We start from the raw sequence: 144,179 nt of genomic DNA on the forward strand, positions 1-144,179 counted from the left end.
CCCCTTTTGCACATCATGAAATTATTCCCAGCGCAATTCAGCAGTATGGCAAAATCCCTCTGATGTTCATGCTAATTGTCTCAGTTTTACTTCCTCTCCAAACTTGCTGAGGGTGTGCTCTGCCTCAACATCCAGGCCACGGATGACACGTGAAACAGTACTGGCCCCAGTATTTTCCACTGTGTAAATCACTAGTGATCACAATGTTTTAGGCCTGGCCATTCACTCTGCTCCCAATCTGTCCCACCATCCACTTTGTTAGCCTATACTTTGCCAACTTGTTTATGAGGATGCTACATAAAATAGTGTCAAATGCCTTTCTAAAGTTGATGTAAATAACTTTTCACTGCTCTCTCTTTGTCTACCAAGGCAGTCACCTCATTGCAGAAATATTGCAGGTTTCACTGGATGTTGAAAGTGTAGCCAAGAATGAGGTAACTCCCTGCTTCTTTTAGCACTAGCAGTAGAAAAAAACTGATAGCAGAAAATTGGTGTTATTGCAATCCTTGCCTATGTCTTTTGTTTACAATTTCTATGTCTAAGCCTAGGAATGAAGAATTCAGGATTTAATTTCAAAACTGTGTAATTTAAATAGTGTTAAAAAAAATAATCGTGCAGCAGATTTTCTCTGACAATATAAAATCCTAGGCCTAATCCCATATGCTCATGGAAATATGATTCTAGTGTACAGTGGAATGTGAAGAAAACTTATCTCCTGGACTCATTCAATACCTTCATGACCAGCTCTCTTGCTGATGAACCATAAATTAGTAAAAGGTCTAACTGCATTTTCTTTGTTTGGCCTAAAGTCCCATTGCTGGGAAGGATCCACTTCTAGGAACTGAAGAGGAAGATGGTGTATACTTAGGAGCTCCCTGAGAGTGGAAAACACTATAAAGCAGTGGACATTAATTAGTTTATGGAGTTAAAAGAAAAATATATGGAACTGACATTTGAATCTGAAATGCCTTTTTGCTTTCCAATACTTTACCATATGCTTTATAACTATATAAATATATACAAGCAATGTATGTTTAAAATTCTTTATTTCATTTTCTAAATAATGTATCAGTGCAGTGGAAATTGATTAAAAAGATAATAAAGAATACTATTAATTACACTGTGCTTTTGAAGAGTGAAGTGAAGGAGTTTCTAGCCAGCACAGACTCTAATGAATAAACCTTAATGCAGCCAGTTACATTAACACTTTACAGAATTTAAGAATAGAGTTACATGATAATTCTCTATGAAAGTCCTTATGACCTATATTAAGTAACTCTTTCCTGCACTTCTTTTTACTAGTAGGACATGAAACAAATAACATTAATGGTGTTTATAAAGCAAGATTTTCTATGAAAGTAAGACTGCCTGAAATCACAACCTTTGCAGAAATTAGTAGGTTTGTTGCCCTGAAAATAAATTACCAGTCTGAACTGCTTCTCCAAGAACATATTTGACTGTGATTCCTACTCAAAGTCTTAATTACTTTCACATACTTGAAAGAAGAATCTAGAAACTGATTCTACCATCAACAGACAACTACTCACATCTGAGTTACAGATGCAACATTGTAACATGGTCCTGCAGTTACAAATAAAAACCACACAGATTATAAATATTTTGTGTTTTTTCTTTAAATCGCACACATTTAGTGGAACATCTGCATCTTAAAACTTTTTTAAAATTTATTTTTAAATGTATCATATTCTCAGGTGATAAAATCCATTTGCTGTATAGATGCATCTGAATAACAGAAGCTGTGGTGCATTTGCTTATATCATTATTGCCCTATCAATTAAGTAATCCAAAAAGCAATTGTGATACTACAAAACTGAGTAACAATCCAGAGGCTTTATATTCCACTGTGTACTAGGAAATTAATTTGAATGGGAATAGGAAAGATTGTGTAAGAGAGCAATAATGCTAACGATAGATAAAGTAAACCAAATAGAGACTAGACAGAACAATGAAATATTACTAGACATCAGAATTCATAATTCATACAGTTAGGAAATCAACTGAGATGTTCTCATGCTTCACTGATTTGAATTCATTATGTGGGTTAGGGTTTATTTCTTATTAGAAAAAACGTGCCTTCAAAATCAAGGTCTAACTCATTTTCATTTCTGCAATTTTGTGCTAGTGTAGATGTAGTATTTGTTGAGTAATACATGTTCTTATTTTAAAGATTTGTAAAGAGAGAGACTAGAAACCATATCAGCTGTAAAGAGACAAATGTAATCACACAAAGAGTTATCAACATTATGAACTAGGAATCTGGACACTACTTGACACACATTCTCAATTACCTGTCTCTTGTTCCACCTGTTGATTGAACAGCACCAGAAAATACTGCAAGTAAATGAATGGATTTTGTGAGCCCACTGTGGCATAAGAAGCATGGTTCAAAGAAACTGGAGTCTTTTCCAGACTGAACAACCCCAGCTCTCAGCTTGCAGTCATGGGAGAGGTGTTCCAGCCCTGTAATCAATATAACGGTTCTCCCCTGGACTTGTTCCAGCATATACATGTCTTTCTCGAGTTGGAGACCACAGAGCTGGATACAGTACTGCATAAATTCACTCTCCTGCCCTCCTCCCAGGGGCTTTAGCTAGCTCAGTTATTAGAAGGATTTGGAGAGAATTATACCAAGGACGAGGTGAGATATCTCAGAAGAGGCCCTTTCCCCGGGACCTTTGTCCCAGGCGTTTATTCTTCAAAATTCCAGGAGGGAAAAAGATAGAACAAAGGAAGAGGAGAAAATTTATAGCCTCCTGGTCAGAGAAGAGATAGCTGGACCACAGCCAATGGGGTCAAAGAAGGAAGTAAGGGTCACTCTAAGTGGTAAGGGACTCTAGGGGGTCAGGAGGGAGAGACCATTTCCCTAGAGAATTACAACACAGTACTGCAGGTGGGGTCTCACCAGAATAGAGGGACAGACTCCCCTCCATCCTGCTGGCCATGCTGCCTTTGATACACTCCAGGATACAATTTGCTTTCTGGGCTATGGGCACACATTGAACTTTTAGTCCACAAACACCCCCAAGTCTTTCTTCACAGGGCTTCCCTCTATCCATTTCCCACTCAGACTGTACTTATGCTTGGGATTCACCAACTCAGGTGCAAGACCTTGCACTTTACTTCATTGAGCTTCATGAGATTTGTATCTCATGATACATCTCTGAAGCCTGTCACAGTCACTCTGAATAGCATCCCTTCCCTCCAGCAGGTCAACCATACCACACAGCTTGGTGTTGACAAACTTGTTGAGGTGCACTTCATCCTCCTGTCCATGTTGCCAAGAACAGTGCTGGTCACAACATGTGTTATCAAAGAACATATTCTTAGACCTGCATATTTATTGAGGGTAATGGGTTTATTTTAGAGTCATTGTTACTGCATTATTATATTAGGAAGCAAGAGAAGTTTCACCAATCACACAGAATCAAACCAATTGATTCAATTGATCAAACCAATTAACTAGGAGAAAAAGAAGTGTAATTACTTCCTGTCTAAATCTGATAACTTGTCTCTAAAACAGAAAGGTCTTGAAGGATCAGTTAAAAAGATTGTGGTACTTCCTCTATTGAATTTAATTTTGGAAATAAATTGTACATGATTTTCAGCATGACCCATCTTGTATACCAGATAGGTACAACAATCCTTATGCTTCTTCAATCTTATAATGGCGGGTGATACTGTCATGTAAGACACTTGAATATTCACACTTTTCAAACTACTGTTTTCTAAATCCATTTTTCTACCAGCTGGATGGTATTCAGATCCCTCAAAAATTCTTACCAACATTGCCTTTAACACTGTAACACAGAATCTTTCTTACAGACACCTATCCAACAAATATGGTCTTTTTTCTTATTATTCCTATAATTTTAGTATGGTCACTTAGTTTACCTTGGAGTTCACAAGTTTTGTCCAATTTTTCACTCACTATTCTACCCACTGGACAGAGGAAAAACAATAAAAGGTTTCACTGCTGTTCTATTTAGAAGTGAAATGAATGGTGCATGATGTTGCAATGCTGAATGCAATGATGAATGCAACGTGATGTTGCAACTACTCAAAATGCACAGTTATCAGTTCAACTGTTGTATTTTGCTTTCATTTCCTTCCCTCACTGTATGCCTATTGGACTACCAGCAGATACAGAAAAGTAAGCCAAATGTCAGATTTAATAGGAAAAGAATATCAGGCAACATCACTAAGTCACTGAATAAACATCAGTATACCACTATTCATTCATGGCTCACCTTGAACAGGTATCTTGAACAGGTATCTTGAGCAGGTAAAGCAGAAAAAAACAAAATTAAGACAGTGGGCATAATCAAAGTTATGGGATGGATTGTCCAAGGAGAAAATATATAGATTAATATTCTTCCGACTTATGAAGACCCACATGAGACAAGATATGCAGCAGGCTTCTAACACTGTTATTGGCTGTTACTTATTGCATGATAATTATACCTTACATCAAAATAGTTACATTTCAATTAAATTGAAACACTTCGAAGGATGATTATACAACAGAAGTACTACTTAATTATGTGTGATGTTCATAGTATGTTTCTCCTCACTCCTCTCTGACCCATGGTAATTTATATTTAGTCAGGAGCATTTTTCTCTCCTGAACTTTACTAAGATCTGTTAAGCTACCTACTTGAAGCTAGCCTTAATGTGTGGTCCAGTAGGTAATTTCCAGAAAGGATTTTAAATTATTCCAATGAGTTGCTCTGGCCAAGTGTGCTAATTAATTTGTAGAGAGAGTATAGTTTGTGCTTTTTCCTACCTTTCTGCAAGCTAACGTTATATACAGTACTCAAAATCGAGAAAGAAAACATTAAACCTCCTGCACCTCTATCTGCTGGTACAATCCAATCTACCCTGCTAGACAGGCTGATACCCTGAGAAGAATTAGACCTCAGTTTTAGGTGTTCCCACGAAGATCCCTGGAAGCACTACCCTCGTTCTAACTATCCTGAAATCAACATAAAAGGTTACCTTCCATCACCATTAATACTCTCAACCATTGAGAACAGGAACAGCATCTATCTTGCAAACAAGTGCTGCAAAAAGCTCCAGAGAAGGCAGTACGAAGAGAAAAATATCACTATACATGTGGGTTTGTATTTAAGTGTTCAACAGATCATAGCATTATTTCTTTGGCATATGAACACTGACAGCCTCTCACAGCATTAGTCTTTTCAAATGGATAAATCTGTTTGAAATGGATTAGCCCTCTCACTTCCCTGTGCAAGAATAATGGTTCTGATACAAATGTAAATTAGGTCTTTTCTGTTACACATCACATTCAAAGCAAATGTTTGCATTACAAAGGATATTGATTTGCTCTGAAGGTGTGAAGAGGTTCAGTGGCACAAAATTCTAATCAACACTTGCTGCCATCTTCTGGTTTGCTACAAATCCACAAAAAGTACTTCTCTCCAAAACCACATACTTCTTTGGTACAAACACAGAATTAAACTCCACTAATCTACTTTCTAATTTTCAAAAAATGTTCATATCTCACAGGTCCAATTCCACAAAAAACATACATGAAGTTTTGACAATGAGAGAGAAGAAATCAGGGGAAAATATTGATAATGCAGTTATGTTGCATAGATGTTAAAAATAAAATATTTGCTAAGTTTTCAGTGACAGATATGCTTTACTATATAATGCCATATATGATATATATGTAGAGTCTCTCTAATGTATTATATGTATTGGCAATCTAAATTGGTATAAAAATTAGATTCAGCAACAGAAACACCAAAACAAAGTAAAACACATTTTGGGCTTAAGCCCTTTTTACACTCAAAGCACAGTGTGCTTCTGGACACTGAAGGTCAATCTCAATGCAGTACTAGAAGTGGAAGGGGAGCTTCCAAGGCCCAAACCAACTAGAATTGGGCATGGGCATGAAATGGGAGACAAAGCCCTAAATTCTGAGGTTCAAAACATCACAAGACTTGGAACTAAAAAACAATGACACAAGGGTTTGTCAGCTAATTATTAATAAGCTAGACCTGCAAATGGACTAGAACCTTTATTTCTAGGAAAATAGATTAATTAATATGCACATACAACCAAATTAATGGTCTGGTAAGCCAAAATGCATGCATGGTTACACACTACAATTTATGAGCATGCAATTTTCTTTAGCATGGTGACGACTTCAAATGTATCCTGTTCAGTTTGAAAATCATATTTTCAATAAATCACTTTTATGGTGGGATAGGAGTGTCCTATTGGATGGCTACACTCAAGGCAGAAGAGTCTGTGAGGTAGCATTTTATAATAATAGAATGTATGAAGTTTACTGTTGGCAATAGCACAGCTGAGAGACACTGGGTAAGAATCAAGTAATTAATAAATAATGTAGATGTCATTGTGGGAGTCTGCTACAGACCTCACAGCCAGGACGATAATGCTGACAAATTATTCTTTGAGGAACTAAAGGACACTTCCAAGTCAACTGCCTTATCCTTATGGCGGACCTCAACTTGCCAGAAATCTGGGCCAGAAGATTAATAAAAAACCTAGGTGACAATTTTATGAAAGAGGTTCTAAGGCAGCTGACTCAGAATCAGAGAATCACAGAATCATAAAATATGCTGGGTTGGAAGGCACCCATCAGGATAATCAAGTCCAACCCCTATGCAGGTCCTATGCAGGGCACCCCGAAAAATAACACCATGTGCCTGAGAGCATTGTACAAATGCTCCTTGACACAGGGAGGTTTGGTGCTGTGACCACTTCCCTGAGGAGCTGTTCCAGTGCTCAAGCACCCTCTGGGTGAAGAACCTTTTTCTAATATCCAACCTAAACCTCTCCTGATTCAGCTTCATGCCATTTCCTTGAGTCCTGCCACTGGTCACCAGAGAGAAGAGGTCAGTGTCTGCCCCTCCTCTTCCCCTCATGGGGAAAGTTGCAAACTGCAATGAGGTCTGTCCTCTGTGTCCTCTTTTCCAGGATGAACAGACCAAGTCACCTCAGCCATTCCCCATATGGCTTCCCCTCAAGGTCCTTCACTATCTTTGTTGTCCTTCTTTGGATGCTCTCTAATAGTCTTATGTCCTTATATTGCAGTGCCCAAAACTGCACAGAGGACTCGAGGTGAGGCTGCCCCAGCTCAGAGCACAGCAGGACAATCCCCTCCCTTGCCTGGCTGGCCATGCTGTGCCTGATGCACCCCAGGACAGGGCTGGCCCTCCTGGCCACCACGGCACTGCTGGGTCATGTTCAGCTTTCTCTCAAACAGTACCCCCAACTCCCTTTCTGCAGGGCTGCTGTCTCATTCCCCAGTCTGTCTGTACGTCCAAGATTGCCCCATCCCAGGTGCAGAATCCAGCCCTTTCCCCTGCTGAACCTCATATACCTGGTGATTGCCCAGCCCTCTAATCTGTCAAGGTGTCTCTGAAGGACCATGGAAGTACAAGTGCCCATACACCCATTTTCTATGAAAAAGCTCATACAGAGGAACTACAGGATTTAGATTTGCCATTTCAGCCATGCAGTACAAGCACTCTCCAAGTGCAGAAAGACCAGGATGCAAGGCATAGCAATGATAGCCCCAGTCCAGAGGGACTGAGCAGAAATGGCTAAGTTGACACTCCATTTCAGCAGAGGTAGCCAACTCCACTGCAACTATCGAAGGCCAACTCTAAATGCAACTACCTTTGTGTTGTGAGAATTCACATTTTCCATGTGCATCTCATTTAAAAAGGGACATAAAATGATTTAAAATTATTAACTGTAACTATTTGTTGAATATAAACTATCATAAAATGTTTGAGCCCATCAATACGACACTGCGTTGGAAACAACACAGAAATCTGTGTACAGCCACCAGATGGTGCCACCTCCGTCACTTAACAGGGAGAGCTCTACCACTCCCAGTGTCCTTCACATAGCCAGCAAAATCGCTCATTTGTTCCAACTCCTGCAATCTTATGAGTAAAAAACCAAATGTCAGCTTCAATATCCGAGTCTGCATTATGATTAAGACTTCTCACTAGCATTTGAGCTTTGCCACTCTCTCTCTCTTTTCTGCAAAACAATCCCAGCAATGCACACTTCATGATAAAGAGTCGTATTTCTGGTTAAGTGTGCTGGTTTTGGAGATAGAGTTAATTTTCTCCACAGTAGCTAGTGTAGGGTTATGTTTTCGATTTGTGCTGGAAACAGTGTCGCTAACTCAAGCATGTTTTCTTTACTGCCAAGCAGGGCTTACACAGCATCCAGATCTTTTCTGCTTCTCACAGCACCCCACCAGTAAGTGGGCTGGGGATGCACAAGGAGCTGGGACAGGACACAGCCAGGACAATTGAACTCAACTCACCAAAGGGATGTTCCAGTCCATATGCTGTTGGGGAAGAAGGAAGATGGGAGAATTTCAGAGTGATATTATTTATTTTCCCATGTCACTCTTACATGTGATGGAGCCCTGCCTTCCTGGAGGTGGCTAGACACCTGCCTGCCCAAGTAGTGACACCAAAATGTAAAGAATTCTTTGTTTTGCTTTGTTTGTGTGCAGAGTTTGTGCTTTACCTATTAAGCTGTCTTTATCTCAGCTCATGAGTTTTCTCACTTGTGAGTCTCTCCTTCATCCTGCTGCAGGGGAATGAGTGAGCAGGTGAGTGGTGCTTAGCTACCAGCTGGGAATAAACCTTGATGTTCGGACAACTGAAACAGGTGAAAAAATATTTAGCCATACGATGAGCTTCAGGTCTCACACCACACACTTACCTGCTCTCCTGTCTCCCTTTCTATTTTCCCTCACTGAGACATGCATTTAGCAGACAGTATTTCTCAAATGGTATAAAGCAAAGAAGGGATCCTTCATCTTTTGAACTTTTTGGATGGACTAATGTTTTTTCATTATATATATGTGTATGAAACTGTAAATCCTTTAAACCAATTTGATGAAAAATTACAGCTATTATTTTAAAAAATGTCAAAAGTCTTTGTCTGTCTGCAACCATAATCCATGGGTTTGGCATTACACATCAGCTTTTTTTGTATTCATTTTTTTTAAGAAAACCCCAGCTATATGTCTGTAGGACCTCTCCATATTGTCTCAGTCTCCCTTCAGATTTTTTTCTCTCCTTTAGTAGGCTCTTAATTTACAACAATTCTACATAATTCCCTCAAGCAAAAACATCTCTCCTTCCATCACTCGTAAACCATGGATATATGCCTACTCTGAGAAGAACAGATGAACTGCAAAATTCATGAATATTGCTTGTGTGGGGAGATGATGGGGTAAAAACATGTTTTGGAAAGCACAGGGGAAAATACAGTTGCTACTTTCTGGATGGAATGTGGCCAGCATATCTGACCTCCCACACACAATAATACAGTCTCAGAGGAACTAAAGGAAGGGTGGAGTGGGACACCATGACCATAAGGCTCTGTTGACACCCTTGCAGAGGAGGGAGGAACTTGGTAGTACTTTTTAGCTGATAAGCTGCACAGCAGCTGAAAAGCAAGTGAGATAAAGAAACAGTCCCGCTGTTGAATCAGTAGCTGTGGTGGAATCACTCTCCTTGGACTGATGCATGTCCTCGTCCCAAGGTTATGTCTGGTACTGTAGTGAGATACCTGCTGCCACGGTACAGCCACCCCTCACTGAGGAAGATGTATGACTACAGCCTTTCAAACTCCACCAAAATGTAAACAAACAGTGTAAAAGTGAGTTAAGAATGAGAAGAAGTAAGGGAAGACTCCATTGTAATTTCTGGGATCAGGTGATGGGTTTCATCCTAATATCTCTGCTCAAAATAAAGCAGAATCATACCTACTAGAAATGTAAGTAATCTACTTTACTTCACATCTGCTCAAAAGGAAGATGGTGCTCTTTATCAAGATAAAATTTTTCCATTAACAATAATTTGTGACAGTAAATTTGTTTTTATTAAAATCAGGGCTTAACTTACAATGCCTTATGTTGCCTGCCTGTTACTTTGATGAGTAAATAAAAAGGCAAGGACATGTAACAAAATATGCTCAGTGTCAGATTTAAATCTATTCTGCAATGCTATTTCCAGATGGTAAGACAGGTGTATTACTTTGAACATACCAACAAAGTATTTCCAATTCTGGTTTTCTAAGTCATATTGCTTTTCAGGGCTTATGAATGATTTACCAAAGGTAAAATGAAATGCAAATTCAGATATCTGATATAAATTATATATATTTAAATGAAGTATGAATACAGTATTCATAATGTTAAGTATGGGACTTCATAAGTTTTTTAAACAACTAGAAGATCTGCCAATGTGCCAAACCTATTAGACAGACATGTTTTGTCTACTGCCATATTAGACTACAATTTTGAACAAAGCTTGAAGAGCAGGATCTTCTCAGCGTTAGTGCTGAAAAGGCTTCCGGACATCTAAAACTTCTATTTTATGAAACTCCTGAATGCACTCCTCTGATGACACCAGGAAGATAATTACTTTTTACTCTCTAGTTTGTTCCTTGAACTGCAAGAACTGGCTTTAAAATTTAGCTAAAGTGTTTTATTGATAATAAGACCTTGGAGTTTTTATTGCATAGCATGAGCAGGTAAAAACTTCTGGTTTTGTCTTTGGGTTTCAGAATCTTTAAGTAGTTCATGCTCAGTACGACTGACTTAGTAAGATTACTACACATTTCAGCAGTAACTACATTGCTGCACGCGTAATTGAAGGATCATACAACTTACGCATTTCACCTTGTCTTGAGGAAAAGTTTGTGTAAGTAGAGCAAAGATTCCACCATGATTCAGCTGATTCTGAAGAAGATTCAAAACCAGATGACTCTGAAACATTTAGAAATAAGGCACCCCTGTGGTGTGTGGTTTTACTGCAGTTATATTCTAAAATTCTCCAAGAAATAGTTCAAAGATTTTGAAAGCCCTGTAAGATTAGGCTTTTGGATTTTTGGGAACACACTAAGGAGGTTCACAGTTCATCCTGCTCTATTCACTGCACTTTGTGCATCTTTGAAGTAAAACCATTTTGAAAGCACTATCTGCAACATGGAAGAAATAAGGATAAGAACATCCATATTTATGAACATGAAAATGCATAGAACAATGGCAGTATGCCTAAAGTTACGTAACTTCATTAGACACTGGAAACTAGAAGGTTTTGAGGAGAGTAAAACCCAGAAGAAACATCTTTTACACTGGATTCTGTTGTTTTTAAATGAGAAAATCTACTTTCCTGAATTGTAATATGTGGCTGAGAAGGATGCTTATGATTGTCCTGAAGCAGAGGACAACACTTACCCTGAAGATGACATGCCATCCTGGCAGACCTGTGAGGTCCTGAGTCACTTCAGGAGAAGTTTTAGCAGCCTTCACACAGAGGGCAGCAGAAAGTTAACATGGAATCCCTCACTGTCACAGAGAAGCCTGTGGCCTTCAGGCTCAGATTGCAGAAATTCTATGAGCAGGGAACCCAAAAATTTGTTTGCTAATGCTCAGCCACACATTAAACAGTTTTGTTATGGGTGTTAAGTGCCATTAAGCACTTCAGAAGCTTTGGTTACAAAAATGGGAAAAGCAGAGTGATTACTCATTGATTTCAATGGAGACTGCAGGAACACACTGAACAGGAGTTCAAGTGGAAAAACTGCTGTCCAGGTGGCTCTGATTGTCATGTTGGCTATGATTGTGTCATTTACGTAGACAAAGTTCCCAAATTTTGTGGAAACACCAGGAAGAAACTTTGGTTCATGGAACTGGATGGATGCCCCACAGATGGTCCAGTGTTTGATGCACTCCCTTACTCCTCAGATAATGATCCAGCCTTGGCTTGAAATTACACTGGTTTTGCTAGTGCTAGAGAGCTGTAGGACATGGAGAGGAATGAAGGGGAAAAAGATGGAACCCTGTGCCTTGATGAATCTGCAAATGCTACGGATTTCTAAGTAGGTAAGAGTCACTAGCAGGAAACACATGCTTGTTCGTGGTCACCTATTGGAGGCCTAGCAGTTCATCGGCAGTGAACAGTTTTTCTCAGGTGGAAAGCTTCCAGCCTAGCTGGTTGCTGTGGAAGATTCACACACACTTTGTGAATTCGAAAAATCCATCATACCATAAAATTTTCTTTGCAATAGCAAAATAAAAGTTGTATTACTTTGATCAAAACAAATTGTACTTGACCTAGGACACTCCTGCTCTCCTGACTTCAGAATGCCTTCTCCAGAACATTTGAACATGACAAAGAAATTTTTCCCACATCCTAAGAAGCTGTAGACCTACAAAGTCAAATTACTTTGGAAAACCGACTGGTAGAAGATAATCCTGAAGACACATAGTATCAAAGCTTGGCTTTGGAATAGTAAATGGACTGGAGTAGATTCAACATCTAGCTTTTCCACAACTAAATAGGAAGGTACGTAATTGAGTCACTAAGTAAAGACTTGTGTTCACAATTTTCTTTAGAGATAGCTGATAAGAAATATGTCCGGCTTTGTGTAAGAAATTTATAGAAAGCCAGCTGCATAGATATTTTATGTATATGAATCAGTGCATGGACACAGTTACATTTGGCATGCACAAGCTGCTGATCACATTTTGGTTTTATTGGTCCAATTAATCTCTTTCTAATGTAGTTGTAGTGGGTTTTTAAAAGATTTTTTTTTTAATTAGTGCTGTTTTTCAATAGAAATAAGATGCTAAGCCCAAGAACTGCAAATGCTGAGATGGCAATTTTTCCAAACAATACCAAGTAACTTCAGAGGAACCTAAGCCTCAATAAGACAGTGCATTTTTTTTTGTCTTCTGTTATCATTCTTCAATATCACTCCTCTTCCTTGTGTTAATACAGAACAACATCATCCCTATAAAAATGTACTTCTTTATATCAAGATACTTCTTTCCAAATTATTTTATTCTGCATATTGGGTGGATGCAAGGCATTGCTGGTGTGGCAGGTTCTGCTAAGCAGGTTTATAAATCCCATTGTGAAAGGAAAGGTCAGAACTACTAGGCAGTATACTTTTATTTCTGTTAAAAGTAATGAAAAGGTATATAACATTTGGCACTTTTCTCATTCCTTTTCCCTCAATATTTTTTTAATATTAAATACAAAGGTTCAGCAACACTGGCAGAACATGAGGTGTGTAGGGAGTCCAGTGGCTTGGTTCAGTGACTCACTGAAGCTGCCTGCTGTGGAAGGCCTTTGGTCCTAGCAGCACAAGCCTCTGGCATCAGGAGTGTGACTGTCAGGAAGCTTTGTGAATGGTCGGACCGGGAAGTCTCCTTAACTCCTTTAAAAACCTTGTGACTGCAGGGGTCCTCAGCACAGCCACTCACAGCAAACATGGCCCAGTCATTTCCATGTCATTCGGCTGACACCCAAGCCAGAAAACAGCACGGGAGTCAAGCTCTTTGGAGAGATAAATTCAATTCGTTTTAGCCATCATGCCAGTAGTAGCTCAGCCATTTTTGAATAGCTCAAGAGATGCAGTAATTTCTAGCCTGCGGGAGAAAAATATTCAAAAAACTGTTATGGGTATGCCACATTTAAATCCCTTGGACAAACTAATGGGTTCAGTGGAGAGCAAAAAGATGATTAAGGGATTGGAGTACCTCTCTTTTGAGGGAAGGCTGAGGGAGTTGGGCCTGCTGAGCCTCGAGAAGAGTTGACCAAGAGGAGACTTATCAATGTCCGTGAGCATCTGGAGGGAGGATGTAAAGAAGGCGGATCCAGGCTCTGCTCGGTGGTGCCGAGCAACAGCACCAGAAGCAATGGGCAGAAACGCCCGTACCGGAAGCTCCACCTGAACACGAGGAACAGCTTCTTTACTGTGCCGTGACAGAGCCCTGGAACAAGGCTGCCCAGAGAGGTTGTTGAGTCTCCCCCACTGGCGACATTCAAGAACAGCCTAGTCGCAATCCTGGGCAACTTGCTCTGGGATAACCCTGCTTCAGCAGGGAGACTGGACCAGATGACCCTTTGTGGTCGCTTCCAGCCTGACCCGTTCTGTGACACCTCGTACCTTTACGAGAGCGGCAGCAGGGCGCGTTCGGAGCGACCCCGGGGCCGCAAAGCGCGGGGCAGGCGGAGCCGCGCGGCCCCCGCCGGCCGCCGTAGCCCCGGATAAGCCGCGCCCGGCGCCGGGAGGGGCAGGAGGGGCGGGGCAGCGCCAGGCCGCCCCCTCGAGCCGCGGGGCGGGGCGGGGCGGACCGGGCCGGCGGGGAGCAGCAGGAGCCGGGGCGGCGGCGGCGCTGCTGCTGCTGCTGCCGGGCGGCGTCGGCCGTGGGGCAGGATGGTGTTTGAGTCCCTGGTCGTGGACGTCCTGAACCGTTTCCTTGGCGACTACGTGGTGAACTTGGACAGCTCCCAGCTGAAGCTGGGCATCTGGGGAGGTAGGGGCCTGGCGCGCCGCGGGGAGCCCCTGCCCGCCTGCCCTGCTGCCGCCGCGTGCCTTCCTGCCCGGCCGGGCTCGCCCCGCCGCCCGCACACGGGAGAGAGAGGGCCGGGGAGGCGGCCCCTGGGCGCTGCCGGGCCGGGCCGCCTGCGCGCCCGACAGCTCTGCCGCCCCTCCACCTGCCCCGCCGCTCAAAAATAGTCGCGGGGGCGGTCGGGCGGGCGGTCGGGCGGGCTGGGGGGCGGTGTCCGCGGAGCAGCCGGCTGCGGCAGCGGGGGGCGGCGGCGGAGCGGGAGGAGCTGCAGAGCGGGGGCAAGAGAAACCGGGCGAAGTGCTGGAGGCGCACGGACGGCCGCTCCTGTTCCGTGTTTCCCTGTGGAGCCGCCCGCGGTGTCCCTGGCTGGGGACGGACCCTGGCTGGCCGCGGTGTCTCCGGTGCTCGCGGAAAGTTTGGGAATTGGTGGGCGGGCGGCTTGGAGGCGGGAACCTGACCTGGTACTAGGAATGCGAAACTGATCTGGCTTACGGGCGTTTTCCGTGGCCCGGAAATAAACCGTGCCTAAACGCCAAGGGTTTCGACGGCGTTTCAGTGGCAGGGTTTTAGTACTGGAGAGTGGCCTCTCCGCGAACGGCAGTAACATCCCATTTGTTCTTGGCGCTGTTGTCTGTAGGTCTGGAATATTTGTTATTTTTAGCCTTAAAGAACCAAGAGTAGATGCTATCTTAGGTGTTTGCAGAGGCGGTTCCCAGCTGCGCTAGGCGAGGTAAGCAGTGTGGTCTGTAGAATTAAATTGACATGCCAGCTCCGAAGGCAGCTCAGTCACACAGAATGTGCGCTCCTGAGTCCCCTTAGTACGGTACCTACAGGAAAACAGCAGCAAAGGTCTGTCAGACACAGACCATGAGCAGATGCCTGTGCAGTGACCACTGCTGGCTCAGTTTAGAATGTGCATGTCAGGTGTCTGCAGCGTTAGCAAAAGCGAGCGGAGGTTCAGGGTTTTTTTACAGGTGCATTCATACAGTAGGTGTGAAACATCCTCGAGGAATTCCATTCCTAGGCACTCATATACATTAACCAGATTTTGTAAGCTTCTACTGGAGCTTTTTGCATCATGGACATTTTTGTTTTCATGCTTGTTTTCTGAAATGGCGTCCTTACTTAGTTTCATCTCTGTAGTAATTTTCCTTCAATTAGTCAGGTCGTTTATAGCATCTTTGTAAAGCTCGGTCTCTGTATGGAATCTTAACATAGCAACAGCACATGTAACTGCTGGAGACAATGTAGAAGTCCTTGATCCATAACAGTAAGGCTTGATATCACATATCTCTTACTGATTAGGTGAGTCTTATTTGAAAGGTTTGACCAATTGCGCCTTTCAGCAAAACTGTGTCAAACTAATTGCTCGATTTGGGTACTGAAGTTGCCACAGTTTCTTCTTTTCTCTTCAGTGAAGACAGGTGGAATATTTAATGAAATGCATGAAACATTGTAAATTTTTTGGCAACATTACAAAAAAGGTTAAAGCTTCTTTTTCCAGCTCTCTAGGTTGCCGATGGCTAGTTATGGCAGTTTATGCTGTAACTGTTAACATATAAGATAAGCAACTATTAACAGATTAGATGCACATTGTCTCAGTTTGAAAAAAAACTAAAAAAACCCCGGAACAACCCAACCCAAACAAAAACTAAAAAAATCCCCTCAATTTTACTTTGAAGTTTTGATATTCAGCTGTCATATTTTTTCATGCCTGTGGAACTTGATTTTCTTTTTTTATTATTTCATCTTCAAGAAACTCTCATATTTTAGAAGCTTTAGTATGTTTTTATTTGAATTAAATTTCTTGCTTCTCTAGTGCTTATATAGTAGAACTAAATTATTTTTCTCTGCATAGCCTGTTGACTTGTTTGTAGTGTGTGCTGATATATGGAGCTACCTATGTCTTCCTCTAAGAGGCTCAGAACTGCTGTGTAGCATTGGTGAGGCATCACCTGTGGAGTTTTCTTTTTCTTCTGGTCTGCCACATGATGCTTTCTTTTTACTTAAATTGTGTTGAGTGGTCTGTGCATCTGTAATATTTCTTTCATTTCAAATATCTCAAAGGGCCTAGAAATTGCATTCTGCTATCTAAAGGCAGCAACTATTAGTAATAACTGCAGTAGAATACTGTTTTTATATGGAGTGCATAGTTGATTAGCACCTACGCTCAGAGTATACCTGAAGTCTATGGATAACTTTTTTAGCTTGCTAATTACTGAAATTCTGTAACTAAGGTATTTTTTAAAAAAGTGCTATTTTACCTTTGTATGTTGTGTAAACTTAATGGTTTTTAATGTTTGTCTCTGTGCTCTGAAAGCATTTCCATTACAGCTGTGTGTTTTCATACAGTGTTTGTCTTTGTGTGTCTTGATAAGATTGCTAAATTTTACATAAATCATGTACTATTGAAATTAAATTGTCGTAAGTCCATCAAATGAAAAGAAAAAAAAAAAAAAGAGGAAGTTGTTTAGGTTTTTTTTTCCTCCCCTGTAATAAATGACCACTGCATTTTGGATGCTAGAGCATTGCACAAGTGCTATATATGTGTGTATATATATATGCCTTAAATTATATATATATATATATATATATATATATGTATGTGTGTGTATATATAAATGTATGTGCATATGTGTATGTATATATATATGTATGTATTATATAGTCTTAAATTTTAAAAGGCATGTATTTTTTTGCCTCTGAATGATTAAAAACCCAAGTGGTTTATTTTAAAAGGCTGTAGGGAGCAAGTTGTGGCCTTGTGGTATTTTAGAGCTAGCCTGTGTAAATTAAGGCTTGCAACCTGTTTATAGACTGAATATATATGTATAAAACCTAATTTTACATAGTTTCAGCTTCTGTAAATTGAGAGCTTTATTAATGACTTATAATGAGCATTCTTAATATTAATCTTAGTTTTGATAAATGAGAGAATTCATCATACAGCGTTAAAACTATGGCATATTCAATCTGTGTAGTAAAGTTGTGTGATGATGCTGCTCCAGAAAATACATGAACACTTTAATAATTACAGAAATGCTGTGATTTTTTTTTTCTTGTTAAAACCCACTTAGATTGAAGGGTGAAAATGTAGACTGTCTCAATATTGAAAAAAGATGTGTTATCTGAAAACACTCATGGCTGCGAATGTTGCAAGAACTGAATGACCTGAAATATAAAAGACAGTGCAGAAAATTGAAGGTAGCTCAACCTACACAGGTAAAAAAAGGTAATTTGAATGTGTAAAGCTAATACTGGAAAAGCCAAGGCTCAGAAGAAAAGTGTAATAGGAGAAAATCATATGCCTAAGGAACTCCATTAATATGAAGCAAGGTAGAAGACTGCTACTCTGTTAGGCAGCCATCAGAGAACGCTATTGGATGGCTGAGGCTGGGAAGGACTGGTTTTTTTAACCTCTTTTTGTTTGGTGTTTGCTAAGAAAGATAGTTTCATTGAGCTGTGTTAACAAGTGTGCAAGTAATTGGCTTAGACAAACAGGTTAGGTAGGTATTAGGTGAGTTAGATATTTTTGAACGCTCTAGACCTGGTCAAGTTAAAATACCTGAAAAGATGAATGCAGTAATGTGAGATATATACAGTTATCTTTGACAAAAAGTGAAATGCCAGTGAGGTTTCCAGTGTTGAGAGACCAAACAATTGTTTTATTACAGTTCATGATGCTATTATTTTCTTTTGACTATGTCTAAATGATTTTTCCATGTCTTGGTCAGACCCTCTTACTGCTGTTTAAAAAGCTTAATTCTTGGTTGACTTAGCATACTTGCTTATTAGGTAATGTCTCAAATATGTCTTACTTAACACAACTTATTATTTGAATAGCTGGTGTCTCTTTTTGGGACAGCTGTGTTAGTAAGATGATATAGGCAGATAATTGGATAATTGGCGTGTTTGTGAGCGCACAATCACCTTTTTTTTTTTTTTTTTTTTTTTTTTTTTTTTTTTTGGCTACAACTGTTAGTGAAAGGTTACTTTTGTGTACCTTGCCTTGTCTAGGTATAACAGGTGCAACCTCCTCCCCTTACATAATAGTGATTTGAATTCACTTGAGGGATACATAATGTCTAGTAGTTTTTGCTGTCTTTGATGACCTATTTTACAATAGATGTCAAAAGATGAGGTATTTGGCAGACACTGATCCTCAAAGGCTTACAGCTTGTCTCAAGAGGGTATGCTTAAACAGAAATAATTAACAGCACAAACACAAGAGGGAAATGACTAGCAAAGGCAGCTGTTTGTGTTAATTGATCAGAGGTGTTTACAAGCTGACAATGCTGTTAGAAAAAAGCAGCAAATTTGTTAAAATATTTGAGCAGGAGTGTTGGGTACAGATCAGGTACTAGCTAAAGTATTTGCATTTTCTGATCTTTCAACTCGCTCTCTCATCTGCTTTCCTTTCCTTGCCCCTTTGTTTGCGAGATAGCAGAGAGTGGTTAATAAGGCAAAATCTACAGGATTTTGATGTAGATTAATTTTCTTCTTCCTCCTTAATATTCTATTTACAATTATAACAAAATTTCGGTTAGGCCTCTTTGGTGAAATAGTTCACTAGATCTCTTTTTGCAAGCTGAATCACTGGTAGTAGATGTTGATTCATGCACTCAAATTAATGAAGTTATTTTGAGTATCTAAAATTAAAACTGTAAGCCTGTTTATGCTAGAATTTTGACAGCTGTTTTATTTTGTTGAATTATTCACATTGTGCAGAGATTAGTAAATCTAAAAATTTCCTTTATAATGTAGCCTAAATAAATTCTCGACTTTGCTATAGATATTTATAACTGTTCTGGCTTTTATCATTGTTTTGGCTGGTAAGCCTGCATGTTTAACCCTGAATATTTATACAGCTCCAACTACTTGTGCATACAGTTTCTATGGTTGCATAGTTGGGTAATTTTTAATCATGCATTGGATACATTTCTGACATAAAATATATGACAGGGGAACACCAGCCCTGCAAAAAACCCCCAACCAACCATCAGCAAAACTGACAATCAAATCTTCATGTATTTTCTGATTATTGCAATTGAAACCTACTGTCAGTACTCCAAGACTAATTCACTAGCTGTGTTACATCCTGTAACTAGGGTTTGTTCTCTGGTTTTTCCGCTTCTGTTTGTGTGTGCTTTTGGGCTTTTGCCTCCTATCCCTGGCAGGATGGTCAGGATTCAGTGTAGTTGCACTTAGATCTACATTTCATTGCAAGAGAAATGGCTACATGTGGTAGAGACTAAATTTTGGTGGTGAAGGAGAATACTAGCATGGTCGATAACTGCATTTCAAATCCTGAGCATCAGAGCTGGTTGCAAACTTTGCAAGTGTGGTGGCTTTAGAAATATTTCCTGTTTACTGCAGGAATGTTTAGTCAGTCTCTCAGGCTCCCTTTCATGTATAGGAAAAATAAATGTTACATCAATACAGAAAACCTAGTGCCTCTTTAGTAGGCTTTTTTGTGCTTTGATGGTCCATTTGCTGTTATCAGACCATGTCAGGGTTTTTGTAAGTAAACTATTATATTTTATTAAACATGTTTCAGTAATTTTATACTAAAATTCAGATGCCTGGAGTTCTTCTAATATGTATTTCTTCTAGTGATTCATAACTAAAACATTAAACATTTTAATTGTAAAATCATAAGTGGTTTTTTAAAATTGAAAATCATAAGCCAAAACTGTGAAGAATTATGTACCTCGCTTCCACATCCCAGCATTTAATGTAGAAATTTCAAAGTCTTCCTGTTCGAAGCATTATTGATTTTGTGTTTATTGTCTGCTATTATAACGTGCTCAGGTAAAATGAGAAATAGTTCTGCCATCACAAAATATTGTTGGTAGATGCTTAAGATAATCCTTACTCACTTTGCAGTACTTTGTTTTTGGAAGCATCCAGGCTGCCAGATATTGTAGCTTGAGTTACTGTGCCTCTGCCGAGCTGTGGCATGTGTTGGACTCTTGATAAATGAGAGGGAATGTTTACATAGCCATCAGTGAAAGTGAAGAAACTCAACCCAGTTCAACTGCTTCATGTGTCAAGTAGTCTTACAGTTTCCTTGTGAATGTTTTTAACATGGCTCAACTGACGCACCTCATGCCTGATAACTTGGTTGTGAACCTGAGCCTTTGCTCTGGATACCATTAGAATTACTTGCCATAACTGTATTATGATTAGTGATATCTTCTTGAAGAAGCAAAAGGGGTTTTTTTTAGTGTTAAAATGGTCTCTGCAGAGTAAGCTTTATCAGGGAATAAATTTAGAATGAAATTGAACCAATGGTATATAAAACTATTATCTTGTTATTGTCTACAAAGACTGTTAATTCTAGTTCTTAGAGTAGTTATAGACTACTTTTGGGAATGCTCTTTGCTTTTTTTTTTTTCCCTCTTTTCTGTTGTTCCTGGCAATGTGTGTGTATTTTAAGGCTTATCAGCAGTGTCATCAGCTATCAAAACACATCCATCTGTGTGTAGTATTTCTCTGGAGAGACTGATGTTAGCATGTGTCAGATGTATAGGCTTCTACTGGAAAGTGATTATAAATTGTTACAATGAACAAATTAAAATGTTAAAACTGTAATAGTATTTTGTGAGTGCTGTGAGATGGATGGATTAGTTTACCTCTAATCAGCTCTTCCATATCAGTTCAACGACTTAAGCCAACTCTTCTAATGTGTGCACTTTTAAGATTTGGGTCCAGTTTCCCAAAATTGGCGCTACTTTGAACAGTTGTTTATTGCCATTAACACTACATAACTGCAAGAATATTCTTGCAATTTGAGCTCCCATTTCCCCATACATTTTGCTATTTCTAACATGGGTTCTGAAAGAAAAGCATTTTTGGGTCAATTAAATCTTTGTTTGCAACCTCGAGTTGTATTCCTTTCCAGGCCAGTAATATGCTTCTGGTTTCTGGAATCTCATTTATGCCCCTGTTCAGCTGTATCAGGTATCTGTTCCATGTGCATGTGTTAACGCTATACAACTAACTTGAAAGTAACCATCACAGAAGCTCCATTATTCTTCTAGATTTTGTAGAAGACATTGCTTTGGACTATCTTCATGTTTAAGTTATGATTTTTTTGTCCCAATGTTCCTTTTGTTATGGTGAGTATTTGGTGTGAAGTGTATTGTAAAACTGATCTTGTAATTCAAATTTTATTTGTTCACAGTATACTGAATTTCTCTCCTTAAAAATCAGATTACTGAAGTGCTTCCTGGAATTTTTATAAGCCTTTAAATAAAACTGGCAAAAATAAGACCTTTTGAGGGCTAAAATTCCACTCACATTTACTGTTGCTAGATTTCTACAAGCATAGGAGACAGACGGTTGAGGGAAAAGAAGCTAATTTTTTATTTCAAAATGGATCCTTGCAAAATTGAGACAGGGATTTCCAGCATTTTTACTTTGAGTAATTTTAGGTTATTTTCATGAACATGCAAGCTCCATGAGATAATCTCAGATATTATTTTGTAGAATGATTCATCATCTTTCATGGTCTTAATCATCTTTCATAGATATATGACGTGTAGGCTGTGGATCTCTTCCACAGTAAAAGTTTTGGGAACCGTACATCATGAACCACTGGGAGTGTCCCACTGTGGAGGGGAAGGGAGTGCCCAAAATTTGTGTGTACCTGTGGTCAGAAAGGAACAACAAAAGTCAGCGTGTCTGTAAAAATCTACAAAGTTTTATTATTAAATTATACGCACAGTGTAGAAATCATCGTAAATTAGTCCCTTATAGTATAAACACATGGTGGTAAATGTAGGATAAGGGGTGGGTGAAAGAGAAGAGAGAGAGACAGAGATTAAAGTGCAGAGAAAGAAAGGAAGAAAGATCAGCAGTCCTGACTCCAGCATCATTGTAGCTGATGGAGGGTCCTGGGGCATATGTTTGCCCAGGTTTGATGTGGATACCTTTATACAGTTAAGGTTTCCATGCCATGGAGTTAATTTGCTTTTTTACTATGCAAATGAGTTATCATCTGCAGTTCATTTTTCTAGAACTTTCTGGAAGTGGGTCTAAGGCCTGTAGGGGTCTCTGGAGGTCTTGATCCCTTCGTACTGGATTGACCTTAGGTTAACAGCCCATGCTTCTTGACCTCATTCCTTTGCTTATGCTCTACTTCAGGAACCAAAACATAACCTTTGTCCAAGAAGAGTTCTGGCTTATGTCTGTATGGCCACCTTTTCTTGCCACATCCCATTGTTTCTCATGGCATGTTCTTACCAACAAATCTTGGTTGACTCCACTGGTGTTTGAGACATGTACCTTAGGCCCCTTATCTTCTAGGCTTCTGTAAAGGTTCACTGATTCAGACTTCAGGACTTGCAGTGTGTACTGTTGCTACTTTGCTTATTCCAGTTTTACTTGTTGGATTCTTTTCTTTTAGGAGCTGTAGCACTGAAGAATCTGGAAATAAAAGAAAATGCACTGGTAAGCTAGTGAAAATAACAATGATACTTGAAAAAATTATTCCTGAGCTATATTTTGGGTTTAATGTACATTTTTTAGTTCTTATTTTACGATGCACTTTCTTTTAAGTGGAAGCTTACTGATTTGCTTTCTCTGCACTGTATATAGATTATCTGATTAATTTGAGATTACGCTTAAAGGGGAAAGTGTATGCATTTTTTCCCCTAAGAGAACTTTCAGCAATTGCTAAAAGAGTATGCTTAGGTCAAAAGCAATACTTGAAGGCCTTTTTTTTTTCTATAGCTCATGAAGCCAGGACTTTATTTTTGGGAATGTATTTAGCCTAATGTGGCATAACAGTCTAAATTGGTAACCAAATGCTTGCTTATCCATTATACTGATTTTTTTTTCTGTGGTTGAAAGGTAAGTTTGTTAAGGTTATCATGATATCTTTTCCTGCATTGGAACATTTCACAAGTTGCTGAATTGAACTTAAATTTTCTAAACCTCTTTCTTTCAGAGTCATTTGGATGTGCCATTTAAGGTTAAAGCAGGACATATTAGTAAGTTGCATTTTATCTTGTACACGTGCAGGAATTTCTAAACATACTATCTTTCCTTGAGAGTGACTTTAGGCATCGTAAGCAAGTAATTTCCATATGCTCGTTGATTTGTATGCTTCATACACTCTGAAGTTGGTCTTTTCTGAAAAAAAAAAACTTTTTGAAGAAGCTCTGTTGGATAAAGTTTTAAATATACTGGAGTCTTGTTTAATTACCTCAGTATTAATGAGACAATAGCCCAACACAGCAAAGATGAATAATTGGGCAGGAGTGGATCTCATTACTTGTCTTAACAAGACTCCCCAACTGATTTTTACCTTTCACTTGCCTTTTCATCTCCTTCCTTGTTTTTTGCTTAAAAAAAAAAAAAAAAAAAAAAAAAAAAGTTTTCTCATTGCAAGTTGATGGTCTTGTAAAAGTTAGTGGTTTCTTAAAGTAAACTAAGTCTAAAGCCATTATGCTTCCTTCCTTTTGACCCTGGAATAATGTATTTTCTGTGACTGATTTAATATTTTATTAAAAATTGCGCTTGGGTGAAGAAGGAGAGACACTGTAATCTCATGATCCCTGTGTTCACAAAACCTAGTATTTGACTGACTGATGATTTATGAGCTGTCCATGTGCTTTTCTTGTTTCTGAGAATGCTGCAGAGGATTTTCAAGGAGGTAGACATTGCTGTTAAGGAGGAATGTAATTCAAGGGAATAAGGAATTACTGTAGATTTGATAGTTCTGCTCATGGAAAAACTTCTTACATTGTGTATTGTGTAAGAAAATACAACCCAACTGAGGCATATTGGGGTATTTTCTGTCCAGTATAATAATCATTAAGAGATTTTATGTTTAATATTAATTATCTTTGCATTTCTTTTCCAGTCAACTATTTAACTCTATATTTCAACCTTTTCCTTTTGTGTTTGTAGGTCAACTTAACCTACAGATTCCATGGCAAAACCTTTATACTCAACCTGTTGAGGCAGTCCTTGATGGAGTTTATTTGCTTATTGTGCCCACAGCCAGTAAGTAAATGTCTAGGAAGAAGTGATTTTAGGTTGGTGGGGTTTCAGAATTATCTGAAATGGGTTGATACTCTTTTAATGAGCTTTAGCCCTAATAGATACTTTTAACAATTGCAGTTAAATAATAGCATGAAAGTCTTTCAGTAATTTACATTTCATCACCTATTTTTTGCTGTTATGTAACTGTTAAAAAATGTAAAAATTACAGCTTTTGAAATAGTATCTTTAAAAAAAATAGGTAAGTTTTTTGGGTATTATACTTTTTCACATTATGTGTTTAGGCATAAAATATGATGCTGAAAAAGAAGCCAGGCAGTTCTTGGAAGCAAGACAAAGGGAATTACAGAGAATAGAAGAAGCAAAGCAGAAGATAGCTGACCAAGGTAAGAGTGGGAAAACTAATGAAAGTGATGCTGCTTCTTTCTTTAATTCAGGAAGATGCAGACATTGTCAAAGTGTTCTAGATTATTGTTTTTGCCTTGTTACTTAAAAACTTATTAGCTATGGTTTCTTCGGTATAATTGCCATCAGTATTGCAGAACCAGCATTCTGCAAATGAAAAAGTTTGAGCATTGATATGATATGGTATAAATTTGGCTTCTGAAATATTGCTTTTGTATCATATGTTGCCTGACATTTTCTTTCCTCTTTTCATAAGAAACATTTTGTTTCCGGTACCAAAGCATTTTTATCAATACAGCTCTTTGAAGGTTTATTTCAGTCTGTTCTTTGATACATGAGAATTCTTATCTTTAAATTCAACTTCTGATACTTCCAAGAAACATGTTTTGCTCACCTTGAGTATCAGTGGGTGCTGGTCATACTTTTGAACTACCTGATTCTTCACTTGGCAGGTAGTAAAGCTAGGAAACTCCCTAGTCTAAGAATATAAATGTTGTACAGACCAAACATGTTATATACAACTGGAGTACAATGTAATAGAAAATTCAAACACTTATCATGTGAAATTTATTATGTTATTGTTTGCCCAACTTTAAAAAATACTGAAATGTAAACAAAATATTGATTTGTTTTCCTTTAACGTAGATAAAGTAAAAGAAGAGAAGCAAGACACTTTTGTAGAAAAACTAGTCACTCAGGTCATCAAAAATCTTCAGCTGAAAATTTCCAACATCCATATTCGCTATGAAGATGATGTAAGTACTTTTGTATATCTTAGCATAAGGGGTTGTGCACTGTAACATGAAATTAGGAACCTGTCTGATTTCTTGTAGTCACTTTTCATGCCGAGAGAATATAGTGAAGTTGTGGAATTTTCTTAGTCTTATAAGAAAACCCAAACTGAAAAGAAGCTTGGATCAAAACATGAAGATAATTAAATTCTTAGCCAAATATATGCTTATAGAGTATGAAATAATAATTTTTTTATCTTTTCCTGTGTTCTGTTAGATCACAAATCGTGATAACCCTTTGTCATTTGGGATTTCACTTCAAAATTTAAGTTTGCAGGTAATTTTTTTTCTCACCTTTTGTCTGAAAAACTTGTTAATATATACTAATAGGAAAAGTTGTGCTTCTGTGTATTGTGCTTTCTGGTAACATACTGTCTAATGGAAAGTACACCTATAATCATCAGCAATGCACTATGGTAACTACTTGGTTTATCAAGTTCGGCATAAGGACTGCAGTGGGTGTGCCATTAAAGATAAAATGCTAGCATGAAAGTAGATCTTTAGGAGGAAATTCTTATTCTTTTGCCTGCTGCACTTTGTGGTTTCCAATACACTTTGCTGTTTGGGCTGGATTTGGGCTGTTCATTCTGAATATTTTACTGAAACTGACTTGAGTTCCGAGACAGGAAGCTCCTACCTAACAGGGAGTGGTGGGAAAGGAAAAAGAAAGAAAAGATGATGCCTTTTTTTAATCTGGAGCTATTTTTTTTTTCTTTAATCTGAGAACTGCACTTTAAGGTGCTTAGAGTAGTAATTGCTGATGGTATGAAATTTTTTTTCTGGAAGACTGTGTAGTAGGAGCAATCTGCTCTGATTCAGTAGTTTTTGCTGTGTAACTGCTAGTCTTAAAAAAATATATCTTACATAAATGCTACTTTCTTGAATGAAATGGTAGTTTCGTGAATGCTTGTTCCTAGCACATTAAAGGGTGTTCTTTAGGCTCAAACTAAAAATAATTGCTTCCAGGATTATAAAAGAATTCAATCCCTTGTTTATCTCTGTCCAATGAGCCTATCTAAAAATATTACTGGTGTAAAGGAAAACATTTTGCAATACTGAAAACAGAATCTTATAGTATCTTTGGTTCTTGTGTGCAGCCTATCAATGTATATACATGTATGTATTTTTTGGGAAAGGTAGCCTTCTTAAGTTTTCACTTAAAGTAATGGATTAATCATCTTAAATCAGAAGATCTTGTCCCACTATTTTCCATGGCATTTAATTATGATGACATTATTTTCTTTTTTTGTAGTTTGTTTCAGTTGTAACATGTTGATGAATTTTAGGTATTGGAGTATTTTTGTATAATTATAATTCTCATTTCAGACCTCAGATAAGAATTGGAATCCATGTTTACATGATGAAACTGCCAAGTTGTTCCACAAGGTACAGTATAAACTATATGTTAAAGAATTGCTAATAAAACAAGCTGCATTAAAGTTTCTTCACAGAAAGTAAGATAAAATGTGTAATTGTATAGGCTCTATAACAAAAGTAATGCTCTGAATATTTTTATTCATCCAAACTTTGTGAAATCCAAATTATTAATCTAAAATTTGTAGATACTAATACGTATGTTTTGGTGTATTTTTAGCTTGTGCGACTGGATAACCTTTGTGCTTATTGGAATGTGAAATCAGAGATGTTCTACCATGGTGGTTGTGATGAATCATTGGTAAGTAAAGCACAAGATAGTGTATCTAGCCTTCTAGTCGAAACTGGGAACCAGAGAACCTGCTTCACATTCAGGCATTCTTCTTTTTATGTCAGTGTCCTGGGGGAATTGCTTATAACTAAAAGCATTTTCAGGAAAGAGTAGTATATGTTAACGCTTTTATGTGAGCGCATAAAACAAATAACACCCATCCGAGAAAGTTAAAAAAACCAGTCTTCTGCCAGTAACAAAATTTAGACAATTGTTAGTCATCTTAGCACTCTTCAGTGATTTTTATTAGCTAAAGATAGACATATCACTCTGTTTAAAAGATGGATGAGTATTTTGAATTTTACTTTGGGTCAGAGGGATTATCTGAGAACTGTTTAATAATGCTAACATTTTGTACATTAAAAACTTTTTGTGGAAATAGAAATCCAACTTCCTTTTAACTCCACTGTGTGTGTAGGTTAACTTAAAACAGGGAGTTGCCAGCCACAACGTGATTCCAGATGGTTATGATTTTGGTAAGTGTTATTTAATTGTAATATGCATTCATAATTCTAATCTTTCATGCATCTCAGAGGTTGTCACTTTGGCTGTTACTCAAAAATCTTACTAAGGAGTGCAGTTTAAGCCAGGAAGAGTAACTGTCTTTCTGACAGTGAATACTTTATTGTATAGGTAGCCTTAAAAAGCTGTAACTCACTTTGATAAAGGTAAGTCTTGAGTCATGTATCATTCTAACGGAATGATCCTCATTCTTAACATCCATTGATTAATTCCTTTATTTAAGAAGTTTAGCAAAAACATATAGCAAAAACGTATGTAAGTTTTATGAATTCAGATTAATTTGAGTATGTTTTTGAGGTCATCTGCTTTATGCAAAGTATCTTTTTTTCATGAGAGGTGGAAGCAAGTAATCACATAACTTTGAAACATTAACCTTTTTTTTTTAAGTGGGAATATTGCTTTGAGTATTGCTTGCTTAAGTCTGAAATTCACATTGGCTTCACTCAAACATGGTGATAGTTTGCTTTCCATTGTATGGAAAATACATGGTCTGTGTTTATCATGTGCATCTGTATGATTGTTCGGAAACTGTTCAGAAGTCTGAATGGCCTTGAAAATGGCTTGTTCTCCAGCAAGAAAGTCCTCAGTTCACTATAGCTAGGGTTAAAAAAAGCAGTCAGTTTTATGATGCTGCCTTCCCCTAAAAGAGCATCTGTGTTGACTGACAGACAACTATCTAGTAATTTCTTCTGATTTCTTGGCCATCTTTGTTAGTTGCTGGCTTTGATTCTTTTTGTGAAAAAACAAGTGTTAAACACTTAAAGTTGTTTAAGTCTTTATGTAGTAAGTTCAAAATAGGTGTATGTAAAGCTTAGGATTCAAGATTTATGCTGTTTAAATTCAGTGGTGCCATCAGAGATGCTGACCATGCTGGTGTTCCATGGTAAATGAAAATTTGATCCTATTTGGGGCAAGTCTTTTGATTAAAACTTTGTTAGGAAGGTTAATAAGCACGAAGTCTAATTTTATCATTTCATATTAATACAGACATTATACTTATATATAAGAACCATAAAAAACGAAGTTTAGGAAGCTATATACAGGGAGAAAATTAATTTAAATGCTACCATGTAGAGGTGTAGCTAAAAGTTTCCTGGTTTCTTTGTGCAAAAAATGCATGTTTCCATTTGTATGAACCTTTCAGAGAATTTGGAATATTTGCTCTGTAGGTAATATATCAGTATTTTTGCTGAGATGAAAGAAATTGTATTTGATAAAAATCTGATTTCCGTGAAGTCAAGTAATATAAAAATTCTTACTGTTGGATCAATTGCTGAAACAGATGAAAGTATTGAACTAAACATGGCTTCAAATGTCTGATATTGCCAAACTATGGAACAGATAAAGTATTTCTGCTCTGAATGCTTTTTCTTGTGATGTGCCTCACTTTTATGTAGAATGTATATTGATTTTGTTCCATGCTTACTTGGGCTTGAAATTAGAAATATGGGATGTTTGGTTTTAACAATTGTTGTGAGTATAATTTATCAAAGAGTAAAGCATTTGTAGCCACAAGAAGAAAGTCTTATGGAGTAGGAGTTCCTATATTGAAATAAATGCTGTATTTGAAACTGTCTTGTACTATAAATGTATCATAGCCAAAAAAATTACATTTTTTACAAATGTAAACTATTTATTGAAACATCTGTATGTAATTCAGCATATGGGAAGGTTTGTGGTGATGTTCTGCAAAAATTTGTTTGATAAATGTTCCAGAATGAAACTGAAAATTGAGTATACATTGTATTCTATTTCAAGCTGTGTTGATGCAGTTCATGTTTTTCAAGGCTAGTATTTTAAAACTAATAATTTGGCATAATTTAAGATAAGTATATGTATAATTTATTACAGTCTTAAATAATTTAATTGCACTTTTTATGTCAACTTGTGTTTTTTAGTATTCCGCCCAATTTCAGCTAAAGCCAAACTCCTTATGAATCCTCGATCTGATGTTGACTTCTCATCACCAAAAATAGATTTAGATGTAAACTTACAGGATATAACTGTTGAATTCAATAAGCCACAGGTACCAACTATTTTTCTGAAGTTATTTGTAATGTAGTAAAAATGTTCGCAATAGTAAGGCAATCTGAAATTTTATAGTGTACATATAGAATCTATTAACTTAGTCTTGTTTTTCTTTGTAACTAATTTTCTCTTCGAAGAGAAGCTTGATACTTGTTGTTCTCAGAAAGATAATAATGCTCAGTTTGAATTTGTTTGCCTAGTACTTCAGTGTTATGGAGCTTCTTGAGTCTGTTGATATGATGACTCGAAATCTGCCGTATAGGAAGTACAGACCTGATGTTCCAGTGCACAACAATGCCAAAACATGGTAGGCAACCTTAGACTTTGAAAATCATTTGCCAGTTATTAACTTGAAATAATTACCAAGGAACTGCGTCTTACTTCAAGAGGCTAGAACTCATTTCCTTCTGAAAGGAAGTATTTTTGTTTTTATTATTTTTTCTTAAGCTAGTATTGTAAGAAGTTGATGAGGACCTCAAACCAAAGCTGAGGACACAATATTTGAAAACCTGTGATTGTAACCTTAAAGACCATTATTAGGAGCTTAAGTCTGATAGTGTTTTTGTATCATAAATTTGTTTAAATGAAGGCCCCCTGTTACATGTTAGATAGTATTACAAGAACAAAGCTATTACCTAAAAATAGGCAAAGCTTTGCAACAGAGATGCGAAGGATTTGATTTCTTTTCGGAATATTCCTTGCAAATATATATTTGCAAATATACATTCATGCATAGATTTGTGAGTACTTTTCATACACAGCTCTCTTAGATTTTTAGAAACTGGCAATCTGTCAATTTGTGTGGGGAAAAAGAGTAAAATTCTTAAGTTTCTCAGCTGATTAGAAGTGCAGTATTAGCCAGGGGATTTCATTCTTGGCAACTTGAAGTTGTGTTTAATGATAGTGTGCAAAGCCTTAGGAATCTTTTCAGTATACCAGAATAAAGATAAGCTATGCATTTGTCTTTGCTTTTAGGTGGAAATATGTTATTTATGGCATCCTTGAAGTAAATGTTCAACCCAAGCTCCAAATGTGGTCATGGGAACATATTTCACATCATAGGAAGCAAGTGAAGAACTACAAAGAGCTGTATAAAACAAAGTTAACATCAAAAAAACCTAATGAAGAAATCTTAAAATTGTTGGAGGTTAGTAATTTTCTCTTGAAAGCTTAAATATTGTTCATCTTGATACTTGTTCAAATTTAAATGTTAAAATATTTCCAAATCAGGTCTAAGTTAAAATAAAAATTTCAGTGGCCATACTTGTAACTTTGTCATTACCTTTCTCTGTGAGTACATGAGATGACTCTTTAAATTAGAAACAGCCAGAAAGAATAGATTAAACTGATGTGCTTTTCTTTTCCAGGTTTAAATTTTCAGATTGAATTAACTTGGATGCATAAATTGCATTGCTTGCTGTTGTTTCCTGTAAAACTGAGCTATGGAATGTAACAATTGTCAAATTGTCAAAAAAATTTTCTCATCTCTCTTCCAGGAATTCGAAAAGTCCTTGGATATTTTTAACATCACTCTAGCAAGGCAACAAGCAGAAGTTGAGGTAAAATTGCATCATTTAAATGAGTCTATGAATAACTGAAACATGAGGTTGTAGAGATTTTAGGCAGATGCCTTTTAGCTATGGGATTGAATTGTGTATCATACAGTCTTTCAATTTTCCTTGTTCATGGTTTTTTATTCTAAGGCATAGTTAGTTTTTCAGCCTGTAATTAAACAAAAAATAAATAACTCCATATATTCTTTCTTCAAAATTATTGATCTAGGATAAATTTCTTTCTACTTCTGGTGGGAAAGATCTGTGGAAAATGTGGCCAAAGGACGACCAAAGTCAGATTGGGAAAAATTATACCCAGAGATGTCAAGCGGAGGATCCCTCCCTCCCCACTACCACAGCCTAGATTGGTTTATTCCTTTTTTCATGATACTGTGTTACATTGAGTGTTGGCCTCTAGTATGTTGCCCCTTTGCAAAGTGATTCAGTGTTTCTATTTGCAAATGCTACTCAGAGTAGAGCAAATGCAGAATATATTTAGTAGATTAGTGGAATTAGGTGAAATAGTATGACTTGAGTAGTTACACTCAATTTATTAGCCTTGGTTTTCCTAGGTTAATGTACTGCTTAGTTTTACATATAGTGTCTGAGTGTCTTTTTAGGACCACAGTGAAATATTTATAGTTTTTTTGAAATCTGTGATCTTTCTCCATTAATAATCAAGGCACCTAAAAGTAAGCAGAATAAGAAGTTTGCAATGTGAAAGAAGGCTATAATTAATAATTAAACTTTATAAGTATCAATTACTGCTTATGGCAGTGCTTGAAAGCAATATGATTTTTTGTATGTGAAGTATATTAAATATAGTTTAAATGCAATTGCTCCAGTCACAGATATTGTGCTTCTAACCCAAAACTTTGAAGAGGAATATATAAATGTGATTTTTGTTCTATTTGTCTGTATGTACACCCCCATTTGGATGCATGTGTTACCATTATCCAGACCTTAACAGAACCAGAAAAAACATTCATGACTGTTTCCCTTCAGTTTGTCCAAATTGAGGTGCTTTTCAAGGGGTGGGGGAAGGTTTGGTTTGGGTTTAGTTCTCATTTGATTTTGGAATAGTCTTATCTTGTAGTGTATAGGTTGTCTTGGTTTTATCTTTTTCCTCTAACTTTTTGCAAGTTGATGGAAATCCTGAAATATTTCCTATCTAATTTGACTCGTCCTTTCCCTGGTATGATTATGCTGCTTACAAAAGGTTATGTCATATTGCATTCCTGACTACATTCAAATCCTGAGTTTTAAGATACATTTCCATAACATTTAGAAGGTAGGTTGCAAGAAAATGAATTTTCAGTTGTTTAGGCTTTAAGTCTTGCATTTAAAAAATGTTAGAAGTGCGTCTTGAAAGATATGCTAGCTGATTATCTGAATATATTTCAAAGTATTGAAAATCAGGTCACAGTGATTCTAAGTTGTGTTCTGTCTCCACCTATCTGTCAGGACCCATCTGTGTTACTGTTACTTTTTCAAAAGGTGATACCTTTGAAAAAGTATTCAAAGGACTTCAACAAATCTACTATTAGTTTGGTATCCTGACAGTTAGCCTTAAGTCTGCCAGGTATTTAGAGGAGCACCCATTGGATGTGGGCTGGGTAAAGCCAGGCAAATGATCTGGCTGTTTGCAAAGTTTTTCTGTTTCTTATAAACATACCTAAGAGTTCAATTTCAAGGGCTTACTTTTATCTAGACCTTGAAATCAAGCTCCTCAGAAATCACAGTTGTGATTACAGTGCTGATTTTCAGGCAACTTTGTAGCCAGAATTTTATATTCGAAACTTCAGACCACTTTTCCTTCTTTATCGCTAGTGCTTGAAGTACCAAATAGTAGCTTCAGTGAGGTAAGCATCAACTCTCTGTATCAACTTGAAAAATGTTGTCCTTTCAACTCAGGGCAGACTCTTAGGATTTACAGAACACAGGATGGAGTTGTGGAATCATTTAGGTTGGATAAGACCTGGAAGATCACCAAGCTGAAATAGTAACAGAAAGCTGCTAGGTCTATCAGTGGGCCGTGCTCCAGAGCACCACATCTACGTGCCTTTTAAGTACCTTCAGGGATGGTGACTCAAGCACATCCGTGGGCAGCTTGTCCTTTGCTTGGCAACCCTTTCAGTGAAGAAACTTTTCCTAATAGCCAATGTAAATCTTCCCTGGCACGACTTGAGGCTGTTTCTGCATGTTCAGTTGCTTGTTACTTGAGAGAAGAGACTGACCTACCTGGCTACACCCACCTTTCAGGTAGTTCTCTCTTTTAGTCAAAATAGTTACCTTGCTGATAAAGCTTTAAGTCTATGACTGCTTTGATTACTAAACCATTGTAAATGGAGGACAGGGAAAATTCAAGAGGATTCTCTGGCAAATTTTTGTAGTTCCCATACTGCACAGATTTTTTCCTTCATCTTTGTAAAAGTGTCTTCTGTCTGCAGTCTTTCTTACCCTGGGCTCTGGTGCCTGCTTCTGCCTCGGACATGTTAAAGAGTCACAGCTTTTGACATCACTTATTTTCCATAGCAATTGTCCTCCAGCACCAACCCCTCAGTATCCCAGAAAACTGTTATTTCATGGACCTAACCTCCTTTTATCTAAGACCTGTCCGTTTCTTCTTTGGGTTATTCACTTTGTAACATCTGCTTGATGACATGCTTGGTAACCTTTATAAAGAGGACTTTTGAGGACTTTGTTCAAACTTTTTGAAGCCTTGTGGTGTTAAGCTGACATTCTGCATCATCTCTCTGAGGCACATCAATGGTATAAATCTAGAAACCTTTACCTTTTTGTGGTGAGTCCTGCCTTCCTTTGGTCAGTAGGTATGTGGATGTGACAAGTCTCTACAGAGTATTTATTTATAATCAGCTGAATTTTTCCTAATTGTGTTGCAGAGCTCTTCGGGCTTTGAATGCTGAGAAGGGATCCTTGTCTTACTTTCACTAGAGTATCTTTAAATTTAGGGCTTACCTGCAACTGCTTGTCTATTTTTGGATCGTATTAGTCACAAAGAAAATTAGTTCGTGTGGATCACTACAGTTCTGAGAATAAATTTCTCTTGGATCACTTGATATTTGTTTGCCATCTCTGTGAGAAACCTTGACTGGTCAATTTTGGATGTAGTCATCATTTGCTGTGAGGAACCAGTATTGGAATCATCACTGGCATCAGATAGGGCATCCCCTAGTTGTGGAAATAATGAGTGTGGGAGAAGGGAGGGGGCTTCCTTACTATTGTAACTATATGTATCACATGCAGGAATAGCTAGAGTAAATACTGTATTATGAGAACAAATAATTTTAAAATTGTTTTGGGTATCCATCTTGAAATAAAAAATATAGGGCTAATTTCAAATCTGGCCTGTGATGGCTATTTAATTGCTTACCTATGTATTTAAAAAGATTCTTTAGAAAGCTGTTGCTTATAACAGTGGGGTTTTTTGTGATGAAAGCTGAAGAGAAAATCTGCTATGTAAGAAATGTTTCTTGATCTTTTACATTCTCTGTTTTTTTGTGAAGGTGGTTGTTATTATGCAAAATAAAACTGGTCCAATAGTGCACTGTGTACTTGAAAAAGTGACTACAAGGGAAACTTAAAAACTATATTTTGCCTTTTTAATAGTTGTCTAATGAGGTTCTGATATGTTCAAGCTAGGTCTAGATTTTTCTTAGGAAAATAAAGAAAAAAATGAAGAAAATTACTTACTGAATATTTTTTTTATATTTAAGGCAACTAAGGCTGGATTGAAAATCTACAGGCCAGGAGTAAAACAGGATGATGAAAGTTCTGGTGGCTGGTTTAGCTGGATATGGAGCTGGTCGGGTGAAAAAAAGGATGAAAAAAACCAAGAAATAAAGGGTGCAAGTATGACCATTTATTGATACTCTTTTCGTTACTCGGAATCTATTAGAGTCCTAGGTCCATAGCAGTGGAACTTCATTATCAAATTATTACTGTTTACCTTTTCACTTACCCTTTTCTTTTGCTGATGCAATTGTTAATTGCATGTAATAGAGGTTGTACAGTTGTACAACCCCTTCCATTGTTCCTTTTGAACTGCATTCAATGCAGCACAAACTAATGGAATGTAAACAATTTTACTTGCATTCGTGTTAAAATTTGTCTGTTTCATGCACCGTATGTTTGATTTATGGGGCACCTAGTAAAGGTTATAGAACATAGAAAGTAAATCAAAAAGGCTGCTTCTGTTTAGCGAGCTAGGAAATAGAATAGGTAAGGAAAAAATTATGAGAGCATTTTAAAGCATACTCTAGATTTGCAGGAGTTGGCTTTAAACCCCAGGGTATTTTCTTCTGCTAATCCAGGACAGTAATGTTGACAGTATCTACTCTATATTACAGAGTTACCAAGCGCAGGAAAGTGTATAATAGTATTGGCATTTTTTAGATGCCTATACTGAGTTTAACTAACCTCTTGAAATCTGTCAGGTCTTGAAGAACTGATGACACAGGAAGAGAAGGCTAAACTTTATGCAGCAATTGGATATAGTGAAACAGCTGTGGATCCAACTCTTCCAAAATCAGTAAGTCATAGCTGACTATATGGTAGCAAACAGTTGATAGCTTTTTCTACTAATAAAAATCTATAAAGATGATAGGAAATCACTTTTAAATTACTTGAAACTCTGTATTTGTATTTGAATGCTGTTCTGATACCTGTTAAGGAAGTTACTGCATGCTGGTTTTCTGTGACAGAGCATTCTTAGATGCAGTTTCAGTATAGTGGGTATAAAGCTTACTTTTGGATATTCTGAAATGACAAAGAATGAATTTTTGCTTGCTCTAACAAGAATAAGATCATAGATGTAGTGTATTGTGGTTTAAATATATTATCTTAAAATATTCAAAACCTTTTTAAGAAAATGCAGTACGGAATCTTAATGAAGATCAGGAAGTGTCCTGTAATCTAAAATATGAGTGGTAGTAGATGAGTTAGAATAAGTGATTATATAAAGAAAGAGATGATTCAAGGATTGTAGCAGGAAAGCAACATTTTGAATCATACGGAAATAGTCTGATAAATCATCTTACTGTGAGATACCAGGGATGATATGATGAACTGCTTTCTAGCTCTGCATCAAAGAGTCTTTATCACAGAAGGTGGTAAAGGTATCAAAGACTGATGTTTATAAGGATACTCTACTCTTTAGTTTTAGCCCTGCCTCTTGGTAGACTTTTACACTGGCTATGATACAATCTACAAACTCAGTTATAGCTTTCATCTCTTTGTAAACTGTATCAAGATGTACATTAATGTATTTTATACTCCCGTGTTGTTTTTCTGGCATATCTAGTATGAAGCCATGAAGTTCTCTGTGAACTTACTAAGCATGTCGATATCAATAAGAGAAAACAAGCAAACTCCTAAGCTAATAGAATTTGCGTTAACTGACTTGAGTACAGTATTTACCCAACGACCAGGTGCACAAGCAATAAGGTGAGCTTTCTCTATCAAACTGGTTTTGCCTTTCATGAAATGATGATGATGACTAGTAGGAATTTTAAGACTTAAGTGTCGTTTCTTGTGCAGTTTGGAGTGGAATCGTACTGCGGTTAAAGGGATGAATCATGGATAGTCTTTCCATGATTGTATTCTCTGCATCTTTGGAGCTTTTTGTGCTAATATGCTAATATGGATAATATGGATATACTCTTTTTTTTTTTTCTTTTCTTTTTTTTTCTTTCAGTTGGATTGTAGTCTTTTTTTTTTTTTTTCAGTTTGTCATTGTTGTGTGCAAACAATCCAGCTAGTAACTTGTAATTTGCTTTGATAAGTGACTGTTAAGTTTCCTTTTGAAACTTAACCTGAGCAAGGTGATCTTGCAGTTACTTGTTTGTGGGCATTTAACATGACTGAAAAGTTCTTGTGTTCCCAGTTCACTTTGAGATTTGTGGAAGAAAGAAGTAACTGATCATTTTTCCTTTGTTTTGTGCTCTCACAGTAGGTGGTGAAAAGCATCTACTGAAATATTTCAATTTTATTTCAAATGTAATGACTTAAAAATTCTGGGAGAAGGTAACTCTTCTGTTTTAAACCTTGTTCCTTCTACTTTGAGACATACAAGTATAATCCATGTATGATATTAAGATGCTGTTCATAATTTTTTAAAAGCTTTTCTTCTGAATTTTCTGTTGGTACTCTTGTGCATCTGAATGCTCCTGACAATCCTGTTGTACTAAGAAAAAGGGAAAAGAGAGTGCATTTTTAATAGTGAAATACTTTTCTTAGAGTGTTGGGAGATAAAAAAATCTTCAGCTGAGATCTGTTACAGAGGTGGATAATATATTGAAAAAAATAGAAAAATCCAAGATGTAAACAATACCTCTTGGAGTAATGAGAGTATTTATCTTTGATTCTTTAATTTCTCTGCACCAGAACCCTTTTCTCTCAGCTGTATGTCTGTTTCCCACTATAAATATATCTTCTAATTCCTGAGGTCATACTCAGGGATTCCCATTTTTATCTCTTACCTGTCCTGCCACCTGTCCTCATGGAAAGTGTATAGAGGAAATAACTTGGACACCCTTTTGTATTTAGACAGGGGCAGCTAATAGACACAAAAGATAATGAAATGGAAAAAAGTTAACACATGGATGTATGTGTTAAATCCTTAGAATAAGCTATTTATAGTTAGGATGGAAATGTATTGTAATGGTTTGTGGGGGTTTTTTCCCCATCTAATTTTTTATAGTCTTACCATCTAATTGTGCTTAGCCAGATGGATATTGCATCTGAACCATCTGCTTACGTTTCATTACAGGTTTGAAACAAAAATTACCTCACTTGAAGTTACAGGTGTGTCTCAAGGAAAGTGTACACCCCGTCTCCTGTCTTCTCGAACGGCCTATTCAGATGAGAGTACCTCACTTTTAAACATAATGTTTGAGACTAATCCTTTGGATGAGAGAGCAGATCAGAGGATTAGAATAGAATCACAACCACTGGAAATAGTATATGATGCAGTAAGTAAATATTTGAATAAGCTATAAATTGTCGAAAATCCTACTTAATAGTAAATTTAACTTTTTTTTTTTTTTAACAGATGACAGTAAATAGCTTAGTGGCTTTCTTCAGACCTCCAAAAGATGTACATTTAGAGCAATTGACATCAGCAACTCTTATGAAACTTGAAGAATTCCGTGAAAAAACATCAACAGGCAAGTGCTGCATGCTCTTCTGATGGTACACTCAGACAAATTTTAGAATATAGGAGTGTTAAAACTGTATCTTGCCTATGGAGATGTGTGCATACAAGTTATAGCTTCCTAACACACCACCTAAATAAGCTGAATTATTCAATCTCATTGCAATGTGTTTATTCTAGGTATTGAATAATTTTATGTTTGTATCTTTTTTAACTTGAACTGTTTCTTATTGTTTGTAAAATATTCTCCAAAGCTGTAGATAGTCTTTCAGTATTTTTACTCCATACAGAGTTAAAAGAATTTGTTACTCTTCTGTTTTGTTCATCTGATATGTAAAAAGCCTTAGTTATTTAATACTCCTCAAATACTGATTCTGATATATTAGTCATCTAGGTTAACCTCTAAATCCTTTTCAGATTTTCTGTTTTTCAGGACGTTATACCTTTGTATAGGTGTTTTCAATTTTCTGACTTCCTTGATGAATATTGATTTTGATTTGGGTTGACTCAGTTCAAATTATATAAACTATATTTATGTACCTTCCAGCTGCTCAGTTTTACAGCTGTTTCACTAGTTTTCATTTCATCCTGTTTTTCTGTAGAGATCTTTTATTTTAAGACATGAATGCAAATGCTGAATGCCGAGAAGACTACCACTGAGATTTGTGGAATTAATTTGTTCCAGTAAGGATGTCTAAGGTTTTTTAAATCAGAGATGTGTCCAGCATAGTGTCCTGTCTCTGTGGATGGGAGTGGATGCTGAGAGGAGATTTCATATATAAAATATTTTTAAAAGGAAAAAACCTAAACAATGGATGTTTTCTTAAACCTCTTTTTATTTTATAATCTTTATAACATTTAATTTATAATTAAAGTGTAAATATAAAACAATCTGAATACTCAAGTGATAAAGATTTAAAGAAAACCCAAGCAAAATCTTTATTTAATTGATTACTTTTATCAGGATACTATTGGGAGGAAAATCAAGCATCAATGGTATTTTTATTCATTAGTTCATTTTTGCATGAACTATTTAATTAAGGACTAATATCAAATTAACTAGAATTACGTGGATGAGCTTGCTTGTCTTTTCTTTAAGAAAATTCTTGAGCAATATTGGGTATATTGATCCAATATTTCATTGTTCATTTCTGAGATGAAATTTTAAATTTGATTAAATATAATATGCTTGATTCTCTGCTCATTAGCACCAAATATAGTGGTGTTGATAATTTTTTTTTTTTTGTGGAAATATGAATTCAGGCTCTGTGTTTATTACAGTTTAAGTATATTGTTACTGTAGAGGTATATCCAGTAGTGTTTGTACCCTCACAGGAATGCAGAGTTTCCCAGAGTAACCTAAAACCTTTTTCCACTCAAAAATGAAAATTTTGATGGGAATGTCTAAAAATATGTGGTACATTATTCGTAAAATCTTTTCTGAGTCTTAGAGAATTGCCAGGGAAAAATATTTGATCTGAAGAATATTCTGTTACAGGGGACTATGCATCTCAGACGCAGAAGAAAAATGGGAACATATTAGTATAATTAATATTTTCAGACCTGCAGTCCTCTAGAATGAGTTCTGAACACTTTCCTTTGAAGCAATAGAAGGTAGCAGGAAAATAGAGGGGAACTGTGAACTGTGAAGTTGAATGAACCTGTTACACTGGAATAGTTATAATTTTCAGCACTAAGACATTACAAAAGCTTGGTTTACCAGAGATCAGTTTATGGATTCCACTACATTTTCTCCCCAAATAAAAGAAACAAGAAAATGTTTGCTTGACCTACATCATTCAAATTCAACTAGGCAGTGCAAACTGAAAAAATCTTACTCTTTTTATTATTCCGCATTGTTTTGTCTTGCAAATCCTGAAATGTAGTTGCCATCCAGTTCTTCACTGACTAGCCTAGCTCTCTTGTGGCAGGACACCTTTGATAATGTAACAGTTTTAATTGTTTTCTTACCAGTGGATGTGTTGACTGTCATGTTGTCATCTTGATAATCTTTACTTTTGTGATCATCAGCTTGTTGTAAATGGTAAATATTTCATGGGTTGTGGCTGCATCATAAGGCAGTTTCCAGAGCTAATTTGAAGCAATACCATACATTCCTCTTCAGCTGAGCAAAAAAGCAGAATTTGATCTCAAATCTTATGACTGTCTGATTTTCCCAACTAATTGCATGATTTTTAAACATAATTTTTGTAAGATTATATATTTGCATATTTTTGGTACCTTAAGATGGAGATGTTTGTCAGCAGAGTTAGTATAAACTTGTGTATCTCAGTATCGAAAAACACAAGCAATTGGACCAGCATAGTTGGACACTCCCAATAAGAAATTCTAGAGCAATTAAATTTCTGAATCTATGGAACATAGTGGGTTAACTCAGTAATTTCAAAGTTGCAGTTCACATTCCAGTTCTTCTCCTTTCATCTCTGCTCAGTGGGAAACTGTTTTGAGTTTGCCTATGTCATGTTGTTGACTATACTTGTCAGCATGGTTTGCTATCATCATTTCATCTACTTGATACTTCTTTGAGGAGTGTCTATAATGAATGCTGTAGGAAAAATATGAAGAGCATATCTACCTTAGTTGTCTAACATACAGAGTTTATTTAAAATTAGACCTGATTTTTTTTTATCACGTTATTTTAATCCTATAGGTTCTGTATTAATTACTTTTGTTTGTTTTTATTTAATAATTGTACTGTTTTTTCAGGTTTGTTGTATATTATTGAAACCCAGAAAGTTCTTGACCTCAAAATAAACCTCATGGCTTCATACATTATTGTTCCACAAAAAGGATTCTATGATCATACATCAAATTTACTACTTCTGGATCTTGGTAGTTTTACGGTATGTATTTACCCAATGCAGTAATTTACTGAAAATAATAATTCAGCTTTTATCTAATTTACAGTTTCTTAATTTGAGTTTTATGGTAGTGATTAAGTAAAATCACTTTGAATTTATGTATTAGGTATTTATTTCAAAGTGCTTTCTAGTCAAGGCAGATGCTACTGAACTCAGAATTGCAAGAAAATACTCCTTCCCTAGTATGAAACTACTGTTGATACTTTGAACTGTTACATGCAAAAGGGCTAATAATTTTTTACATTGCCTTACTATATAAAATAGTGAACTTCTTTCTCACGTGAATAAATGGTATTCTTATTTTTCATATTATTATTATTATTTACCCTTAATCACTCAATTTACTTTAAAGTTAAAAAAGTAAACATACTGGCAATTTTAAAGATAATTTGGATAAAATTAGAGGTATGTTTGAGATACTGATTTATCTTTTTGACTTTTCCCTTGTATGATGTATGTAAAATTATAATTCTTCACTATAACATGGAAATTGACTTTGAAATAAAATAGAAGAGACTTTGTCCATATTATTAGCAATCTTCTTACTCACCAATGAACTTCTGTTCTTCAGGATAATTACATGTGTACAGGCAATTTACTTTTTTTTTACTTGTACTCTGGGTGAGATTAATTCTGCCACTTACTATCTGTTTAGATTGCTGTCTGTTTTTTAGTAAAAATTTATTTCAAATCTTAAAATCTTGCTAAAGAGATTGAGTTTTCTATGTATTTTCCACATAATTACTTTCTGAACATGTGATTTCAGTTAGAATTATAGAATGGTTTGGCTTGGAAAAAGACCTTTAAAGTTCATTGAGTTTAACCTCCCTGCAATGAGCAGAGACATCTTTAACTAGATCAGGTTCCTCTTGTCCATCCTGACCTTGAATATTCCCGGGGTGGGTATCTGCCCCCTTTCTGGGCAACTCGTGCCAGTGTCTTGCCACTCTCATTGTAATAAAATTCCTTATATCTAGTCTATATCTACTCTTAGTTTTAAAGTGTTATTGCTTGACTTGTCAGAACAGATCCTGGTAGAGTCTGTTATCATCTTTCTCTCTGGCCCACTTTAAATACTGAAAGGCTGCTGAAAAGTCTCTCCAAAGCCTTCTCTTCTTCAGGCTGAGCAACACCAACTTTCTCTGCCTTTTTCTTAGAGGAGATGTGTTCTGTCCCTCCGATCATTTTTCTGGCCCTTCTCTGGACTTGCTCCCACAGATTGTGGTACTCCAGGCGAGGAGCAGAGTAGAGAGGCAGAATCTCCTGCTGATCACATTGCTTTGGATGCAGCCCAGGATATGTTTAGCTTCCTGGGCTGCAAGTGCACATTGCCAGGTATCATCCAGCTTTTCATCCACTCCCAGGCCCTACTCCATAGAGCATCTCTCAATCCCATTGTCAGCAACCTGTATTGATCACAGGACTACTGAATCACTTAGATTGGAAAAGACCTTTAGGATCTTTGAGTCTAACCATTTACCCAGTACTGCCAAGTCCTCCACTAAATTATGACCCTAAGTGTCATGTCTGCATGGCTTCTAAATTCCTTTGGGGGCAATGATTTAACCATGTCCCTGGCCAGCATGTTCCAGTGCTTGGTAACCTTTTCAATGAATATTTTTTTCCTAATATCCATTCTAAACCATCCCTGGTACAACTTGAGGCTGTTTTTGCATTTTCAGTCACTTGTTTCTTGGGGAAGAGACCAACTCCCCACCTATATCGTCAAGAGCTACAGACTCATTTCATGTAGTTTTAAGGCAAGGGCTGCACTCTGCCTTCTTTTCTCCAGACTAAAGAACTACAACTCCCTTGGCTACTCCTCACTGGACTTGTGCTCTACCCCAGCTCTGTGGCTCTCCTCTGGACATGTTCCAGCACCCCAACGTCTTTGTTGCAGTGAGGATCTCCAAATAAAATATAGTATTCCAAGTGCAGCTTCACCAGTGCCACGCACAATCCCTTGCTGTTCTGCTGGCCACACTGGTGCTTTTGGTCGCCTGGGCACTCACTGCCTTGCATTCAGATGGCTGTCAATCAGCTTGACTTGCTGCCCTCCTCCCTGAGCTATGTCACTAAGCAGTGGGATTCTCTACCTGGGCATCCCTCTCACAAGTGTGCTCACTGCTTCTATCTGGTGTTGGCATAAGAGTTGGGCAAATCCTGCAGCGTGGCAGCTGGGTGGCAGCGTGTTCCCACCAGAGCTCTGATCAGGTGCATCAGTTGTGATGGTGCCATGCTCTGGTAACAGGGTTTGGCCCAGGCAAGTGCAGGTACATCCATGCAATAGGTCATGTTTAAAAAGAATGTGTTAGATTGCTTCAGAAAGTAGAATTAGTGAAGAAGATTGCTCTGTAGATATTAAAAATTATGTGATCTGGTTGTAAATCCAAGTTATTTTGGTCACAAATAATTTCACCTCATTTCAGCTCTTCTGAATGTTAGTCATTTGCAGGCAGTTTGTAGAGTAGGCATTTTGTAGTCGTTTGTGTGCTTGAGACAGCCTCCTATAACTAATCCTGGATATAGTAGCCCACTTTTTTTTTACCAATACAAGATTACTCTTGGAATAATTGCAAGGAAGAATACATTTCAAAATCAGACTTGAGTGTGTCTGTGAGATCTTTTTCCTAAACTGGATGAGTAATTTTTTGTAATGAGTGTGACTCCGAGATTGGTTCCTCTGATTTAATAGAAGTTAGAAATACCATAAGAGAAAATTCAGTTTCCTCTCAGGATATGATTAGTAATTCTGTATTCACTTTGAGTGACATATGCTTAAGTGAGAGTGGGTCGTTTGTTTAATGACTATGCTTAACACAAAACAAGTAGTCTTTTTCATGCAGTTGCATACTGGAAAAGATCAAGCCTCAGGGGAAAAATGGCATGTAAAATCAAACCTATATCAATAAATAAACAGAATTATTAATTTAGTCATTCTGAATTTGCATCTCCAAGTTATTTTTAACATAAAAGTTACAATGGACTTACAGTCCAGCAGTACTGAAAAATAAATGCTGTGTCTTAGATGCTAGTTTTTAAATCTATTTCAGTCGTTTTGAATATTACCTAGGTATGACAAAAGCAAATGTGAATCCAAAATGATTAGACATATAAGGATGAGGATAGACCCATTTCATCAGAGATGAACGTCAGAGAGGGCACATACAAATGTGAAATACTAAAGAAGTATTGGTGTCCCAAAGCTGAATCAAAGGAATATTGACTGATATTAAAAGAAAGACAAATCAATTTTTCATCTCTAATGTGTTGCAGCTGAATTTGACAGGGTTCAGAAATAAATTTCATGTGTCTGAGTTGTTTAATGCAGTAATATTTCATATATAAAAGCTCTGAATTATTATTCTACTGATTGCAAAGGGTTTGCGACTTTGTACTTTGGAGTATAAGCCACTTACTAAAGAAAATTATTATGACAGAGTATAGAGTATGTTTAATTCACTTTTTGTTTGTTTCTTTGAGGAAGAAATGGTGTTAATGCTCTGGTTTTTGTTTTGGTGCAGGCTAGGAATTTTAGATATTTGCTGTGCTGTGATAGTTGTAAGACTCTGTGACCTATAGTAAGGTCACAGAGTAATCATTTGTTGTGGTAGGAACAATTGTTTGTTGAATTAATGCTTTGAATATTTCTGAAATTGATTTATGCTTTTTTTCCCCCCTGTTTTTAAGATGAGAAGCAAAAGTCGTTCTGATTTATCAGAAATCAAAGTAGGACAAACCTCTATTGAAGATATAATGTCAAGAGCATATGACAGTTTTGATGTCCAGCTCAGCAGTATGCAGTTACTGTACAGCAAGCATGGTAAGTATTCATGAAAGTAATCTTTCTTTATATGACTAAATATAATGTGGTGGTTGTTCTGCCTCATATTTTTAGCTGAAGCAGTGATGAATCTTTTGGAATGTACTTCTTCAATGTAAGTATTCTGAATTCAGTGCTATATGAGCATGTTACAAATTTCCAGAACATACCCTTAGAACTTAACTTAGAACTAGCAAATTTATGATAATTTCCTTTGGTTGAATACATCGCATTTGATTTGTTGCATAATAAATGTAAGACTGTAATTACTTGGTTTATGGTATTTTCCTTCCATATTTTTGATTTTCTGCAGATTTAAAGCAGAATCCACAAGTAGTTGTAGGTTTGATCTTCTTTTTTGAGGGTAAAGAAGGGATGAGAATCAAACTATTTCAAGAATTGGAGTCAATTTACTTCAATAAAGTTTCAAATGGAACTTTAGTATTTTGGGAACTAGCAACATAACCAGTCATAATCAGAGAAGTCTTAAGCATTTAATTTTTAATTCTTTGGTTCTGGGAGAGAATCCAGAGCCTAAACTCCCAGTACCATGCATATTAAGAATTGAGTCCTTAGAAGTCTACCCCATGGATGGGATAGCTGTGTAGGTGAGAAGAGGAGAAATTATTAATTAGTCTTGTGTGTCTGAAGTTCAGATCATGTATAAATACATCTGTTGATAGAGCTGTAAAGGAGATTGTGGCACCTGAATTTTTAGCAATATATACTCATATCAGATATTTGAATTCTGTGATGTGTACTGAGAAGGAATCTCTTAAAATGTTTAAAGTAGGTTTTCTCTGCTCTTGTAGATGAGAACTGGCGAGAAGCTCGGAAGCTGAAAAATTCATCTCAGTGTATCTTGCAGCCCTTGGATGTAAAACTGGAATTTAGCAGGGCTATGGTTGTTACAGATGCAAGAATGCCCAGGTATGTACTTTTCCCAAGTTCAAATTTTATGGTAAATTACTTTTTTTGAGGGGAAAAAGAGGAAAAAATAAGTATCCAGTCACACCTGTGCACTTTTGCGTTTGCTATATGTAAATCTTGGAAGTAAAATACATTTATCTAGAAAAATAGAAAATAAAATAAGTTTTCAGATACTGAAAAGGCAATAAAATGTTATAGCAGTATGTTTAAGATATTTAAAGATTTTTTTTAAAGATATTACTGCCTTTTCTAATTCTGTCTTCCTAATAGCTACATTTCATTTCTCATTGAAAATACCAAGGAGCTAAAAATCAAACTAAAAATCACTTCTATAAATACCAAAAAGTATTTTGAAAAGTAATGTGCTGTCATACTCATTCTCTTTTGACTTGGATTGTTGCTCTAGTTATTTTACCTGCTATGAATCACTTCTCCAATAAAGAACTCTTAGTTGCACATAGTTTGCACATAGGGTTGTTAGCAAAATCTTCTTAGTTATGGAAATTGTACTCATCAGAAGAAAATAATTAGTACTGGTAATAACAATCAGTGATTGCATGGTGTAATGCTGCCACCTTCTGGAAATCTGGGAGGCCAGGTCCTGAATTTTGAGGCTTATGAAACATCTTGTTTTCTCTCCTTACTTTTTCTCTGTTTGGTGAAGAAGGTCAAATAAGGGAAATGCAGTTCACAGGAATCTTTTTATGTTAGAAAGTGACATTTCATTTCTATGAAATATAACAGAGAATTCATTTCTCTGTCATATAGCAGAATGACATAATTTAATGTAGGTTTATAATTCATCTCTCTCAAAAATTACACAGGTAAAACCTGGATTAAGGAGCATCTTCTCTTAATGTGTACACATGTTGCAGTATTGCAGTACTATCTGTCTAACTGTCACGGTCACCAGGCGTGCTTTGGCAATCGATGTGTTCAGGCTGATTCTGGAAAATTCCTGCCTAATTTTTTTCTAGATCACATTGGGCACAAATGACAAAGGTGAACTGTAGCTTGTGTCAGCAAGAATCCCCTAAAGTTGAAATTTTAGTATAGTTGAATAGGGTATTATGCTCACATCAGTTACATATATATAAAAATGTATTTTAGTGTACATGTATCTATTCCTTTATATTTCAGGTTGTATGAGTTTACTGTCATGTAAACTCCATTTTATATTTTTCTAGAGTTTCTAAAATAAGTATTTGGAACTGTCTGCATAGAACAGCATAGTTATGTTGAGAAAAATGAGTGGAAAGATGTTAATTTCACAGCAAAACCTAGTACCAGAATTGTTGTTTAAAGTAGCAGATTTTTACAAATAAGTTTCTTAGTTTGGATGGCCCCCGTTTTACATGTAATCATTGGAAAAGCAGATGATTGGGTGTCTCTATTTTGTGATTGTTTGATTGTATATCTTTCAGTGACCATTGAACTCATTTGAATTCCTTGCAATTTTGTTGTTCAAAACAGTAGTGAATTTTCCAAGCTTTCTCCTGACTTTGTTTAGAAAGGCACACTTCTATATTGCTGCCTTGAAGAGAATACTAATTTACATAATTTTGTTAATGACTACTGTGTCTAAGGATTTTCATTGTTCATCCATGTTTTTATCTACTCATATTTCCTAATCCTTTAAATGGACTTTCATTCTGGTTGGATATGAATATCTGCATTTCTTTCATTTCTGGTAATAGGATGCTCCTTACGGTTTCTGTAACTTCACATTTGGTAACACTAATACGATTCTGGTTTTATAACCTGTGTAAGGTTTTGTTTTTTTAATGTTTGTTTTATCCTGTTGTATGGTTCCTCCGTTTTCTGGAGGAGGTGTCTGATAGTCTGTCATATGGTTTTTGAAGGTGTATGAAGAAAGTATTAGGATAGCAATGTTAAGAGCATCCTATATGATAGCATTCATTACAAACACAATAACAATTCCATTGTGAAGGAATATACTTATTAGCAGCTTTGATGATGGCATTCTTTTACCATTTCTTTCTCTCTAAACACAACCAGACTGAACCTGAAGGATGTTTCTGCATAAATCTCCTCATCAATTGAAGCACTTAGCTCTCTGTGCCTCAGTTTCTACAAATGGGGTGTAATTGATTCTCCATACAAAGGTTTTCCAAACCTTAAAGGCTTTCATTTAAAAAGCAGTGTTGAGAGCCCAGATTATTTGCAGTTGTCTGCTTTGTATCAGCTGAGTGCCTTCCTTCTAACTGTATGGGCTGTCTGTTGTACAAACACTTATCAAACATGTCTTAGCATGTACACAAATTTTTCTAGAGAGGTTTAACTGCAATAAAAATGAGATTTGCTATTGCATATTTAATTGCTATTGCTTCTCCCACAACTGAGGAGCACAGTAGAGAGGGAGGTCCTTCAAACCTGGTAGTTACACATCTACCTTAACCCCCTCCATAATAATAAAAGAATGAAAGGGAGTTAAAAAAGGGGAGAGTCTAAATTTCTCTCTGATAGGACTGGAATTAAGAATAAGAATATTAGTTGAGAATTAATCCTGTAAGTGTAAGGATGGGAAGAAATTCATAAACTGAAGGAAACTAGTTACTGTCATAATTTAACATGTACAATTTTGTGCTTCCTTAAGTGTCAGAAGCTGTTTTTTCAGATACTCTCATGGTATCAAAGTTAGCTGAGATGGATTGAAAATATGGAGCTTTTGGTTCTCATATCTTCTTCCATCTTACATTTTATGTAATTTTGATGACTAAGATGTGAGTTAAGCACATCAAAAGTGGAAGGAAGTCGCTTGTCCCTTACACACTATGCATTAAGTACCTTATGCTGCCTGTTACCTGTTGAAAAGACCTCTTTGTCTGTTCTAACTAGAAGTTGTAATTAAAGCACAATATGTTCTTTGAGTAATTTTTCTGCTTAGTTCTATTGCACTGACTTGTATGAGAAACTAAGTTGTGTTTTGAGTCTTTAAAAACTCAGTGTGTGTTTGATGGGATTCTACTCAATTGTTTTGGCCAAATTCTATTAAAATACAGTTTAAGTATGTTTTACTGTTTTCATTTTTAAAGATGGTTATTTTATTCTTTTATACCCTGTATTGCTATATGTTTATTCCTTTGTTAAAGATATAGACTACTTATATAGTCTGCTTAACTATACATGAGTTCTAGGAAGTATTTTGTATTCTTTTTTTGCTTTGAGCCCTGAACTTTCATGTGCAAAAAAAGCCCTCCACCTTCTCTTCTGTAAAAGGCTGTGTAAAAGCTCAGTTATATGAGTTATTGTAAGTAATTAAATTAACTGCATGAACAAGAGGGAGCAATTTCTGATTATAAGGAAAACATGCCTTAGGTAACCTAACCAGGAGTGGTTATTAGTACTGTTTGAGGTCCTGATGCACATGACTTTGTAGCAAATGGAAATATAAATTATGTTACTAAGTGGGTATTTGCTGATCAATAACTTTTCTGTGTGCAATAAAAGGGTTGCGCATACATATGTGTGTGCATGTGTATGTGTATGTATATATACACACTAGGTGTAATGGTTAGATGAAGAATTTTCTGACCAGGAAGACTTCTGTGTTTTTCAGAAGAAAAATAATGTGAAATTTGATTGAAATAATTTTAAGATTGATTGTTTTAACTGTGGAACTTTTGCCTTTGGTTCTTTAAAACACAGGTTCAAACTGTCAGGACAGTTGCCTTTACTTTCTATCCAAATATCAGACCAGAAGGTGACAAGTATCTTGGAGCTAATTGATAGCATTCCTAAGCCAGAAAGTGCGCCTGCTACCAGTTCTCCTCCAAAAATGACTGAGGTAAGGTTTTTAAAGGAGACTTTATTAAAAAAATCAGAAAAATACCTTCTTGATATTAACATTCCAATTTTGAAAGGTGCACAAGAAAGTGATGAACAAACATTGACTTAGTGCCTCTTGAAAAAGTTAGCTCATTCTCTAAAGCTGTAGAAAATTTTCCTGTAGTTGGTTTGTTGTGAACTTTAGCTAATAGTTATGAAGTATATGTCCAGTGTTTGGATTTAAACTAGAACCCCTTAGAGTTTTACTACTATGGGAATTAATTTGTAGTTCATAATAATCTTGACTAACAAACATACTCAGTTTTGTTGAGAATTAGTTTAATTGTACCTTCAAATTTATGCAGGTATTGTAGTGCTGCAGAATTTGGGTTCAGCTGTTTCGTGTAGTGAAGAAAACATTAAGATGCTGGAATTTTTGAAGTTCAAGTATTATGTGATGTTAGATGATAGTTTCAAAAGCCAAACAAAAACTACTCACTATTTGTTTTATAAACAATGCCTGCCTGCCAAAAATAGTGGGTTTTTTTCAGCAGACCTCAGTGCTTTTCCCGATTCAAGTCCATTGCACAGTGTGGCTCAGGGGTGGAAGTTCTTCCTTGAACTTGTAACAGTTAGGAGTTTGGAGAGTGGTTCTTGCTCTTTCACCACTCCCTTTCCTTAGTGAAAATGGTTTGGGCCACTCTTTTATATCTTCTTCAGAACAGAAGTTTTGTCTCCTTTTTATTATTCACCTATTGAGCTGATCTTAACAAAATTAGGAAATAAACTCACAGTTGCTAATTTTTTACATTACTAGTGTCTGTGATCTGGCTTGGTTTTTTGTATGTGCAAAGCAGTCCTGTCATTGGAATATATGTGAAATCATAAAAGTCAAAGACGAAATTTGGTTCTCCATTTTTCTGTCATTTGTTAATACTTCCAACAATCTGTTATTTAGTAACTCATACACTTGGTTCTACAAGACTAGTAGTCATCTTTGTATTTGGATTTTTTTTAGATTATTTGATAATTGTCTTTCCATTTTGTACAAATAATTCTGCACTGTTCTGGAAAGATGTTGCTGCAGTTTGGTATTTTCTGTCGGTTATATTACCATAATATTTACTAACAGTAAATGCAACAATTAGACATGCATACCTATTGAAAATATATATAGGATGAAGACTGTTTTTCTTCATGTGGTTCTTGCCACCTCTTTAGTGGTGCCATTAAAATTTTAGCTCATTCTGACTTCTTTCACTCTTCATATACTAATAATATACTCAGCCAAATGCTGCCTTAGTCTCTGTTGTTTGTGCAACTAATCGCAGACTAATTTTTTTTGAGGGTAGTTATTGGGACTTTTACATAAATAGAGTCTGAATTTATAAGATGACTGTTCTGTGCTTTATAACACTGACTATAGTTGAATTTAATTATAGAATTCAACTATTACATCTGAAGTATTTTAAGTCACCTTGAAGTAGTCAGTTATACCTGTACATTAGTTGTGATATACACTAGATGTGGTGAGGAAAGACCGTGGACCATGTATTTGTGTTATATGTGAATCCATGTCAAAACTTACACTTAAACTTGTCTTCTCAGGATTCCATTTACTTCAGAACTTGAGAGACTTTAATTGCTGGTATTAAATTAATAATTTGGGTAGGTTTTTTGCTTTGATGATGGCAGGTATACTCTCATGCTTTTCTTACTTACCTTACAGCAGTAATTCTTCTGAACATTGTTAGCATCACATTATTTCTGAACTGAAAACGATGTGAAATCCTTTTTCAGAGGGCTGTTTTCTTCTTTACATTCTGAGTTAGTGGTGGAAGTGTTATTGAGCTGTGAAAACAGAAGACATTTTGGAACAGATCCTTTTACATTTTTGCGCTCATCATTTTAGTCCAAGTAGACACTTCAGTGTGTAAGGCTATTTTTCATTGTTTGGTACTATGAGGTGAAATTTCACAATTTTTTCTCCTTGTTTTCTTAGAATGTCCAAGTGTTACAGATGAGGCACTTTCACAACTACAAAACTCTTAAAATACTTTGTCTATTTTTTACTTGTAGACATGAATATATTCAGTAAAGTCAGTTTATGTAGGCTGGAGACCAAGAGAGATGTGAGAGTGTTGAGAGTAAGATGAAAAATGTAGCCTTGGAGACAATATTCAAGATGAGTGTTTCTTGTTGCCATGGTGCGTAGATTTGATACTGTGATTTTGTGAATAATTATCTGAGCCTGAGCTTTGAAAGGTGCAGTAACAAGGAGAGGATAGGGTGTGGTGGTACAGGGAAAGAACTGCTGTCAGCTGTGCAGTCCAGGGTCAAAGGCACTCAAGAAGAAAGGGCACACAGTGCATACTTCTCGTCTTGCTTTGATACTCCATGCAAGGCACATGTATAATACATGTACATGTGGAATTTGGAGGTGAGAACTCCTTACAAGCTCAGATTGCTGAGATTGCTTTCTGAGACTGGGTATCCAAATGATAAATAAATCATTTGGATACCTTTACTAAGAGAATTTAGTTCTATCATATATGAAACCACATGGAGGGGAGGATTCCTGTTCTAGAGTGCACTCTAGTGGCATTTCGTATATTTTCAGTTGCTATGAGTTGCGCATTACAGCATTTCACAATTGAAGACTCAGAATCATAGATTATCCTGACCTGGAAAGGACTCACAAGGATCATCAAAGTCCAACTCCTGGCTCTGCACAGGACAATGCTGAAGAGTCACACCATGTACCTGAGAGCATTATCTAAACGCTTCTTGAGCTTTCTCAGGCTGATGCTGTGACCACTTCCCTGAGGACCCTGTTCCGGTGCTCAATTTTCTTGGAAAAGGACCTTTTCCTAGTGTAAACCTCCCTGACACCCCTTCATGCTGTTCTCTCAAGCCCTGTCACTGGTTACCAGAGAGATAGATTGGTGTCTGCCCCTCTGCTTCCTCTTGTGAGAACGGTGAAGTCTACTGTGAGGCCTCCTCTCAGTACTTTACTACTTGGATTTTTTTTCTAATGTCTGAAGCAGTGCAATTCAATAAGGCGAAGTGCCAGGTCCCACACTTGGGTCACAGCAACCCCAGTGCTACAGGCTGAGGACAGAGTGGCTGGAAAGCTGTCCAGCAGATAAGGAAATGGGGATGCTGGTTAACAGGCTGCTGAACATGAACCAGTGTGTGCCCAAGTGGCCAAAAAGGCCAATGGCATCTTGTCCTGTATCAGCAATAGTGTGACCGGTAGGACCAAGGCAGTGATTGTCCTCCTGTCCTTGGCACAGGTGGGGCTACACCTCGAATCCTGTGCTCAGTTTTGGGCTTCTCACTGCAAGAAAGACTGTAGTGTTGGTCCTTTCTCCCAAGGAAAAAGTGCCAGGAGTAAATGGCCTCAGATGGCTCTAGAGGAGATTTAGATGGGATATCAGAAAAAGTTTTTTCACCACAATGATTGTCAAACATTGGACCAGGCTGCCCAGTGGATGAGTCACGATGCCTGCAGCTGTTTGAAAGACTTGTGGATGTGGCATTTAAGTTCATCACTAAACCATGTCTCTGGCAGTGCTAGGTTTACAGTTGGGCTTCATGATCTGAAGGGTCTTTTCTAACTTAAATGTTTCTATGATTCTATGAAATACAAAGCAGTCCTGTCTGCTCTAATGTTTTGTGTATCTCTTTTTTCTGCACCCGGCACTTACGAAAATAACTGTTGATCTTTATTGTTCTCTGAAGATGCTGTATTGTAGCTCTTTGAGGGCTCTAGGATTTGTCTTCTATGATTTTTCATATAATGTGCCATTTCTGTGAAGTTGAATGTTTGAACCTCTTCAGAGTTTCCTAGTGTGCTCTCTCTAGTTAGATGCAAGTGCAATAGCTGCTGCTTCTACCTATTTTAGGCCTCATTTCTGCCCATGCTTATAATTTTAGTAATGTATGTGTTTAACTTTATTGATTTGCTCTTAAGCTAAGTTTCCCTAAGTTGTAAAATTTGGATGCAGCATATATGCATGCAATAGCATGACCAATAAATACAAGAAAAAATTTTATGGTATCTCCTGTTCCAGGCTATAGTGTCCCCTGTGCTTACAGCACCACGTTCATCTCAAGGTGTTTATCCTGTTTTGGATCTTCCTTCAATTGCTGAGTCAGGTAATATAATCTATTTTAAAGTCTTGCTTAAGAAATTGGTCAAGTTGAGAAGTTTTTGAGTTCTTTGAATTAATTTATTATTCTTGCTGTAAGCAAGGATATGGGGCTTTGTTTCAAGTTCTTGAGGACTGAGTAATGTTATATTCTGTTTAGCTTGTTGTTGATACAGTACAAACTACTTGAGTATTTTCTCACAGTGACAAAATTCTGTGTGCTTGTTTTTGTCCTTCCCTTTCCCTGGGCATATAACAGGAAAATTTTGTTTGGTATGGTTGGTTTATTTTTGTCATATATTATTGCAAATCTCTATTCAGGGTATCTGAAGTAGTATGAAATTTTTAGCTGTAGCATGTACTTAGTCTTCTGATAATGGTTTTAATTATTTTCTTATGGTGAAGAATTTCTCTCCTATTTAGGTGGATTTATTTAAATTACGAGGCAGTGAAATGATGACTGTTAGAAACTGCTGTGTTTTTATAAACAAGCACTTTGAACTTCTACTGGATAAAGCAGAGGATTGGCTGTGAGAGAAAGAGTTGTGTTCAATACAGCCTTGCTGTTCAAAACAGCTTAGCTAGATTGTAACATTTCATCTAGTAGTTACATTAGAAAAATAATGAAATATATCAGTGCTATTTCAGTGTCAGTCATGTTTGTGATGCTGAAACACTCAACTGGAGAAACAGAGAACCAGACTACTAATCCTTTCTCAAGTTAATGATTTGCGTGGTTAGCAAACACTATCAAAACTATCAGCGAAGTTATTATGTCTACTTTATAGCTTTAAACTCAGCATGGATGCAGTATGTGTAAAAATATGTATTTGTGCATCTTCATCTGTTTTTATATGAGTTCCTTTAAATGTCCAGAGGTAGAATGGAAATGTATTTCAGTTCTTAAAAATTAAGCTGAAGTGAGAATGCATGATGACAACAAGTAGTTTGAGAAAGTAATAGCTAGATTTAGATTTGAATCAAGTCTGATTTTTAATCTATACTATACATACAGCTATATACTCCTTTTAAGTGATTTATGTTAATTCTCTGTCTTCACCCTCCAAAAACTCAGGGCTGCTTTTAAGCATTACAAAATACTTTATGTAATTTGTTGAGTTTTTTAAGAAGGATATTTCTTCCACAGTTACCTTGTACTTCAGTGTTTATGGTTTTTAGGTGAAGGAGAAGGCCTTCACAGGATAGTGCAATCTATTTATCTTGGTTATATTTCTGCACTAATGTACGCTAGATTAAAAGCTTGATGGTTCTTAGGAGTCCTTCTGAACTGGGAGGTCTACAGCAGGGAGAAATCCTAAGTAGTGTGCCTGATACTGAGGCCAAGGCTTCTGTACTGTCAACAGCAGTCTGACCAGCAGACGAGTTATTAGGTCACACCAAAGGCGAGCAAAGCATCCTTTGTGCTGTCTTTTGCAAAGCCAAAAGTAAGAGAATGCTGACAGAAGGAATTAGCTAATGAGATCTGAAGTTTATGATGTCATGATGGAGACAGCTGTAGGTGTGGTGTAAAGTCATGGAGGCAGGAATTGAGATGGTTATGAAAACAGATTTTATTAGTTGTTAGTTGTCAGCTAGACAACATGTATGTTTAAGCTTTTATAGATGCAGGTGTAAAAACTCTAGGCCATAATACTGTAAAATATTGGCTGTGGAATCTGCATATGTAAAGTTACTGTGCATTAATCCTTAGAATCAGAAGAAGAATTTTATGATGCACTAAGCAGTCCTGTGGAAGATGTGCCATTTTTTGAAGTCCCATCTGATTCCCTCAAGCAAGCTGTCAGTACAAGGCGAAAAACCCTACGCAAACAAGAATCTTTGAAAAATATGACAGACTTCCAGCTAAAGTTTGAAGTAGCTGAGGTAAAATTACTTTCTTAAAATTCCCTGAGGCACAGGAGGATTGTAATTTTTTCCATGTTTGTTGGGTCTATAAATCCATGTCTGCAGAGATATTCATTCCCCATTTTTCCCTGAAAATATTATGCAGAGTTTTTTCCAGGACATAGTTGTGTTTCCGTAGCCTTGTAATCACTGAAATGCTTTGATTAATCCACTTGATTTCCTAACTCACTTTGTCACTGAATTTTCTTTACCTATGTCTCAGAAATCACATTACATATTTGTTTTAGCTAAATATGTGGTTGTGACATCTTTTTTCCAGATACTGCTGTGGTCAGTGGGAAAAATTCATTAATGTCTTACGTTGTAACAAGCACCATATTTTTCTCTTCTAGTTTTTCCCAGATGCTATTTTCCAAACATGTAAATCAGTAGCATCTTCATTATGAAGAGTTTTCTGTGCTGCTGTTTCAGGCTTGTGCGAGGGGAAAACCGGTATTTTATCCAAATGCAAGAACACTTGCTAACTGTATCAGTTCTAGTAAAAGGCATCACCTCTTAGCACTATCATTAACTTTGTCATTAGACCATCATGCTATGACACTGTCATTCCTGCAACTCAGTGTATTTTACTTTACGTTTATTTTTAAAATAAATCATACTAACTGAGTTAACTTCACAATTTTTGTTTTATGGTAGGGCTTAGAGAATATCTACAACACACCACTAGCTAGCTTGTAGTGTACTACACCTTTGCTACAAAGAAAACTGAAATGTACTGCTTGTATGATAAGACCTTATTTAGAGCTGCTAGTCTAAAAGGTGGATGCTGTGTTTTATGTTATTTCTAATGACAACTGACTTAGAGTCTTCAAGAAAAAATTAAATTGGGACTCTATTAGAAATCACCTCTGTTGTCTTCTTAGTTTAAAATTACTTACTGGGTTTTAGTTTGATTTTCCTTATTTGTAGACAGTATTACATGGAAAGGAAGAATACATATATTTGTTTGTTTGTCAAAGTCAGATACAACAGCTCAGCCACATATTTATTTAACAACAGTATTGTCATGCATTGATGAAAATATAGTAAATTCTCTTGCCAGACATTGAGCTTGGGAGTCTAACTCTTAGCAGGAGAATTCAGAGAAATTCTATTGAAAATAGTAGACATTTTATGCTGACTGAAAAATCTATTTTGACCTTGCTGAGTGCTGTACAGATTTTTTTAAAAAATAATTTAGTTTGTGTAATTCTTACTTTGGTATTACCTACATGCATGTTCAAAGTTTTTTTTACAGTAACAGCAACCTGTACTGCTTGTTGAATTGTTTATTTTTTTCCAAGGCATTTGCTGTATAAAGCTAAATTATGAATACACAAATAGACATTAACCAATAAAATGTAAGTAAATATATTATATCCTATACAAAAACTTAAGAGATTTTTATATTTCTTATAATCCCTTATTGGGTTTGTGTCTGTGTTTTGATTATTTTTTTAGGTCTTAATTAAATTATGCCGTCTTACTGGTGATACCGAGATGCCTGTGCTCCAGCTTGATATTTTGGGCTTAGGCACTGAACTTAAATTAAGAACATTTGACATGACTGGGAATGCTTTCCTTCGTGAAGTTGGTCTTCTGTGTCCAGAGTATATTGGTAAGTATTTAGAGTCTGGTCAAGGAATTATTCACAAATAACACTGTGAATTTGTCTTCAAAAACTGTGTAGGGCTTTTGTCAAATAAGGAAAATTTGCTTCTGAAGTTAAATGCAGGGCTGAGAGCAAGTAGATTAGGAGCTCATCCTCTTATTAGTGCTTTGGTAAATATGTTCTGGTGCTGATGATGTAGAGAGATGTTTAACTAGTTTACATCTGCAAAAGAGGTTTTGTGATTAAACAGTAATGAACAGCAGCTAGTAGCCTAGTCAGCACTTTATAGATTAAGAAAGTTTTTTTTCCTCCTTTAAAAAATGTAAAATTCTGTATTTTTTTTTTTTTTAGATGATAATGGCAAACCAGTTTACATAATTACTACATTGGATAATGTAGAAGATGATCTTCTCACTCTGGAGTATATAAAGGTTAGGAAAGAACAGAGTTTGCTTTTGAATTGTAAGACTGTTATAAACATTGCATTAATATGCAGCAGAAGTTGAAGATTTTTTTCCTTACTTACTGATGTTTTTAACATCTTAAATGTCATGTGCAAAGTCTGTCTGCTCCTTGAACAGAATAACTTTTGCATCTTAAGTTGTAGTGGTCTTGAAAATAAGTTTTCTTTAATGGAATTTACAAACTTCTGATTTGTTTGTTTTATATGCACTTTTGGTGAAATAGACTGATATTAAAGGACCAGAACTGAAAACTGTCTGTCAGAATGTTCTACAGAAAATAAAGGTACGATATCTTTTTTTAACATAACTTTCTCAGTTTGGAAGGAGAGGCATACTGGGTAAGCAAAAATTTTTCTTTTAGGTGAACTTTTCTTCTCTAGATATTCATTTGCATACTGAAGCTCTGCTGAATGCTATGAACTATCTGAATAATCTGCTTCCTAAACAAGGAACTAAAGTTGTGGAAGAGCCAGTCCATGAAAAAACAGAGGAAAAGAAGGATGTACTTAAAAAATTAAGTAGGTTTCTTTATTATTTTTTCCTCTTTTCCATCCTCTCTCTTCACTTAAATAAGGAGTAAAACAAATGTATTTTCTATTTTTGCAAACCTGTCAGTGATGTTTGGTATGAGAAATTTTGCTTAGAATTATATGTATTTATAGAGTTGTATCCTTAGCCATGTGCAGTTTTCTGGCATATAGGTCAAGGCATACCTTTGCTAGGTTTTGGAGGCACTAAGTCAAAGTAAATAGAAAACACATAAATTGTTGTCAGGTTTCTGTCATTTTTTTCCTGGTACGAATTAAGGTATTTCATGGCCTAATGGTTATTACTTAATACTTGAGGAGCGTTAACCTCTTGCTTGCTGTGCCATTCAAAGGGATTCCAAAATAGTACGTGTCTTCATTGAGGAACAGTAACTTCTATTATTTTTTATTTCCCATAGCATCCAAGAAATCCAAGTGTGAAGATGTTATTGACCTCATTATCTGTGCAGATTTATCGTGTTTGCGTATTTTTATCAGAGAGAAAAACCACAGAATAGCTGAAATTCACATTGAAGGTAGGAACAAAACTTTGATTACAAAGGCACAAAACTTTGTAACCATAATAGTGTTTCAATGTTGTATGTCTTGTTTTTGAGGTCTGGATAGCCAAGTGATCATGAAGAAAGCAGCAACTGATGTGACTGCAAAATTGAAGAACATCATTATTGTGGATTCTGATGAGACAGCATTGTATAAAAAGGTCGGCATATGCATGTATAGTTGATTTTGGTATTTTTTGAATGGATGCTAAATTAAACATTACTTTTTAGACTCTACTCTCTATTGTGACTTTTTTCAGTCATGTTTTATTGTATTGTTGGGAGTAGCATCATCTATATGACAGATTGATTTTGCTCCTACAACCAGTGAGACTGACATTAATTGTGCAACTGTGATATTCAGCTGCTCATTGTGCCTCTTGCTATGTTGACTTTAGTGAAGAGAATTATTCAAGCTGACCTGTCAACTGAATATTTTCAGCTATTTCAATGGATTTTTAAAATTTGATTTCTTTTTCATATATTGTTGAGCTACTTGAAGTAAAAATGTCTTAGTGGTGTGAGGTACTACATTATGTTTTGAAGTTGTTTCTCCAATATGTAAGTTTTTACAGTAGAGATACTATTTATTTTTTTCTTCTTAAGGCTCTTTACATCACAGGAAAAGAAGTCTTCAACTTCAGAATGGTATCATATGTGAATGCTACAGATGGCAGTGCATATACAAATATGGATGTTGTTGACAATCGTATTTACCTGACTGTTGGGTGTATTCAAGTAGTGTTTGTCAACAAGTTTGTTTCGTCTATTTTGGTAAGTTAAATTTTTGAGATGCTGTTTCTTAGCATCCAGGTGAAATTGTCAGAGTAGGAAAGGGATGATTGTTCCATATGGGGTGTATCTGTTTGTGTAAGGGCTCTTATATACTGTTGTAAAAATGTTTCTGGGAGTGATGATTGGGCTATTTATTTTTCTTCAACATATGTTTGTTACTGTGGAGCAGATGAGTAAGCAAAAAGGTTTGCTATTGTTAATAGTAGTGTTTTTCTTAGATGATTTGTGACAGCTGTTAAATATACATAGCATTCATTATTTGTAACACTGAAAAATAAGTAAGAAACCATGAAAATTAATGCTCTTTCCATAAATTCTGTTAAGTAAATCAATCTTTTGCTGCTCATGTGGTTAAATAAAATGTAATTACTACAAGTCATGTTACAAGGTCATTGCTCTTACCATCTGATTTTCCAAATACTTAGTATAGAAATTTATTTTTATATTTGCATCATTTATCATATTTGAGGGAAGATTATTATTAATCTATTCTTTATTATATTAAAGAATTTGGACAAAATGTATAACAAAAAAAAATTTAGGATGCTTTGCTATTTAAATAATTATGATTCATAGTGCTTTTGAAGTACTGTAATTCCTAGTTATTAATTCCTGAGATATGTATTCCTTTTCTAGGCTTTTATAAATAACTTTCAAGCTGCCAAGGAAGCTCTTACTGAAGCAACTGTTCGAACAGCAGAGAAAGCAGCTACAGGTGTAAAAGAGTTAGCAGAGCGTAGTTCCCGTTTGGCGCTAGACATCAATATCAAAGCACCTGTTGTGATAATTCCACAGTCAGCAATGTCTGCAAATGTCCTGGTGGCTGATCTTGGTCTGATCACCGTGAAGAACCAATTCTTTATTGCTAAAACAAAAGCACGGTGTAGTCTCCCACCTGTTATTGACTCTATGACGGTGAAATTGAGTGAGCTGAAGTTATACAGGTAATGTAATGTCAATATTTTTGATTTCTTTTAATCCTTTTGGGACTCTTCAGTTATAAAGCTTCAAGGAGTGGTTAAATAATTAGTTAATGGTTGTTAATTGACAGACTATTATCTTGGCGTATAACAGGAAACTAATATTTTTCTAAAGCAATGAAAATTTATGGTTCAGGAAAAAGAGCAATCTGCACATCTTTAAATGGAAGCAAATGTTTGTTCGGGGTAAATTGTGCAGTGCTATAGATTTATGCAATATTCATTACTTTGGGACAGGTTATACCTATTTGTATTAGACTGTTTTGATGAGATTTTCAAGCTATGCATAGCAGCAAAGGTACTGAGTTAGATAGCAATAAAAAACTGTTCAAAAATGGTCCTTGATTCAGGGGGTTCATGGAGAGAGAGGGCATGGAAGGGGTTTTTCAAACACAGTTGAAGAGTGCTAAAGGAAGAAGGAATTGCTCTCCACTGGAGAGCAGGTAAGAGGTCCTGACAGCAAGAGCTTGTGTGTTGTATGCGTGGTACTTGCCTGATACCCCTTCCTGCAAAGGGGGGAGGTCTCCTTGGTGGAGTAAGGCTTCAACTAGAGCTGCTTGGAGTAGTATAAAGGCAGTTTTATAGCATTATTTAAAAAGATGAGAAAAAGACAGAAATTGGTTTTTAGCACGTGAAATACGGGAAAGCTGGGAGTATTTTGCTTCTTTTCACAGATCTTACTATGAGCAAGACTCTTTGCAAACTGAAGTACAGTTGCTGCAGCCAGTCAATCTGGAAGTAGCTGTTGCACGAAATTTAGCTGCTGCATGGTATAATGAAGTTCCTGATATTGAAATATCTGGCCGACTCAAGCCTATGAATGTAAGCGCTTGTTTCTGAAAGCAGCTATTGAAATATTTGTGGAAAATAGATTCATTTTTCTCTATAAAATTCCAAGCTCAGTAGCTAAGGTATTGTTTGAATTCAAAACATAGATGTAGAACAGATATTATTGCTTCATATAGGAAAAGGAAATTAATAGATTTTGTCTTCTAATTTAAGCTCTGTATTTCATCTGTGATACTCCAGGCAGACTTTGTACTATGAATTACTGTTGCTAGTTAAAAATGCTTAGTCTGTTCTAGCCTTTTACCTGTCAATGTCTTTCAATGAATGTTGAAAAGTTAGGGTTTATTGGTTTGTTCAGTAGCAGTGCTGAATTTGAACCATTTGAACTATTTGTATTTGTACTGTTTGAATAATTATTAGTGACCTGCTGTGCCACATAGAAACTCACAGATCTATGGGGCCAGATGGGATTGCATCCTAGGGTGACTTAAATTTAACATAAAAAAATAAATTTAATGTAAATTAAAATTTAAATGTAACATAATTTAAATTTAAATTAAAAATAGAAAGGCTGTGAAGTGTCAAACTGTATGTGTACATGTTTTGACATAGCAGTTTCTAAATTGTAACTCAGTAGGGAAGGTTTGTGGATGAAAACAATGTATGACTGGCTTCTGTTTTCTAGCAATTACTGTAAGGAGTTGTGTGAATTTGAGAAAAATGTTCAGCATCTTAAACAGAGACTCAGATGAGATTTATTTGATTTACTTTTTTTATTTGTTGGCTTAGAGTTTAGTTGCCAAAAATTACGTGAAGAGGGTTGTTCTGACTTCCGTTCCAATCTTTTTAAAGCTAATTCTCAGTCAGGAAGATATTACCACAATACTAAGGACACTAAATGAAAACGCAGGTGAAAGCTCTGGTGCATCAACAGCTTTGCCAGAATCGAAAGCATCAACCACTCATTCTAGTGAAATGCATGGTACTTCTCAGCACTCTGCAGGTAATATTTTCTAAAGTTAAATAATCTGGCATTTTTAGGTATTATTGTCCATATATTGCATTTAAAAATGGATGCCAGATTCATTTATGTATACCAGTATTGTAGAATCACAGAATAATTAAGTTGCCCTCTTAATCAGCCCTGCCAACTCATAGGCAAGAATCCTTTTAGGAATTCTGTTTAGGGAAAGAAACCCCTTTGAGACAGATGAACCTCATCTGTCCCCAACAGTCTTGGTATTACATCAATTGCCTCATGGTCAAATAAAGAAAATTCCACTGATGTCACCAGCATTCAAGCAATGGTTTCATCATGTTCATCCTGTGTTCATCCTGTAGTTGGGTTCTTCTGTTCATTTCAGCATTCTTCCCTGCTACTGATGGGATCAAGGTAAACATCACCTTATGCTCCTGTTCCTTCAGTCATCCTAAAGTCCTTTCTAATTGCCATAGGACTTTTTCCCTCAACCTCATCATCACCAACTTGTACTAACAGAATTGGGTAATAATCAGGGGGCTGAATCAGTCTAGAGGATCTGACAGAATCACAGAATGGATCATGTTGTAAGAAACCACAGCAGATGATCTGGTCCAACCTCCCTGTTCAAGTGGAGGCATCCCAGAGCACATGGCATAGGATTGTGTCCAGACAGTTCTTAATTATCTCCAGTGAGGGAGACTCCACAATTTCTCTGGGCAATCTGAGGCAGTGTGTCGTCATCTGCACAGGAAAGAAATTCTATTTGGAGCTTACTGTCCATAACTTTCAGCCTTGTCCACCTCACTGTCCACTGATCCAGGCAACACTTGCTGAGTTTGTCTGTGAGGATGTTGTGAAAAGCATTATTGAAAGCCTTGTTGGAGTCATGGTAGTTATTTTATTATAGAAGACATTCAGGTTGGTCAAGCATGATTCCCTTGGGTGAATCCATGCTGACTACTCCTGACCACCTTTTTGTCTTCCATGGGGGTGGAAGAGATGGCTTCCAGAATGAGGCACTCCATTACCTTCGCAGGAATTGAAGTGAGGCTGATTGGCTGGTAGTTCCTTAGGTCTTCCTTCATTACCCTATTTGAAGACTAGCATGACACGTGCTTCCTTCCAGTCCTCAGGCATCACTCCTAACCATCACAGCCTTTTAAAGATGATTGTGTGCAGTCAGCTTTCTCAGCATTTGTAAATGTATCCCATCAGGGCCTATGGTCTTGTGGATGACAAGATTGCAGAAGTGTTCTCTGACCCAGTCCTCCCTGATCAAGGGAAAGGCTTTCTTCCAACATGTCTTTACTCTGACCTCCTGGGTCAGAGATTCCTAGGGGCTGGTCTTGTCAATGAAGACTGATGGAAAGACCTTCAGTAATTCCTTTGCTTCCTCTGTTGCCAGTGTCCTTCCTCCACTTAGCAATGGTCCCATGTTATCCTTAGCTTTATGTTTGTTATTGGAGATGCCCTTCTTGTTGTCCTTGACATCTTTGGCTGGATCTAATTCCTTATGGGCCTGGGCTTCATTGTCTCAACTTACTCTGACAACCTCTCTTTACACATTCCAAGTAGCTTCACCTCACTTACATCTCCTATATATTTCCTGCTAATGTGTGAGTAGTGGCAGAAACTCTTTATTCATCCGTGGAGGTCTCTTGCCCCTTTGCCTAATTTCTTGTTCATTAGCCTGTGTTGGGATGCCAGTCCTTGAGCCTGGAGGAAGTGATCCTTGAGTATAAAGTCCTCTTCCCTGCAGGGCATGTTCCCATGGATTCTTTCAAGAGAATTCCCTTAAAGTGGCTACATTTCTCTCTCCTGAAGTCCACATGGTTACAATCTTACTTGCTGCTGAGTAAGTAGGAACTTGTGTTCCAGATCCTGTCTGGTAGTAGTACCTCTTACCTAAGCCCCAGGAAGGCAGCAGACTTCCCTGTGGAATGAGTCCAGATGGCATACAGGGCCCTCAGTTCCCCTCAGAAGAGAGACACAACAATTACTCTTTGTTCTCTCTTCCTTAACCTGAAATGTGATGCATTTGGTTGACTGACTTGCTCTGGGCAACATCCCAGGTAGACTGTAATTTTCACTATCATTTGCATCACCCTCAGGTTCTGGAGCCTCATACCTATTTTCCTAAGGCTACATGTGAAGGCAAGGGAGGTGATTCTCCTGTTGAGCACAGCAGCGACCTGTTTCCATTTTCCTCTTTTCTTTTAGATCCCCTCCTTCTGTCTGATGACAAGAGTATTTGAGTTCCTCTGACTTGTTCTGAGCTTGCACCTCCTACATTTCTCTCAGGAATTTCCACCAGTCTATTTTTCTGTCAGGCCCCCTGATTCTCTTCAGCTTCTCCACTTCCTTTCTAAGCTCAGCCATCAGGCAGAGCAGATCATCCACCTGGTCCCACTGCACACAAGTGTAGTCTCTTCTGCCCTTTGGTGCTAATGCCAAGCTCAAACACTCACTGTAGCCACAGACCTGAACAGGTGAATGTTTCTGAGGAAGCTCGGTCTGGATTGCTGTGCTCCAGCAATAGCTTTTATGGAGATCACTGTTGTGTCCTCATGGGGTAGGTGAAAACCACCAGGTGAGCTCCTCTGAGGAGCTGAGAAGGTCACTCTGCCCTCATACATGCCCTGCCTGTATGAACTGCTGCTGCAAGTACTGTGCCACATCTTTCTGATGTGCCTTGTCTGGTTTGCCGAGCTTTTCACCGTGCTCCAAGTTGTTCATGTTCTCTAGAGTTGTTTAAATCATCCTTGGTTGCTCTGCAAGGCCCTCACTTAGGAGATCTCCTGGGCCCTGCCAGGTCTCTCCTATCTTTTGGGTTTCCCTGACTGGGAACTCCTGGGAACCAAAGTGCCAGGCACTTTGGAGGTATTTTTCCGTACAGCTGAAGCCGCTGCTGTTGCTGCTGTCACTATGTGCCTCTTGGCTGGTGAGGTTGGTTGACTGCCAGTGGACCTATTATCTTGACATTGTGGTTTGAGCTATATCTGGGAGTAATAATGAACAGGAGCAACAGAGCCACTGTAATGAGTTTTGGAGCATGATATGTAATGTAAAGGTCTTGTTTTCCTGGCCATAATGCAAGGCAGCTTTTAAAAGTTTGTCGACTGCATTTTTTAACATTCCGACTTTGGAAAGCTGCCATTTTACTCTTTCCTGTATATATATTGGTTTTGTTGCTGTTCTGATTCAGATTTCTTTGTCTGTTGTAATGATGACATCCTTGAAAGTTGTTAGTATTCAATACATGTCACTGCCCATTGACTCTTCAGCACAAGAAAAGCAAGTAAAGGAAAGCATCTTTTGTTGAATCCCTATATTAAATATGAAAACCAGCAACAATGTGGCAGATGAACAAATAACTATGAAAGTAAATGTGTATCCTTTGTAACACTGTTACACACATTGCCATGGAATATTAAGGGGAAGTTGGACATCTGTGTTTTAAAGACGGTAGAAATCTCACATAGAATATGTAAGGGAAGTGTATTATATTCTCAAACATTGTGTGATTTTGCCAAAAGTAGTTACATAAAGCCTGATAAACACAGGTTAAGTGTGGATGGATTTATATTTGGGGAAAAGGAGAAATTGCTGTCTTTATGGTCATAAGTGAGAATGTTTTGGTTTAGTTTTTTCCTTATTTGCAGTCAGGTAATTTTCTTAATATTAACCATTTCTCTGATTCCTTAAAGGTGTAACTGTTGTGACATCAGCTGTGGTGGAATTGCATTCACCTATGAAAATAAAAACAACACTAAAACTGGACTTCAGATTTGACTCTCTGACTTTAGTGTTGTATAGTCCAAATTCAAAACAGGTAAGTATAATTTTGGTTACAAAGAGCAGCTAGAGTCCTGGAAATTCTGAACAAATATAGCTTAATTTATGACAGAGAAAATGTATTCTAGCAATAATAACAAATGTGATGGAAATGAGAAAACAGTTATTTTAGCTAAATCGCTTGGCAGATACTGCAGGAAATAGAATAACCTGTGGTAGCACATAATACGTGGCATATTGTCACCTAACTAAAAATCTGATTAAAATTTATATTAATTTGAAATATAGTTTGGGAAATTATGCAGAGGAATGAAACATATTCATTAGTTACACATAGAGATGGGTACATGGACACACGTAAGATTGTAGAGAAAGATTCTTAAATTTGTCAATAGGAATGCATTTATATTCATCTTGGTTTAAACTTACAAAACTTATCTCCAGATTTCTGACTAGAAGTTTGTAATTTCTTAGAAACTTAGGTCTCCCATGTAAGCTTGTTTTAGAAAGATGGTAGAAGGGCAAAGCTTTGCTCTTTGAAAGATTTCTCTTGTATGTTGTTTGTTGATTGTGGTTGTCTTTTGAATTAGTAGTGGGTTTATTTAATTTATTATTATTGAAAATATCATCAGTTAGAACAAAATTCTATATCACATCTATATATTATTTTTGCTACCTGTAATGAAGTCTACAAATTTTCATTTAAACAGGTTAACAGTTTGGATCAGAGAGATGACCTTTTGAAGCTTGCGGAGTTTAAATTAGTTCTCATGTCTGCTGCTCTGAAAATGTTATCAGATGGTTCAATGAATGCTTCAGTCAAACTGGCAAACTGTACGTTAGATGATAAAAGACAGTCAATCCAGAAAGCCACACCAAGGTCTGTAATTTTACATAATTTACTGTTTATTAGAGTTGGACAGTGTTCATAATGTTTCAGTTTTATTAGTATTCTATTAAAACCACAGTTGTTTTAGTGTAGGGCTTCTTGAAGTATGTGTTCCTCAGGATTTATGTGTTTCACGTGCCTTTTGTTCCACATATCTTTGAGAGACCAGTGCTAGATACAAAAAATTAAATAAACTGAACTTGAAATATAAATTTAATAAATACACATAGAAAGCAATTTCACTTTCCACTTTAATGAAGTACTAAGTAAGACTGAGATGATGTTTCATGAATAGTAACAAACTTAAGTAAAATGTAGTACTTTTGATATGTAAACAAGAAAATACAATGATTTGGCTTGTTAAAAATATTAACACCTTTAGTTACCAGCATGTGGGATTCCATTTAGTTTTAAAATTACGTAAAATTTGTGCAAATATTTTTACTGGTCATGTTCTAAAGTTATTTGTATTGCTTTTTAAATTCAATTCTGTAAATATATTGTGTCTGGAATGAGAATGTTGAGTGTTTTCCAGTATTTGTGGCTAGCTTTTTATTGTTTCATTAAATGCCTCCTTAATTGTCTTTCAGAATGGTGGAAATGAAACATGGATTTGAAAAGAAAGTTATGGTGGATGTAAACTACAAACAGGGGAGAGATGGCACTGTTCTTGACGTTATTGTTCAAGAGATATACCTTTGTGCGAGCATGGAGTTTCTACTTACTGTAGCAGATATATTCCTAAAGGCTAATGCAGAAAGTGCTGCTGCACAGAGAAATCTCAAACAGTCATTACCTTTAAAGGACCAAGGTAGATACCAGTATACACTGGAAATAGTTTAGAATCTGTATTTGAATATCAGCCTAATTTTGGTATTGTAATACTATGTAAAAAATACAATACTCCTTTTATGCTATTCCCTATGTTTATATGTGTAGAACAGCTTGTAACGATTGATGTTGCTTTCTTCGCATCATGGAAATAGATTAATAATCTTTAGTCTTTGTTTCCAAATGAAGTCTTGCTGTACTAGAGAAAGAAGATACCTAAAAATGCATATTATATTTTGCTTACACATGGAATCAACCTGCCTGATATTGCTGCGTAGAAATATAATTTTGTTTGTCCACTGATGTGCATTTCATCAGAAAACAGACTTTCAGCTTGAGTACCTGACATCAAAAATTGGTTCATTCAAGCATCAGAGCAGGAGATGTTCTTTTTATGCTTCCAGTCCTCTGGTAGCTCTCATCTGGTATGCCAAAGCAAGTCCAGTTTTTTGGTGGTGTTTTCCTGTGCCCTAAATATCCTAGTTGTGTCCCTTTCAGCCAGGCCTGTTTTGATTATTTGCTGATGATCGAAGTCTGAACAGATAAGGAAGTCTTATATGAAAGTGTATTTTTATTGCAAGTGTTTACATTAGACATCAGTAAATGCAGCATTATTGCCCTGTGGGAAAATGAGGGTTTGCTACTGCACAGGGCAGAAAATGTGCCCAGAATTTTTGTAAGAGCCTTATCAGAGCTGGCACATGTAGGTATGGAGTGAAGCTGATATATTTGTTAATGTCAGAGTTAGTAAAAGTGGTGATACTGTTACCCTTTTCATTTTGACAGAGAAGTCTATGGAGTCTTTTGTTGTATCCAAGAGAATTAGATATGAAATGGCTTTGTGCCTGCAATGAAATGTCAGTTGCAGGGATCTAGAGATTTGCAAACACTAGTTTGCTAGATCTTACCCCTAAATAGTCAAGGCCTCCCTGTAAGTTACAAAAATTAAATAATTATTGTAATTAGTAATATTAATAGTAATAATAATTAATTATAGTATTAATTAAATCACAACAAGAAAATAGTTGAAATTGAATCTTTGAAAAATTAAACTAATGTAACTTATATTTCTGAAGCATCTGTACAGCCTGTATCTACGATGGAAATGAACGTTGTTGTTAAAAATCCAGAGATTGTGTTTGTGGCTGATTTAACAAGAAGTGATGCTCCTGCACTGGTGGTTACAACACAGTGTGAGGTCTTCATTAAAAATAGCCCTGAAAGATACAGCATGACAGCTGCTGTTAGAGAGATACAGATGAAAGCATGCCCATTTCTTCCAGAAGAAAGGAAAGGGAACATTACTACGGTGAGTTTGCAACCATTCAGTGTGTATTTAAAAGGTGCTGTATAAGTTACACTACTAAAATACAAGTCATTTCTGAAATGTCCATCATTAACATGTATGCTATAGTATAGTAGTATATATTTACAGTATGACTAAAATTATGTGGCTAACATTTTGTTGATTTTATTCTCTTTTGTCTGATATGACTAAAGTATCATCTTGATCTGTGGCATTGGGGTTTGCTTTGTATGACAAGCTACAATGCAGAGCCTCAAGGAGTAAAATATGTAATTATCTTTCATATCCCATGTAAGCCAAATAAATAGAATTTTGTAAGTGTATGCTATGTCAAATGCAGTATAATAAATTTGGAGTGCTGTCAGTGTAAAATTTTATATTAAATAGCTATGTAAGAAAATAAGTGTCAAAAAAAGGATAAGTGCATATTAGGAAATAGTTTACTTAGTGTATGCTGTTCATTAATTCCTTTATGTTAAGGTCCATAGATCAATAGATATTAAAGCTGCCTATTTATATTTTGGCAACAGAATCAGACTTGTTAGTTACTGACCAGGTGGAAGTGCATTGAATCCTGGAGTTTCTTACAGCTTTCCTGCCTCTACAGCAAACTGTTCCTCAGTCAACTTTGTGATGATATTGTTGCATCAGAGAAAATATTCATATTGACTGTATATACGACAGCTACCCATGTCCTCAGACCACAGATGGATTTTGAAGGGCAAATCTTTTCAGCTCTTTGTTAATGCCTGCTTACTTACAGAGTGATGTAGGAAAGACCAAAGCTATAAGCAGAAAGGACTGGGGCTTCCCTTTAATCTCAGTTTCAGGAAGATTAATAACACTTCAGTTTACTCCTTGGGTATAGACAGTCTTTAATTGCACTAAGATGTTAATCTAATCATTTAGAAAGTGATGCACTAGCATTAAAAGCCACAATACAATGCAAAGTTGTTTACTTCTGGTTTTGTAGCTGGGAAATATGGCAGAAATGTTACTTTATTTGTAGAAATCCTTTGGAAGGGTTTACACCAAATTTTCCATCTTACAGGAATCTTCTGAGGAATCTTTTATCTCAGACTGTAGAAACAAGGAAAAAGACTTGAGTCTGACAGGATGCTTGTGCTATAGAAAAAAAAAAACAACTTAAGAGGACAATAGTTTTAGTGCTTAAAACAGTACCTTCCTTGAAAGATGCAGAAAGTTCTTGAGAAGAGTAAAAAAAAAAAGTTACCTGCAGGTAGGAGCATAACTGCTCCTTTTGAAAACATGTATAAGCAAACCTCTGAATCCAGGTTTACAATCTAATTTAGGTAAACAATCTAATTTTAGTCTGGGAAAGTGTACTAGTTTGAAAGCAAACCAGTGGGAGATCCCAAGTCAGAAATACAACTTAATAGGAAAACTAAAATAAATGCAATAATGTAGAAACACTGACAGAGTCAGAATACAACCTTGACACCCAGTTGGTCGGGGTGTTGGTAAGCAGTCCAATTAAATGGTGGCTGCAATCCTGTTGGAGTGGTAGATATGGTTCTGTTCAATCAGTGATCCTGTAGAAGGGTTTGGTCTTCCTCTGAGAGCTGAGTGGTGGTTATGGAGCTCTTATCCTCTGGGAATTCAGTGGATTAGGCTGACTGTGGTGTTCCAAACCCCAGATTATATCCAGGTAGGAATCCTTAGTTCCTCACCCTGGGTGGAGCATCTCACAGTGGGATGATGTAGTTTTTGAGTCATGCAGTGAGTTGATGGCCCTGGATAACTCTCTGGAGGGAGTTATCAGGGATATGTAATGGAGGAGATAATGAACACTACCACACCTGGTTTTAACATCTTATGAAGATGGTATTAGAATATATACTTTTGGGTACGTCTTACGTTGTAATGTAAGACAGAAAGTAGTTGGGTTGGATTAATTAATCCTTTTGCTGACAAAATCATCAAAACTGAAAGAGACCTTCAAGATCATTTAGTCCAGCTGTCAGCCCAGTCCATAGTCACCCTTAAACCATGTCCCCAAGTGTCATGTCTAGATGCCAAGTAGGGAAATTAACCTCTGGATGTAAAATAGGATGAATGGTGAGGAGGTTTTTGTATATTTCTCATAAGTGTGTTGATCTAAAGAGGAATCTGTTATTTTTCATTCCTGAATGTAATACAGAGTAAGAAAAAAAATGTAATTTGAGCAATAGAGTAAAAAAAAAAAACTATGGACAAAGACATGTGTTAGGTAAAACTCATTTGGGAAAAGTGTGGTCTAACTGATTCACTGTACATCTATGGCTCCAGCATCTGATTCAGCTATGGACAAAGATGTCAGAAAAGATTGCAGAATCATATGGTTTGAAATGATAGTTTTTGGAAGACTGACCATCTTAGATGGGGATTGGAGAAAAAATTTTTCTCTCTGTACAGTGTCAGTAGAGTCTAATTACATCTGAGTGCTCTATTAATAATACAGCACTGGTTTTGTTTATAGCATACCTCTGATTTGGTAAACTTTGGCAAGTGAAAACGTTCAGGGCCTATTGCAAAACAAAGCTGGAACTGAGTGTGATTCAAATAATTTTATTGTTATTCAGGAAAATTGTAACTGTATTTTAGCTTTGTTGCAACTGAAAAATTGATTCTCAGAAATCAGGTGTATGATGGTGCAGTGCATTGCAGGTATATGCAGACTTTACTGTAAGAATGGAGTTACTAAGTGTAATGCTTTTTACGGTAGCTGGCATTTCAATCCTTAATGATTGAGAATGGCTGAGGTGATGCTTTTGGATACTTTTTTTTTCTTTCAACATGTTATTAGTGTTCAGATTTCTCTTAATTTTGAAGAACCAAATATTGGTAATTTTTCTTTCAGTACTTCTTATGCCTATGATTTCAAAGTAAGTTTTTAATTTTTTTTTCTGTATATGACATGTGTTTTCACTTTATTGTGTAGGTATTGCAGCCTTGTGACTTCTTCTTCGAAATGAAGCAGTCAGGTACTAATCCACAGACAGCTGATCTAACCATTAAATCTCTAACAATAGAAGTAAGTAGACTTGTATTGTGTTTTTAGTTTTCTACTTCCCACTCAGCAGGCTATGAAGTTGCTTCAAGAATGAGTGAAGTGGGAAATTGTTCCTGTTCTTCTTTAGGTCACCTACCTGTTGAGCATGTCAGAATAAATAGTATTGAAAATTAACAACTTAGTCACTATGCTTCAGTTTTGAAATCTATGTTTTATAAAATGGCTGGTGTGCAGAGATAAATTTTGGAGTGTTCAGATAAGTCATTGAATGATGTAGTTTAAAAAGCTTCCATCTGGAAAATAGGGCAGGGGTTGCAAATCTGCAAAGATGAACTATTGCTTGTGGAAGGAAAGTATGTTTGAATGAGAATCCTGTAGAAAATGGAAGTGTTTTGTTATTATAGCATACTCGTTATACTTTTGTGTCTGAAACTAGCTGTTTCTGTACTACATTCTCATTTCCAGTTATTCCAATTTCTTACTTGTAGGTTTCACCAATAATCATAAACACAGTAATTACTATTACATCAGCCCTTTATCAAACTACAGAAACAACAAAAGAAGAGATTAGTCAAATTCCTCCTGATTTGTGGAATAAGAAAGATATAAAAAATCTGAAAATGTGGTTTCTTGAAGAGACTAATGAAAATGAAGCGAAAAATCCAAACACTGAACTGGTTCCCACAGGAGAGTCGCTGAAAATTAATATAGAATCTGTTTTTCTAACACTTGAAGCTGGGGTTGGGCACAGAACAGTGCCAATGCTTTTAGCCAAGTCCTCATTTGTTGGAGAAGTCAAGAACTGGAGTACTCTAATCAACCTACATTCCCGTCTTGAGCTAGAGGTGAGGAATCTTACAAAAAGAAACAGAAGTTTTCCTAGGATGCTAAACCCTATTGTCTAAGTCTTATGTATGTTATTTAGACGATAAAGGAAAAGTAACCCATGCATTTGATGACTAAACTCCTGCAGATATGTGTTGTGGGAGCATCATGGGAATTATGGGGTTAAGATAGCTAAATTAAAATGAAAATCTGATGCATCAGATGTAATGTTAATCAATGGCATAGTAATTGGTGTTATGCAGCCTCATATTTACACTCTTTGCAAGTTCGTAAAGACTCATTACATCGGTGTTAAATGTCGGAATGGCAGCTGGCTAAAAGTATCTAATAATCTTCAGTTAACATTACAATAGAATATATAATGTGTTGTTTCTATAAAATACAATGTGGTACAAGTTTTCTTTATAAAACATCCAAACTGACTCATATTTGGAAATTAGTGACAAAATTCAGTGATAGTTGTAGGTAGCTTCTTCCTTATTTATAGTGCTTTTGAACTCCAGTGTGCCTAACATTTAAGCAAAAGTTATAGTTTAAGTGGCACAATTTTTATGACTTATTTGGAATGGAGACTTTGCAGTAGAGACTTAGCTGCCTCATTTATTTCTTTAATGCATTTGTTTCATCTTATGGTAGCAGCTGAAAGTGCAATCTGATTATGAATCTTCTACATTACCAAAATAATTAATATACCTGTAAATCATAATTTTTATTTAAGTTTCATGTAAATTCCTAACTGATTTCTGGATTTTGATAGGTACATTATTTTAATGAGATGTTTGGTGTATGGGAACCTTTGCTGGAACCACTAGAGGTTGAGAAGACGGACTTATTCAAGCCATGGACTCTCGAAATTAAGGTACAGTTTCCAAAGTTGAACTTAAATATTACATTACAATACCTTAGAAAATACAAATGCTCTCCACCTTTCATTTCTGAGACTACTCTAACAATTTTGTTCCTTCATGTTGGTTTTGGCTATATTTGATAAAACTACTAAGAGTTTTTTCCCAAGCAGTAAATGAAACCAATTCTTATACAAGGAAAGATCCAAACTCACAGATCTGTTAAATACTGTCTTTAAGGTGGCAAAATTTTATACTAGTTGCATGATGTAATTGTAACAGCCCTATATCAGTTTGTCCTGTCAGGCCATATGCTAATGATGCATTCAGTGACTTTGGAAAGGCAAGCCACTGCTCTTGTTCCACAATAGTATGTATAGCAGAATTGTATTGGAAAAACTGATAGCTGTTGAGTAGCAGAAAGAGTACTGTGTGAGTAGTGCTCTTACCACTTCATTTTCATATTTTGTGGAAATAGTATAGATTCTGGTCTCAAAGTAGATAAGGCATTATCGAAGGATGGGAGGTACCTTTTGTTTGTCCTTCTTCTCTCTTAACTGTTTCATTTAATTGTTTCCTGATGTTTTTCAGAACTGTTCAAGTATTTTTACCCTGAGAGGTTGCTCAGAATTGAAGACCTACCCTTTTCCTAGGACTATCATTATCAGAAACTTAATACAGTAATAGCCTTAGAAGGATAAAGACTATGGACTGAGATACTGCAGTTAAGAAACTGCTATTAAAAAATACCCCTGACAGTTTTCCAGAAAGGTACAAGACATAGTACAGGAGAGAGGTAGAGGATAGTGAGTGAAACATCATGTCTTCTCACCATGATGTGAAATATAACATTTGGTAATACATAATTTGCAGAAAAGTGTTGAAGGCTAGAGAAATGTATTCCATCAGGTTTTTGTTTTTGTTTTTTTTTTCTTTCAACCAAATGAAAACAAAGGAGATATTTGATTTGGAAAAACATAAAGACTACATCTGGGGACTGTTTTAACACCAGGAAGTAAATTTTTATTTGAGAATAAAAACACAAACAATAGCAAAAAAAGGAAAACTATGGCAGGACATAGAAATGTGAAAGGGAGACAGGGAGAGTCTTGAAGTGAAACTTTCTTCTGCAAAATGAGTGGTCAGATAAGAATTCTTTGAACATTTCCTTTCAGATGAAGAAAGCTAAAAAAGCACTGTTTGAATCAGATGATGAAGAAGAAGAGAATTACAAAGTTCCAGAATATAAAACAGTAATAAATGTTTCCTCAAAAGAGCAGCTCAACATTACACTGTCCAAGTTAGGACTACAAATGTTAAGTAACTTGGGCACGGTAAGAAAGATTTCTTAACTATGCAGTGTTAGAATTGCTAGGTGAATACTTGCAGTGATCATCTTGGTGATGTCTTACTTATATATTCATGGTTTTTATTGATTCTTTGCTTTCTAGGCATTTGCTGAAGCAGCTAGTCAAACTTCAGACATCTTCAAAAAAGACCGAGCACCATTTGTAATAATAAATTCTTTAGGAGTTCCCATCATGGTCTCACCTAGTGATTCCTTTAGTGTCCTTAATGTTGAATTTGGAGCAAAAACATTTCGTTTAGAAGACAAAGAGAGTTTAAATATGGAATTTGTGAGAACTAGAGATGAGAGTGACCAGTTCACAGCAATGACAACACTGAGTAGCAAGAGATTTTACATTCAGATCTGTAAGTTCCAAAGTTCATACATCTTCTGTTTTTGTAAATATTTATCATACTTAATACAGTTTCTTCTACAGGTCAATAAATTTTGGAGGACAACATAACATGAAAGGAGCGTCTCTTTGAATTCCAGATGCCTGGCAGTATTTGAAATCCTGCTCTAGCCTTTATGGCTTAAAGTTATAAAGATATATAAATCATACTTACTAATTTTTGCAGCATAGGTTTTCTACACTGATAAATTATTAATGTAAAATCTTTATTGCAGTCTGATATTTGTTTGCATTTCTACGTTATTGCAGAATTCAACTGCTCAGAGTAATTTTTGTTTTAGAATTGAGTCCTGTATGTATGTGTGTTTACAGAATTTGCTCTTAAGAGGGGTGTTTTTTAAAAAAAGATTGTTGTAAAAAATTTTAAAAAACCATATTAAAGCTAAAATTAAAGTTTAGCTATTTTTAATGTGTATTTGTTTACAATTTGATTTGATTTGTTGTAGCAATTGGCAGTTTTTCAAACTTGACCGTATGAAGTATTAGTTGAATTATTTTTACAATATAAGACCTGTACCTTGTTAAAAAACTGTTACATCTTGTAAACATTTCCTGTGAGCCACTAATTTTATTTGCAGGAGCAAAACCCACTTAAATGTTTGAGTGATGGACTCATTTACTCTTTTCTTTGTGGCAAGAAAAGAATCTTTGCTGTTTCCTTAGTAACACTGCAAGAGCAGTGTATTAAGAGTGCTGATTGTACTTTTTCATCTGATGGGTGGTTTTTTATATTATTGAATTAAATTACTCAGAAAATTCTATTGAATGCACATTTTTGTCTTTCAACTCTTTCTTTATGCTCCTTTTGAGTTTCATGTCTCATCTTGTACATTCCAGGTCCGCATAATCATTCTGCTGTGGAGAAGATTCCGTTGACTAAAGTGGGTCGATGTATTTACAAAGTGAGACACGAGGAATCAGGTGTTGAAAGGTCCATTGTCAGTCAAATTGACACTGTTGAAGGAAGCAAGATGATAACTATACGTTCCCCTGTTCAGGTCATTATATATCCATACATTTAATTTTTTAAAGAATGAAAATGATCCTGTACTCTTTAAATAAACATTGAAAAACGTATTTTAAACATATTTTATGACCTGAATGGTCCATATAACTTTTCATTGTGTTTGTTTTTTCAAGATTAAAAAGCATTTTCAAAGTGACAGATGGGTTGGATGCATGTGGACATGAATCAGATTTTGGATTAGGATAATTCATTAGTAATGTTAACTAATACTGGCTCTAATTTTGGTTTTGAACTACTTGCTTTGTATGAAGTGATCCAACTTCTTTTAATCTTACCTTGGTTCCACAAGTTAATCCTTCAGTCCTTTCATTTTCCTCATCCTGTACCATTCTACGTTATTTTCAGATTTAGTACAATGTCAGTTGAAAAGTGAGACCTTTGAGTGTATATGTATTTTGATTGAACAGCATTTTTGATAAACATATGGTTTATAGCTACAGTGATGAATCAGATATTACAGTTTTATAGTGTTCTTGTTACATTTCAGTTGCCTTTTTTCAAAGTGGTTCATGACTTGATAAAAAACAAAAGTTACAGTTTGATTATTTTCTATTTTTTTTTTCTAAAAGCTAATTAATGCTATTAAATTAACCCAGAAATAAATAAAAACCAATGTTTGCAAGAAAGATGCCCCAGAATGGAAAACAGTGATTTAATCTTAAACTTCTGACTTTGTTTATACTTTCACCATATAGATTTTTGAACCTTGTATCTATTACATTTTTAGATGACCACTGTTTGGAAAGTAACCATATAGTTGAGATATACTTGTCTTTACTTTTTGAAGTCTTGTGTTTCTTTTCAAGTAAAAATGGTTGAAAAGCATTTTGCAGTTAATGTATTTATTTCATAAACGAAATATAGCATTAAACTGCACAACAAGATAATTTAAAAAGATTTGCTGTTTTAGAGACAATTCTTTTGAAATACTGACCTTGAATGGTGTATGGGTAAGATGAAAAACAAGACTTCTCATTCTTGCTTTATTAAGCTCAAAATGCTTTGTTTTTACAGTTTTTCCTAATGTGTGTTGCTGGATTTTTATTTTACATAGATAAGGAATCACTTTTCAATCCCGTTAAATGTTTTTGAAGAAGGAAGATGTTTAGGGACTGCTTTACCAGCAGATGAATTCAACATACCCTTTTCCTCTTACAGGTACTTTATTGTATTTTCCTTTTATCATAAAATATGTTTATACATTTTTGATTATTGTATCCATACAGTTATGCTAAAAACCTTGTTTACCCTTGCTACCTAATACTGAAATAATACTGTGCTGTCATTGTTGGGTAGGATCTTCTCAGGGCATGTAGTCTGAGTTAAACAGTACTATTTCATTGTTGCATTGGAAGTATTTTGAAATCCATTTTTATGAACAAGTTAAATTAGCTAATTAAAGTTAGTTAAATTAGCTAAAGTTAAGTTAAATTAGCTACTTTAAAAATCGGAGCTCAGGTACTTCCAGAACACAGTGATTGTAATTCACATGGTGCAATTCTTAGTGGATGATGTTTGCTGAATTAGTGCAGCTTTTTTTGTTTTTTCAGAAAAGGCATCTTTTGATTTTTTGATTCTAAAATAAAATATTAAAAGTTATACACTTAAACTCAATCAAAGATGTAAAAAAAGATTCATCAAAATTGGAAAAACTTGGCATATATCATAGCTATGCTATTATCACATTCAAGCTAATAACAAAACTGCATTGAGTTTGAATGTACATTTTAGTTGAACTGTCACCAAGTTTTAGGTAGATTGGTTTGCTTGGATGGATTTTTTATGATTGCAGAGAGTTCTTCCTTCTGTTTTCTCCCAAACACTCTCCTCATTTTTTTACACCAAAAGCTTTTGTATCTTCTTCATTACTTAAGTTACGTTTTACTGTAGATTCATTAATTAATTAATATTCCTAACCATCTGTATAAGATTTAGTGATGCTAACTCATTGCATGAATGAGTTCCATTAGGCAGTCAGGAAATGTGTTAAAACAAAAAATCTTCATTCAGCAGCAACTGAATTAAATTAAAAGACATTGCCTTGTAAAAGCCATATGTGTAAATAATCCATGAACTAACTTACGTGACTGCAAAGAAGGGTGCTTTCTGCACATCTCTTTTAGGAGTAAGTTGTTGATCCAGACCTTTAGCTTGGAAAAGGAATAGAGCAGCACTTGTAAAGAAATTCAGTAGTCTCTTCATAAGAATATCCAGTAACCCTTTCCTTTGTAAGCGAAGCATGTGGAGGTACGGAGCAAAAATACCCCAACTGTTACAATAGTATGAAATTTCGGGATCCAGTCTAGTATTTGATTCCTCCTTTAATCAAGATAAAGGGAGACAATGAACTACTGCTAGAAATCTTCCTAAATAGAAATAATATTAGAATGTTCCTGTTGCATAGTAGTTTTTTAAAATTGAAACATTCAGTCACATGTTAAGTGTCTAAAAATGTTTTCATTTCCAGATCCATACTGAGTTTGCAACCACTAGTCAATGAAAATGGAGTGGGTGGAGAATATGATATGTGTGAAGGAATTACATTTGATGAAATTATGAAAAATGTTGACAGTTTATTACAAAGAAAATGCCAATCTGTGAGGTCAACTAATCACTCACTTATCATCAATATTGTTCCTGTAAAAGATTCATTGACAACTTCATTGTGTGCAGAAGATGAATGGGATTTTCCATATGTTGTTCATTTATGGCCTTCTGTTCTTCTCCGCAATCTTCTTCCTTACCAAATAACTTATTCTGTAGAGGTAATTACCTAATTGAGTGATGTATTGAATTTGAGTGATGTTTCCCACTTATGAAAGCTAACTGAAATGGAGATTAGGACAAAATGGTTCTGATGGAGTATTTGTGAAGCAAGTTCACAGATCTTGTAACTACAAGTCTCACATAGTCTAGTAAGGTCTGTATTTCCAGAATTGGAACATTATCACAGAATGTGAAATGTGGTGTTACTAAGCCATACTTTTGATATATATGCAAAGTAAAACTTAACACTGCAAGTTGGATGCTGTGAGAGTCACTCATTTGTCAGGTGCAACTTGACCCTTGTTAAATAGTACAGCTTTTTCTGTGAAGACTGCCTCAAGTGGATGACCCTATGTTAGCATTTTTATGTCCAGTGACTGATTTTCAGCAGTAGCATGGTTTTAACAAATTCTCACAGGCCTGCCTTTTTGCCAGGTGTTGGCTTGAATTGCAGCCTACTGCCAGACTTCAGATTCTTTCCAGATGAAATGAGACAATCAGGTGCACTCTGAATGTTAATAGGCATTCTTTCCAGTCCCAGATGAGAGACAGTCTTGAGCAAAATACCTAAAACCTGCAGTGTAGACGTTGATTCCTCAGCACTGTATGTTTCATTCAATGGATCTGGTATAATTGTGTCCCATTCCTTATTTATGTCATTTAGGATAATAGAAATACAGTTGGGACACAGGTTGTTTTCAGTTGGTCTTTAAATATTTAGTATTTGAACTCAAATAGTAGAATCTGGTAGTAAAACTTCATCACAAATAAATAATTACTGGGACTGGAGACTGTATTTGTACCAAACGTATGGAAGTAACAGGATCTATATGTCTTTTAAAAATTTAAATTTTGTGAAGAAAATACTGCGTTAATAAAATTGTTCATTTAAAAGTATTCATGTGTTTGAATTTGGTGATGGATGGGCTTTTTGATGCTGAATATTGATGACCATGCACTAAGGTTCTCTTTGCAAAATGTTGTTTTAAAGTAGATGTTTAGGCAAGTAACATAGTTAAATAGTACAAAATGTATTTTAAAGTTGTGCCTAAATAGCTTGTATCTTAATTTTTAAAGCTTGCTAAAAAGTAAAAGTTGATGTGAATTTTGTGTATGATTCATATAAATACATTCTGTTTGGTGCCTGCTTGTCTTTTTAAGGGAAATGTGAACAAATATGATACTCTACAAGAAGGATTTTCAGCCCAGATTCATAATGCAGTCTTGGACCAAACAAAACTAGATTTGCAGTTGCTTAACTATCTTGATCAAAATTGGAGAAGCGAGTACCATATAAAAAGCAATCTGCCTGATATCAGCTTCACAACATTTCACTGTGTCACAGAGCTGGATAAGACTGAACTGGATATTGCCATTCACGTGACCTACACCACTGGGCAGATGATAATAGAAATTCACAGTCCCTACTGGATGGTGAATAAAACCGGTCGAATGTTGCAATACAAAGCGGATGGTATTCACCGCAAGCATCCTCCAGATTACAAACAGCCCCTCCTTTTTTCTTTCCAGCCTAAAAACTTCCGTCAAAATAACAAGGTATTGTATTTTGCAAACCTGACAGCTCTGTACTCCCTTATGTTGTTGTGATGAAAGTATTTTTATATTTTAAAATATATTTACTCTATCCTATGCTCTCTAAAGGGCATGAAACCTATATCTCTGTCTAAAAACAGTATTCTTAAATAAGCATGTTTTCAAATATGCTTCAGATAGGAAATTCACATTAGCAGAGATGTTGTTAAGGAAGAAATCCTCACTTTGAAAGAAGTTCATTGAGAAGTGTTTTCTAAATAAAACAAATTCCTTTTACATTTAAGCTGCATCAATAAAGGTTCTTCTTCCAAATAAGACATAGAAATTGTGTAGGAAATGTAAAGCTGTCATACTTGAACAATGAATGCTGCTTGAAAAATTAATGCTTGCAATGGTGGTTGATAGATTGATTCTAGGTTAATAGAATGCTATGGTTAAGCTCATGTTTTGAGTTTCCTGAGTTTTTTATTCCAGAATGTTACTGATGGATGAATGATATGAGAGAGATTACAAGGGTGCATTGATTTTCCTTTGAAATTTTAATTATGATGTTTTTTAAAGTATCCTTATGTGATTGCTTCCTCTGGAATGTCTTAAACTTACAATGCTTATTCCATATGGATTATAACTAATAACCATGGTAGAAAATACATTTGTGAGATGATACTGGCAGTTGTTACATCTTGACTTTTTAATAGAAACACCAGTATTTTCATTTATGTTTATGCATAATTTATATATATATAATTTTAAATGTTGTCAGTGACTTGTTAATTGAAAATGAATTCTGGGTGCTTCTTCACAGGTGCAGCTTAGGGTAACCGACAGTGAACTGTCTGATCAGTTTTCACTGGACACTGTTGGAAGTCATGGTTCTGTGAAATGCAAAAGTCATAAAAAGGAATATCAAGTGAGTTAAATCTATCTTTGAATTTCATTATTTTCAGGAGTTATAAATGGGGTTGAAAAAATGTCTTTAAAATAATGTCTTTCTGTTCACAGGTTGGTGTCACCATAAACAATAGCAGTTTCAATATTACTAGAATTGTAACCTTCACTCCATTTTTTATGATTTCAAATAGAAGTAAATATACTTTGGAAGTAGCTGAAGAAGGCAAGGAAAAGTGGATTCCCATTGTTTTGCAACAGGTAAACTTATAATGGAACCTATTCTAAGTTGTGTCTCTTAGCAAAAAAATTGGTTTTAACACTCACTGGTGGAAAATGTGAACCATATGTAGTATTCCATGAGAATGCCTAACTATACCATGCTTTTTCAATAAATGATCTGTGTCCTTTACTATTTCTCAGTGTTACATTAGGACATACTGTAAAGCTGCTTTACATTGTAATTGGATTTTTTTTGTCACCTTATGTCATAAATAGTAATAGAAAAATACATCTACTGTATTATATTATTGCTGTATTATGTCTCTGCAGTGACACTGGAGCTTCTCTTCAGTTTAGTAGTGTTATGTCGTTGAATATTTTGGCTGACCTAGTATGTATTAAGCCGCTTTGGTATGGAAAGAAATTCCCTCGTGTGGATCAGTACAGAGAGATCCAAATTGTTCTTCTGGATCTAGTCTCACTACTGCCTTTAAGTGCTCAATGCATACTTCCTAGAAGGGGTTTCCTGGCCCTCAGACCAAGTGGTATGAAAATGGGTTTAGGGCATTTGTCTGTGCTGCAGAGACTGTTGTAGACTGGGTGTGCATCTTCAGCTGTTTGCACTGCAGTATCACACAATTATGTTTTGTATGTGTGTTGGGTCTTGGGGCCATCATACCTTCCTGCAAGACATGCAGGAAAAGCAGCACTTGTTTGGGGAAGTATTGGAAATTTCTTAAAGCTCTAAGTGATCTGTAGTGCCTTCTGTGAAGAGTGAAATTCTTCCCCTTCCCCCTTGACGAGAGCATTATCCAAAACAGAGTTTAGCCTAACAAAGAGTGTGGTTGAAAGGCCCAGTTAATTTCCTTTAAAATCCTAGAAGTAGAGGATTGTTAGGCTTTGAAAAGATTTCTAAGATAATGTATCAAGTCCAACCATGAACCTTGCACTACCATAAATAAATCACCACAAAAATAGATCCCCAGTGCCACAGCCACAAATTTTTTGAAAACTCTGAGTAATGGTGATTCCACCACTAACCTGGGCAGTCTAGTCTAATGCCAGACTTCCCCTTTAGTGAAGAAATTTTTCCTCATAACACTTTAAATATCCTCTGAGGCTGTTTCCTTTAGTCCTGATGCTTGAAGGCCAGGCCTCACTTTGCTACATCCTCCTTTCAGGCAAGTTGTAGAGAGTGATAAGTTGACCTCTGAGCCTACTTTTTGCCAGACTAAACAATCCCAGCTCCCTCAGCCACTCCTCCTAGGACTTGTGCTCCAGACATTTCAGCAGCTCCATCGCCATTCTTTGGACACACTCCAGCACCTCAATATCAGCACTGTAAATACTCCAAGTTGTTATTAAAAAGGCTTGCAAACCAAATAGCAAAAGTTAAAAGAATATATTCAATGAGATTCCTAACCAGATCTTTCTATTACTTTTTTGGTACCTTCAGTATATGGTTCTTAGCTGTGTATATTGTCTTTAATGATACAATCATTAAAGACATGCCATTTAAATAACACTATTTCAGTTACTGAAATTGATATGTTGTACCATTGTGATTTTTGTTAAGTGTGCATAAAGATATTTAGATCTTCAGATGTTGAAGTCAGTTCAGCTTCCCATGGTGCTTATAATTTTAAATTTTTACTCAACAATGGACTTTTTGACCTAAGCCTACATGTTTGTTCTATTTGCTAATGTTCTTATGTTCCTCTGAAACAAACTTTTGCTTGGCCTTACATGGTTTTTGAGTTCTTTACATGTATGATTCCTCATTTAGTTTATTGATAAAGGTCTGAAATTACTGTATCACTATAGTAGTATATCTGTAGTAATATGGGCAACTTCATGTCTAATTTCTTACTCTTAGGAAATATGGTCAGATGGTTTTGTTTGTTTGTTTTTTTTTTTTTTTTTTTTTTTTTTTTTTTTTTGTTTTGTTTTGTTTTGTTTTGTTTATATTTGATATATTTTTGCTATTAGAATGAGCCAAAATATTTACAAAAAGTTCTGAAATTTCCACAAAAACTATTCAAAGGTAATAGTTTTGAAAGTTGAAATACTTTCTGCATATATCATCTCTGTTTTTTCCCATGTCAGCTGTTTTATTTGTTTGCCTACAGAATTTTCTAGTTTGTCCCACAAATGTCAGTGTTTCTTAGGTGTTTCGTAATTGTACTGATTAATCTTAGTATTCTTTCAGTAATAATGTATCCAGGGAAGACTTGACGATATTAGAATCACTCCTAAGAACTTTTAAAAGGTTAGATATGGCAGTTTACTAAATAGAGCAGTACTGGTCCTCAGAAGAATCTGTATCCCCTTCTAAAGCCTGTTCACATTGTATCAATATTTTTCCCTTTGATAGGCGGTTTCTAAAAATCCATGTTGCGGCAGCTTGGTGTGCCAGGATTGTTCTTTTGTAATTATCCAATGTTTTTCATCTCTTCTAAATGTTGGTAGTGTCAAGCCTCTATTGGTCTATGTTTGCTCCATCATTGTTCTTAATCCAGAACAATTTCCAGGAGCAAGTTTCCACTTGATCCTGTTGCTGAGATGGGGAGCTCTGCTATTCTGCTAGTCTAGGTATTTTTTTTTTTAACTAGTGCGTGTGATTTTTTTGAGTATTTCTCACATAACTTTATTACATTAGGTTGATCTTCAAAAAATGAAGCAGTTTGCTGAAATGTTGATGCATATTTTGGCTTGCTTCTTTCTCTCACTATTCTATATTTTTTGTCATTTTATGTTTAGACTTTCCTGCTGATTTATTTTTTAAATTCACTCTTCTTTCCTAGTGACACTTTTGACTGAAACTTGTCTTTTCAGGAAAAAAAGCAATTCTTATGTAGAACTAATATCCTCTGAGACACCTTTCCTGTCTGGGAAGTAGTAAATATATCAGAAACCTTAATCACTGTTTCTAGGAAAATCCATTGTTCTTCAAAGATTGCAATAGAGTTTGTTGGACAGGGATTAATATGCAGTGGCTTGCTAAGGACAGTCCTTTGAATTATGTATAGTCAAGGCAGTTGATCAACAAATATCCTTACAAAAGGAAGACATTCCTGAAGATTGTTCATAAGACCACTGCTAAATATAAATTAAAGTCTCACTGTGGAAGCAAAACTCTTGTATAAATGTAACATATAGTGAGGCACTTAGCAAGTGTGTGGTAAAAGGCTTGAAAACATCATTAAGTGACACAATCTGTGGCTAAAGTCTACTACAAAAAAAAATCAATTCTTTGTAGTTGATTCTATAATGCCTTGTTTAGCCAATCAGTTTTACTTACTTTTTACTTGGTTTGTATTTTAAAATTCCATTTACTGTTGACTGATTCTCCTTGAATTTCCTCTGGGCTCAATTAATCCATGTTGAGACTTACATGCTTTATTTTTTTACAGTTTACAACATAATTTAAATTTCCTTTGTCTGTGGGTTACATGTTGATGTAAATAACACCTTCAATCTTACCGTTTAACTATATTTTTTTCCTTTGTCTTCCTGCTTCCTGTGGTGTGAGAAACAATGGGAAAGGGAACTTAGTGGCATGGTAAGTTGGTGAACTAGTCTTTCACCACTGAAGAATTAATTCTAGGATTCTGATGCAATTAAATATGGACATCTCATTTGTTAAATTATGTTAGCGAGAGAGGAAAATGGTTCTAAAATTTTGGATGCTGCATGTCAACAGTTTGAAATACAGGGAAGATGGTCTATCTAAAAAGACTGACTATTGATAGCTGAGAAATACTGTTAGTCATAGCTTGTTCTTGTGGCTGGACTCTATTAATTAGAGACTTTTCATTAGTTAGAATTGGAACTTTTGTCTTCTCTATCTCCTTGTTGTTTCCATTAGCAAGTAAACTACTGAAGAGAGATTGCCTTTGAGATTTTTAAATCCATAATAGTTATGATTTCAGTTGTGAAAGTGAATAGCAGAACGTGCTCTCTGATTTAGCAGCCTAATGCTCCATACTATGTGTTTTAGATTCACATAATATGTGTGTATATGTACTTTCAAATACACATGAAACACTTTTAAAAGGACTGCTCATAGCTGATGTCCTGTGTACTCAAGTTACTCTCGGGTCACATTTATGCTAATATCCTGTTTTGTCATTCCTTGTCACTATAAGATTGATTTGAAATTTGTGCTTCTTTGGAAAAATTCTGTTAATGGAAAAACAGCTTCTTTTTTTATTTTACCAAGCTTGACATTTTCAATGTTGTAGGTATTTTATACTCTAGATTTTATGTACTTCATCTATTTTAAATGTACTTCTTTTTGTGAGAATGAAATCTTACTGTTTCTGCTTTAGCTCCTTAACTCATCACTTTCTTCACGGTAGTCTGAATTATTTCTTGACTCTTTTAATTTATTGTATTCAGGTAAGTAATAACTCTTTTTTAATAGGGTTTCTGATCCTAATTGATACACTTTTGGATAGAATTTTAAAATTTTAGATGAATTTTGGGCTAATGTGAATGGCATTTAACGCCCCATTTGTATTCTTGCTTTGAAATTTCTGATTTTTCTTTTCTAGTGCATTCCCTTTTGGCCTGAAAATGATGCCAACAAACTGCTTGTTAGAGTTGAAAATTCTGATCTCCCTCCAAAGAAGATAAATTTTGATCAGCAAGAAAGCTGTCTTCTACTGCATTTGGACAATAAGGTAACATATTGCCTTCCATGTTTACATGTTAGGTAAAACAATGTAAATCACTTTTTCATTCTCAAATCTTTGATTTCCCATGCAATCAAGTATTGCAAAGCCTTAGGTGAGGAAATATTATGTTTATGCATATGCATTCTCATGCTCTCTTTTTTGTGTGTTTACAAACAGATGTAAGTAGGCATTCTGTTTTAAGTGCTTCTCTGGGGAGCAGTTCTACGGGAGCTAAAATACAGCTTGTTTTGCAAGTATTCTTTGTGAGAAGTATTAGTATACTAAAGTAACACTGAGTTGGTCTGAAAAGTAACTTTGACTCCACTAAATTTACTTGCATGTTGCACATAGTCTCATCTAGCAGTAGTTTTTAAGTAGGTGAGTGATTTTTGTAATATAATGTTCTTGAGGGCATGAATGTGTATGCTTGTAATAAGGAAGGTTACTCTACAACCAGTCTAACTTTTCACAGTATGGAACTCCTACATAGTTTTAATTACTAAGTGTAATACCTGCTACCTAGTATTTAGATCAGGGAAATATTTTGAAGATATGGTAAAACAGCTAAGTTTTACTACATGATAGTTTTATTTTATGATGAGAGGAAAAGTTTTTCAAAATATTTAAATTACATTTGCTTTGCTGGAAATCCATTCCACAGTTATTTACTTTATAATTTTTACAACTGATAGCTTGGAGGAATTGCAGTGGATGTTAATCCAACTGAACATTCTACAGTGATTACCTTTTCTAATTACCATGATGGTGCAGCTCCATTTCTGTTGATTAACCATACCAAAGAGGAAATTGAGTATGGACAAAGGTATGTATGGTAGTTACATAAATTTTGCCAAGCCAGGACAAAACTAAGATAATTTTAACAAATATTAGTTTTCTGTAGTGAGTGAATATTTACTTCTGCATCTGCACACAGTTACTCTGTCCTCTACCTGTAATGTCTTTGTAATGCTTTGCCACTGTATGCAGATACTGCCCAATGCTGAGAAGAGTATACCTGCAACATTCTTGAGCTATTTCTTTTTAAAAGCCAAACAGTCTACTCTTCTTTCCCTTCAGTCAGTCAGAGCAGTTTTGTTTAAAGATTTTTACTTGGAAAGTGGAAGGGTTGCTAGTCAAATCCTGTTTGCTTCCTGTTTGCCTGAAGAATGATTGTTTGGTTTGGTTTTTCTCTGTAAAGATTAGTAATTTTTATCTTTTTAGATGAATTGTAGACATCTCTACTGTCAATTTAATTAGAACAGAGTACAGTATTTTGAGTGGAAGGGCCAATCCAACTGCCTGACCACTTCAGGTCTGATCAAAAAAAGTATGTTATTAAAGATATTGTCCAAGTCAAGGGCTTGGGGCATCTCCTGCCTCTCAAGAAAGCCTATTCTAGTGTTCTGAAAGAAAATCTTCCTAATGTCCAGTCTAAACGTCCCCTGGCACAGTGTGGATGCAAGGGAATGGTTCAAATCACTGAATCCCAACAAGCAGATATTAGCATCTCTCCACTTCCTCTCCTGGAGTAGCCTACTTTCAGAGAGCTGTAGAAGACAATTCTATGATTTTTTAACTATATGTGAGGGGGAATGGAGTTTAAAAGACATTTGTCTGAAAATGTTGATCGCAAGGAGGGAAGAAAATGAGTGTATAAAATCTACTGTATATATTTTATTTTTAAGGTATGTGTATGTATTTTAAAGCACAAATCTTCATTCTTAATAGTATTCTGAGAATGCTTTTGTGTTTTTTCATGCATAATGTTATTTATGTTCTGTTTTCAGTACTTGAAAATATAATTAGTGTTCTTGTTGAAATGCTAGAATGAAAAGGTCGTTGACACGAAATATTCATTGACATTTGAATTTAAAATTACTTTAATCTAGCTCCCTCAGTGAATTGGAAGACTGCCTTCAGCCAAGTAAGGCAGTGTTGTACACGTGGGCAGACCCAACAGGATCTAAGAAATTAAAATGGAGATGTGGAAATAGAACTGAGGAAATTTCCCCAAAAGAGGTATGTTTTTTAATCAAAATCTCCTTTTAATGTTGTCTGATTTTATATTTATATGTCATTCATCAGTGTATGCATGAAACTTCATACTTAATGAGTATGATCAGCAGTCTCATATATGAGTTCCAAACACAGAAAAGTAACACTTTGTTTGCCAGAGCTTGTGCCAGTAAGCAGTCTTCAGTTGAAAAGTGTCAGTATGTGTGTGATGAGAAGCTGTTGTAAGTCTTTATAATTACATTTTTTCCTGTACCTTAAAAAATGTCTTCCATTGTTGTGTTGCTAAGACTCCAGCATTTTTTGTGAAGTAGAATGATTAATAGAGCTGTAAAAACTTTTCCTCTCTTGTTTGTAGGACAAAATGGAAATACTCAATGTGGATTCCAGAAAGGTGGTCTATTTAATGTCATTTTATGAAGGTTTGCAGCGTATTGTCCTGATCACTGAAGATGAGAATGTATTTAAATTGACATATGAAAGTGTAAAAGCAGAACTAGCAGAACAAGAAATTGTTCTGTCTTTGCAAGATGTTGGAATTTCATTGGTTAATAATTACACAAAACAAGAGGTGTCCTACATTGGAATTACAAGGTAACTTTCTTTGTGTGCGACAATCTAAAATGTTTAACTTCAGCTGTTTTCACTCTGTGAATTCCACTTTGGCTTGTACTGAAAGAGCAAAAAGAGGTCTGAGTTAATAACATTCAAACCTAACCACTATCTTTTCCGGCTGTCAAGAGAAATGTTTTCACTGTGTTTTGTACTAATCCATATGCTAACTTGTTCTTGTTTGAAAGCAAAATGAATGAGAGGCTCTAAGTCAGAGATATAATTTAATAAGAAGAAAGGTAAAAAGGTAAAAGTAAAATAAAATAAATACAATAACACAAAGGATCACTGACAGAGTCAGAATACAACCTGAGCAGGATGGTGGAAGCAGTCCAGGTGAAGTGCTCTTCCTGAAGCAGTGATCCTGTAGAAAAGTCTGGGAGCTCTGGTCCTCTGGGAATCCAGTGGATAAGTGCCCTTGCACTGTCCCACATACCAGCTTATATCCAGGTGAGAATGCTTGGCTCCTCCCCCTGGGCAGAGCATCTCACAATAGCATGAGAAGTGTGAAATGGGTCCTTGATGGCCCATTAACAGAGATAACCCCTGGAGGGAGTTACCTGTGACTCATGGGCCATTAGCAGGAGACACCCCAAAAGTTATTAGCAGAAAACACCCCAAAGGCGTTAATGGGCCATTAGCAGAAGAGGCAGGAGGCTTGGGAAAACACTAGCTCGCCTGGTTTCAACAGTTCATGAAGATGGTGATAGAATAAATACTTTGTGTACATCCTACACTGCAACCCAGGACATAACTATTTAGATGTATGTGGTTTTGAAACATGTATTTGTAATTCTGTCTGGCAGAATTCTCAATGCACTGAACAGAAAGTATTTCCTGTCCACATAGTTTGAGAAGTGATAATAGAGTTTTAAGGAGTAAGGTCTGCGAATAATTTGTGTCACTGGGTTTCGTTATCTTCACTACAGAAACAGCTGAATTCTGCATTGGAAATTTTAATGCAAAAGCTTGTAGGTCCCTTTAGTTTTGGCTGATTAATTATAGTGATGGAGGGCACTACTACTTGGGTTTCCTACTATAACATTTCAGAGGGAAGCAGAAAAGGAATTATATAATGCTTAGGAAATGTGTGTTATACATTTGAACAGGGCTTCTTTGGAATCAAGGGACACTTTGCTATAATTGCCATATCCACATGCTTCTTTTTATTCACAGTTATGAGATTGATAGATTGAGAGTTGTTTCTTTCTTGATTAATTCTTTGCACTGTACTTAAAAACAAACAAGCGTGGACTTTTCATACACATAGGCTTCATGTAATCACATCCATCATTTACTAAGAAAATTCCAGTCCTTGCCTTCACCTGAGAAAATGTACTCTGACATTTAGACAAAGGAAACACTCTATTAAAAGTGGCAGCTAATTGCTGAGATTCATAGTAGTGTTGAGATTTTACTAAATTTGTTTTTCTTTGAAAGCAGTCATACATAGTCATGAATCTAGCAGTGCTTATAGTTAGTTTTGTTTTCTTGTCAAACCCTGATGAGAAGTGAAACTTCATGAAAATGGATGGCAAGACTGTTCAAATTGGCTTCCTTTTTTTTAGGAATGACAAAAATACTCCCCAAAACCAAAAAAGGTGGAAAGAAAAAAAAAAGGTGGGGGGGGAAACTCTCAGCAGTCAAGATAGTAGTCCTTTTCATATTTGATTTTTTTGTTGTTTTGAACTTTAGTTTGCCTTTTTTTTTCTGCCATTGATGTGTCTCAACACAGACACAGATACAGCTAGATGCAGATATAGCTAGAAGAGATTAGGTGGCTGTGTTTGTAGGCTATATAATAATATGTGGAAAGAAGTACATTCTACCTGCCTGCTAGTGTTGGTTTGTGCCCTATTTTGTGCTTTAAGTTTGACTATGAAGTGAAATCAGGCACAGAGCTGCTCACAGAACCAGTGGAAAAAAGTGTAATGCCCTTTAAGGTTGATTAATTATTTTCATTAATACAACTGACAGACAGAAAAAAGGATAATATTTTTAAAAAACCAAGCAAGAGACAAACCCAGAACTCCCAGCATGAAATCAGTAGAGGAAACATGTAAATCAGAATCACCACTTACTGATTTTAGATGAAAATACTAAATAAGCAAGCTGTCAGAAATGAGATGCAGAGCAGGAGGCATTTTGTTGTGACTTGAACTTTTCAATTTGTAGTAAATTTAAAAAGCCAAAATTAATGCAGGAATATAAGCAGAAAACTGTATTGAGATTGTAGAATAATGGATGGCAGTACTACTGAAATGGAACTTCTTGAGTATCACTACATACCCATCGTCAGCAAAGTGGGGAGTTACACAGACCTGTTATCTAATGTTTTTTCATCATATTGGAAAGACTGGCTTCTGCTTAGTACTAAGAAGGCAGTGCATGATTTGGGTGACTTCTATTTACTGAAAAGCTACAATAGAGCTTTGTTGTGGTTTCTCATTCCCTAGTTAGAACCTATTAAAAATCACTTTAAAGTACTGTGAAAACTTGTTTTCGAAAAGCTAATCTTTCTCTTTCGGTTCTTTGTTTTGTTTTTGAAGTTCTGATGTGGTGTGGGAGACAAAACCCAAGAAGAAGTCAAGATGGAGACCAATGAGTGTTAAGCAAATCGATAAGTTAGAACAAGAATTTAGAGATTACAGTGAGCTAAGTCCTTCAGAAAATAAGATTGTTGAGTTGGAATCGAATGTTTTGGTAATACTGATAGTTCTCTAATCCCATTGATTATGTGAATGTACAAGAAAAAGTTAATATATCATTTTGCTGTCTTTGATAAAACTTATGGTGAAATTTGAGATGACTGATTACCTACTCCATTTGAAAACACTTCTTTATCTCTGTATTTAAAAAAAGCAGGAAAAAATCCACAAACTTTTGATATCTTGCTATTTTTCTTGTTAGTACTTCACTTTGAAGTTGAGGTGTAACACTGGAGATTGTATTATTAAATATGCATAAAACTACAGTGAGGAAGCTTTGCATTTGGTTCATATATTATACCAGTAAATATGTTAGTTTGGGGTTGGTTTGTTTGTTTTAGCCTGAAATCCTGTATTTTTAAAACAGCTTGTTGCGGAATGATTTAGCTGTCATTCAACCACATAAAATTGAAAAAGGAATTTGAGAAATCATTCTGGAATGCAGACATTATGGTCCAAATGCTAGGTCCTTGTCAATGGATGAATTGTAGATACTCCTTAGAAATGTGCTGTAGGAAAATAAACATTGAATAGATAAATGGTCCAATTTTTATCTCAGTCATAGTCCATTACACTGTTCAGCTTTTCCTCTAGATACCTATGTGTTAAGTGATAGTAACCCCCAAATAATGCACTATTTTGTAGTTTTATTTCTGTTGAAATTTATGGCAAAATTTGTTTGCTCTAAGTAAAGGAAAGTTATGACATCTAACTTAAAAGCTGCAAAACTTTTACTGCTGAGCTTTACAATGTTGGTGAACAATGTAAATTTTAAAGTATATTATATAAAGCAAGATTTTAAAATGGCATGCTAAATTTTCTTTAATGATATAAAAGGTGTGTTTAACTCCTAATGGAATGAACATGAAGATTCAACAGCCAAATGAGATTCCTATCAGAAGAAATTATCTGCCGGCTTTAAAAGTGGAATACAGTTCCTCTGCACATCAGAAGTCTTTTAGAATTCAAATTTACAGGATTCAAGTGAGTCATGTCAAAAAGTAGTTGCTATTTATTCTGAAGGAACAAGTTGTGTAGAAACGTGGGCTCATTTCTAGAATTGTTTGGATTTCTCATGTTTTCAGTTTAATTGTTATCATTGGCTTTTACATCAGTGCTTCTCAATCTTTGAAAATTCTACTTAAGTGTTTCTTGGAAAAAAAGGAAGACAGCTATGACTGTTCTGAAAAAAATATTTGGCATTCATCTTGCTTTTTATTGGAGCATTTCTGTATAAAAAACAAAAAGAGGTGAAATTTTCTTGTCTTGCTATGCCCAAGATTTTAAAAACAAATCCATTGCAAAACTTTTGTGGACCATTTATTACTACCAATTAAAAAAAAGTTTTCTAAATTATTAGAATTGGGTTATTACATCTTGAAAATATATACATTTTAAGTACAATAGTGCCTTTTTTCTGCTTTTGGATTGGTGGAAAGCTACAGGTAATGAATTTGTCTCTAGAGTTTGTCCTGATTTAAAAATATTCACTATTGAAAAGCTAATGTGCTGCACCTTGTCCTGTCCTTACCCCTACTAGATACAAAACCAGATTCCTGGAGCCATATTTCCCTTTGTGTTCTATCCTATTAAACCTCCAAAGTCCATCACCTTGGATTCAGGTTTGTTCTAGTTTAACATAATCCTTCCTTTTAAAACAACAAGATAACTTGCTTGTACTGAAGTTAATTGTTCTGTCAGATTTATCAGGTAAAGTCTGCATGAGCTTTCTGACTACAGAATAATAATGGTAGAAGTAAGGAAGCAGTTACCTCTACAAAGAAAACATGTACAGAAGACCATTTCAACAGTTAACAATTAACAGAAAAAAGAAAATGTCTTTTATTTGTCATTATTATAACTTTTAAGAGTGTCTTTTTGACACAGTACTTAATTGGTTTTGCAGAACATATAACATGGAAGTTATATAAGCTTAAAAGGAGGTTTTCAATTCAGACCACCACTAGAATTTAATGCTGACTAATATATGAGAAGACTTGTCTGTTCATAAGATAAGTCTTCTTAATTTTAATGGTAGTGAATCTATTGCACTGTTTCAGTGCTACTTGCATTTGGAGTTTTGGGGCAGTGAGGATTCACTTGTCGTCTTTAGTCTTCCACTATTTCCCTTCTGCTCTAGTGTCATGCAATGCATGACCTAGTAACCTATCTGAAGTAATTTTAACCAGTAAGAAAAGAAATATGCCTAAGCTCAAAGTTGTTAAGTGACGCACCATTTATAAGCTCTCCAGGTGGCAAATTATATTTTGTATGGTTTTTCAGTAGCTTTCTCCATTGCTTGGAGCATGGAGCTCAATGTCACTATACTATGTGATGAACTGGAGTCTTTCATTATTTTTCTCATGTGAAAATCACTTGGAAGACCTAACTAATATTAAAAGGATTCTGGACTGAGACAAAGAACACTGCTTGCAATTTTGTTCAGACGCTAGTAGGATGTCAGTTGTTCATTCTAAATATGATTGTTTTTAAGCTACAGCACATGAATCTGCAAAATTCTTTGTTTAGTTTGCATTTTTTTATCAGCAATTGGAAAATCTTATTCCATGACTAAGGAAATTATGTAAATCTAGTATATCAATATTTATTTGCTTTTAAATGAAAATGGTGCATTTTCAAAATAGCATTTTGATATTCCATTTCATCCTTGTCTTCCTATTACTTTCTGTTCCTGGTCTTTTCCCTGTCTTAGTTGTTTACCGGTCATATCCATTATGTAATCCTGTTGTACAGGATTGAGAAAACCCTGAATGTATATGACATTTTCATTAAAAAAAGTTTTTAAAGTTATGTATATCATATAACAATCTGTGCTGATCTCTTTTTATTTGACAACTTCATAGCACCAAAACCGTTTACTGATGTCAGTATTGTCATGAGAACTTCAGGACATTCACAAATATCTCATATTAAGTAAGTATTTTGACATTTTCCATCTCTGTTGCTATTGGATATGTTTAATCAAGCTTTAAAATTAAAATTATTATAGAGGCAAGGTAATTTTAAGGAAAGGTAATTTTAACACAAACTCAGTCTTAGAAACTGAGAGTGTTTTAACAGAGATGAAAGCTCTGTGTCTTTTATTATCATCATAACTGATAAGTAAAGCAAGGATTTTTAAATGTCTTTTTAATGCTTATTTTTAGTCATCTTTATTTAGAGAAAAAAAATCTGTGTCTAGTATGCTATATACCAGGGTAAATGCTGCTATGTGTTTAAAAGCATTCTGGTTACGTGGAAACGTGTTTATCTTACACCTAAGTGGGAATTGTTTATCTTATACCTAAGCCTTCTTTTCACCAGCAATGATGACTCCCTCAAAAAAATACAAAACAAATTAAAAAAGAAAACCAGTAACAAAATACAAACACACAGACCAAAAAAAAACCTAAAAAACCCCACAAAAACAAATATTCACACCAAAAAACCCCACCAAAAGCACTACCAGAAGTTGTTTAAGTGGTCTAAATACCCTATACTTAGCTTTAAGTGTTACATGTTTTTGTAGAACACCTTAATTATTTTTTGTTTCATGTATAGGTATTTTAAGGTTCTGATTCAAGAGATGGATCTCAGATTAGATCTTGGCTTTCTGAATGCAGTTGGTGAATTCTTTACACAGACTGATGTGCCTAGTGATCAAGAGGTAGAAACCTTTTGTTGTTTGAAGATAAGTGTATTTTAAATTTGTAACTATTCAGCTTGTATTTAAACAAATTTAAATTATTTTCTGTGTTCATATCAATGGTTACTTTCTGTGTATCTGGGAATAATATGAAGCTATGAGGTTTTGAATTACTGTTGACTAATACAGATGGCTTTATGCTCATCTTGTATGCCATGCAAAGAAGGCTTTAAAACTTATGGTACAGGGACAATGAGAGGAGTTTGTACACCGGAGAGTGAAAGTAGTATTAGTCAATGTATTGTATCCATGACAAACGACTAGTAGTTTTATATACTCCAAATTTTGAAGAAGTATCTTTTTCAATGCATTTACAGCTAGAGCTCTTCAAAAAGGATGTTGAATCTCTTCAAGAAGAACTAATGAGTGTGTCATCAATGGATACGTCACAAATCAGCTTGTATGAATACTTCCATATCTCTCCAATCAAGGTATTCCTTTTTCACGTTTCAGACTGAGTTTGCTATCTGAAAATTTTTTGACTTGTGCAGGATAGTAGGCACTGGAAATAAAGATTGAAAGAGCTGGTTGAAAAAAAAAAGCTGCCAGGAAAGTATTTTTGTTGTTACCACTAACTTACTGTTGCATTCCTATGACTTTCTTTATGAGTATTTTTTTTTTCACTATATTATTTAAGAGTTCCTTGCAAAATGCTCTGGTTTGTGTGCACACAGTGTATTATGGATTTGAGAATGACGTAATTTCATAAAAACATACACATCCACAGTACGAGATTAGTGTGTAGCTGACATGATTATAACTGTGATAGGACTTCACAGGCTCTGTAACAGTAAGAGAGTCTCCCATCTATCTATGGGAAGTAGATCAAAGCATGATTTGAGTTTCACCTTTTTGCAGTATCTTATTAGATGTTAGGAATTATATTTGACAAGAAAGATAGCAGGGAGGAAGTAGGATGAAACAAATGGGCTTGAGGTTTTAGTAAAAGATTAGTCTTTCATGGTTATGGATTGAGTGCCAATGATTCTGCAAGGTGAGCAGAATTTTAATTTCTTCACTCTGGCTTTAAATGTCAATCCGCTTTTCTTGGCCTACGTTGTGTATTTGTGTATTTTGTTACAAAGTCAGACTGGTTTCAGTCAGACTAGAAATGTCTTAACTCAAATTTTAAATCATCTAAAAAATGATTTAAAATAGAAATGTCTACTTAATATAGAAATATCATACATCTAACAACTAACCCTGTTATTTCCCAATCTTGTTTTTTGTCCTTCAGTTACACTTGAGCTTTTCACTCAGTACAGGTGGAGAAGATAGTAACAAAGAAGAAAGAAAGAATGAATTGATACCATTTCAGTCCTTGAATCTCCTGCTGAAGAGTATAGGGGCCACCCTTACAGATGTACAAGATATTGTCTTTAAGTAGGTTAAAAATATGAATATAAAAATCACTCACAATGATTATACCAATGTTATATATGTTAAGTTTTATTTTGCTCTGCATAGTAAGGATTTACTTTTTCTCTCTTCTCTCCTTTTAGGTTGGCATTCTTTGAGCTCAGGTATCACTTCTGTACTACACAGCAGCTCCAATCATCAGTTATAAGGCATTACTCAAAACAGGTGAGAGAGAATAAGAAAATGTCAATATTCCAATAAATTTATATTTTGAAAGTGCTACTGTGCACTTTGATTCTATTAAACTAAATAAAATTACTTTCATCCTTTTATCTATGTACAAAGGTTAAATTAGTGCATACAAACCAATTACTGATTAATAGAATTTTATTGCCTTGTCAAGTGGCATGGATAACAAAACCGCTTGCTGGAATAGATAAGGGAAGCAAACATGATGGAGCTCTGATAGAACATGATTGGCATTATAATACTAATGCATTTTTTTGGACATTAATGCTATATGAATCATGGTTCCCTCTTGGCTTTTAGGTACTGTTGAAAGTTCTGTTATCCAGTGGAGAGAACCCAACAAAAATACTTTTGCATAAAAGAATTAGGCCTCTTCTATCCACCCATCATTAATAATAAGGACCTACTGAAATGCTTTTCAGTATTGTTGTTTCTTGGCTGACATAATATGGTATACTCACTGATTTTTCTCGTCCTTATAGTACAACTACTTTTACTTTTCTGCACAATTTTGAGTTTTTGATATTGAACTCATGTTTCTTCCACTGTTTTAATCTGAGATACTACACTGTTTGCCTTTGTTTTAATGTAATTTAGGAAATATGTTCACTAATAACTATTTTTATTTTAGGCTATTAAACAGATGTATATTCTTATTCTTGGCCTTGATGTGTTGGGTAATCCATTTGGATTCATAAGAGGCTTGTCTGAAGGAGTAGAAGCTTTCTTCTATGAACCTTACCAGGTAAAATTCTCTGCTGCCTTTTTACAAGTAGGTAGATACACATTGTACTGAAAATCTGTATTGATACCTTTCTTGGTTTTAAATTTAGATTTAGAATCAAAAATGTCAAGTGAAAATGCCTGGAAGTCTCAAGTGATTATAAAGGGCAGAGAAGTCCATTTAACTTAACTGCCAAAAGGCCATTTCTTACAGCTCATACCTTAAATCCTTCTCTTCTCCTTAAAATAAGGAGACTTCAGGGGATTAATTAGTATTCTAAAATAATCTGTCTGCCACAGGAGCTTTTGTGGGTGCTTTTACACTTTATCACTCAGTGTCATCCTGTCGTCCTCTTTGTTACATATAAATCTCTTAAAAATATAAGATTTAAAAATACGTTATGCATACTATTCAAAGCTCATCATGAATGGATCCTTTTTTTCTCATAGGGAGCCATCCAGGGTCCTGAGGAATTTATAGAAGGAATGGCACTAGGATTTAAAGCACTGGTAGGGGGAGCTGTTGGTAAGTTTCAGCACCATGATGGTAGTTGGCTTAATAGTAAACAATAGAGGTGAGTATTTGTAAATCACATTGGAATTTTAATTTGGTTTATATTCCAATAGGTGGATTAGCAGGAGCTGCCTCAAGAATCACAGGTGCTATGGCAAAAGGAGTAGCTGCAATAACTATGGATGAGGATTACCAGCAAAAAAGGAGAGAAGCCATGAATAAACAACCCACTGGTCTGAGAGAGGGTATCACACGTGGTGGAAAAGGACTAGTTTCTGTAAGGAGGAAAACAAAAATTAATTAATTTTATACCGAGCAGAGTACCAGACAGTTGTTAGTTTTCAATTTTTTTAGTTAATATTTTGTTAGTTTCTTAATTTTAGTTTTGCAGGTATACAGCTATAATTGAGTGATAGTTTTATAGAGAAATGCAAGAGGGTAGAAAAGAAGGTACAAACTGTGAAGCAGATGCCTCTAATTCTGTTGGCTTCTAGTGAATTCTAAAATACTCCCAAGACATGTACTTTGAGTCTATTTACCAATGAAATAGAAAAATGTTAAAAAAATGAAAAATACTATATGGAAGCATATTTCTAATATCTGTTTTGTTTATCTTGGTAGGGTTTTGTCAGTGGCATAACAGGAATAGTTACAAAACCAATAAGAGGTAGGTTTGGTCTTGATGCATTAAATGTTCACACACTGGTAAATTCTCGATATTTGATGAGATGTTCTAATTCAGAGTTATGAAACTATTTGTCAAGATTTTATATTCCTGCTGACTTATAGCTTAAATGTTGTTTAGATGAACTTTGTTGTGTGGAGACTACATAGTTGTATATCCAATAAGATTTGTAATTAAATGGTAATAAAACTTTTAAGATTTTAAGAGAAACTGTGGTTTATAATGATTTACTACTTTTAATGCTTTTAGGAGCTCAGGAAGAAGGAGCAGCTGGTTTTTTCAAAGGAGTTGGAAAAGGCTTAGTGGGAGCAGTAGCTAGGCCTACTGGTGGAATCATAGATATGGCAAGCAGCACATTTCAGGGTATTAAAAAGTAAGTAAAATACGTGCACAAAATATCATATGGCATAAGAAACAATAGTAATACTAGTATTACCTTGTGTCTGTATCATTTCTTTGTTATTTGCATAATAAATAGGTGGCTTTTTAACAAAATACACACTTGATTTAATTTTAAAAACACAGACACATCTCAGGTATTTCTAGCATTACTGAAAAAACTAGCTTAAATATCTCAGCTATCAGACTTTCTTTGATGATTTTTAACTTTTACCTCAAATAAGCAGGAAGAAAGGACTTCTCAGATGCATTCAAACTTGCTTTATATATTATTACTACTTTGAGATGTGTTCCAAGACCACTAGATTATGCCAGTCTCAGAACTATGTTAAAGACTACATTTAAATACTGTGGTAGTCTCACTTTAATAAATTCATTGTTGAAGAATATCTCACACTGTTATGTGCAATGAAGGAGGAGACAGTGTTTTGAAGAGGCACTTACTGACTTTAAATTGTTCAGTGGCCCTGTTCTTTGTGAGTTGGATCGCTTCTGCTACCATAAGAATGCCAGTCTCTTTTGTTTTCCTGTTTAAGTTCTTTAGCAGAGAAAAACAAGAAAAATATGAGAGCGAAACATCCGTATGGTACAGTTTTTTTTACTTTTGAAGTTTTGAAGTGTGGTAGTTAGACACTAATTAAGTATTTGCAGGCATGTGCTGCTCTGTGCCATCTAATTCAATAATAGTGATTCTTGGAAATAGATTTGAGTCTATTGCTGTTTCATGTAATCCACTATGCAAAAGTGCATATAAAGACAAGAATAGTCATTGTATGAGTACTTTAATTTGTATAGAAAATAATTTAGTTCCTTAGCTAAACAGTATAGTTGAGTAGAGATATTGACATGTATCTTAAGTTTTCTGCTTTGTCAGGGTTGCAGATTCATCAGAAGATGTGATAAGCCTGCGCCCACCTCGCTTCTTCAGTGAAGATGGAGTTATTAGACCTTACAGATTAAGAGATGGAACTGGAAGTCAAATGTTACAGGTGAAGAAAATGAAAGATAAAATTTTGACAGACATTTAAACTCACCTTACATAGAAATAAATACTTTAGAATTTCCCACTTCTTCAATTCCCATTCACTTTTTACCTAGTAACTCAGTAGTCAAGAAGTTTTAATTTAATTTCTTAGGCATGTAACCACATTGGGGATTTGGCTGCTGTGATGCAACTTTTGAGGAAGACACCGTAAAATAAATCAATATATCTATAAAAGTTTATGCACAGAACATTCTGAAAAAAGAAAAAGGTTTATATGTGCAAATGAAAAGTCTTATGCCTTTAATTTTTTTTGTGAAAAGTATTGATAAATACACATAGTTTTTTCAGTAATTTTATAATACATACCTTTAAAAGTGACTTTTAAGTCTCAATTTTATGTAAAACAGCATTTTAAAGACACTAAGAAATAGTTGTATTTATGTCATGCCGAAGCCATTGAAAGAACATAAACAGTTCTGAAGTGGAATACTGTTGCAGGAAGTGTATGTTGAATAACACTTCTTAATGATTCATCTAACATTTAGGCAAATTTGACTCAAAAAATTCCCCTAAGAAAAGGAAATAATTTCAATTGTGACACACCTTACTGAGTTTCCGTTTTTCCCTTCTGTTAGAAATAAAACTTCTTTCTAGAAATGTTCAACCATAACAAATAAAGTAGTAATTAGTGGTTGCATAAATTTAAACAGAATTTAAAAAATACACATGGAAGGATTTACAGTGTGCAATGAAAATGTCATACCAGAATAATCTTTCTGGAGAAGTAAATAAGAATGAGGTAGTCTTTGGAGAGCATTTTATGACTAATTTGGATTATTGCCACAGCTGTGTGTTCCGTGTTGAGTTCCACTCTTGTTTCTGTTTCTCTTGCATTTCATTAGTTTGTCATTCATTTTCTGTTAGATAAGGACTGATCTTTTGGAAGCACCTTAGCTATGTTCATTGTTTCATTCACTGGTGATATAGTTCAGCAGACTGTGAAAGTACTTTGATAATAAATAGTATACCTGTGCCTTTCTTGTATGAGATGGCTTTAACCTGTGCTGTCCCGTTTCTAACTGATGTTAAAAAGCAGTATTACCTTAACTATCCACTACCCTTTGGTAGTTAAAGCTACTACTGATGAACAGCATACACTTGTTACTAATCTTTATCCTCTTTTTGTTATGAAGAAAAATTTTAAAATAGCCCCTTTTTTGTTCTAAAATATATTGCTAAAACAAATGCTAGTGAACAATCAGCTCTAATGAGCTGACTTTACAGTGCTTTTGCTTTTTAAATTTGTACATTTTTGTATTTTGTGGGGTTTTTTTGAGAAAGCTTTAGAAAAATCTGCCATGTAACGTGTAACTCTAATTTTTCTGTATTTTATGGCTAACTACAGTATCCTCCTTTATTCAACTTAAAAAACGCTAAAGTGTGGCCTTGTGTAATGCTTTTGATATTTTGTGATAGGAGCCACCATTTGAAAGTAATTAAAACTGAAACTAACTAATGTTAGCTTCACATTAGTTTTTGCTGTTGATGATTCTAAGGCATAATTACTCTTGAAGAAATATTTTCAAAGCTCCAAGCAGAGTGGACAGATCTTCCTGTAGACAGTCAAATCAGAAAATAGACATTTGCATTTTTTTTCCCCCAGACATTAAGTTCTGCAATAGGATATTTGGTATCTTAATTTAACCCTTAAGTATATTAATGTTTTTGGTTCTTAATGTTTGCGGTTCTAGAGCTGTTACTTTCTTTTTGCATGAGACTCAGTGTATTGCATGTCCGCTATTTGAAAGAGTTTGAGTAGAATAACATTTTCTTATGGATAAAAGGATTCCTTTCCCCTTTTGCTATGCTTCTTTGCATACAGGTCTGGTGACTGGTTCAGTTCTAGTCACTGTATTGAAACTTTTCAAGAGATTACAGGATTAGGTTGGAATAAAATTTATTTTAGTGATTTAGAGATTGTATATGCTGATCCAAGGAAATAGGATATAGGTTATTTTGTGTGCTCACACTATGCCCTAAACTTACCATGTCACTTCAGAATTTCTTGATTTTCTGTGTTTTTATTTTGCTTTAATTAACAAACTTGCCAGGCAAACTAGTATTTTTTAACTAATACTTCTGCTTTCTTCTTCCCTTACCATGCTTTCAGAAAAGGCAGGCCTACAAAGAGTGGACTGTGGCTCACAGTAGTAGTGATGATGATGATGACAGTTAGGATAATGTGGATTGTAACACATATACATGGCCTCTGTCACATTCTTTTGACCTTTAAGTTTTAAATGTTGCTGCTATAATTCCTGCTGAAAAATCGGGGTTTTGTGATACTAAATTCTTACTTTTTAAACTGTGAAAAAAATGTGGGGATAAACTGTATGATGATGAGTATTAGGCAAACATGCAATAATATAATAAAGGTAGTATTACAGATAAAACGAGACATTAGGTAAAATAGTATTGAATATGAAGAAATAAGTAATACCTTAGAGCTTATTTCCAGATGTATTTTTAAAAGCTGTGTTTAATGGTTTTGCATTTATATAAGTGTTGACAGGGTTTATTTACTGTTGTTTTAAATATGCTTAGTAAAACTTGACTGATTTGTACAGTCCTTATTGGTGTTAAAATGCTATTTGACTGTTTTATTCAATTACTATTTCAAAAGTATTTTGTCTGCTTTTCTTCTTAACAATAAACATGTCTAAAGTATATCTAAAATGGATTCATCTGTTCTGTTCCAACATTGATTCTCATGTTTCCTGGAACTAGGAAGTGTAAGACCACTAAATGGCTTATAAAGGTACTTAACAGATAAAATACATATATTTTGCAAGAATCATTATCATAAACTTTTAATTATTCATTTATCACCTGCTTTACCATATTTTTAATACTTATTTTGTGTATCTTTTGGTATCCTTAAACATATGAAATAACAGTTTATTTTGTTTTTTGACTATGAATTATTCGTTTTATAAATCAATATTTTTGTTTTCATAGCAACAAAAAAGTTAAAAATCCGCCCCAGAACTAAACTCCATGTAAAAACCACAGAAAGATGTAGAAAAAATACCACTAGTTCTTCAAGACACTGTGTAATAAAACATATGTAATATGTGAAAATATTTAGTTTTTTATTTACCTAGACGTGGGGGGTGAGGGGCAAGTGTCAACACTGGTCAACTACAATTTGGTGTTATAAATTCTACCTAATACCGTTACAAGTTACTGGTTTCTTAAAAAAAAATAAATTATTCTATATTCACTGAAATGTTTGCGCAATTTTCTCTTTTTTTTTTCGTGGTTTGTTAGTAAATTCAGATTTTTGTGCTGCACTTTAAAGCTATCTTGTAATAGATAATTCTGTACCAGTAAGTATTATATTGCAAATTAATTCTTCTCCCACCATCTGAACAGTCAGCATTGTTCTAAAACAATAAGAACTTCTGAAATGTTTGCATACTTAACGAGGTAATGTTATCTCTGAAATGTTTGCATACTTAACGAGGTAATGTTATCTTTTTCATTGACTGTTGGCTTCCATTTATCAAAATTTTGGAGGAAGAACCATTAAAAATGTTAAGATTGCATTTTCTGGCACTGTGCGTTCAGAAACTGCTGTATAGGGCAATCTATTGGCGAATTACCTTTTGCCTCTAGTACTGCAGAGAAAAAGGGGGACAAACTAAATTTGGGAGATGGTTTTAGCTGAAATTGCTGATGCTTATGATTGCTACAGGTCATGTGTTGCTATTTCTTTTGTAATGCTGTCACCTCAGAAGGATGCCTTGCAAAAACAGATGAAAGGCTGTATTGCAGTGTGTTACTGCCTGTGGGAAGGATTTTGAATGTTTCAGGTACAACTGGATCTCCCATATTTCTTTGAAGAACATTGGAAATAATTTTGCTTTTCAGTTCTGAAAAAAGACGCATGATGTCAAAAAGTTGGGGTAATTGTTAGGTGTAACTGTTAGGCCAGATGAAAGTTAATATGAACATCAAGAAAGAACAGATTTATATCCACTTTTTAAGCAGTAACAGCCTTTTCAGTATTTTTTTACCTACTGTTTCATCTGAGATGAGTTCAAGAAGGATATCATACATTCTGACTTAAGTATCACAGATACTACTAATATTCTTTAGAACTATTAACAGAAGAATCATGGATTTTAATTTTTGCCTCTACTACTTGATTTTGCTCTGTATCATTTCGAACTTTGTCAAAGGCCTGTGTGCTTGCTTCTCGTTGCATTAAGAGGGTGTGGTGTGATTAGGAATCATCTAAGTGCAGAGATACCACTTTTGGACTGAGCATATTTGCATATATATGCGTAAATGATCACATTTACTGTTAGATTATTGCAGTGACATCTAAGTAATTGAACTACAGGTTAAAATTTGCAAAGGAGGTGATGTCTTCTTGTGTTACTTCATACTTTACAGTGTCTGGAGTGTCTTTTTAAAAATAGATTTGCATATTGATAACTTAATCAGGTTATTAAAATATTTTCATTTGAAATACAGATATTGTGTTTTTAAAAATTTGTATATCTTTTCTTACAATGTTGAAAGTAACATAGAAAGAAGAATGATGGATCAATGTTACCTTTCATAGTTTTGCATCACCAAACAGTGGTCCAAGTAGCTGTCTTTCTTCAAACAATACCTACATACCGTAAAAGTTTTGAGAACTATTTATGCATCTGTATTGAGTGATCAATTTTATATTGTTTTATGTTTGAGTTGTATAAGGCACTTCGGTAGTAGAGTGCAGTAGTGTGAGCTTGTTGTAAGAATTGTCAGCAGTCTCCCGCTATGATGTATTTCCTAATGAATAGGTATAAGTCTAATGCTAAAAGAGATAAAGATTGTAAATAAAAGGTTGAAAAATCCAAAAGCAGAAAATTTAAAAGTAGTTACTGCTTAGCATTGGCAAGTGTTCCCTTTGTAAATAGCCTGTGAACCGTTTCTCTGTGTTTTATTTTCCAATTAACTCCTGTTCTCTAAAAAACTATAAATGCAGATAACTTGAGTTTATGATTTTTGACTCATAGCTAACAATGAGGATTAGTTATCTCAGTGTATGGCACATGCGAACAGTGTTTTTGTGGTACTTGGTATATGTTTAAATAGCTTTTGTTTAAGGTTGCCACATGTACAATAGTTAAGTGCTGTCCTTCCATAAAAATTTTCACAATTCCCCATTTGTTGTCTGTAAACTGAATGAGTTACAGCAGAGGGACATGACTTGTTGAAAATTAGCTGGCAAGCTAATTAGAAGACAGAAAGAGGTAGCACCCTTTCTTAAGTCCCCCTTCAGGGGGTTTGTATTTGGATTGAGAGCCTTACTTCACTGCTATGCAAAGCATAGGAAAGTTACTTTCTCCAACGTGGGAAGTCCTTTTCATCCTAATAGGGCTAAATTGCTAAATGTATTTACCCTATACTTACTTTGATTAAAACAGAGATAATATCATTTGATGTGATATTTATATGTTTGGTCAGTAAGTGAAATTTGTGTCATTGTCACAGTGTCTTGCTGTTAAATGCAGTTAAGTGTATTTTATACCAATTCTGAACCACTCTTGCTCTTTCCACGTGATATTTCTTTAAGTTCTTGTCAGCCTTCTCTTCCATTTCCCTGTCTTTCTTTCTAAGCCATAATGAAAGTCCAGCATACCACAGACCTAGACCAGTAGCCTAACCTGTGGGTCAGGTATCCTATCCATGCTGTCCATAGTCTGTCCATATAGCCTTCTTTGTCTTCTAACCATGCAGCGTGTTAGGTACTGGGATGTTGTAAGGACTATCTTTTAGATAGGTTTTTTTGTTATTTATTTAGGTACAAGCTTCTAATACAAGAGGTAGGGAGAGACATATTTCAGAGGCAGAGCAACACCTTGTGAAAGCTTGAATACATTTCCAAAAATTAAAAAAAAACCCACCATATTTTCCAAGCCCATATGCCATTCTTCTTGCTGAATTTGTCCTGCTCTTGACACTAGCTCTTGCAGAAATAAATGGAAGTAGTGACTTAAGTAAGTAGGCACATGACCAATAGCTGTGATTTTGTAGCTTAATAGACTTGGCGAAAGAGAAATAATTTGAACTTTCTAAGAGCTTTTTGGAAAGATCTTTCTAGGGTAACCTGCTACTCAAATATTCATGCATTTTAGTCACAAAAAAATCAGTATCTTTGGGGAAGACAAAAATTTTAAAAAGTCTGTTTAGGCAAGTGGAATTATCCATGCATTCGAATTTGAGGTTTTTTACACTTATTAAATGTCTTCATCATTTTACTCTGTTGGAGAACACACATTGAATGGCTTTGCTGTCTTAAACGTTTTAAGAACTAATCTATATTTTTAAAATTTTGGCATACATATCTGAAGCTATATGTTTATAGTTAAAACTTCATTTAGTCAAACTAGTTTGTTCTAATAAGGTGTTGCTTCCAAGTTGTAACAGCTGGGAAGCGTGCAAGCAGTCATATTGCTATTTCCAACCAAGATGCAGCAATATTAATTTGACCATTAATTTAATCACTCACTGTTCAGAAAGTCAGAAATCCAATGGTTGCCAAGTCACGTGAGAGGTAGAGGGCTTCTGTTTTTAAAAAGTTATTAATCTAGTATAGTCGCTAAGGGTGGGGGGCTAGGGGGGTAATGTCCTTGCGACCCCTTTCCCAATTCAGCCAAGTTGAGCATGGCTAATAAATGGAACAGGTACAATGGATAGCCTAGAAGTATCCCTTTAATCATCAGACTGTAGGCAGCATCCAAAGACCAGGGGGCGTGGTTAACCTGGCATTTTATAGGGTTTTACCTGGGGCAGGTGTCCAACTGTCGTTACGGGGCAGGTGTCCAACTCTGGTTACAGGGCAGGGGCTTGACTTTATAAGTCTAAGGTCTTAAACCAATGGGGTTTAAATTTGGGTGAGTCTATTAGCATCTTCCTAACATCTCACCTCCCAAGCTCTCAGATTTATTCCCTCTTTGTAGGGTATCCAGGCTAAGCTTTGATCTGTCCCAGGTAATTTGGCTTCCACATGCTGTCATCAATATTTAAAATATATTGCTCATTAAAAGTATTCTGCTACACATTAATTGTAGGAAATGGTTAAGTTCGTGGGGAAACAAAATAATATAGAGGAATGCTAAGTATTACCTCAAATGCATTATTGTAAGATCCCACTGTCTACATGATAATGGTGCTTATGTACAGTTAGGTATAGATTTATTCTCAGAGTTCATTAGTCGATGTTTTGGAGGCAATGAGATAAAGGAGGAAAGGAGTCTTTATTTTGTTTGTTGTTTCAGAAATGTATTAGTGCAAGTTCAGTGTGTACCAAAAGTATGTAGAAAACTGAATTTTTTTGAGAAATTATATTGTTCCTTGTCAGTTTTGGTTAGGATTGATCTTTATTTGCATAGGTGTATTAACAGCAGCCAAGTAGTTATGAACATTAGCTTCTACAGATGTTAGTTATATTCTGACTTTATGAAAGCAGTCTTTTAAATAAAAAGTTTATGCTTTGTTACAATTTATATTTTTGGAGCATAAATAACTTTTAAGCACAAAATTAGTACATTTTTGTATATTTTGCATATTCAAAGCTATAAAACTTTTATCTCTTTTAGAAAATTGAAAATGGAAGATTTGCAAAACTCAGATATATTGCACATGCTATGGTCAACAGTACAGATCTGTTAATGGTAACAAAAAGGTAACGTTTTGACTCCAAATAATATGTACTTAAAACAATCATGAAAACGTGCATGCCTTGATGACTGCTGATCAGTAATGGAACTGTCACCATATATGTAGACAAAATAATGGGGAAGGTGTGCCTAATGTGCTTTTAATTATCTTCAGTAGTGTCATTGTTCAGCAGGAGAGTGTTCAGTGTTATTTCTTTCCTATTTTAGGAGGGAAAGGAATATTGATTTCAAGATTTCTTTAGCTGATAAGGATTTTTTATATACTAGGTTAGGCTAAAATCAGCAGAACTGAGGGATCACTTGCGATGGTGTGTTGAAGAAAGGATAATACAAGAACAGCCAGTGTCTAGCAGTAGAGTATGAGGCATCCTTCTCAGATACAGCTTGAAGTAGTGTTAAAGTTTTGCTATGAAACATAGTATTTTAAATGTTAGAGGGAGTTTGAAAATTCACTCTTTTTTGGAAAATGTGCTGTATAGTTAGAAATCATGAGATCAAACCTATTTTGCAATAACAAATGAATTCACTAGAGCAAAGGTAACATGATAACTTCTAAGTATTTTTTACATTAATTTTTAAAACTACTTTTATTTTCTGGTGCCTAGTGGTGTGTTATTTGTGACAAAAGGGGCGTTTGGACAGCTGACATGTGAATGGCAATACACTTATGATGAATTTACCAAAGAACCATTCATCGTTGATGGTCGAAGATTGCGCATTGAAGCCAAGGTACATTATTCTTACTGTATTTTGTTGTCTTTTTGTGTTACTGTTTATAAAATTAAACTTTGAGTTTCTGCCCACTCTCCTCTGAATTCTTGATCTCCTTTGTATTTGAGAGGCACTCAGAGAAAGGAGTTGAAACTTGGCATGGGTGGACTCCTCAGATGACTGGTCTCTGACTGTTTTAAGTGGCGTGGTGACTTGGTCTTTGCAGATGAGATGATTCCTTGAGCTGTAGGAATTTTTCGTTTGTATGCACCAGTTCATGGTATATTCAGAGTCTGGAAAATGCTGATATAACAAAAGACTCGGAAGATTGCAGTACACTTTTATTATGCTCTCTGGGACAAATAATAATGTTATATTGTCTTCAAGAATGACCATAATGACATATATTTTTCCTTCTCAATGCAAATTGAAGAATGTTGCTCTTAGTTGCAATTTTTCCTTAAAAAAAAAATATGTTAGAATTCCTTTCCCTGGTAAGCTGGCAAAGGACATAAGGAGAAAGATGACCACCAACGACTATTTATAGAGGCAGTTTCTTAAAAAAAAAAATCTTAAATTCTTATTGGCATGTTATCTGAACTTTATTGAACTTTTGATTTTGAACAAACTATAAATTGAACACACTATAGATTTGTCAGCCTGTGATTTGTTTCTGTTTTTAATAACTTTCGCGTGTGTAAGTACACATATTGGTTGTCAGGACAGTTTCGATTGTGCACAACGTCATTCAGTTTTTCACTCAGATTATTTGTTTCTATTGCAGAGAGCATGAAAGGCAGAGCCATTTTGGTTTGGAATCCTCCAAACTGGATTTCTGACTGCAAGTGAACTTTTACAGGATGAAATAATTCTTAGCATTTCTGCCATTTCAGACAATGCTGAATAACATACCCATCTTTACCCCTACACAGCAGTCATTTCAGAATCCATTAACATGTCTGCACTATGCTCTGTATTGAGATTTATGGTTGAAAACTATATTTTGCAAGTAACTCCTAACATTTTTCTTTCTGAAGCCTAAGTTGCTGTTTTCACTACCTAAGTCCACTTACTTGCAAGTCAGTACTGGTGGAATGTCCACTCAAGTAATGATTTGAAGGAGAATTACAAATTAAAACGCTGGGGATTAATAGATTTTATTACTACATGTACATTATCTGCCTTCCATTCCTACACATGTTTATAGACCTTTATCCAGGGACTCCATGGTAAAAAGGGGAGTCTGTTACTGCTAGAATGTTCACTCTACTGTGCTTTCATGCAAAAAATGGTCTCTCAGGGTACGTGCATGTGATGCAAACATATTCAGATGACTGTTCTTGGTACATATGGCTGTTTGGACCATTACAGCTGCCTTGATAGTAAATAGCATTAGAGTCTTAAAGCCTGAAGTAACTTCAATTTTGAATTACTGTTTCGGTTTTGGTTTTTTTATAGGAACGAGTTAAGTCTGTCTTCCATGCCAAAGAATTTGGAAAAATTATTAATTTTAGAAGTCCAGAGGATGCTAAGGTAAAGTCAAAATACAATTAAAATTATAGTGGTAAATTTGACTTAAAAAGTGTAATATAAGTACTTTTAACCTGAAACTCTCTATATTTAAAGTTCAGTGTTTTCACATACCAATTACAGACATGGAAATAGCAATAACATACTCAGAACTGAATTTCAAAAATACTTAATTTCAGTACCAGACTTTTCTATACTGAAATCTCTACTTTTGTCTATTATAAATCTTCTGAATTACATTAGTCTGACGAAAGATTGATTAAACAGTAATGCTAACAAAAATTAAAGAATATAGAATATGAATTAAAATAGTACATTTTAAAAGAACAAAAGTATTTGTAAATTACTCCTAGTTTTGTTCCAGGTGGTGGGCAGGGGTGGGATGTTACTGCTCTGTTCTTCAAAATACAGGTGTTTTTGAAGAATGAAGAAAAATCCTTAAAAAACAGCAGTTTATTTGATATATGATACTGCTGCTATTGTTATACACGTTTTCTATATAATTCGTTCATTTTGACATGACTAGTTTTGACCACAATAGATAGTAGAAACAGTTCAGATCTGCTACCAGAACTATAAGGTAGCTACTTGTCAAAGTTCTGCTTGTTTTTAACTAGTGTAGCTAGTAATTTTCACAAAAAAATAATGAGTCTTGTGTATATTTCAATGGGGTGTGGTTCCCTGGGATCATGGTTTGAGACAGCTTGCATTCTCTCATTAGTTTAAGTTGCTTTTGCATCTTCTCATCAGTTTAGGTTCCTTTTGGTTTTGTGCTTCTGATTTTTACTTTTTTCTTCACACAGTGGATCCTTTCTAAACTAGAAGAAGTACGAGAAAATCAGCCAAAATTGTAATGAATTGAGAAACACCAAGATATGAAGAATACTGAACAGCTATATTTACTTCCTCTTTCACAACCAGAACTATTTGAATATCATCAACAAAAGCAAAAACAGGGTGGAAGGAAGATTTATCCAATTATTTATTATGGTCACTACAGTCTATATCAAAAAAGTATACATGTTAGCTTAAAAAAATTATGTAATGATAAAAAATATGCCAAGTTTTGTCTTGGTTTGCTTGATTTTTTAATGTAAGAATTTCAGATTTCATTTTTTATATAAGCAGTATAAAGTGAGTTTGTCTTAACCTTTGATACTGAAATTGAACTCTGGAATAATTCTTATGATACTATTTGGAGAAAATCTTGCATTTTTGATTTGATTGTGAAAATCAGTACTTACTTTATGTTTTGGTTTTAATGTGACTTGAGGCTGTGTGCAAATACAAATTTCTTTGTCAAAGGAAATGTTAACTTAATCACTAGTGTTGCAACTCAAAATATAAGGAGGCTACTGATCAGAGAATTCGAATTTAGGTCACAAGTGGCTGCTTAGTTGACAATTCTAGGGCTTTTTGTAAAGGAATGGACCAGATCACAATTAATTTACAGTAATATCGCTTTTAGTGTAAACTTTTTTATATCCTTCCTACTCAAGGAAATGTTGCAGCACCTCTATCAATTATTACAGAAAATTTAACAGTTTACAAAAATGCGTATTGGGGAGAATTAACTCTGCACTAAAAATATTAATAAAAGCTTATTATTTTAAATAGGAATTAGTAACAGTCTTGCAACTCAAGAAGGAGTTTATGGGGTTATAAGTGCACTGTTGCATACCAAATATAAATGCCTTGAATTACACAGTATTGTGCTACGCAAATGACTAGTGAAGTCGAACTTATATTAAATAATAAATATATGTCACAGTTGCTTTTCTTAACTTTTCTTACCCAATGAGACTTTGTTTCATACCCAGACAGCAGTATTTTATTAGCTTGACTGTCTGCAATTCTGTTTATTTCTTAGATATAGTAGTCATAGTATTGTTGAATGGCTGTTTACTGCAGTTGATACGAAAAGTACATTAAACAATACAATGTTATATGAAGGTTTCCTTAAATTTTCATATCAAAGTATTCAAAATATCTTGTACATATAGAAAGCACCTACTGCCAAAATATGATTTCCAAACGATATTTTGGAATATTTGTAGCTACAGGATAGAATTCTAACATTGCTGGTGATGCTTGAAGTATCCAAATTTTTCTGTTATTGTAAATCTAGAACAACTAGCCTGTAACCTATAGTTGCAGATATTTAATTTACTGTAAGTCTTGGCATTGGTGTTGAGTAAAATTTAGCAGGTTACAAAATACAGCTAATCTTGCCATTTTCCCCATAAATTGTAAATGGAATCAAAATATTATAAGGGGATTCAAAACTATTACAATGATGGTGTTACTCCAATCATTTTGTACACCAAGTACATACCAAGAGTATTAACTCAGGTTATATCATGCCAAACTTCCATACTTTGCCTTAGATAAATAGTGGTTTTATGTGCACTGAGTACCATTCTTTATCTGTAACTTGTTTTTCATCTGTCATTTCTGTCTTCAGCATGATAGTTCATTTACTAGCCTCATAATGTTCTTGATAAGTGTGTGGTCTCCTCTGCTTCCCCAGCATTTACAGAGTACCTGCTGAAAATTCACTTACAATACATCTTGTATGTACTTTGTACATTCCTATTTGTGTGAGCTTTTCCATTTACCAGGTTCTAAATATTTCTCTCCACAGAGCCAGTATTTTAATTATTTCTTACCTTTATTTTGCCAACAAACTGATTCTTAAATCTTAGCTGGCTATTCAGTAATATTGAAGTGATTTTACTTTTAATGTTGAAGGATTTATTTTATATGTGCATATTTGTGATTAAGCAGCTCATGTTCTGGAAAACATAACAATTCCCCCAGAATAGCATTTTTCTTACAGGCTATAAAATATTTTGATCTTCTTCTAGCTGAAAGCCTTAAGACAGGGTCTGAAATGTCCAGAAGTCAATTTGAGGACTTCTCTTCCATGTCCCTTGGTTTCCACTTGCAATGAAAATATGATTTTCTATAGGTCCGTTTTCTAGTCCGTAATTTGTGTATTTTGACTTTTTATTTTAATAAAGATTTCTCCATACAGTAATGAAAGAATTTTGCCATTTCTTGGCAACCACCAGTCGTCTCCTTTAACTATGTATCACTCCAGGGTGAAGAGAAAGGTATTTAGACCTGTGCCATAGTGTAATTTTCTGGATTACTGCAGGTTGTGTGAGATGTCTACTCTGCTGTGCCTCATTCCTTATTGCAATATGCATATTTTTTTCAACAAGAAGGCTGAATAGGTATGTTAGTTTTTATTGAAAGTGTATATGCAACTAGAAAAGGGGATCTTGACAAAAATTAAAATGTAGGCATTTAGTTCTGCCCACTGTGGTGTTTAAAAGTGTATCTTGGCCTTTACTGAAATGCTGAAGAACCGTTCACTCTTCTATACGACTGTTATGTAAACTTAATACATTTGAGAAATGTCATTTGGATTCTGAGTTTGCTAAGGGTTACAATTACCTCAAAGAAATTCCTCAAACATTTGTGAGTCTAATTGTTGCACTTCTTTTTGTTCAGCTGCATGGCTTTCATGGCATGGCTCTCTTGGTTTCCACCCCAGCCTACCCCCCCTTCTTAATCTTGAATAAACTGAACCTGAATTTTATTTGACTGAAATGTCATTATTATTACTTGCTTTCTTTATGTACTACTTTAAGTAACAGATAATACCATTACTCAGAATTTCATAGGTCAAGTCAGATCCTGTCTCTGAGAACACATGCTCAAACTTCTATTGCAGCCATCTCAGGAAAACAGAATTACAGATTTTAGAATTTACCTTTGGTTTATTGTTTAAAGACAAGGTTCTAGTAACTGGATTAACATGTGTAAGTTTCTTTTAAAGTTGTTTTTCTGAGGGTGTGGGGGTTTTTTGGTGTTATTTTAGTTTTTTCTTCTGTTGCTGCAGAAAAAGATGCAATGATGTTGCCAGATGATAGAATCATGGAATGGTTTGAGTTAAAAGGGACCTTACAGATGACCTAGTTTCAGTCCCCCTGCTGTGAGCAGGGACACTTTCCAGTAGACCAAGTTTCTCAGAGTCCCATCTAACCTGACCTTGAACAGCTCCAGGGATGGGGTATGCAAAACTTCCCTGGGCAACCTATTTCAGTGATTCACCATCCTCACAAGAAGGAATTTCTTCCTGATATCCTAATCTAACCTACTCTCTTAGTCTGAAGCTATTCCCTGCTTGTCCTGTCACAAGACACTCTTGTCAAAAGTTCCTCCCAGCTTTCTTGTAGGCCCCCTTTAGTTACACAAGGCTGCTACATCATCTCCCCAGAATCCTCCCTTCCCAGGCTTAATCTCTCAAACTCTGTCATCATAAAAGAGCTTCTGCCCTCAGACCATCTTCCTGACCTTCCTCTGGGCCATCTCCAACAGGTCTGTTTCTTCTATTGAGAGCCACAGAGCTGGTACAGCACACCATGTGCAGTCTCATGAAACTGGAATAGAGGGGCAGAATCCTCTCCCACTGCTGTCCATGCAGCTTTAGATGCAGCCCAAGAAACATTTGGATTTCTGGGCTGCAAGTGCACATGGCTGGGTCATCTCCAGCTTCTCATCCACAGCACCTCCAAGTTCTGCTCAGTGTATTCTCTACTGAGCCTGTACTTGCACTTAGAATAACCCAATATTTATAACATATTTTTAAACTCTTTTTTCACATTGCAAAGACTCTGTATGTATGCCATTAGCTGTTTGTTATCTTTAGCATTTTACAAAATTATTCTTACTTGTGGACTTGGGAATATTTTGCCCAGTATATGCAAATACATCTATGCATCACCTAGAACATGAAGCTTTATCTAATCTATGCAACTATGATCTTGGTCCCAATTTTTGCTTTGTGACTGCAAAAATCTAAAGTTCACTGACAACACACATAAGATTTTATAATTTGGATTTGATTGTCTTCATGGTGAATCCAAAACAAGAATTCCAAATATTCTTGTAATACCCCAAGGGAAGAGTAAATTTGTTTTAAGTCTGCTCCAACAAGAAGTAAAATAATGTCTTAAGTTTGGGGTTTTTTGGTGTTGTTTTTTGTTTGTTTTTGGGTTTTTTGGGGGGTTTTTTTTGGTTTTTTTTAACTTGGCATAGTACATCAAAGGCTGAATTATGTGACTGCCAGAACAGGCATGAAGCAGGACACTAATAAGCAAAAAAAAAAAAAATGGAATTCTCTTTTTGCTGGATGTCTTCAAGTGGTTTTTTTGTGGTGTTTTTTGTTTGCTTGTTTTTTGTTTTGTTTTGTTTGTTTGTTTGTTTGTTTTGTCTTTGTGCAGGTTTACTCCTTGTTGCATCAAGGAGATTGAGAACCGTCTGTAGAGGTTTTTCTTGGTAAGTGCCTTCATCTATGTTTTTGATAGTTGTGATGTGTGACAATAAAGCAATATTGTGTTCATGGTATTGTGCTCATGTCCTGCAATGGTAGAAGTCTCACCATCTGCAAAACTCATACTCCAGCAAAGCCAGGCTCCTGCACTTGTGGTGCAAGTGTCCTAGTCACATAAACAGCAAATCTTGACTCTCAGAGGAAACCTCTGAAAGTTTAAACATATTTTTCTGGAAGCTCCAGGGGACTCAAAAATGGATCAAGCAGTGCAGGAATTTGGGCATTTCATATGCTTTCTTCTAATAGATCTGCTACCCTAGAAAAGTATTTTATGTCTTTCCATGTGACTGGAATTTTTAAAATAAAACTCTATTATCTATAGATCTTATGATCAAATAAATGCTTTTGAAATATTCTCTGAGCAACAATGGTTAATTTAGGACAGTATGTTTGAAGACTTAGTGGGACATCAGTACTTCTATAGGAGGATTCAAATGACATGTTGGGAACACGGGTGATATTCACACAGATGGACTATTGTATTCAGTGCTTTCTACCACCCACCCTTGGCTGCCTGATTCAGCAAGTGGCTCTGTGTCCTGTACCTCATCCCAGGGTGTTCTTCACTGTTCCCTCAGCATAGAGAACTGCCATTCACTAGTATGGACGCAGTGTTATAGGTCAGTGTCCTTCACTTCCTTCAAAACATAAAACATTGTTAACAAGGGGCTTCTCCTGCTTTCCCAACACTAGAGAAAAAGCAGATGAGTCAAACATTACAGATGCTTTTCTTTTGGAAACACTACATTTTCTGTACTGCTGGGGAAAAAGGGATCTGTATTGTTTAATATGTGAAACTGCAAACATCTTTTACGAGCAGGGAAAGGTCAAGATGTGCTTTTCCCAGGACTGAGCAGTGACAGCTGTCACCTGGTGGCATACACAAAAGCAGTACTCAAACTGAAAAGTCAGTAGAACTTTTCTGTGCTGCACAGAAATCGCTATTTTGTGCTGATAGTAAAAACTATTGCTATATTATTTTCCCTTAGAAAAATGGCATTTTCTTGTACTTGAGTATAGGAGAACCTCAGCACATCTTTTGAGGCTAATTACCACTATTATGAGGCTGTTTTACTAACATACTGTACTCACCATTGTTGCTGGGCAAGCTGATCAAGTCCCAGTAGCCTCCATGAGTTTTGCATGGTAAGAACAGCTTTCAAAACTGCCTTCATGTCTTTATTATTTTGTCTGAGAATTTTTGACCCAGTGAAGGAGAACTGACACTGTTAGTGGTGTTGCCATCTTTAGTGGAGGGGTTTGGAGCTGGGCAGAAAGTGTAGGAGGTAGGAAAATGGCTGGAAATCATCTAAAGGTCGACTTTTACTGCTCTCTAAGCCAGGGAAAACTATCCATGAAGCTTAATGGCTGAGGAAATACAAAGTGTAAAAAGCAAGTTATGTTAGTGACTTGGAGGAATTTGTGGCCTAGTTGATCACAGGATAATCTTTCAGCTCCCATGGCAGTGAATGCTAAGAACATTTTTTAAGTGCCTTGCTCTTTGAGGAAAGTGTTATTGTAAAGCATTTGAACAAAAAGGTAGCCATATGCAAGAATCACCTGTAATTAATATTTTGTAATTACTATTAGAACATCCAAAGACTTGGTCTATCAAGACTACAAAGCTACTTCTATAAAGTGTAATAGACTTACCCTAGTCTTTCAACTACATTGCTCAAAACAAGAATATAAAAATGTCTAGCACTCAAAAAAACCCCTAACTTGTTATTTTTAATGCAATACTCTTCCACATTTTATAAGCTATCATTGTAAATGCTAAATTTAAAAAAGAAATCTTAAGAAAATACCAACTGGACAGCAATGTAGCTATGTACATTCTTTTAAATACACCTGATTCTTATAGCTGTCAAAAAAATAACTCACAGGCAAAAAATCAGATGAGAAATAAGAACACATTATTTTAAATATACAATTTAAGTAAGCTTTAAAACAAATTTTTAAAAATTCTTTAATCCATATTTCTTCAGTGAATATAAATCCCCCTTCCATTTCCATTAATGATATTTTAAAAGACACATTCTTTTTAATCAACGCAGGCTGTATTAGGAGCAAGCCACACTTTGTGGCTACAATCATGTTTTTTTTTTTTAAAACAGGTCAAACTCCCTCAGGTTTAGTGGCCTTGGCAACAGCAAAGACAAAACGAGTGTTTTCTGTGTGAGGCACAAGTGGGAAAGATTATCTTCTGGTCTGGATTCTGAACCTCATACAGCTCCAAAATTAAGTTTGTGACAGCTTTTTAAATCATAGTCCAAAGCACAATTTGTGGTTTTGAACAGTTAAAAGCTATGGTTATGGAAGAAAAATATGGACAGTGTTAAAACAAGTTAATACAGTATTTAAATATCAAATTACCATAAAGACTTATGTCCATTTCAGTTTTTTTCATTCGTATGTTAGTGGAAAAGAAGTTGTTTGCAACAGTGATTTCTGAAATGTGTGGGTATGCATTTTTCAAAGTTAACCTTACAAATCAAAGTAATTTTTTCCAAAGGTCTACTGAAATTATCAGCATATATTAATGGTTTGCTACTCTGTCATAGTTTGTCATGAGAGAAATGAACCATGACCATGAGAGAAATTAAATTTTCTAGACCACACAGAGTAAATAGGATTCTCTTTGGCCAAGAAGGGAACATGTGTTTTCTGTATAGCAAATAAATTAATATAACATCTTTAATTTCTGATAGTAGGATTAAACACAGAATCATTTAGGTTAGAAAAGACCTCCAAGATCATGAAATCCAACCTTTTATTGATCACCTTGTCAACTAGAGCATGCCACCACAGTTGTTTCTTGGAACACCTCCAGGATCGTGACTCTACCCACCACATTCATGGGCAGCCTGTTCCTGAGACTCCCCTGGTGTATGTTGAAACTTGATGGAGAATGTCTTAGAGAATATAATCCTGTATTATGCAACAGGATACCTAATCTTTTTGGTGATGTAAAGCATCGGTAACATTTGTTAAGGAAAGTTATTCAGGCTACTTTTATAACTTTGACTTTTTCTCAAGTCCACTGAATATAATTTTTGTTTTAATTATTTTTATTATATGGCAGGAAGAATAGAACTCACATCTACTGTTGTGACCCTTTGCTTTTTGTTTCCTCTCCTCCTTCTTTCAGTGTCTCCAGCTTGCTTCCATAACTTTATCTAACTAGAAGCTGTAAACATACTTCAAGGCTTTAACATGTCTACTAGAGCCCACTCTTCCAAAGAGCTATAGTAGGAGACAGAAACTGTTAGCTCTAAATGGAATTTAACTGCATTCTACTAGGAGCACTCAGGTTGCTTCAAATACCTTGCCTCTGCACCACCCTCTCCTCCATCCCAAACTTAACTAAATAATAGTTCAGCATACACAGTAATTGGGCTGCTTGAATTGGGATCTTTTTTCATTTAATGTAATGTAAATCTTCTAAAGCAATGTTTTGAACTTACTGTGTTAACTCCGAAGAGTCTGAAGGGTAAAAGGAGCAGAAATACATACATCCAACATTCATTGAATGTGACGGCTAAAAGGACCATAGAAGGAAAGCTGTAGCAATTACTTTCACAGTTGTATCCTGAATAATTTGGCAGGTCTTCTTACCTGAACAAAATGTTTTCTAAATAAAAAGGACACTCAAAAATTCCTGCAGTTGGTACTAGTACTCCAAGAATATCTTGACAAGTTGGCACAAATGAGGAACATAATATGACCAAGGTTAATGAAATAACTGCAAAGGTAATACGCCCAACAGAAACAAGATTAAGGCATCTGTGTGATTAATGAATCACACAGACTCAAACATGAAGTAGTAACCAGCAATCACTGAAGTGTTTCCACAGAAGCAGCTAAATAGAAATTCAGTTGTGCCTGGCTTTAGCTTAGTTGTTGCTGACATAAAATAATAAAAACCTTTAACTTTTGTTTGAATAATCTTTGCTATTACCCCAAAATAAACATATGGATTAAGATTTGAAGATAAATTCAAATATCAGTCTAGTTGTAATGTTTACCAACAGTACTCTATCCCCAGTCTCCTCATCTATGCAGTCTATACCACACACTAAAGAGAAACACTGCAAATAAGAATGCTTCAGACTCAAATATTTGAATATAAAAGATGAGGCATTTAGTTTTTCATCTGACTATGCAGTTATTCTCAACATTACTCTGCTTAGCTCCACAAGTCTTACGGTTTTAATGGCTGGGTTTAAATTTTAGGGTGATATTCCTGTGCCTTGATAAAATGTATGTGTGTGAGGAGGGCAAGATCCTTCTCTGCAATCTACCTTCCCGCCACTAGACGTCAACGTTAGATCATCCAAAACCCTGACAAGGGTAGAAGTCCCAGGAGGAATAGAACAAAAGATAGAAGGTGTATTCCAAATTCTACACCACGGTTGTAGCACAAACCTTTCTTTATTTACGCAGCAATTTCTCTCTCCCTTTTCCTTTAATGGAAAAGCGAGGACATCAATGTATTCTTCCCTTCCTGCCTCACATCCTCATATTTGGGCTTCAGAACAAAAAATACTTACGGTATAACCACTTCTCAGAAAAGTTTTCTCTTAAGAAAAAGAGAATTCCTCCTCTTCTGTAATGTAACAAACTATTGTTGATATTTCTTCTGTAAGTAGCAAAAGATTCAATAAAATTCAAAATAAAACTGATTACTGATTGTGGCTGATTTCTTAGAAAATGAGGGTACAGTAGACTGTTAAATGACATCCTTCTTCAATGCAAAGTTATTTAAGGAAAATGCAGACAAACATATGACAAGAATGATAATGCTTGACACAGAGGAGCAGATTGCCTATGTGTAACTCTTCTGAGTTAAATTTTACCATAAGTGCATAATCTAAATATTTCTTGCTGAAATTTAACCCTACCATTTCTCAGCCTTGGCAGAAATAGAAATGTAATTTTTCTGTTATCAGAATAAAGCTTCCCCCTCCACCCTCCCCTCCCCATCAACTAAATAATTTGAAAACTGGGGGAGAAACTTATCTCCATTCTTATTTATACACATTCATTCTTATTTATATGCAAAACATTTCATGTAGCTGAACCGTCTGACCCGCCTGCTTGTTGTCAATATATTTTGTACAGCTGTTTTTCACTATTTTCCTCAAGGGAAATTCAGTTATGTACAAGTTCTGTCAATCTCAGAACTGGTTCCAGTATGTTTAGAAAGCCTAAAATTAGTTGGGTTCATCTCTCCTGCTTAAAATTTGCTGTATACCACTAACAGGTCCTTCTGCATGACATTCTGGCCTGTATCAGAAACAGCGTGGATGACAGGGCCAGGAGTGGGATTGTCCCCTGTACTCAAAACTGTGGAGGCCACACCTTGAATCCTGTGTTCAGTTTTGGGCCCCTCACTCACTGCAGGGAGGACTCTGAGCATTTCCAGAGAAAGGGAACAGAGCAGTAAAAGGGTCTGGAGCACAAATTTTGTGAGGAGCAGCTGAGGAAGCTAGGGCTGTCTAGGCTGGAGGAAAGGAGTCTCAGGGGATATCCTCCTAATTGCACTCTACATCCCTTTGAATGGAGGCTGTAGTGAGGTGGGGATTGGCCTCTTCTTCCAAGTAGCACGTGATAGGATGAGACAAAACTGCCTTCATTTCCACCAGGGGAGATTAATATTGAATATAAGGAAAACGTTCTTGACTGAAAATGTTTTCAGAGCAGAGGCTACCCCAAGAAGTGGTTGAGTCACCATCCCTGCAAGTGTTTGAATGCTGTGCAGAAGTGGCACCTTGAGACATGGTTTAGTGGTAGACTTGGTTGTGTTAGGTTAATGGTTGGACATGATGATCTTAAGGGTTTTTTCAAAATGAAACAATTCTATGATTAACTTCTTTAAGTCCTGCTTGTTGTAAGTCTTACTTGCTTGTTCAAATTCTTGAATTCATAGAGTCATAAAAAATGTTTGGGATTTTAAAGCTGTGTTAGTTTCAACACCACTACCACAAGCAAGAACACCTTCCACTAGACCAGGTTGCTCAGACATCCTCCAGTCTGGCCTTAAAGACCCAGGGATAGGAGCTGTACAAACTACTCAGCAATTTCTTTCTTATATCTAGTCTAAACCTACTTTCTTTCAGTTTTAAGATGTTTCCCCCATCTTAGTCTGACTTCCTGAATCTCCTCAGAATTCCTTGACTGCCTCAACTTGTCCTTCCAGCAATGTCAGTTTATTCACTACCACTTCTTTCATCATCTAATCAATTAAATTATTACACTACTGCAAGAATTGTTTGCTATTGGCACACAGTGCAACACATTTCCCTTTCTCTTATTATAATCTTCCCATCAATGAGACTGAGCATCATCACAAAGGAACCTAGGAGAAATCAAACTTTCAATCCTTGAATGCATTTAAGTTTCAAGTAGATGACTGCTTTGGAATGCTTGAACCTCTTAAGTGTCAATGATGCCAAGTACAAGGTCCTGCACCTGGGTTGAGGCAATCCTCAACATCAGTATAGACAGGAGGACAAAATGCAGTGAGAACAGCCCTGAGGAGAAGACTACTGAGGTTACTGGTGGATGACAGACTAAATATGAACCAGGAACTTGTGCTTGCAGCTCAGAAAGCCAACTACATCCAACTGACCAACATGACCAACAGGCTGAGCAAGATCTATTGAGATCCCACTCAGGATGGGTATGGGTATGCTCCATACAGCTTTGGAGTCCCCAGTACAAGAAAGACCTGTTGGAATGAGTCCAGCAAACAGATACAGACTTTTTACTGGGGCCTGTAGAGGAAGGACAAGGAACAATGGTTTTACACGAAACTGGGTAGATTTAGTTTGGACAAAAGGGAGAAATTTTTTATGTTGCGGATGGTGAGACATTGGAAGAGGTTGCCTAGAGAATCTGTGGATGCCCTATGGCTGGAAGTGTTTAAGGTCATGTTGGATGAGTAATGTGGTCTTGTGGAAAGTGCCCCTATAGCAGGATGTTGGACTAGAGGATCTTTAAAGGTCTCTTCCAAACCAAACCATTCCACGATTGGAAGCATTGTCTTCTGCAACTGTTAAACTGGTATATATTAATGTTTGCCAATACTTTTAGTGATCAGGAAAAGATTTGTTCTAAAATTCATTATAATATTGTAATAAATTATTTAGTGGGTGGAATATAAATCAGTTACAGTTAATTCAATTGGCCTACACTTTTCCCAGTACACTGATAGATATCATCAAAACTTTTAAACTTATATCCAATGTAAAAATGAAATAAACTTTCTTCCCTACCTCTTACTGAGAACACAAATGGTAGTGCTGCATAGAGATCTGGTTTGGGTCTGAGGCAGTGAATTCCTGGGTCTGTGGAGGACCAGGCATAACCATGTTGTTTTTCAAGCCTTCTGACTGTTGTAACAGGACAGTTGTGATTAGAAGAGATTGTCCTGCAGAGCTGGTGCGGCACTGTGCTGACCCAGCTCATTTTTCTGCCTTGAGACTCCTGCTCAATCCATCCCCTCTGCCAACAACTTACCTCCTGGATAAGGGTCTCGAAGGGCTGGCTGTGCATGTGTGCACAAAATGGTGTGAAATATCTAATTTATGTAAGAGGTGTGCACCTCACAGCCACTCACTCACTCACTCACTCACTCACTCACTCACTCACTCACTCACTCACCCACCCACCCACCAATAGGACTGGGGAGGGAATTGGAAAGGTAAGAGGTAGAAAACTTATGGGTTGAGATAAAAACAGATTAATAGAAAGAGCAAAAGCCATGCACACAAGCAAAGCAAAACAAGGAATTAATTCTCTGCTTCCTGTGGGCAGACAGGGGTTCAGCCATCCCCAGAAGTGCAAGGTTCCATGTTACAGTGACCTGGGAAGATAAATGTCATCACTCCAAGCAACTACCCCTTCCTCCTTTTCCTCTCAGGTTTATATATTGATCATGGTGTCATATGGTTTGGACCACCCCTTTGGTGAGTTGGGACCACCTGTCCTGCCTGTGTCTCCTCCCAGCCTCCCAACTTCCTCGCCAGTGTGGTGGTATGGAAAGCAGAAAAGGCCCTGGCTCTGTGTAAAACCTGATCAGCAATAACAAAAATATCTCTCATATCAGCACTGTTAGAAAGGTTAGAGGTCCTGTGTTCTGACAGTACAGTTTCTCTAAATTTTCAATTTTACCAGGGGAAAGATGTGCAGAATAATTTTGATTATGAATTACTGTTACTTCAATTTACTGAAGACACAGACCAGACATCCTTTTGCAGAGAAACTAAAGGGTACTGTCATGAAAAGACACATCACAGCATTTTGTCTGGGATTGACTCTGGCTTCATTCCATACTAAAACTTTGCACATCTAAGGGGGTTTCATGTAATTGTAGCTGCAAAACCAGCTTTGTAATGAGGGTCTTGTGAAAAGAATTATTTCGTAAGCATCTACATTTGCAAACCTCATTTGTCTTATGGGACCAAGTGCCATGTAACATCAGGATTAATCATCAATTTGCCAGAGTATAACAAAAGGAGGTTGACACAGACAGCTAAGCTCATGGTATAATTAAAAGAAAAGACAAGTCCTACAATGAATTGAAAAATTACTTAAAGCATCAAGTGATTATAGTATAATGGGTATATCTTCCTCATTCTCAGTAAACAGGCATGTTACTGATAGAAAATGCTTGTGGTGTGGATTATAGTGGATAATATGACTTGAAAGCAAGATGCAGGAATTTTCCTGTTTCTTAAAATGCAGTCTTCAGGATGAGTATGCATAACACTAGGAGACAGCTTACAACAAATAATCCAGCCAGGATCTGATGAAAGAGTGGATTAACATCAAACACAGTCTAAGATGTCCTTAGAAGCAGCAGAAAGTCCTTCAAACCGTATAGCAGTAGAGTCCTAGTTTTTTTTATTCTGGGGCATAACAGCATTTTAACCAAGAGGCAGGTGTTTTATTTGAGTGCTCGTGTGCTTGTGTTTGTGGGTGTGTGTGATAATTTACGGCTAACAGGAAACATTCATTGTAAGTAAGACCAGTGCAATGACAGCTGTTTCAGCTTGACTGCTGTAATGATTGAAATAAATTATTTTTCTAGAAAATCTGGCATGCAGAAAATATCAGTGTAAAATAGGGTTATAATTTAAAATTTATTCTTTTGATCTAGTTTTAAATAGAATTGATTATCAAGCTTTGATATAAGCTATAGCTAAGTTACAGATTTTCTGTAATGCATTCATGGTCGAGACAAATAATTGCAACAGAACTGAAAATCTCTAAATCATTGGAAAATTGAGTAAGTGCCCAATCTTTATTCATAGCTCCTCCAGTATCTAAGGTCCAGTTCTGCTAACCACTACTTTCTTTTTTTTACATTGTGTTACATCTCTCCCATTGATGAGTTTTTGAAGATCATTGCAAGTAGGTGGACTTTGAATCTATAGCTCTAACTATTACAGTAGCTATAGCTCTTTAAGCTAGTCTGATAAAATGCTTAAATGTCCCCTTTTCTCTTTCTTGTTAAATACTCTAAGGGGTAACTGAGTGAGATAAGTTGTTCCACAAGGCTCACAAGATTTTTTGCTATTTTGCTGTATAATCTCAAAACTAAGAAGTCTAGAAAAGGGTTATTAAATCTTGTCAGCACCTAGTAATAACATAAATTTACATTTTAAGAAATAATTTTTGGCATTTCCAACTGTGTATCATGAAAAGAGTTAAAATATCCTGAAAATTTACATCAAGGTTGGAGTTTTCTGGAAGTCTCACCACTAGTAAGTTAGCCCAAGGGACATGATGGAAATACGTAACACTGTAAGCAGATGAGCAGTAGCTGCTCTACAGAAAGAACAGAAAGAGCTCAAAGCAAATCTATAATCATTAGAGAACAAACCAAGGAACAAGGTGGGAAAATACAAAACAATGAAAGCACATGTTAATGTCACTTCAAGGCGGAAATTTTTGATGAAATGCAAGTCACAAATTAATTCCAGAATTCACTCTTAGTAGAAATACATACTGCATGTTCTCTGTAAACGTTGCCCTCTCTGCTCTCTGAAAATTTAGTATAAGCAGTAACAGCAAGACTTACATTCAACATGCTATAAAATTTTTATATTCTAAATATCCATGCCAAAATTGCCTTACTTCAGGCTGATTATTTTTTTTTTAACCTTTATTTTTCCATTACATGGTGCTGGTAGAGAAAAGAATACAGATGATAAAATAAGGGTAAATAGCTTTGAATACACAGAAGTAGGAAGATATACTTGTCCCATTAAAATTAAAAAACACATTAGAAATCAAGCCAAACCAAAAACTGCAAAACCTATAGTCCTGGAAAGAAAACTGATCATGTATAATAAAGACAGCAGCAAAATCATTTGGCAAATAAACTCAAAACCTTCATCTAACTTCAACTGAACACTGAAAATGTATTAGTTTTTTTAAAGAATGTTACAGTACTCTCCAATGAGAATCAAATTTAATTCTGCAATAAAAGGGCAATTGATGATGAAGAAGAGGCACTACTGCAAGGTCCAGTTGTTAATTTGCTTTCATCAAAAAGTGTTATAAAAAGGAAACATAATAATCAGGAGGAGGATTGAATATTTCTTTTTCACTTCAATCAGTAATACCACTGGGTGAAACAGCTTTCCCTTGTTTTGTGGAAGTGACAAGAAAGAGGCATAAATGCTAGGTGAATGAGTATAATATTAAATATAACTCATAGTAAAAATTAATCTTTGTCAGACAAAAACTGGGTAATACTGCAAGTGAAAAATATATATTTTTAAGATATATTAATAAATTTTATCTCCAGCTGTTACATATAATGCTATTATTTCAGTAAAGCTTCTCTTTTGGAGCGTTTGAATCTCCATGCTTGGAAACAAATTGTTTCCCATTTGATTTCTTGCACCTCTATCCTATTTCCTAGGAAATTAAGTATTAAATAGAACCCCAAGCAGTACTAAAGGTTGGAGGCAGAGTGGCTGGGAAGCTGTCCAGAGGAAAAGGACCTGGGAGAGCTTGTTGACTGTGAATGAATTGTGAGCCCAAGTAGCCGGGAAGTCCAGTGGCACCCTGGGCTTTATCAGCAATAGTGTAGCCAGCAGCAGCAGATGAGGGATTCTCCCCCTGTACTTGGCACTGGCAAGGCCACACCTCAAATCCTGCAGGATAGACCCTCAATGCAGGACAGACATTGAGGGGGTACAGAGTGTCCAGAGAAGGGCAGCAGAGCTGGGGAAGAGTCTGACACACAAATCCTGTGAGGAACAGCTGAAGAACCTAGGGTTGTTTAGCCTGGGGAGGCTCAGGTGAGACCTTATTACTCTTTACAACTACTTGAATGGAAGGTGCAAAAAGACAGCACAGCATCAGCCATGTCTCCCAGCATTTACCCCATCAGCAGGCTGGGGATGGTCCTGGGAGTTATGTCTAACTGACCAAATGGACTCTCCATACCATGTGACATCACTCACTTATAAAACTAATAACTAACCTCTACTGATGCTTGAGCCCTGCTTCCTGGGAAGAAGCTGAACACTGAACATCACTTGCTAATGGCAAATGAAAAATAATTATTTATTTCACTTTGCTTATGTGCATGCAAACACCACTTTTGTTTTAATAAACTGCTATATCTCAACTTACGAGTTTTTTTCCATCTGATTTTCCCTCCCCTGTTCAGCTGTGGAATGGTAGAGAGGCTTGGTGGCCACCCAGTGTCCAGTGAAGGTTGGCCCACCGCACTAGTTTAGTCAGCACTACATGGAATAGTACTGAAAAAGCACAAAAAATATGTTTCCTATCATTGATCAATGCCAAACACTGGCATTCTGCTTGAATTAGGTTAGTTTTTACTCTGCTGCTGCTGTGTTTTTGCAGTAGTGGAAATGTGGAGATATCAAGTATAACTCTGACTGAACATCAGTTAATTCTATTTTAACACTGCTAAGTTAGTCATATTTTTAAAAAGATGATTTCTTCTTCAGAAGCAAGAAACTTGGCAAATTATCAGAAAAATGGACAAAATATAGAATATCCTGAGTCAGAAGGGACCCACAAGGATCATTGAAGTCCGGCTCCTGGTCCTGCAAAGGAGACCCTGAAGAGTTACACCATGAGCCTGATGACATGGTCTGAACACTTCCTGAGCTCTGTCAGGCTGGATTGTGACCATTTCCCTGGAGACCTGTTCCAGTGCCCAACCACCCTCTGGGGAAATTCCTAATAGGAAGCCTAAACCTCCCCTCACAACTTCAGGCTATTCAATGCTCAGAACAGAGAAGAGATCAGTACCTGCTCCTCTTCCCCTCCTGAAGAAGTGGTAACAACAATGAGGTCTCCCCTCAGTCTCCTCCAGGCTGAACAGACCAAGTGACCTCAGCCACTTCCCATACAGCTTCCCCTCAATACTCTTCACCATCCTCATTGGCCTCCTTTAAATGCTCTCTTAACAATTTCATGTCTTCCTCATATTGTGGTACCCAAACCAGCCCCCAAGGTGAGGCTGCCCCAGCTCAGAGCAGAGCAGGACAATCCCCTCCCTTGCCCGGCTGGTGATGTTGTGCCTGATGCACCCCAGGACAGGGTTGGCCCTCCTGGCCACCAGGGCACTGCTGGCTCATGTTCAACTTGCCACTGACCAGGACCCCCAGGTCCCTTTCCAACATCTCATTTCCCAGTCTGTCCATACAACCAGGGTTGCCCCATCCCAGGTGCAGAATCTGATAGATGTCATTCATCTGGTAATGCTACATCTTTTTTCAAGAGCACGCAGCTTCCACAAGGAGAGAAAAAAATGTATGATTTTATTGAAAGGTCACAATATACCACACATGCTATTTCACATTAATATTAACTATTCAGATTGTGCCTAAATATTTGAGGAATTTGCTTCATACTCTCACAAATCTCTCTGACATCCTCAGATAGTCTGTTCTCTGATTCCAGTTGAGCCCATTCCAGCAATTTTAAGCAGTGATATATGAAGAAGATGTCAACTATTTGAGAAGGTTCTATTCAGGAATATTTGTGTCTGTGATGCCAATATCTGTAATTGAATTTGATCACTTGTATTAGACAATAATAAAAAGAATCTATTTCGTATGTCTATATCCTGTTTGTATTAAAGCTTTCTAGAGAGATAACTTGTATTCTTTTAGAATTTGCTGTTTAGGATGGCTTCCAGAAAATCAGAAGAAGAAAGACATGTTAAAAAGTAAATACATTCTGATATTCCTTATTCCTACTTTTGTTAGACTGGCCAGTTAGACTGGCCCTAGCAAATTTCAGCAGTAATACAAATTTCAATCCATGCTGTTTCAAAACCTAGCAAAAAATAACAGCATAGGAATAACAGTATATAGTAAGCGATGCAATAATGTACCATTGTTTAGTCAACGACATGAAAAATTAACAGGATTATTTTTCTTTGTTTTCTAGCAGTGCTTTAAAAAATGAATGAAACTGAATTTTCATCCCCTTAAAACATATTAGTATATATCCATAACAGAAATTGTCTTTTCCTGAATGCATTATTCTAATTATCTAACCCTGGAATAGAGACTAATTTTTAGTTACAGAATTTATCCAGCTAATCCTCTACATAGCTTCTGGCTTTCTTACAGTATACTCTGAGAAAATGCAACCAAGTTTAGTGAAGACACAAATCAATGTCTATAATTTTTTCGAAGGTTAAATCAGAGGAATAGGCCTAGGCAACAAAAACTAACAAAATATGCCTCTTTTGTTCAATACTTTCTTGTCACTTCCTTTTCCTTCTTCTATACACTTGAAATAATTTTATCAAAAAACCTGCCAGAACTTAATTACCTTTGACATCTCTCTCCTCTGTAACTTTGGCTGACGCATGTCAATGGGTTGAAAACCTACAAGGAGTGAAGAAAGGCTGTCATGCACAGTGTGATCATAGAATATTTCTCACTTAAAAAACCAGACTTAATACTTATTGAAATTATTCCAGCCTTTCATAGCAATAGAAAAGCCTTATTTTAATTAGTCACAGTAAATAAAAGAAAAATTCTACAAAGCAAACTTATTTCCAAGTAACAATATTCACTAAATATGTGTTCAAATCAGGAAGAAATCTACTACTGTTTTCTGACTCAGTTGGTTTGTATATGTATTCCACTACTGACTGTAATGAATTTCTTTCAGATTCATAGTGAATCAGGAAAAACACAAATAGGTCCCTGAAGGTACAATATGTGTAGATTCCTGAAAGGAAGGAAACAAATTCAGGGAGAAAAAGAGTTGTGATTAGATAACATTCATATCAAATTGAAACAAAACACAAAAATGCAGCTGGCAAGGAATACGAAATTTGTCCATGCTTTGATTTCCTTCCTTGCAAGTAACAAGGTTCACAGATCCGAAAGCCTGCATGCACAGCCCTGTGTGTGGAGCAAATTTTTCAAGTGGGAGACGAGGGGCTCCAGCTAATATACACTACTTGGAGATTTCCTAGGCTGAGGAAGATATTCAATTAGTGAATTCAGGAAGGGAAAATAAATCCAAACGCAAGCATTAGGATGAAAAAGAACGATCTTCTGGGAATGCAATAAACTCAACTATTAGTCAGAAAAAACAAATTTTTGGACAGAACATGCATAAAATTTCTTACTTCTTGGTGTAATTTTCACAGTGTAAACTACCTGGTGTAGGATGAAAGTGACATTGAAAGACTTTTAAATATGTGATTATTATATAAGTAAGAGCTACTGAAGTCACAGAGACGTTCTCTAACCAGCTGAAGTTCACTAACCACACACAAAACAAACAAACAAACAAAACCTTAGGAAAGGACAAAAATGTGGATGTCTAGCTTCTACAGTTTGATGTGAGTTCACTAGATTTCCTCTTTTCTCTCAAAATCACAGACCTTTCTACCCATTAATGTATCAAATTTCTCCAGGAGTAAACACTGATACTGCAAGAATAATTTCCTCTCAATTATTTCTGTACTTCTACCAGGAAATATCTCAATCTCTTGGAAACAGAAAATTCTCCAATGGTAGAGAATGAGAACACATAGTGAAAATGAGCTTATGCAATCGATAATTGTGAATAACTATTTCAGGTACTTACACCAACAGTTTAGGAATTGATTCCTGCATTCTATCTCCAGCTTCTTAACTTACTGTATAGAGGTTCTGCATTACAAGCAGTTAAAGACAACATTTAAATGATTTAGACTTTATTACGGAACCAGGAGCAACTCAAAAGATAAATGTCTCTCTTTCCCAGGCTTATATAATAGAAAGATAATATATCATGGAAAACCAAGAGCTATTGGTTGTCTCTTCTCAAACAGCTCTAGACAAACAGTTTTTTCTCTGCACCTCTGAAGGACTAAGAGTGCCAATAAAATAAGCCCTTCTTGGAAACTATTTTCTTTCCCAGAATGAGATTGTCTCAGTTGGTCTCTACACAGTTTCCAATCCCTGGTGATCTTTACTTCTGTCTTCATTACTTCTGGTACAAAAAATCCTGACCTGAATAAAGAAAATACATTATATCACTTGCCATCAGCAGCCACATGACATGAAATCACATACTGTCTCATTTTTAAGGTACATATGAATGTCAAAATTGAAAATAACAAGAAATACACCATGTCCTTGCAGAATCTCTGTTAAGAGCATCTGGAGAAAATTAAATTTCTGGGCACCTTAAGTTTTTGCAACATCCCACAGGAGAAAAAGAGGCAAACATAATACAGTTTTGATGATTCCTTTCAGGACAAAATGCTTCATCTTCATTATCACCCAGTACTTTAAAACAACATAACATTTACCTAACACTTTCTGCAATGTTTTTGGTGTTCTTTTTAGAATAGAGATGGACATTTCAAAGGTATTTCACAGGTCACACCACCGGTCAAGAATTCACTCTCTTGCAGCCTTACTAGTGTACTTAGAGTATGTAGACTAATGGCAGGGAAAGTTTTGGATTATGGACATTTTTTTTGAGTGTGTGCATTAAGATGTATAACAGCTTCATCAAGTAGAGATGAGTATAATTACCTCCCATCTGTTCCAGTACATGGTCACCTGCACAGTAAAAAAATTCTTCCTCATATCCAGGTGGAATTCCCTGTGCATCAGTTTCTCCTGTTATTTCTTGTCCTATTGCTTGCCATCACTGGGAAGAGCCTGGCTGCATCAGGGAATGCCATCAATTTGGTTAAGCTTGATTTCTCTTCAGTGAATCCATGCTGATTACTCCTTATTACCTTCTTACCTTGTCCACATGCTCTAAAGATGGCCTTTGAAGCAGGCTGGAATGAGCTGTTCCACCTGTTTCCCTGGGACTGAGGTGAGGCTGCCTGTCTTATAATTCCCTGGGTATACCCATTTTTGGCTGTTTTGAAGACTGGGATGGTATTTGCTTTCTTCCAGTACTCAATACTCAGGCAACTCTCTTGTCATGACCTTTGGAAAATGATTGAGAGTGACCAAGCAATGACATCCTTGAGTTCCCTCAGCAACTGTAAATGCATCTCATCAGGCCCACGGGCATCTGATTGTTAACTCTGTCTAAATGGTCTATAACCCAATTCTGTTCCACCAAGGGAAAACCTTCCTTAATCAGAAATTTCTGCTGGTGTCCTAAGTCAGGAATACCTGTGGGCTGAGCAGTGAAGACTGATGCAAAGAAGGGCATTCAGTATCTCAACCTTCTCAGCAAATTCTATTGCAAGTGTCCATGTTCCATTCAGTAGAATGCCTGGACACCAGGTATTAAATACTCCTGTTAACTCAGTGTACAAAGATATGTGATAATGCATCTTTGAGAATATTTAGGCCTCAACTGAAAATAATCTGAATAGGTACTAGATGATTCCCCAAAATAAATCTTAGTTTATGAGATTTTCTTTAACATTTCACACTTAAGCGTTAGCAGTTATACTGCACTATTGGTTCTTCCAGACTTTCCCCATCTTTTTTTCTAAAATCATAAGTCTTCCTTCACTGTGAAGTCATAATTAATGACTTGAATTTCTAAAATGGTTTAAGCACAGAAAGTACCAGATATCTAACAATATCTAACAATCTGCTTTGCCATATTTCCAATTCATATTTGTAGACATAATTACTTCAGTTGCCATTGCTATCTAAACTAAAATGAACTCAAAGTGTTGTGATGTTCACCCATTAATAAGGACTGGTTTTAAGGACAGTGTCCTTGAAAGTGGAAGCTTTCCCACTGCGCCAAGCTACTCAGCTGTCTAATTTCCTTGCTAAGTGAATTCCTTGGATGTTATCTTATGTAGGATTGTAAGAGTATATCACGTTGTACAGCAAGTGAATGCAGTCAAATACAACACAACTCTGCCCTGAGAGATTACATTCTAAAGACTCTTCAGATACCTCACAGCACAGCCCGAGTAAATATGGCTTCAGACATATACAAGTCAGAAATACTTTCTGCTTTCCCCTTCAGCTTATGTAGGGCACCAAATAAGCTATTTGTTTCAGTATCCAGAAGAAAAGAAAACGAAGATGAAGTCAAATCACAAATGTCATTATTCTTTTTCTATATTCAAAAATATCTATTCTCAAACAGGGATATGGAGAATGCTTTGCTAGACTCCTGTTAAAACATATCTCCTCAAGATCTGAAGATTTTGCATTATCAGCTTCTGTTTAATTCACAAATTTATCAATTTAAGTATTGAACAGACCCAAATAATTTTACTTAAGAGGTTAATTTCACATTTTCATGAAAGCCATTTCCTTATTTCCTCTTCATTACTCTGAGCTTTCTTAAATCCACAGACAGAAAAACCTTTTCTCTCATGTGTTGAAATATGGGGAAGCAGACCACTCTGCATTTTAGTTTTAACTACTGAAAGACAAAAGGAAATAAATTATACACACTATATCATTGCCTTGTTAAGTAGTGACAACCACTAAGCAAATCATAAAATCACAGAATCATGGAAACATAGAACCATGCAATAGCCTGCATTGGAAAAGACCTTAAAGATGACCTGGTTCTAGTTTTCCTGTCATGGAGACCTTCAACCAGATCAGGTTGTCCATCCAACCTGGCCTTGGACACTGCCAGGAATGGGGCATCCACAGCTTCTCTGGGCAACATGTGCCAGTGCCTCACCCTGCTCACAGTAAGTAATTTCCCCTTAAAATCTAAATATAAAATATAAACCTAACCTTTTTATGTTTAAAGCCATTCCTCCTTGTCCTATCACAATATGACATTGCTAGAAGTCTTTCTTCAGTTTCCCTCAAGGACTCTTTAGGTAGTGCTCTAAGGTGTCCCTTGAGCCTTCTCTTCTCCAGGCTGAACAGGCTGAACAACTGCAACTGTCTCAGCTTGTCTTCAAAGGAGAGCTACTCCCCCCTTGAATCATCTTCCGGGTCCTCTGGTTAACAGGTCGAACTCCTTCTCATGTGGGGAAGATGCTGATGCAGCACTGCAGGTGGGCTCTCAGCAGAGCAGAGCAGAGGGGCAGAATCCCCTCCCAGGCCCTGCTGCCCACAGTGCTTTGGATGCAGCCCAGGACACGTTTGGCTTTCTGGGCTGTGAGTGCTCATTGCAGGGTCATGTCCAGCCTCCCTCGTCCACCAGCATCCCCAAATTTTTCTTGGCAGGGCTGCTCTCCATTAATTCACCTTCCAGCCTGTGTTTGTGCTTGGGGTTGCCCTGACACAATCAATATACCAAGACAGAAGATGCATCTTGAATGCCTGCCCAGTTTAGTACTGAATCATGTCTACAAAGAATGTAAGAAAACCCATTTGCCTCTACCCTGTAGATAACTGTTACATTTGAAGTTATAAAAAACAAATGGAAGAACCAAACCCCAAAAATTTTGTAAGTTCTTGTAAGTTGTAAGTGAGCTTGTAGATTCTGATGTATTCCTGTTGGCAATTTTTTCCAAACGCTCTGTAAACACTGAGACAGGAGATGGAGAATGAATGAATATTTATTTGTCATGCAAATCAGCTTTGTCAAAGGCCTTGCAAATACCAGGTATGGGTTCTAATTTTGTTCTGACTCAGCTCTGCGAAAGGAAAGAGCCTGTGTTCTGGCACTGCAAACCTTTCCGTAACCCCAGCCACCAGCACAGGCCGGGGGCTGATCTGCTGGGAAGCAGCTCTGAGGAGAAGGACCTGGGGTTCCTGGTGGACAGCAAGATGCCCATGGGGCAGCAGTGTGGCCTTATGGCCAGAAAGGTCATTGGTGTCCTGGGGTGCATCAGGAAGAGCATTGCCAGCAGGTTGGGGGAGCTGATCCTGCCCCTCTACTCTGCCCTGGTGGGGCACATCTGGCATGCTGTGTCCAGTTCTGGGCTCCTCAGGACCAGAGAGACACAGAGCTGCTGGAGCTGGTCCAGTGGAGTGACAAAGATGGTTGGGAACTGGAGCATCGCTCTTGGGAGGAAAGGCTGAGGGAGCTGGACCTGTTCAGTCTTGAGCAGAGATGACTGAGAGGGGACCTCATCAGTGTCTGTGAATGTTTGAAGGGAGGATGTCAAGAGGATGGAGTCAGTCTCGGCTTGGTGTTGCCAATGAAAGTTGGGAAAAATCTGCCTTAGCCAGTCTGCTTCTTGCTTTTATCCTTTACCATGAAGAAACTTGGAACTGACCCTGTTTAAAGGAGTAGAACCATGCCTAATGCGTATCTTCATGAGAACTGAAACTATTAAGGGATCAAAGAGAATAAGCATGAGTAACTTAATCAGGCAAAGTGTCAACAGAAAGTAACAGATGAATTTACAAGATAACCAGCAAATATGTAACAATTTCCACACATCAAAAGTGGAACCTTGGCATGGAACAGAACAAGCCAAATTTTCCACCCATTCCTATGAGAATAACCTACCATTGGAATACTTTACTGGAAGCTGAAATAAATGTATTATTATAGTGACCATCATTTTATTTTTAATTGGAGCGTAGCTTTTAGAAAAACAGACAAGCTGTAATGAAAGGAAGTCCTATGTCTGTGGTCTGTGTTGTGTAGGAAATTAGATGAGAAATTTGCAGCAACATCTCTCCAGTTCATTATGCTATTCTATAATGCACTTCTGTGCCAGGCCTCTTGGGGTTTATTGACATGATACAACAAAAGAATAACTGCCAGCTTTTGAGAGGCTTCTAAGAAATGTTACCTCTTGGAATTCAGAGTAATGTATGTTTTCCATTTATTTAATTTGATTTGTTACTAACAGGAACATAGAGCAGAAGTCATCTGAGCAGGGAAATTACAAACACACATCCAGCATCAAAGCATGGTGGTAACAACGCCAGAGTTGAGGGTTTGATGTCTGTGCAAGCCATTCATTTAAGAATTGGATTCAATGGTCCTGGTGAGTCCCTTTCAACTCACAATATTTCAGGATTCTGTGAAAAGGAAACATGAATTTAACAGAGGACAACTAGGAATAAAATACTAACTCATACAACACTAAGTTCTACTTACTTTTAGAGTTCCTACTCCACTTTCTAGCTCACTATTTGTCCCTGTTCTATTTGAGCTTCCTATGGCTTTGTATTTTGGCTGCCCAACTTCTTTCTGATCCCTTATCCCAAATGGGGTTTTTAGCTGTAGCATACCCTGTGGTCCAAGGGGTTATCCTTGAAAAATCACTTAGTTCTTCTACTGTGACTTGGGGGAAAAAAAGAAAATAAAGGATCTTGTCACCCTAGTCTTTCTACTAATAATCAATTTTCTTTTCCTACTGGTAAAGCAGAAAGAGGCTTTTAACTTTCATAGTTTTCTTTTTCTGATACCAGCATGTATAGCCCTGAATTACCTTGCTTCTGTTCATCAGACAAAAATTGTTCCTTTAAGTAGAAGGAAAAGAAACAAAAGAAAGCAAGGGAAAAGCCTGGTGTTTTGGTAAATCTCTTGTCAAGTCTCTTTCAGACTAACAAACTCAATGCTAGATATTCCTAACTTTGCTGTGCTCTTAACTAACACAGGGCCCATGATCTTGTGGCTCACAAGAGAAGGTCAGACCTCCAAATACCAAAAAGATCTCTCAGATATCTGATCAAAAATTCACTAAAGCTGTAGAACTCCTATGGGCCTTTTTTTCCCACTGTCTACCTCCCAGACTACATCTTCCCACACTGTCCCAAGGACTGTGCCCTCTTCATAGTCTGTCTGTCACCATCCCTGTAGAGGTCACAGAGTCATAAAATGGTTGAGGTTGGAAGAGAGCTGTGGAGGTCACCCAGAGTAAAGAAACTCACCTCTATCTTCTTTTATTTTATTAGTCATAAACAGCTCATCCCATAAATGTTGTTTTGTTTGTTTGTTTGTTTGTTTGGGTTTTTTTCCAGAGCATGGCTGGGACTCATTGTAGTGCAAATGGTTTGAGCACATAACTGAAATGCTGAAATACCTGAGAGGAGTAAACCTCGTACAAGCGTTTATGTGGAATTCTGACAGAGTAGATGCCCTCCAGCAGATGTGGCAGAAGGCTTACAAGATGGTCAGGGTGTTTCCACTGTGACAGTATGGATGAATAAGTAGTGTGAGTGTGATGTTTGTATCTGTTCTCTTCCACTGATAATGCCATAATGGTTAATATTACTCGAGCTCCTCTCCCAGGAAAGTTTTGGCAATGCACACAGTTCTTATTTCTTTGGACACTTACACTTAGATCTCTGTTTTAAAAGAGTGCTTGTCAACTTGCAAGAATTTTCACACAAGGTGTCTTAGGCAACATATTCAGAAACTTGCAAATTACAGAAATTCTCTAAAGTATTAGGAATTTCAGACTTGCTTTTTTTTTTAATAATAAAGAGATAGAAGAATAAAAGAAGAAATAGCAGCAGCACAAACTCATACAAAAATGAAGCAAGAGAGAAATATACCAGCCATAAAACATATGATTACCCTGTTTTTTACTATAGTGCCTATCATTAAATATCAGCTTCAGAAACTTCTGTGTAAATTAATATTGACTTCCTTGAAAGTAATACATCTGCCTCTCAGATATTTATGTTCTAAGACAGACAGTAAAATTGAGAGAGGAATTCTGACGGCCAGACCTGCTGATTTAAGAAATAAAATAACCAAGTGGAAGAAAACCCACCATAACTAATTCAATTCCCAAATGAGAACGAATTTTCTTCCAAATTTCTAGACTTCGTTTTACAAATCTGTTCAAAGTAGGGTGTTACAGGAATAAAATCTGACCCAAAGCCAGTTCCTGAAAGCCCATGATATTACAGCTATTCACATCCTCATTCAAGGCCAGGTTGGATTGGGCCCTGGGAAACCTGCTATAGTGGCTGTGAGACCACTCCATGACAAGGGATTCAGAATCAGATGCTAAACTTTAAGGCAGTTTCCAACCTGAGCTATTATGTGATTCTGTGGCTTTATGATGTGGTCTTTTTCCTCTTTCATGTGAATTGCCTACCTTTAATTTATTCTCTTGGTTCAATGAATTTTGTTGTACACTCTAGCCTAGAGGCAAATTAGTCCACTTTTCCTTTCAGTTTTAAAGTAGCATTATATAAATACTTGAAAACTGTGAGATACTCTTTAATGTCACACTAATTTAATGAGTCAATATGGGTGTATAACATACTATTACTTTTTTCTTCTAAGAAATACAATTCTTTGCTGTAAAGAAAGATTTTAAAAAATTAATTCATGATTTCTCCACTGTATCTTGCATTCAGATAGAATGTATTCTATACCAGTGCAAATTATCAGTAAAAGTGTTAAGAATCAAGAGACAGAAAGAAAGCTCTCTTGTTTAAAAGATACAAAAGTTTTGTTGAAACATCTTTTTCCTGTGATGAGCTCTGCAGGTTTTTTCTACCACACATTCTCCTCCTCAAAGCCAGTACTCACCAGTGAGTGCTACCATCACAGTTTGATGAAACACAGTGAATAAGGCTTGCACACCAAATTCCATCTTTCCTTAATTTACTCTATTCTTGTTGATCTCTACATGACCAGATAAATACTGCTGTAGATGTCAAAGCCATTGAAATCCATATTTTTTGCAAGTAAACAGGGCTTTTGTAGGCTCTTTTTGACAGCTACTGAGCACAGCACCTACTCAGAGTAGACCAGTCCCTGCAAATAGAAAACACCATGATCACTGCTATAGTAGGGGAACTTCCTTGCTGCCTCGGCAGTGTGATCTCTAGGCAGTAAGCAGGCATGTCTCCATGCCTCTGAATTATTCTCCCAGTCAAAAAAGATGGCTAGCAAAAACCAAAAAAACCCCCACCCCAAAACAAAACAAAAAATCCCACCCAATCCTAGTAAAAAAACCCCCAAACTCGTACAAAGATAGCCTATCAGAAACAAAAACCAAAGGAAAAAAAACCAAACAGCTCCCCCCTAAAACAAACAAATAAACAAACAAACAAAAAATCCAACAAACAAACAAACAAAAAACCAAAACACACACACAAAAAACCCCCAAAAACAAAATACCAAGAGAAATCCAGTATGGGAGTTGCACTTTCTGCCCTGCAAAATGCTTGGCATCCTTCTGAGAAAGATGCTCAGATTTGCTGACCAGCATCAACATAATGGTCTTTACAATCACTGCATACATTGCAAGACTAGCTAAATCAAATTTATGAAAAGAACAGTATGCATCATGTTTCAATACACATACAGGGGTCAAAAACAGGAGTGCAAAAGTGGAACTGTGGTGTTTGTAGGAAATAAACTAACACTAAAAGCACTTCTTCTTTGTGGAAAATTCACTTCAAACAATAATTTTGTTGGCAGATCATAAATCCATAAAATGTGTCACAGGCTCTAGCGCTAAGGAAAGAGCAGACTTAGAGGAGTTTTCCAGCTGGTTCTCTTTCTGAAATGGCCTTTTCATTTTTAACATGACAACAGATGCTGATTTAAACGATTTTGGCTGAGTTGCTACTAATTGGCCTTTTCATATGCAATTAATTTCTTTGTTTCTTGTTCACTAAAGGGCTTAATTGCAGCAACAGAAATTTGCCAATTCTCCTTTAGAGAAATGCCCATCAAACTTTCCATTAAACTAAAATCCTCAGATCTTCCATTGCAAGTAGTTATTCACGTATCACAGTAAATAGTAAAATAGTATGTTTCTCTTCTAAGAATAAAGATTTTTTTCTGTACACATTCACTCAATTCTATCTTAAAATCAAATTATGTAGACAAGACTGTACAAGAAAACTTAACAAACTGGAAAAAGTTTTCAGTAATAGCAGCCACGTGGATTTCACGTAGAGAGCATGTGTTTCATACAGCCAATTGTGTGCAGATATCAAAACTCTCCGGCTGTAACACACATTTTCAAGTATCTTCCTCTCAGGATTGATTCAACCTCTGGCTCCTCATACCAAATCTAAAAACACAGACTTTTGTGTTGTTTTTAACTTTATTTTCTTAGAGCATTTGATGAATCAATCATTTTAAAAATGACATTTTTTTCTTGCCTTCTAATTGGGAATATTTTTTCCTTATTCTTATTCTCAGGTCTCTGAGAGATGTACTCTGGTTGATTTTTTTGTGATGACTACAGATGTGAACTTGCCAGATTGAACTCAGGCAACAGAGTCAGGGGCATATACTTCCATCCAGATTCTGATGCAGAAGTATCAAGTTATGATAGAGAAGCTGGGTGAAAAAGTATATTCAGCCACAGCTGTCTCTATGCAATGGCTTTATTTTAGTCCCTATAGCAAAGTTTTAACACTTCAAATCTCCTCAAGTCACAGCTTGGAGAATAACTGGACTCTGTTCTATCTTCTGCACCCTTAGGAGACTTGTTTTTCAAGCTTCCCTTTGCCCATAAATAATGTTTTTCCCAGCCACAAAGGCAGAAACTTAATTATTCACTTACTACAAAGGAAGGAGCATGAGGAAGAGAAAGGATATTTGGTCTGCAGAACACTGTTCTGAAAAGCCAGAAAATATTCAGCACTTGTACATATCCTTCTAGTATGAACCCTTATATGCAATCCTTCATTTACAAGTACAGCACTGAGTGTGGAGGCATCACTTGCAAGCTCTGCATCATTAATGATTTTTCCCATAATTCCTGTCCTTCCTTTTTATTATCAGATCACATCTTATCTATATGTACTATTTACGCCACTAATATTTGTAACATTGCAAAGTAAGAGGAGAACAATTTGCAATAAATCCATTGCTGGCTGAAGAGCTTCCTCTCAATCATTCCCCACACCTTGTTAACTGTGAGCTGTGTTCTTGTGTAACTTTGTGTGCTGTGTTAAATGATAGAAGTAGAAACTATAAAGTCAGAACATTTTACAAAGAAGGCCATATAAAGAGAAAAATATATATCTATATCCAGGAGATACAGATAACAGATACGACATTTTCTGGAAAAAGTCTAACAAAGTATCAGCTCTGTAGAGTACTTCAGAGTTGATTTTGATAGACCTTTGTGTGTACTTCTGTAAATGTTTGTATTTATGAATAGATAGGCCATATTGACTGTAAAAAACTCCCCAGTTTTTCACCCTTGACTCAGTATTCACTAGGATTTACTTTCCTTAAAAACAACCCAGTTTAAAGTAGAGGTGCCCTTCACAGTATTTGATGAGAAAATATGCTCCTTCTAAAAAAGGAACTATGAACCTAACTCAAAGATAAGGAGATGTATGAAATTAAAAATCACCACTATCACAAATGCAACTCAGTTTAGACACTCAAGCAAGCCAGTTCAGCTCAAACTTTCTTTAAAATCCAATACATACACACAGTCTTTCTCCTATCTTTTACTTTTCTGCTAGAGAGCATAAAAGTATACACTGTTTAAGACCTACTTTTTCCTCCTTTCTTCTCTCCTACTTGTGATATTGTTCCAGTTACACTTTTTTACGTTCTTTTTTCCCAGAAGCATCCAAAAGTCAGTTATAATTAGTTGAAATAACTTGAAAGGTTAGCTTTGTTTCTAGCAAGCTAAATCATCTCCCCAAGTCCAAAAGAATGAAAGCAAAATGAAAATGTATGTAATATTAGATTTACTTTCCCAAAAGAACCAAAAAAACCCACACAAAACAAAGCAAAAGAGCCCTACTCCCTGAACAAAATAACATGAAGACAACACAAAACTTGGAATGAATTTGTAAGTTAGGAGAAAAACTCTTTTACATTTAGGTAGCTCTGAGGTTTTATAAAGTAAAGAAATACCTGCAGATTTCTAATCAACAGTCACCTGTTTTGGAGAACAAATTAATTCATCAATTCCACTAGAAAACAAGGAAGTGGGTAGTTGGAACTTACAAGCTAAGAAAACAAGAAAAAGCATGTTAGTACTGCTTTTGCATCTGCCTGTGTCTAGAAATTATTTAGGAAGGACGACTGTCACTAGCCCATTATTCTGAATTTACCAAAGAAGTAAAAAGCAATTCTAAACCCAGCCAGTCACATTTATTTCAGTTCAATGGAGTAATGCAAACAAAGATGCAAATAACCTCTCTAGTGCTGGCAGCAATAAGATGAAACGGATCCCAGTACTCAGTCTTGTTAACAACATGGCATAGTAGAGAAACTTGAAGTCTTTAAAGTAAAAGGAAATGGTCCACATATTTACAAACCTGTACAGACTCCTACAGGTCTCTTAATGATAATAAGTAACTAGTATTACCAGTACACTTCTTATAAGCATACAATTTTACTATGACATGCCAGAAAAAAAATTCACATTTGAAGCAGTGGTATTGCTGCAAACAGTTGTCATTAAGAGTCTGGTAATTTTAAAATACAATAATGAATTCTGATTAATAGCTCCATTAAAAAAAACCAAAACAAAAAAAACCCACAAAAACAAAAAACCCAACAACAACAACAACAAAACAACAACAACAACAAAAAACCCAAACCAAAACCAAACCAAACCAAAACCAACAAAAACAAACAAACAAACAAACAAACCCCCAAAAAACCCACCACAAAACAAAACAAAACACCAAAAACCCCTAAAAAATCTCAAAAAACTCCCACAAAACTCAGAACCAAATCAATATAAAATCAGCAAAAAAAGACTCCCAGCACAACCTCAGCAAGTCCCACAGATGGTTATACCAACAAATATGTCCCAACTGAGCATGTGCATATTTCTTGTGTGGCAGGGAAAGTTTCCATTCAAGAAGTGGGAAGTTTCCTTCCTGACTTCCATGTACTGATCAGTTAACTCATTTATAGTGCATTTTATACTTGGTCATATAAAACAGCACACAAATTTAAGCCCTCAAAGTGGATACTCTAGAAGGAGGTCAGGGTTCTGTCAGAAAAGAATAGCTTATAAAACAAAAAAGAATAAGAAAAACTATGCCTTTCCTGGAAAGAAGCAGAAGATCTGATATTGTGTGCCCAAGTCTCCAAGAATCTGACGCTACATGCTCAGTCACACTTTGTGTCTAAATGAACACTGTTCCTTCTTCTGGGGCTTTGAAAAGAGCCTCTCCTTTGCTGACTCTTTGTTTTTATTGCAATTGAGTTACTTGGAGAAGTTTCCTTCTTTCTCTATAACCATCCAGCAGCACTAAATTCTCTGAAGTGAAGAATTTTAGGTTTCTACCTTCAATCTCTTTGTGGAATTCAGCTGAAATCACACAAAAGGTC

At 36.0% G+C, this 144,179-nt stretch overlaps 1 protein-coding gene and 1 long non-coding RNA gene across 3 annotated transcripts; one reads left to right on the forward strand and one right to left on the reverse strand.

Annotated features, from left to right (window-relative positions):
- Positions 1–12,801: 12,801 nt before the first annotated feature.
- On the reverse strand, positions 12,802–14,042 carry LOC310923144. The gene is made up of 3 exons (XR_014592549.1): positions 13,783–14,042; positions 13,604–13,692; positions 12,802–13,492 (listed from the first exon to the last, which is right to left on the reverse strand). It is a non-coding gene; the product is annotated as an uncharacterized lncRNA (long non-coding RNA).
- A 241-nt stretch (positions 14,043–14,283) lies between these two features.
- Positions 14,284–115,761, forward strand: VPS13A (vacuolar protein sorting 13 homolog A; the record flags this gene model as incomplete). 2 transcript variants are annotated; one of them, XM_083883857.1, is made up of 72 exons in its annotated part: positions 14,284–14,383; positions 22,830–22,873; positions 23,373–23,415; positions 24,338–24,433; positions 24,715–24,816; positions 25,481–25,590; positions 25,844–25,903; positions 26,953–27,012; positions 27,221–27,301; positions 27,750–27,807; positions 29,752–29,879; positions 30,082–30,188; positions 30,857–31,028; positions 31,378–31,440; positions 35,172–35,307; positions 35,892–35,986; positions 36,758–36,900; positions 38,225–38,426; positions 38,507–38,621; positions 41,336–41,472; positions 45,181–45,313; positions 46,126–46,243; positions 49,913–50,051; positions 54,109–54,193; positions 55,898–56,070; positions 57,553–57,709; positions 58,055–58,134; positions 58,391–58,450; positions 58,529–58,685; positions 59,114–59,230; positions 59,312–59,415; positions 59,861–60,028; positions 60,686–60,993; positions 61,704–61,851; positions 62,671–62,821; positions 66,508–66,632; positions 67,306–67,475; positions 68,075–68,295; positions 69,392–69,624; positions 72,563–72,655; positions 73,123–73,479; positions 74,238–74,339; positions 75,501–75,659; positions 75,777–76,038; positions 76,923–77,083; positions 78,167–78,270; positions 79,580–79,877; positions 81,040–81,435; positions 82,238–82,342; positions 82,435–82,581; positions 87,099–87,227; positions 87,914–88,044; positions 89,111–89,240; positions 89,593–89,828; positions 92,396–92,549; positions 93,392–93,538; positions 94,095–94,176; positions 95,419–95,488; positions 96,116–96,221; positions 96,578–96,691; positions 97,498–97,643; positions 97,763–97,844; positions 98,500–98,613; positions 99,042–99,117; positions 99,219–99,382; positions 99,727–99,772; positions 100,040–100,163; positions 101,064–101,178; positions 108,833–108,918; positions 109,519–109,642; positions 111,083–111,157; positions 111,958–115,761. In XM_083883857.1, the coding sequence occupies 72 exons, from the start codon at positions 14,284–14,286 to the stop codon at positions 112,006–112,008; spliced, it is 9,585 nt and encodes a 3,194-aa protein (XP_083739983.1). In that variant the 3' UTR covers positions 112,009–115,761. The 2 variants fall into 2 exon arrangements, with proteins under 2 accessions (XP_083739983.1, XP_083739984.1); XM_083883858.1 differs by lacking the exons at positions 94,095–94,176; positions 96,578–96,691; positions 97,498–97,643; ... (9 more) ...; positions 111,083–111,157; positions 111,958–115,761.
- Positions 115,762–144,179: the final 28,418 nt, after the last annotated feature.

The sequence above is a fragment of the Zosterops lateralis genome, assembly GCF_965231275.1.
Source record: "Zosterops lateralis genome assembly, chromosome: Z".
Taxonomy (NCBI): Eukaryota; Metazoa; Chordata; class Aves; order Passeriformes; family Zosteropidae; genus Zosterops; species Zosterops lateralis.